At 44.4% G+C, this 118,513-nt stretch overlaps 2 protein-coding genes, 1 long non-coding RNA gene and 1 other non-coding gene across 11 annotated transcripts; all 4 read left to right on the top strand.

Moving 5' to 3' along the window:
• The first annotated feature begins 35,006 nt into the window (after positions 1 to 35,006).
• On the top strand, positions 35,007 to 56,280 carry TIAL1 (TIA1 cytotoxic granule associated RNA binding protein like 1). Of its 8 annotated transcripts, none has more exons than XM_060126127.1 (12): positions 35,007 to 35,091; positions 42,734 to 42,830; positions 48,645 to 48,743; positions 48,983 to 49,037; positions 49,195 to 49,282; positions 51,173 to 51,248; positions 53,178 to 53,286; positions 53,949 to 54,044; positions 54,151 to 54,235; positions 54,467 to 54,590; positions 54,927 to 55,066; positions 55,903 to 56,280. In XM_060126127.1, the coding sequence occupies exons 1-12, from the start codon at positions 35,060 to 35,062 to the stop codon at positions 56,027 to 56,029; spliced, it is 1,128 nt and encodes a 375-aa protein (XP_059982110.1). In that variant the 5' UTR covers positions 35,007 to 35,059; the 3' UTR covers positions 56,030 to 56,280. The 8 variants fall into 8 exon arrangements, with proteins under 8 accessions (XP_059982110.1, XP_059982109.1, XP_059982117.1 ...); XM_060126126.1 differs by having other exon boundaries at positions 48,594 to 48,743; XM_060126129.1 differs by lacking the exon at positions 35,007 to 35,091 and adding an exon at positions 37,195 to 37,253 and having other exon boundaries at positions 48,594 to 48,743.
• Positions 56,281 to 57,152: 872 nt separating this feature from the next.
• On the top strand, positions 57,153 to 77,462 carry LOC132507053 (uncharacterized). The gene is made up of 2 exons (XR_009536030.1): positions 57,153 to 58,658; positions 77,152 to 77,462. It is a non-coding gene; the product is annotated as an uncharacterized LOC132507053 (long non-coding RNA).
• On the top strand, positions 76,104 to 76,176 carry TRNAE-UUC (transfer RNA glutamic acid (anticodon UUC)). Its single transcript has one exon. It is a non-coding gene; the product is annotated as a tRNA-Glu (tRNA).
• Positions 77,463 to 81,819: 4,357 nt separating the features above from the next.
• On the top strand, positions 81,820 to 118,282 carry RGS10 (regulator of G protein signaling 10). Its single transcript, XM_060126192.1, has 5 exons — positions 81,820 to 81,918; positions 92,437 to 92,555; positions 93,947 to 94,033; positions 103,808 to 103,951; positions 117,932 to 118,282. The coding sequence occupies exons 1-5, from the start codon at positions 81,870 to 81,872 to the stop codon at positions 118,076 to 118,078; spliced, it is 546 nt and encodes a 181-aa protein (XP_059982175.1). The 5' UTR covers positions 81,820 to 81,869; the 3' UTR covers positions 118,079 to 118,282.
• Positions 118,283 to 118,513: the final 231 nt, after the last annotated feature.

Here is a 118,513-nt window from a genome sequence, read left to right as displayed (position 1 = left end):
CTTGCTTGATGGTCTGATTTGCTATGGATTGAGTTTCTTAAGGGCAGGAGCAGAATCTTGATCAACACTGAGTCCCCAGCCTATAGCAGAGTGCCTGGCAAATAACAGTTATAAAAACAGCAACAATTGTAATGGCGACCACTTATTAAGCATTTACTGCGTGCCAGGTACTGTGTTACGAGCTTTATGTGGATAATCTCATTTAATCTTTGTGATGGAGCCTGTGATCCCCTTTCAGGAATGAAGGACCTAGATGCTGCGAACACTGCAGGAAACCCAATCTCAGGTGTCCTTTGGGGATTGGCTCAGCTGAAGAAAACTGCCTTGCACATGGTCACACCTCCTTCTAGGGGCAGCCTGGATCCAGTGACTGATCAACAGAGGGGCATCACTGCCCTGTCCTTTGGGTTCAATTCGGGGTAGGGGCTAACGTGCTCTCCCAGCTCCAGAGCGCCCTCTGGGTTTGCCTGCTGCTTTCTTGGGACTGCATCCCAGCTCTGCTTCTCCCTCTGCCCAGGCCCGCTTCCTGCTCTCCCTCTTACCCCTGTTGCTCTTAAGAGAATCCCTTCATAAAATCCTGCTGGCTAACTTCTGTCTCACGATCTGCTTCCCGAGGAACCAAACCTGGAACAAACCTCTCAGCAGCCTCATGGGTAAGTGTTACTAAGATTCTCCCTTTACAGATGAAGCAATTAAGTTTTAGTAACTTGCTCAGTGTCACAAAGCTCATGGATTTAAGTTCAGGCAATTGATTCTAGAGCCTACGCTTTTAACCAGGCACTCAATAAATACAATAAGTGAATCAATGGCTTAGTTCCACTAGTCACCAAGGAAAAAAATTTTAAAGCTACTATTGAGAAACAAAGCTTTGTGCACATAATTTTCTCAATGCCGAGGAAACAAGGGCAGCAGCAGATGTCTGGGGACGATCACAGTCTGTCCTGTCAATGGTGTGGACGGGCCTGGCTGACTCATAACACAGGTCACAGAGAGCGGACTCAAGCCCAGCCATAAAGGAGAGTTCTAAATGAAAATGTCACCTGAAAGATCTCAGTGTCTGGATGATTTAATCCATTTCTAATGGAACATGTGAGCTGGCATAGAAGGACAGCCAGCTCTCCTCAATCTGTGCAAAATGCTGATCAGCCCAGGTTGTTTCTGTTTGCTTTGAGATGTGATCAGAGAACAACACATGCATCCAGGCCCACCTGGATGGAAGCTCTGGCCTCTTTTGAATGTCTTGATGGTCAAATTCATTGGGAGGGGCCACAGGCAGTAGAGCAGAGTAGATGCTCTCTCAGTAGAGCAGAGAGATGAATAGGAGATGTCTGGTCTGGTTATGCTGTGTAGACCTCAATGATAAGCTCTAGATATACACCCTGTGGAGGGGGAGGGGAAAATCAATATGGCTTAGCTCAGAGTTTCAGATTTCAGCACTAACTATGCATCTGTTTGTTATTAAAAGTTATAGTCTGCGCCTGCTCCAGCCCGGCCGCCCTGTGCTCTCTGACCTCCTGTGGCAGGTACACCCTGTTCCAGGCACATCCTGTTCCAGGCATCTGGGCCTTTAATCATAAACTACTCTGCTTTGCTATCTAACGGTCTATGTTCTTCCCTGAAAGGATGGCAGGAGCCGTGGAAATGGGGACGCTAGTGTTAAAAGCTAATTTTATTTTAAAGATTTTTTTTTGATGTGGACAATTTTTAAAGTCCTTATTGAATTTGTTACAATATTGCTTCTATTTTATGTTTTGGTTTTTTGGCCGCGAGGCAAGTGGGCTCTTAGCTCCCTGACCAGGGATCAAACCCACACCCGCTGCATTGGAAAGCCAAGTCTTAACCACTGGACCACCAGGGAAGTCCCAAAAGCTAAGTTTTTAAAAATATCAGGCACAGTGCTAAGCACACCAGGACCTGATCTTATTTATTTCACGCAGCAGTTCTAGGATGAATTAAGCCCATCGCACAGAGGAGGAAACGGGTTTAGAGATATTGAGTAACTTGCCCAAGTTCACATGGCTGATCAGCAGGTAGAATAAGGATCTGAAATTAAATCTGTCTGATTCCATGGCCTGTGCTTAATGACAAGGTTAAACACGCCTTTGCCTTTTGCTGCTTCTCCATCCTCAGTGAGTCCCAGCTGAACAGCTGTGCTAGGTTGGATAGCGTTCCCCCCAAATTCATATCTACCCAGAACCTCAGAATGTGACCTTACTTTGCAGATGTGTTCAAGTTAAGATGAGGTCATACTTGATTAGGGAGGACCCTAATCCGATGACAGGTGTCCTTATAAGAGGAGGAAAATGTGGCCACACACACAGACACACACACACACGCAGGGGAAACGCCGTGTGATGCAGAAATTGGAGTGATGCACCGACAAGCCAAGGATTGCCAGCAAACACCAGACGCTGGGAGAGGCAAGGAAGGATCCGCCCCAGAGACAATCAATTTCTGTTGTTTTAAGCTACCCAGTTTGTAATACTTCGTTAAGGCAGCCCTAGGAAACCAATACAGCAGCCATACTACCAGTCTTCATTGTCTAACCCAAACGTTGCTTCTGTAATCCATAATAAGAACCACCCTTTGGAGCATGATTGACAAATTGTTTCATTTGTCCCTCATCACACACAGCCATGCAGGGAGGTAGAATTTCTTGATTCCTCATCTCCCCACCAGGCAGGAATCAACCTGTAACCGAAAGTGGCGTCCGGCTGCTCACTACTCAAAAGCCAATAAAGAGGCCAGGTTGGTGGAAAGGAAAGTTTGCTGTGTTTTGCATGCCGGCAAGCAGGCGGGAGGGCGGATGCCTGTCCAAAGGCCGACTCCCCCCTCCCCCGACAATCAGTGGACAAGAGCGTCTATAGACGGAGGGAGGGGCTGAGGGGCTGCGAGCAGAAACAGCACAACCAGCTCTGACAGTCATCTTGAAATTTGGTCATCGGTGGTCTGACCAGCGTCATCTCGATTGTTTTAGGTACAGTTAATCTTCAGTTCCAGGGTCGGTTTGTTTCCATTTCTTTGAGGCCAATTCTCGGAATTGTGGCAGCTTATGCCGTGGCTACAGTCTGGTCACCATGTAGTTCGCTTCTTCTACCTGGTGAGGGTTTCAGTACCTGTAAGACAGCTCGCAGGATGTGGCTCAGAATGTTTTCTGTAGCCCTTAAGGAGGAACTAAAGGTCTTGACTATGTTTAATGACTAAACTATTATTATTTGGTCTCCTTTGACTGTTTTCCTCTGTTTCTGCATTTTTTCAGTTCTCTGATTAAACTTATTCTTTGGCTAAAGTTTTTCCGCAGACAAAAGGCAGGCGGAGGACATGGGGGGCAAGGACCATAGGGTCCTGCTCCGTTTCAATGCCCTTTTTTCTTTGATACTCTTCAATCTTCAGGAGGGACGGGTACAGAACAAGAGGGGAAGAAGGTTTTGGGTAGAGGGTTAGTGATCAACTTGGCAGAGGAGCTCGGGTTTAGTTCCATTTCTGTTTCAATTTTCCCCAACTGTTTGAGGGAATGGGGCAATGACTGTTCTTGGTTACTTCTTGCTGAAGTGGGGCATAGTCCTGCCTAATTTGGGGAATGGACAGAATTGGAAATAATCTCGAGCTCCATGCTTAGCATCCATATTTTGTATTATGAGAACATTACCTCTCTCCTTGATTCCTTTTCATAGTACCTGGACAAACACGTGAAAATCTGTAGACATTTTACAATGAAGATAATAATCAAGATGCATCTTTGTATTATTCTCTGAATGTATTTTTTCTTTCTTTCTTTTTTTTTTTTTTTTTTTGCGGTACGTGGGCCTCTCACTGTTGTGGCCTCTCCCGTTGCGGAGCACAGGCTCTGGATGCACAGGCTCAGCGGCCATGGCTCACGGGCCCAGCCGCTCCGCGGCATGTGGGATCTTCCCGGACCGGGGCACGAACCTGCGTCCCCTGCATCGGCAGGCGGACTCTCAACCACTGCGCCACCAGGGAAGCCCCTGAATGTATTTTTTCTTAATGGTTAAAGCAGATGTACAACGTATGTTTAATAGGCCATAAACAGGCTGTTTCGGTTTGCTTGAAGTTCAAGTTAAATCATGTAAAGCCAGAATGACTTCCCCGTACCTCAATATGTGAAAATTTCCTCCATCATATCCCCCGTTTAATTGTAACTCTTTCCATAGAAAGCACTGATATGCAATATATTTTTCCAGAGTGGCTCAGTTGCCTGCTCTGGATCCGTTCATGTCCCTCGGTGCTAGGCCTCTTTTTGTTTGTATATTTGCCTAGTTGTCCACGTTGAGAGAAAACTAATCAGATATCATGAACAGACTCAGAGGTATGTTAATCGGGAAATGCTTTATAGACCATACACTTTACCATTTATATCCAATTCTCACACAAACACTGTACATGTGCTTTAAGCAGTAAACTTAGAGCCAGCAGTGATACACATCATGAGTAGTTATACTCTGTGACAACCTCACTGGACAATTTTTTCCATCCTGAACATCAGGGTCAAAAGTATGGTTAGAAACAAAACAATAGTGTTCGGTCAGATTTTTTTTTAATTGCTTACCCAGTTCAACAGTATGATCTGAAAGTTATCAAATGTTTTCCATATAATTAAACATACCAAATAATCCTAATTGGTTTAGAAAAAAAAATTTTCTTAACAGAGAGAGAAAACCACATTTAGTCTTGTTCCAATTTACTGTTAATAACAAAATTCATTTACCTAATTAAATTCAGTCTAATCTTAATCCTGACAACATACAAAATTCTTTTCTCAAAGTTCCTTTTTCACAAACCTTTTATCACTTTTTGGATCCATACAAATTTGTCCTTTTTTACCCACCCAACCAACTGTAGGACAAAATTTTTATCATCATTTTTCCTCAACAAAAATATCTCCATTCTTCACCATGTTCTCCCTGTGTGCCTGTCTGTTTCTAAATTTCCCCTTTGTATAAGGATACATGGCTCATTGGATTAGGGGCCCACACTACTCCTGTATGACTTCATGTTAACTAATTACCTCTGCAATGACCCTATTACCAAATAAGGTCTCATTTTGAGATACTGAGGGTAAGGACTTCAACAAATGAATTTTGTGGGTCACATTTCAACCCGTAACAGTACTCAGAAAAATATAAATCTCCTTTCCTCTAATGTTCCCAAGCCTCCCAGGTCCCTGCTCCCAGGTGCCCGCAACCAGTAATCCCAGGTTACTGGGTATTCTGCCATACATCTCTCAGCATGTATGTGCATTCTTCCCACACACAAATATTAGCATATCATGTGCACTGGCATCCTCTTTACTCTTTTCACTTAATACCCTGTGAAATTTTCCATATCAGTCCACACAGACCTTCTTTATTCCCTTAAGTGGCTGTACAACAATCTATAATTTATTTAACTGGTCCTCTCTTAATAAACATTTAGATAGTTCCCAGGCTTCTGCTATTACAAACAATGCCACAATGTATATTCTCGGGCACACGTCATTTTGCATGAATGTACAAGTACATCTATTAATACCTGGAGGTGAAAGTGCTTGGTCATCGAATCAGGGCATTTAAAAAATTTGAGCTGTTTTACCAAATTGCTCTCCAAAGAGGTCAGAAAAGGTCAGCCTTGCACGAGCCGTGTTCACAGTGCCTGTTTCCCCATAATCTTACCAGACTGTGTACCTAACTTCCTGATCTTTGCCAATCTGATATATTCGCTTTGTATTTTTAATTTGCATTTCTATTATTATGAGCATAATTGAGCATCTTTTCATCTGTTTAAGAGACATTTGGTATTCCCTTTCTTTAAGCCTGTAGCTATCCTTTGTCCTTTTTTCTGCTGAAACTGAGGAGGAATGAAAAGGGTTTTTACAGAAGCAGAAAGATGGAATTTTAAAGGGGCGTCAGATAATTGTGGGGCACACGAAGATGAGGACTGGCCCTGAGGATGGCTGGAGGAACTACCACCTCTCCAGCTGTTTGAGATTTCTTCCTTCTCCAGCCTAAGCAAGGGGCTGCTCAGGAGCCAAGGGGAAGCCTGGAAACTAGATTCTGGGTTTAGAATTGCACATTTGAGCTTGGACTGGGAGTCATCTGAGAAAGCACTGGGCCCCTCCTTTGAGCCTGGTTTATCTCCAGGGGGCTGATCAAAGTTGGTGGGGGCCGGGAGGGGGCATAAAAGGTGGGAGCTTGTTGCTTGAATTTGGAACAGGTTTAGGAAAAGGTGAGGCTTGAAACAGGTACATAAATCCTAAAAAGACAGTCAGAGACCAGGTTAAGAAATTCCTCCCTAGGCCACAGCATGCTTTTGTGTTGTTCTTTCTTCACCGGCTAGGGCTGTGCTGAGTTCAAACTCAAACGAACAGCCAGTTCTGTCTCAATCTGTCATTATCTTGGAAGGTGTAACTGAGTATGTCTGAAGAGCTGTTTTCAGAACAGAGAAAGGATCCGGGTTATGCTTCTGGTTTCTCTGCAGCCGCGTGTTTTGCACTCTGGGGATTAAGCAGATGTTGGTCACGCATCCCCTATTGTTTCCAGAAGGTGCCTAGGGTTGCTTCCAGAGAGTCTATCAAGTCTTGCTGTTCTATTTTTCCATTCTTTGGGGATTTATGGAACACCTCCTGACAATAATCCCTGAGCTTGGCCCTGTGGGAAGATACAGACATGCGAGAGCTGACCTGTGGGGCTTCCCTGGTGGCGCAGTGGTTGAGAGTCCGCCTGCCGATGCAGGGGACACGGGTTCGTGCCCCGGTCTGGGAAGATCCCACATGCTGCGGAGCGGCTGGGCCCGTGAGCTGTGGCCGCTGAGCCTGCGCGTCCGGAACCTGTACTCCGCAACGGGAGAGGCCACAACAGTGGGAGGCCCGCGTACCGCAAAAAAAAAAAAAAAAACGAGCTGACCTGTGCCTTCCAAGATGGTAGACTCTAGTTAGGGAAATAAGGTTACTATGATGGTTAATAGTATGTGTCAACTTGGCTGGGCCATGGTGCCCAGATACTTGGTCAAACATTATTTTGGATGTTTATGTAAAGACGTATTTTGGATGAGATGAAGTTTTAAAAATAGTGGACTTTGAGTTAAGCAGATTGCCCTCCATAATGTGAGTGGACCTCATCTAATGCTTGAAGGCCTTAATCAGAACAAAAACTGATGTCCTCTGAGCAAAAGGGAGTTCTGCCAGCAGACTGCCTTTGGACTTGGACTAAAACTCTTTCCTGGGTGCCCAGCCTGCTGGCCTACCGTGAAGCTTGTGGACTTGCCCTTCCGCAATTGTGTGAATCAATTCCTTAAAATAAATATCTCTTTCTCTCTCCATCTCTCCTCTGCCTTGTGATAGATAGGTAGATAGACTCTGTTTTTCTCTTTCTCTGGAGAACCCTGACTAATACAACTACTAGTGAGCTGTGTGACCCTCAAGGCAGTATCTGACTTAGCACAAGCTGAGAGAGATGCTGAGGGGAGGGAGGAAGGTGGGCCTCAGCCGTCAGGGAGGCCTTGAGCAGGAACTGGAGAGGTGAGCAGGATTCTGAAGCAAGGACAAGTTTGAATATGTGGAAGAGGGAGGAAGGGCCTTCTGGGAGGTGAAAGAGGAAGAGGAAAGCTGGGCCTAAGCAGGGGAATGATCCTGGAGACACAGGTGCTCCTGGCTCCAGGTACCTTCCACACTGCAGTTGTCAGAGTTGCAACTGGACCTTGTTAGTAGAAGTATGTGTTTAATGTCTGACTCCCTCTTAGGCCATAACCTGGTGGTTTTTAAGCATACATATTCCCCATGCCTACCTAAATTGTTACCACAAGTTGGTGCTGAATAAATTTATTGATGGAGTGAATGTATTCACTTTGTCCTTGTATTGAATTATAATCTATGGAAGAATGAATTCCCAACCTTTTTCCAAAAGGGGTCAAGAAATTGGTGATGATGGTTAAGAGAATTACTTTTTCCCAATAGGGAAATAATTATATTACTTTCTTTTCACAAAACATACTCATAAACAATTCAGACAATGCAGAAAAATAGAAAATAGAACATCTGTAGTCCTGCTGCCCAGAGATGAGATGGAAATGAAATAACATTAATCATCGTTAACTGCCGAAATAATGCCATTTGCAGCAACATGGATGGACTTGGAGATTGTCATACTAGTGAAGTAAGTCAGACAGAGAAAGACAAATATCATATGCTATTGCTTATATGTAGAATATAAAAAATGGTACAAATGGACTTATTTACAAAAAAATAGAATCACAGATGCAGAAAACAAACTTATGGTTACCAGGGGCGAAGGGGGGGGAGAGATAAATTGGGAGATTGGGATTGACATATATACACTACTAGATATAAAATAAATAACTAATAAGGACCTACTTTATAGCACAGGGAACTCTACTCAATACTCTGTAATGGCCTATATGGGAAAAGAATCTAAAAAAGAGTGGATATATGTACATGTATAACTGATTCACTTTGCTGTACACCTGAAACTGACACAACACTGTAAATCAGCTATACACCAATAAATTTTTTTTTAAATCATGGTTAACTGTAGAATGTGATACGTTATTATTGCCACGTTGTCAGATCTCTCCTTGCTCTTGAACCAGGACCGACATATTTATTAAGCACCTACTGCTGTGTGTTAGGGACTGAAATACAAAGGTAAAGTAGAGAGACACAGGGTTCCCCTGCCTTCCGGGAGGGTTGAGCAGATTTGAGAGAGTCTCACAGAATCAAAGCTTTTCCCAACTTGGGTGTTTCTGTACCACCTCTTGGCCGCTGGACACATGGTCTTTAGTTGTTGCTGTGCTTGAAATACACATTTTCCTTTCCCTTTCCGAGGCTGTGGAGAACAAATCTCTCAGGGCATTTCTCTGGAGCCATTCCCATTTTATACAAAATAGGTTGTTAAATTTGAAGGGCCCTTTTCATTTTTTCTGTGGATCCCTCTGGCAACTCAGCCTCTTTAGTTTTATGATTTTGGGGGTTATTGTTTGTGTTTAAAGATCACATTCTTCACCCTGACAGGCCAAACTTGTTTAGTTTTTATCACTCTTCACTCACAAAAAGAAGCATTATTCTCAGTAAATAGAGAGGAATAATTAGCAGCATTTCCATTGTTTATGTTTGGAGTTTTTTAGTGTTATTTTTTAAGTACATAAATAATATACAAGATATACCATTGTTTGAAAATGTGTTTTAAATTTTAAACTCAAGTATAAATGAAGCATTTCATCCGATGTCTTAATCTGTTCTTTCTCTGCATTCTTTAGGTTGTTCTTACACAGTGGAGGCTAGATCTTAACCCACTTGTACCTGGGAAAAATCTGTTATGATTTTCCAAAATGTCTCTGTTTTCCAGATTAATTATATTCATTTTACCCACCCAGCTATCCTGTACTGTTGATCGGCCACAAGGTTCCAAGACCTACTTGGGAACTGGAGCAGGCAGTGTTTGCCTTCATGGCATCTACAACATGGTGAGGCAGCCTGCACCCTCTGGGACAGGCCTGGTAGCACCCTAGGAGTCCATACAGCATTCCTTGCCCACAGCGCTAGGCTGGTAAATGTGCATTTGAAAGTCGGGAAAAGCATATGCTAGTTATTAACAGCTCACTGTCCGTGCCAATAGCAGGCAGGTCCCAAAGACAAGGGAGGCCAAGCTGTGCTCACGCTGGACTCAGTTACCAACCTCATGTGGGAGAGGAGGCCAGCAGTTAGGTTTCTTTCTCTTTTTCTTTCTTGTTCGTGTAAAAAGCATAACTAGATTTTGTGATTAGAATTTAAAGATTCTTATTGTTTTCTCTGTAATTACACAAGCAATTTATATACACTCTGTAAAAGTTGGAAAATACAGAAGTCACAGAAGAAAATGAAAGTCTCACACATGGATGGGAACTTTTTTTTTCCTTAATATTTATTTATTTAGGCCGCACTGGGTCTTAGTTGCAGCACGCAGGATCTTCACCGCAGCGTGCGGGATCTAGTTCCCTGACCAGGTATGGAACCCGGGCCCCCTGCATTGGGAGCGCAGAGTCTTGCCCGCTGGACCACCAGGGAAGTCCCTGGATGGGAACTTTTAAGGAGACGGGATTAAGATTGAGATGGGGAAGAACGTGCTAACAGTTCGGAGTGAGCTCTTGGTCACTGGCAGTGTTAACAAGGAAGGGGACTGAATGACCAGCCTCTAAAGGGCCTTCCTGCTCTGATTCTGTGACAGGAAAACCTGTCCTCAGCCTGCTGGGTTTTAAACAGTGTGTCCCTTTTCCCCACCGCTGCCCCAGAGAGCAAAAGAAGGCAAAGTGAATCAAGGCTCTGCAGAGTGGCACTTGCAGAAGAGGGTTAGTTCCCTGGGAATGCCACATCTGTCCGTTCATTCATTCACAACTCTGTAAATATTTATTGAGTGGTTACTATGGACAGGGCACCACACCAAGCTCGGGGGATTTTCCGTGAACAGCACAAACTCTAGACCATGGGCACAAAAGTTGTACAGATAAGAATTTAGTCACAATTGTTAACACCAAGAAGGAACAGCCATCCTAGCCAGAAGGTTGGGAAGGCATCTTTGAGGAAGTCACACATCAACTGGCCCTTGTGGGATGAATAGGAGTTAGCTGGACAGAGGAGTCGTTCTGCAGTATGTGTGAAGGTCTGTGTTAACCAGCAAGGCCTCTCTAGGGTGTGGGATCTTATCCCAAGGACAATGGGCATCATTTGCAGAATTTTAAGCCGTGAGTGACACAATCAGATTTGTGTTTTTAGGAAATCGTTTAGCTGCCATGTGGAGAATGCCTCATAGGAAAGCAAGATTGGAGGTCAGGGGACTAAGTTAAGAGGCCAACATGAACATCTAAGTGAGAGATGGTATGGCTGGGACTAGAATGGGGATAATATTAATGAAGATTAGGTTTTATTGAATGTATAACTAAGTGCCAGGCACCTGCATGATTTCATTCAATCCTCACAAACACCTATGAAGTAGGTATCATTATTTTTGTTGTTTTATAGAGAATGTCGAGGCTCAGAGAGTTTAAGAAATTTGCTCAAGGGCTTCCCTGGTGGCGCAGTGGTTGAGAGTCCACCTGCCGATGCAGGGGACGCGGGTTCGTGCCCCGGTCCGGGAAGATCCCACATGCCGCGGAGCGGCTGGGCCCGTGAGCCATGGCCGCTGAGCCTGCGCGTCCGGAGCCTGTGCTCCGCAACGGGAGAGGCCACAAGAGTGAGAGGTCCACGTACCGCAAAAAAAAAAAAAAAAAAAAAAAGAAATTTGCTCAAGGTCACACAGTTGGTGAATGGAGAGTCAGGATTTAAACCTGGGCATTCTGGGTCCAAAGCCTGTAGGCTTAATGACCTATATGTACTAGAAAGAAATAGATAAGACTCAAAATATACTTAGGAGTAAGAAATAACAGAACTTGGTGATTGATTGGATGGTTTCTTCCATGAACCCAACCAGATGATTGGTGCCATTTATTATGATTGGGACAGCTAACTCAAAACAAAAAAAATTTATAGGTACAGCTTAATGGGAGAAAAGTTGCAGATCAATTAATTTATACTAGGGTAATAATGACAGCATATACTTATATGGAGCTATATGCCATATGCTCATAATCTTCCATGAGGATTAATTCATTCTGTTTGAATGTTTGTGTCTCCCCCCCAAAGATTCATATGTTGAAATCTTAACCCCCAAAGATGATGGTAGTAGTAGGTGGGGTCTTTGGGAGGTGCTTAAGTCATGAGGGTGGAGCCCTCCTGAATGGGATCATTGCCTTATGAAAGAGATTCCAGAGATATCCCTGACCATCTTCCACCACGTGAGGACAAAGTGAGAAGGCACCAGCTGTGAACAATGGAGAGGACTTCCCCCAGAACGGATCATACTGGCTCCTTCATGTTGGACTCCAGCCTCCAGAACTGTGAGAAATAAATTTCTGTTCATGTAAGCTACCGAGTCTGTTATTTTGTTAGAACAGCCCAAACAGACTAAGACCATTCTTATATCACAGATGAGAAACAGAGGTGCCGAGACCTCAAGTAACTTACCCAAGGTCACAGAGTAGAAAGTGTCAGAGCCAGGACATCAGCCCAGGCAGGCTGGCTGCAGAGGCAGGCTCTTAACCATGGGCCATGCGGCTTCCAGGAGCTTCTGCAGCATAATGGTTCCCCTACGCAGGACCAGGCTTCACCAAAGCAACCACAGAGTGAAAGCCCAGACGTAAAATTGGCCCATGGACATTTAAATAATAAAACCTGCGACTAGCATCTCTGGACTTTGCTCACTTACATAGGAATTGTGAGTCTGCTGTAAGCTGCTTATTGGTTGAACTGAACTGCTAAAAAGGGTTATTTTCCAAATATTATTTTCTGAATTGGTTGGGAGGTTTTTTGGTAGGAGGATGACAAGTTATTTGATGAGGAGTCCACAGGGAGACTTTTCGCAGACTTCTGACGACATCTTTTCATTCTGCAGATGTGGCCTTGGTGCTGAAAAACCTTTGCTCAATTTGGACGCCTGTGGAATTATATTTGGCTGCTATTAAAGGAAGCCAGCGGAGGGGCAGTCATTTGTTCCTCACAAGAACGGATGTCTCTGCGTAATGGAGACTACAGCTTTCCTCAAATCATACACAGCCCCCTGTGATCTAGAACCTGAAGGGGATGGATGCGCGTGTGTTTAAACAAGCCTTCGAAGGAAGCCTCAGCCCCGGGAGCCACCCACAGGAGTCCTCATTCCTGTTTCAGAACCTTCGAGAACTTCCCACCACTCTCGGGGAACAACCCAAACTCTTCACTAAGCCGCCAAACCCATCGCAGTGTCACCCCAGCCGACCTTGCCAGCTTTCCTCCCATCCACCCCACCTGCCAGTCCCACTACAGAGTCTCACCTCCCCACAAAATATCCTATATGGGTTCCTTCCTGACAGGAATGCCCTTCTCCCTTCTCTTCATCTGGATCCTACCCATCTCATCCTTCAAGACCCTGGCAGACGGGTCTTCTTAGAAAACTTTCCCCACCTGACCCAGGTACTACTAGTATACTTTATGATAAACAAATTATAATTATTTGGTTATGGGCGTCTTCCTCGTTAAACAGAGAGGCCAAGGATCAACTTATTTGTATTTGTTTTTCTTCTTTCTCCCCATCTGCGGCCCATCTGTCCAGCACAGTGCCTGGTGAGCAACAGCCACACTGGGCAGACGATGCTTCTTGAGCTCTGACCCCACCTCCCCCCAATCTCATCTTAGCAAGATTATCCTGATCACGGACTAAACTCTATGCTAAAGTGTCTATGTTTTGGACCATGTGAACCTTAACTCCCCTAAATGTCTGGGCTAGGAGTGGGTCCCCAGAAGCCAACTCAATGGCTGATATGTGACCTGCAATGACCTGGGAAAAAAAGATGAACTGAACCCTCAAGCTTTGCTTTTAGGAACGTGAAGTAAGAAACATAGAAATAACTGGCAGAAGACAGAGGTGTGACTGAGTCACATGAAGGGCAGAGAACAAGAGTGAAGACTTAAGGATGTCTGCTACCTAAGTGTCCAGAGCTGTCTTGGCTCCAGGATACCCTCTAGCTCTTGTCTCAGGGAGGCCTGGCTGTGGCCACCGTTCTTGATTTCTGAGTTCCAGTTTCCCTTCATGGTAGCCAGCCTCCAAGATGGCCCCATGACCATCCCTTCCTGGTACTTGCCTTTGTATAGTCCCCTCCCACATTGAATAAGGCTGACTCATGTGACCAATAGGATATTGAGAAAGAGAGGGTGTGTGACTTCCAAGATAGAACATAAAAGACATTGATGATTCTGCCTTAGTCTCTTGAATCACTCCCCCTGGGGGAAGCCAGTCACCATGTTGAGAAGACACTCAAGCAGCTTTGTGGAGAGGCCCTTATGGAGAGGAGCTGAGGCCTCCCACCAGCAACCAGCACCAACCTGTGAGTGAGTCACCTGGGAAGTGTATCCTCCTGCCCCAGTCAAGCCCTTGGCAGACATTTTGACTGCGTGAAACACTGAGCTGAAACCTCCAGCTAGGCTGCTCCCAAATTTCTGACCCACAGACACTGTGTGAGATGATAAGTGTTTGCTGTTGTTTTAAGCCACAGAACGTGGTAATATGTTATACAGTGATAGACGACTAATACAGCTTTTTGTTTCTTACAATAAAAATCCCTTGTAGGGACTTCCCTGGTGGTCCAGTGGTTAAGAATCTGAGTTCCAATGCAGGGAATGCAGGTTGGATCCCCGGTTGGGGAACTAAGATCCCACATGCCGTGGGGCAACTAAGCCCGTGTGCCATAACTAGAGAGCCCAAGTGCCGCAACTACTGAGGCCAAGTGTTCTGGAGCCCATGCGCCACAACTAGAGAGAAGCCCACGCACTGCAACAAAAGATCCCTTGCGTGCCGCAACTAAGACCCGACACAGCCAAAAAAATAAATAAAATTTAAAAATCTCTTGTATTGGCTTGTGTGTAAACACTCACTATTTACTCACTGCTACCTTGTGTGGTTGGTAGGTTCTCATCCACATTCTAGGGACATTTTATGCCCTAGGATTAGCATCTGCTCCACTGAAAGCCTAGAAGAGATATAATACATCTCTCTGTATTGTTTATACCAATGACATGTTACTTAGGTTTGGCGTGTTAGTTTTCAAAGAGCATTTTATATACCTCTCATCTGATCCTCTTAGCAATTGACATGGGTGTGTAATTCTATCGAATACATTTCAGATATAACTACCACTATAGATTAACTTTACATTGAAAACGTTTGCATTACTACATGGATAAGCACTTTTTGCAATTCTTTCACATACATTCAGGATCTACAGGTTTGTTAATTCAACAAATATTTACTGACTTCCTACTATGTGTAAGGAGTTAGAAAACATATAGAAAGGAATCAGAATTTAATCTTGCTTTCAGGCAATTTACAGTCTAGCAGGAGCATTAAAACATGTATATAAATAACTAAAATACCATGTAGAAACTTCTAAAGCCCTAACACCTGGAACTGGGCACTGGCCTTCTCCTGAGTGTTACACTAAAAGCTTTAAATGGATAATCTGCCCTACTTGGATGTGATATCTATGGGCGCTGGGGGTGGGGGTGGAACTTGTCCTTAACTCTAACACCCGTGACAGTATTTGGCACAGAGTAAATATTTCTTTAGTGAATGTCACTGAGTCCTCACAACCTTATGAAAAAGGCAGAGTAGCACAGTGGTTAGTGCGTAGGTTCTAGAATCAGTCTCCAGAATTTGGATCACTCCTACTTGCAGGGGAGTGATCTTGGAGAAGTTACTGACCCTCTCCACTACTCAGTTTCCCGACAGGAAGAGTGAGGATAATCATAGGTATCTGGTTATATTACCTAATCATATTATCTCACGGAGCTATCCTGAGGCTCACGTGAGACAATTCATGTAAAATACTTGGAACAGTGCCTGACACATGATAAGCTCTAAAATGTTAACTCCTGTTACTGTCACTGCCATGATCCCCATTTTACAGACAAAGAAATGGAGGCTTGGAGATGTTTAGTAAGCAGGGTTACATGTTTTTAACTGTATCACTCTAATAATTCCATAAAAGGTGGTAAAGGAAGGTAGTCTGAGATTAGTGTCAGAACATTTTCTTGTAAAGATAAAGGAGAGTGAGTTCACATCTCAAGACGATGATCAGATCAGCAGCGCACCTCTTCTGGAAACACCTGTTCTAAACCAAGGTCAACTGGATTCTGGCCAGAAGTTACTTTTACTACTTCCCCTCTCAGATGGTTGGTTATTTCTGGCAGAGAAGCCCCCCTGGGGGTCCCGTGGCTGGAGAAGCCATTTTTGCACGACTCACCAGGCAGTTCATAGCACAGCTTAGAAACACCAAAGGAGAGCAGGATTACTAATCACGCTGTCTGCTGATGTAAACTCTATTTGGATACAGCAACATTTCAAAATAACCTCAAATACAATTACCACCCTGAGGAGAGGGACTGGTTGAACGACTAGAGAAATATCATTCAGATGGTTCATTAGCTAATTACAGCGCTCCACAAACTGTGTATGCAAGGCAGGGGCTCTGGGGCTGGGTCACAGGGCTGAGCCCAGGGGCCAGAGGTAGGCTCAGCGCTCTCTTCTGGTGCCAGCACCAGGAGGCGGCGTTCCTGATTGACAAAGAGGGACTCTTCCCTCCTTGCTGTCTCCCTAGCACTGGTGGGAAGGTGGTAGGGGAGGCCCAGAGATACTTCCACGCCAGGCCATGGGGCTTCAAAAGGTCTATTCCTCTCCATGGCTGCTCCCTGCACTCGTAACCCAAGACAGACCCTCACAGAGCTTGGACGGGGCAAGCAGGTGGCGGGTCACTCATTTAGTTAATGAATCTGTTGTCTCTGCTGTCTTGAGCTCTGCGTGGAAGAGTCCTGGGGAGAAAAGGGCACCTGCTGCCCTACCACCTGGGGAGCACCTGCCAATCTTTCAGTCAGATCAACTTGAATTCTCACTACACAGCACAGGGGTGGCCACACAGAAGCAGGGCCAGTTGCGTTCCTACCATAGATGGGGGATGAAAAAATTGTTTAAAGTTGTGAAAAGTGTTTGCAAAGCATGTAGGACACCTACTGCTTCGGACAGGCCACTCTTTGAACCTTGATTTCCCTGGCTGTAATGGAGTTAGTATTAGCATCTACCTCCAAGAGTTATTGGATCAAATGATGTAAGGGATGTAGAGTTTTTCCCGCATGATGCTTGGCAAGAAGCCAAGGCTCAGTCAATTCTTCTTGTTGTCATTTGATCACATGCGCCCTCTTACTTACATAAGGAGAGCAGATTCAGACCTCTGCTCTTTCCCCTAGGCGCACTCCTCCTTCAGCATTCAGACTCTCTTGACGTTTGGCCAGCCTTGTGATGGTGCTAAAGACTGATTACTCACAACTCTTTTTCTGAATTTTTAAAATCAATGTCAGTAACACACTATCTCCTGAACAGCAAAGGTCCCCCAGCAGTCCCAGGTTAGAATTGGCAGGACCCCACTGCCACCCCCTGCCAGCTTTGTTTTGAAAAAAACATTCCTTAAGAGGAATATAATTGAGCCTAACTGGCTATACTATTCTATTTTTCTATTTTCCTCCAAAGTGAAGGCCAGACATTTCTGGGGCCAAAGACAGGGTTAACATTTCTCAGCCTAGTAAACGCACCCATTTGGATTCGGCACAGGGACATTAGCACTCCAACCGTTTCCGGTAATCAGCTTGAACGCTCCAGGCCACAGGCTTGGAAATTGAATTCTAGAAGTGATTTTTCCATCGTGGAAGTTGTTTTAATTGCGGCTTCTGCAGAGGAACCTCAGATAAGCCGCAAACTTACAAGCCCTGCACTTAGGTAACGTTTCCACACAATGGGAACCTGTGGCAGCACAACGAAGAGGCCACCTGGAGGCTCAGAACACAACTGCTGGACAGAGCCAACTACCTGCTCTGAGTGCCCGCGCGTGCCAGACATCAGGTGAGACCCTGAGGAACCGCAGGGGACCTGAACCTGGGCTCCATCCTTAAATACATGCAGTCCAAAGAGGAAGGTGTGTTTCACTGTAGGAGGCTGGCATGGCGGTAAACCCTGGTGCTGTGAAAGCATTAGCTCAGCTTGGGGGTTGAGGGTATGACATCCGAGCTGAATCTCCAAGATTAAGTAACAGTCAGCCACGCGAAGAGAGGGCATTTCAGGCAGAGGGAAGAGCAAGCCAGGACCCAGAGGTATGAAACGTGGTGTGTGAGCGTGGCTGTGTGTGTGTGTGTATGCACACACGTGTGTGTGCCTGTGCCTCCAGGCAGCCCTGTGTTCAAGTGGGATTGCTGGGAGACTAGCTTTGCCCATCACCATCATTTTTAGCCTCAGAAAATCCTTCAGGAACTGCCCCGGTATCTTATCTCCAAGACACCAGATTTCTAGAGCATGAGATTCAGAGCACGATGAACCCTCCCAAGTTCTGCAGAGGCCAAGCAGTTGCATTTCCAAGCTGGATCTCTAGAGTGCAATGGGGCCTGAGTAATTAAAATTAAGGTCCATGGGTGGCAGAGTGGCCAGTCCATGGAGGCTGAGGCACCAGAGCCCAGGTGAAAATTCCAGGACACAACAATCAGTCCAGGAAGATCTCGGCTGTAGACCACAGGAACAAGATTCAGGGCAGTTTCAGAGGTCATTAGGCAGGTGGCCATAGGGCAATCTGGTAGCAGATGGCCACTTTGCTCAATGTTCCTCCAACGAAGAAGACTTGAGAGCAGACAGAGGCTGGCTCAAGAGGCAGGAGCCTTGCACTTGTTCACTTTTTGTATCCTACACAATTTGGGTGAAGGATGCTTAGTAAGGGGGGGCTGAACCCATGAAATTTGTGACACCTGTCCACCATCAGGTCACCCACGGGAAGCCCACAATGGAAGTTCGCAGGGAATCAGACAGACCTGAGTTCAAGTCCAAATCTTGCAGTTTGCTGTGGGCCTTAAATTATTGAGTTGCACAAAGTGCCAGATTCCTTGCTGTTAAAATGGGGATAAGGAGGCTCATGGGTAATTGTGGGTGTCAAACGAATTGTTAATGTAAGGCCTGGCATCACGATGAGTGTTGAATGGTAATGGGTTTTATCCAGGTACCACTGGATAAAAGGTTGCAGTCAGTGGGTAATCTTAAATTATGTAGGCTACTGGGGGACAGTGCTACCCTTCAGTTTTTTTTTTTTTAAAGTATTTTATTTATTTATTTATTGGCTGCATTGGGTCTTCATTGCTGTGCGCGGGCTTTCTCTAGTTACGGAGAGCGGGGGCTACTCTTTGTTGTGCTGCACGCGGGCTTCTCATTGCAGTGGCTTTCCTTGTTTCAGAGAATGGGCTCTAGGCACGCAGGCTTCAGTAGTTGTGGCTCACGGGCTCTGGAGCACAGGATCAGTAGTTGTGGCGCACGGGCTTAGTTGTTCCGCAGCACGTGGGATCTTCCCGGACCAGGGCTCGAACCCGTGTCCCCTGCATTGGCAGGCGGATTCTTAACCACTGCATCACCAGGGAAGCCCCTACTCTTCAGTTCTGAGGCCTCCTTAATGTCGCCCTAGTGGCAGTGGGGTCAGCTCGTCCATAATCACACGCTTAGGAAACCAGAGTCGGGGGCTCCTGAAGTGCCTCACACCGGCCTCTCTTCCTTCCTGTTTCCACTGAGCTCTGCTATGACCCCAGGGGCTCCCGATCACCTTCTCCATGCAAGGCTGCCAGAGGAAAGTGCATTCAGCGAGAAGTGATGCAACCTGGATTTTCATTCACTGTCATAATAGAACCTGTTGGGACTGAACATTTCTACTGTCCCTCTCAGTTTCAAAATCCAAGAGGGAAAGATTTTATGAGAGAAGTAATGTAGATTCAAAGTTAAAAAAGAAAAAAGTCTAGGACGCTGAAACTGAGTTACATTACTTCTCCTGGCCTCAGTTTCCTAATCTGTAATTGAGGGATAATAGTAATATCTTCCTCTTAGGATTATTGTGGAGATTAAATGAAGGCATTGAAAAATGCTTGGTGCAACGCCTGGCGGAGAGCAAGCACCTCACATATGTTAATGATAGTCATCATAGCCATTGTACTTCCAGAGATGATGTAGGGTCTCTTTCCAGAAATACTCCATGCTTACAACAAAATTTATCTACATACACATGCTCACAGAGAGATGTTATACTTAACCCTCTGCAACTTGCTGTTTTCACTTAACAATAGTTTGGGCATGTTTCCATATTAATGCATATTGATTTCCCACATTCTTTTTAAATAACTGGGCAGTATTTCATTGAATAGGTACCATAATTTATATGACGAAAGGAGAGCACTTAAAATACATAATTACAAACTTGTCCAGAGGTTCTATATTTGAACATACATGCAAACAACCACTGGAATAATTCAAACATCCTTTACAACATTTACAAATCTTATAGACTTGACCGGCCCTGTGTACCAACAGTGGTGCAGAGAGACAAATTGGAACCTCAGATCAAGAGCACTGTGGACCGGACTGGATGTGCCTAATGGGGCCTGTTAAAAACAGTGTAAGTTACTACACTTATTCCAGATTAATCTGGAACAGAATCAACATCAAAGGAAGCGTAATAGTTGTTTGTTCAAGCTTTTAACTATAATGTCAAAGGACCAGTGGTTTTACTGTTATTTTTCCATTTGGCTTCCTGGCACCTGGAATTCAATCAGTGCCCCGCTGTTCAGAGGTATTTTGAATTGTGCCAAGTCTTAATTGAAGTGGAAGTGCCTGAAAGCAGAGTTAATACTGTGAGCAATGGGGAGGTGAATTTATGGAGGTAAACAGTTGCTAGCTCTGCATTTCAACTCTTTTTGGCTCCTGGGGTCCATTTGAATTCTGATAGACTGGATGCTCAGGAGCTGGACTGCGCCAGAGCTGCAGCTCTGGTGATTCTGCTGAGCTTTGGCTTCCCTTGGAATGTAAGAAAAGAGTTCTGCTACAGAGTCCAGAACCCAGGGCAGACCTCACCTGGCACATGAAGCCTACTGAACGCACCAGGCACTGTGCTGGGAGCTAGAGATGCAATGGACAACAGAATGAGAGAGGGTCCCTGTACTGTAGGGTTCTAGCTGGGGAGACAGACGTAAACAAGCAAGGAAACAAAATGGATAGAGCTTAGGGTTAGCACCCAGAAGGAAATAAAGTGATGAAATAGAGAGTAACTGGGAGAGTCCACTTTCCATAGGATGTTAGGGAGGGGACATGTGAACTGAGACTTGATAGATGAGAAGGGCCTGGCTCCGGGGAGAACTGAGAGAGACCATTCTAGGCAAAAGGATGAACAGGGGCCAAGGTCCTGGGGGTGGGGAAGGGCTCGGTATGTTTGGTGAACTGAGAAAGCCCAGGTGGCTGGACCATAGTGACAAAGAGGAGAAGAAACTCTGCCAATGGGGCCTAGATCTTGCAGGGTCGTATAAACCATAGCAAGGAGCTTGGATTTTATTCTCAGTGCCATGGGAAGCCATAGAAGATGTTAAGCAAAACAGTGATGTAGTCTGATTCCTACTTTTTCACAAAGACCACGTGACTGCTATGTGGAGAATTCATTGAAGGGAAGGAACGCCATGGAGAAGGTGGTGCCCATATTCCAGGCAAGAGTGGTGGAGACAGTTGTTACAGCAGCAGATGCACAGCTAAGTTATAAATTCCTCCAACAGGTCAGAACCCCTGCAGGCTCCAGGATACAAAGATCCTCCAGGGTTTCCAATCAACCCACTCATCAGTCCTCTGCTGAGCACTTGCCTGGCACAGACACAGATGTCTGGTGCAATAGGGGTTATAGGAAATGCTAAGACAGACACCTGTCTCATGGGTACACCAAACATCCCCACCTGACGAATTGAATCATAAGATGCCAGGCCTCAGGCACTGGTGACCGTGGGCACAAAAGTCAGGGGCAGCAGGGATGATTTCATTAGCTGCACAGACATCTGCCTTTGCGACCCTTGGCAAAACTGTGAACTCTATAAAGTCTCTGCCGCCTTTATTTCCCCAGCCAGGAATACAGATCCACCTCATCTCCCACACTGACCCTCTACTCAGACCCCACCTGCCAGCTTTCGTGGCCCCAACACGCATTTGCTTTTTATTTTTTTATTTTTAAAATTGTTTTGGCTGTGCCACGTGGCATGGGAGATCCTAGCTCCCTGACCAGGGATCGAACCCGCACCCCCTGCATTGGAAGCGCGGAGCTGTAACCACTGGACTGCCAGGGAAGTCCCCCATCTACTTTTTAAAGCGGTGCTGTAACCCAGGTGGATTTTTCATTTTTGGTCTGGGTGGGAGAGAGATTTAAGGTCTGGCTCCACCTGGGGACTTCTGCCAGAACCCCTCTGCTGCAGGTGAGCAGAAAGGCCACATTACAGGCTTGGGACTAAACTAGTGCTGAGTAAGTTCAGAGAAGGCAAACCTCAGGACAAGACATCCGGCGGGGGGCGGGGCGCAGCTGAGCTTTGACAGCTTTTAGAAGCTGGATTCCAGGATGCCTGGCAGGGAGCCCTTCTACTGTTAAATGAGGCGTAACTTTTCCTCTGGTTGCTTTTACAATCGTCTCTTTGTCTTCGGTGTTCAGCAACTGCACTATATTGTGTTGGGTGTGGATTTCTTTTTTTTTTTTTTTTACCATACCTGATATATACTGTAATTCTTATTGCTATGAACTGAAATGTCCCCACCCTCCCTCCCCTACAAAGTACATGTGTTGAAGTCCTAAGCCCCAGTACTTAGAATGTGACTGTGTTTGGAGATAGGGTCTTTAAAGAATTAAGCTAAATGAGGTCATTAGGGCCCTGAGCACATAGGCCCTGATGTCCTTATGAGAGAGGAGATTAGGATGTAGATATACACAGAGGAAAGACCACGTGAAAACACAGGGAGAAGAGAGCCACCTGCAAACCACAGAGAGAGGTTCAGGAGAAACCAATCTGCCAATACCTTGATCTCAGACTTCTAGCCTCCAGAATTGGGAGAAGAAAATTTTCTGTTGTTTAAGCCACCCAGTTTGTGGTACTTTGTTAGGGCAGCTCTAGGTGCCAAGAGACTTCTCACTTCAAATAATAGAAGCCAGCAAAGAGTAGACAATACCTTCAGAACACTGGGAGAAAATAAACTAAAGAATGAAGGTGAAATAAGAGAATAAGCTTTTTGATTACTTTATGGCTCTTAACTGGGAACAAAAGGATATAACTTCAAATCAAATACTGGGAGAGCACGAGGGTTGGTGAAAAAGAGTTTACTAGAAAACTTTGGAAGCACTGTAGTACTAATTGTTTCAGGGAAGAATCATCAATAAGTGCTAAAACCACTGCTGAAAAAATGTTGGGGAAAAGGATATTTACATCAACTCGAATGATTACTTCACAGATTACTTATTAATTACAAACAGTAATTTCCTTTCCAAAGGAAAAATCTGGTGGACATCTTCACCAGTTATCTTCTTCGCATCTTCTTTAACATGATCAGTAATGGGACAAATCAACACCATGTAGCTTCTAATGGGATGTATTGAGGACACAGCGTCACCTATAAGGTGTTCCTACCAAAAATATTTAGCCTGAATATAATTATGAGAAAACAATGAGACAAATCCAAATCGAGAGCCTGAACCTTTAAAAAGTGTCAATGTAATTAAAGAAGAAATACAACTGTGATAAATTAGTATTTGAAAGAAGAAGGGAATGGAAAAAGATTCAGCCTAGTTTAAGTTAACCCTTAACTTAAAGGAGTAGAGATTAGATGAGAGGAGGGGGAGCATATAGATAGAAACCTGGGGGTGGGTTATGTACTAATTCTTAGGTTGGGTGGTGGGTTCCTAAGAATTCACTTTATTATCCTTGACACTGTCATATGTTATATATATTCTTTAGTATGTGTTACATATTACATCATGTTTTAAAATGGCATTTAGCTAGGGGAAGTCCGGAATGCCCAAATGTTACCTTTGGCCTATCAGCTCTAGCTAGATCTAGTTCCAAAACAGGAGGGAATGGCAGGCAACTGGGAGGCCAAGGGGTCATTGATTGTTTGCTCTAAACCCCAATGCAGGGAGAGGAGGTAAGCTGGGCTGGACCGGTATTCCCTCTCTTGCCCGGGTTGGTTGGGCTGTGAGGCCTGCTTACAGGTTCTGAGGTCTAGTACTTCCTACCCCAGAACTCAGACTTGAGTCTCAGATTTTGCCACCGTGATGAGGAAAAGTTGGCTTCACACAAACCCTTCATCATCAGGGAGAAATGTAGCCAGAGGGCAAGAGCCAAGGAGCCAAGTGCAGAGCTGGTGCAGGTCGGGAAAAGAAGCGGGGAGCGATCAGAGGCAGTTTGGTCACATGTTTTTGGGGAGGGAGCAGGCCTGCCCTTTCCTACTCCTGCTATCATTTTACCGGAAGAGACTGAGGAAAGAGCCACACTGTACCCGAGGTCCCTTTAACTCAGTAAATCTGTCCACTGGCAAGTGTGGCCCATATTGAGTTCCAGAGAAACTCCTCTTGACCTCAGGGTGGAATCAGGCGTAGGCCGGGCGGAGGAGAGGAAGGGACCCTGGATTCCTTCTCCTGGAGGACAATCCACTCAAAACAAGTGGCTCTAGTTTAATATTTTAAAATTTAAATTGACACAGTTCTTGAGGCTTAATAAATGTTACATTGCTTCCTTTCCCTTCTCCTCAAGGAGCCCACAGTTTCCTCTGCCCAAACCTTTGATGGTGAGAGGTATGTTACCCTTACTCCCCATTGGGCCAGCCAGTGGCTGGCTGGGTCCTTGGGGACAGAGCTCCCTCTGCTGGCTCACAAGCTGGAGACTTCTAGATGTTGAACAAAACCCTTCTTATGTGACATCAACTTCAAATAATTGTCATCATAACAATCTATAACAATTTGCTTACTATCTAGTACAATTATCTATTGCTATAGATTAATAATGTTACTATGAAGTATAGCAAGGGCTCTGGAGTCAGCCTGGGACCCTTATTAGCAGTGACCTTTGGCATATTTCTTAATTTCTGAGCCTCAGTTTTCTCACCTGTACAATGGGTATAATAATACTGTATCAGTCAGCAAAAGAAATTACACTAGTTGATTTAACAGAGAGAACATGGGGAAGTTGTTAAACATGTGTTGGAAGACTGAAAAAACAAAACAGGTATTTTGAAGCTACAGATAATAACCACAAGAAGCAGCTACCATTCCTTTGGTGGAGAGAAGAGGTTGGGGTTATTAGAATTGCTTCAGCCATCTATTGCTGCTCAACAAATTACCCCAAAGCTTAGAGGCTTCACATTGTCTGGGCTGGCCTGACAGTTCTTCTGCAGGTCTCACCTGGGGTCATTCATGCTGCAGTCTTCTGCTGGAAAGTAGGTTGGGACATCCTGGTGGTTGGCCTCTCTCTCTGTCTCTGTCTTTCATCCTCAAGGAAACTAAACGGGGCTCCCTCATGTGATGGTGGCAGTAACAGTCCAAGAAAGTGAGTCCCAAAGCGTAAGTTCTGATCCAGGCTCTGCTTTGTGTTAGCTGATATCCCACTGGCCACAGCAGATCACCTGGCCTAGCCCAAGTTACGTTGGCGGGGACTCCACGAGGGCATTGACTTCAAGAGGCGTCATCCATCAAGGGTCATTGGTGTAACAGTTGATCACAAGAACCTACAGGTTTAGAGGAGGGGGCTCCAGCTACTGCTGCTGCCTCAGGACCTTGGAGGAGGGGTCTCACGGAGCTGGGGCACAGACTGCTGAAAAGTGGGCGCCACCCAGCAATGCCGGGAATGTGGAAAGAAGTTGGAAATTGGAACCATCTGCTGTTCCTGGCAAGCAAATAAGAAGGAACAAGTCCCTTCTGCCTTCCAAACTCCCCCTAGTGGCCCTTTTTTGGCCAGTTGACAAAGGAGAAATGTACCTTGCAGACTCGCAGCCCTGGCATGAATCACAGAGCACAGGGTAGACGGGTGAGAGCTGAAACGAAATCTCCCTTGCCTTGCAGGCGTGGTGAAGACTGGTATTGTTTGCACAGCCCAGATGAAATGTTCAATAACTATTTTTACGTTATTAACTCTTTTTTCATCTTTCTTAAGCACAATTGCACTGAACTCTCACTATACTAGGTACCATGCAATGAGAGAAAATTGGCAGATAACTGAGGCTTTATTCTATCCCAGTATCTTCTTACTGCTCTCTGGCCCTCATCCATAAAGGCAGTGACATTTATCATCTCAGGGGGGAGTGTGTCAGGGCTAGGCCTGTCACAAGTTCACAGAGCTTCTGAGTGGATTTTTCAAACATTTAACCAAGACAATGGTCTTGAAAGCTATACTTTTCAATTGCAAGAGCTAGGCTTATTGAGAGAGAAAAGGTTTCCTGAGGTTTCAGAGACCAAGAGCCTGGAGGGTTCAAAATACAGAGCTCATACCAAAAGCACAGAGAGGAAAGGAAGCCCTGAGGTCCCTGGAACAGTTTTTTGTTGTTTTTCCTGCCCTAAAGGAGATGATAGTGACAAACCAGCAGGAGAGAAAGAATCAGAGGGGCTTAGCTTACGTTGGGCCTGCAGGAGGGGCCCTATACTCTGGCCTCTCCAGGAGTTAGAAGGGTATACACAAATTGCTGTGGGAGTGCCAAAAAAGGAAAGATTTACATATTCTGTCTCAAAAAGCTGGGAACAGCCTCATCTCTGCAGGACACAGACAACACAATCAAACTGGGAAACTGAAAGGAAATGAATCAGGGATCTATTTTCAAAAGTGTGGGCAGGGTTTAGTAACAGCAACAAGGGGGAGTTGGTACAGTACCCTGGTACTAATAATAGCTGGGAGCTATCAACTACCACTTTAGGCTTGACAGAGCAAGAAGGACCAGTTACTAGAACCTGGTGAGCTGTATGTTGAGAGCCGATGGCCGAAGCGGGGGTGTGTCACAGCCAGCCCATTGTAGCGTAGCCACCCAGTGGGCAGGAAGTTGAGGGAATAAATACTGTCTTCTCTTTCCTCCTACGTGCTAATATGAGGGTTGCCAGATTACATGGGAAATACCTGTGCTAAAGTATTGTTGTTTAACTGAAATTCAAATTTAACTGAGTGTCCTCTATTTTATCTGGCAAGCCTAGCCAGTACTCTCCATTGGCTGAATGCAGGCAGAAGCCAGAGCCCAGGACAAGCTACTGATGCAGCCATAAGAGTCCCTTTGGGTTTTATTTGTAGGCAATAGGGATAATGGTAAATTTTCAGGAAAAGGTAATTATTATTACTAAATAATACTTTAATATTCATAGCAACACTACTCATGATAGCATAAAGTGCACATTAATGAAAGAATGAATACACTGCAATGGTCACACAATGGAATGTAACACAGAAGAGAAAATAAACTAAAGCCACATGCAACAACATGGATTTTTTGTTTTTAACAGTCTCAGTTTACTGGTGTTTGGGTTTTTTTATATAAATTTCTTAAATAACACTATTTCAATAAAAAAATATATAATTTATGTAGGGTACATATCTCAATTAAATTACATTTAATTTAATTTATCTCAATTAAATATCTCAATTAAATTTAATTTATGTAGGGTACATATCTCAATTAAATTTAATGTACATGACATATTTTTTAAAATATTTTTATTAACTGCCTTGTGTGTTTTTTTGTTTGTTTGTTTGTTTGGCTACACTGCATGCAGGATCTTAGTTCCCCGACCAAGGATTGAACCTCTGCCCGCCTGCAGTGGAAGCACAGAATCTTAACCTGTGGATTGCCAGGGAAGTCCCGACATTATTATTATTATTTTTTTTTGCCGTACACAGGCCTCTCACTGTTGTGGCCTCTCCCGTTGCGGAGCACAGGCTCCGGACGCGCAGGCTCAGCGGCCATGGCTCACGGGCCCAGCCGCTCCGCGGCACGTGGGATCTTCCCGGACCGGGGCACGAACCCGTGTCCCCTGCATCGGCAGTTGGACTCCCAACCACTGCGCCAGCAGGGAAGCCTGAGGTCTGTGATTTTTTGAAATTGTTTCCAAATGACTTTACATGCAGTAGAGGATGAGATTGCTACGGGCTAGGTTTTCAGTGTGTCTGCGTTCCTCATTTGTCTGATTTCAAATTTAGATCAGCCTTTCACTATATATGCTTTAGTTGCTTGATTTTACCAAAAGTAGGGCCTTTCATCATCTACAGGGCACTCTCAGGTCTGAAGCTTAGTATTGGGAAGGGGAGGGTTAGTTTTTCCACTGGTGCAACCATATTGATGCTTTCTTTTCTTTTTAGATTAATTCTAATTTTTGTCAGATCTATATACATCGTTTAAAGGATCAGAATCTCTAAGGCTTGTTAGGAAAACCAGAAGTTCTATCCTGGAAACTCTCTCATTTCCTATTCCCAGAATCATCCATTTTCAACTCAACTGCATTTTTAGTATTTACGTGCCTATCTTTCAATAGCTTGACTATATTGCCATTTCCCGGTTCCTCAATTTTAGGTATTATCTGTTGACTTGCCCCTATAAAAGATATGAATTTATCTCTCTTTCACCCCTCATCTACCATACAAATACATATTTTCTGTCCTCTCATCCTCCAATATGTACCATAATTTTGGTTAAATCAATATTCAGTGTCTTTATTATCATGACCATGTAAATGCTATGTACAGCTGAGCCAAATAATACAATGTAATTATCAATACTTCTCCTTTCCTATATAATTTTCTTTTTAAGGAGTTGGTAAATGTCTTATTTCCTGTTCACTCGGTTTTCCATGTACTTATTAACTTATCCTCCAATTTTCCCCCAGTTGTTTGGTCTCCTTTCAATGAGATCAAGCAAATTAGGTATTCATTACATTTCATCTTCTTGAAGAAATCTCTCTCAGAGTCTTTTTAAAAGATTGTGGTAAAATATACATAACAAAACTTACCATCTTAACCGTTTTTAAGTGTACTGTTCAGTGGCATTAAGTGCATTCATATTGTGCGACCATCAGCACCATCTATCACCAGAGCTTTTTCATCATCCCAAACGGAAACTAGCTCCCCATCCCTCCCTCCCGCAGCCCCCAGCTGCCACCCTTCTACTTCCTTTCTCTCTGAATTTGACTATGCTAGGTACCTCATATAAGTGGAACCATACAATATTTGTCCTTTGGGACTGGCTTATTCCACTTAGCAGAATGTCTTCAAGGTTCATCCATGTTGTAGCATGTGTTGGAATTTCCTTCCTCTTTAAAGCTGAATAATATTCCATTGCGTGTATATACCACATTTTGTTTATCCATCCATCAATGGACACTTGGGTTGCCTCCACCTTTTGCTATTGTGAACAATGCTGCTATCCACATGGGTGTACTGTTTCTCTTTGAGATCCTGCTTTCAACTCCTTATGGTATACATTCAAAAGTGGAATCGCTGGAGCATATGCTATTTCTCTTTTTAATTTTGAGGAACTGCCATACTGTTTTCCACAGTGGCTGCACCATTTTACATTCCCATCGACAGTGCTCAAGGGTTCCAATTTCTCCACATCCTCACCAACAGTTGTTATGTTTTGTTTTTGTTTTTTGGCGTTTTCGATAGTAGCCATCCTAATGGGTTTTGGGTAGTAGCCTTTCCTTTTGATTGTTCCTTATCAATTTTTAAGGTATAGTTCCTCTTCCTTCCTCTTCCTCTGATTTCTCCTTATGTGTTAGTGTCCTCTCATATTCTCAGCCCTCCTACCTTCCATACCCTCCCCAGGTGACACTTTCTCTCACCTAAGACTTCAGTTATACCTACAGATTAATTACTCCCGTAGCCAGTCTTGGTCCCTACATGAGCTCTAGACCACCATATCCATTTGAACGTTGGGCAGCTTTAAGAACACGCGCAATCAGCAAGTGCAAAACCAAACTAACTTTCCCTAAAACCTGTTCTTCTTTCTGTATTTCCTGACTCAGCGAGGCAAGGAGCATAGTTAGTGGACAGCCTCCAGGGCTTGCCCAGGTTAGAAGACAGCAACTTTATATCCACTGTAGCATTCACGTAGAGACCATGCTCTCTCCCAAGGCTGCTTTCAGCCAGTGACTGAGACAGCGGGGGTACAGGAGATGGGCCATTTCTGTCTGACATGGGTCTCCTCTAAGAGGCAAACTTTTCTCTGAGGGTCCCCAATGGCCTAGCCAAGCCTTTCTTACAGCTGCAACAAGTTGAAGGCAATTCCTAGGCAATCCTCCTTCCTCCCTTCTCTTTTTATAAGTGTTCAACCTGTATGGTGGGACTCTTGCCTATTCCCATTCTCTCATCCTTCACAAGAGTTTCCCCTCAATGCATCTCTTGCACATCTAATTCCATCTTGTTACCTTCTTAGAGGACCCAAATTACACGATGACATAAAGAGCATGTCAGATCCACTGGGAAAGGTCGTGTGGAGCTGTTCAATGAATGGAATTTTAAAATAATGATTATCCACATGGAAAAATATGAAATTGGATCCCTACCCTACATTTGTATAAAATTTAACTCCAGGTAGATTAATGACTTAAATTTCAAATACTAAGTTTAAAAACTTTTAGTAGACTCTATGGATGAGTATCTTTCAGAGTCTATAATTTAGACCTCGAGGTAGGGAAATATTTCTTAAACAAGACACACACACACACACACACACACACACACACACACACACACACACACACACACACACACACACACACACACACACACACACACACACACACACACACACACACACACACCCCAAATAAATTTGACCACTTTAAAATTAAGCACCTTTGGGAATTCCCTGATGGTCTGGTGGTTAGGACTCTGCACTTTCACTGCCAAGGGCGCGGGTTCTCCCCTGGTCCGGGAACTAAGATCCTGCAAGCCACACGGTGCGGCCAAATAATTAATTAATTAATTAAGCACTTTTGTTCATTAAAGACATTTAAAGAGAGCGAGAGGTTGTAAACTGGGAGAAGATATCTGCAATATACATAACTGCGAAAGGATTAGCATCACGAATTCCTTAAGGGACTTCCCTGGTGGCGCAGTGGTTAAGAATCCGCCTGCCAATGCAGGGGACACGGGTTCGAGCCCTGGTCCGGGAAGATCCCACATGCCGCGGAGCAACTAAGCCCATGCACTACAACTACTGGGCCTGCGCTCTAGAACCCACGAGCCACAACTACTGAGCCCACGTGCCGCAACTACTGAAGCCTGCGTGCCACAACTACTGAAGCCCACACGCCTAGAGCCTGTGCTCCACAACAAGAGAAGCCACCGCAGTGAGAAGCCCGTGCACTGCAACGAAGAGTAGCCCCCACTCACCGCAACCAGAGAAAGCCCGCGTGCAGCAACGATGACCCAACACAGCCAATAAATAAATAAATTGATTTTTAAAAAAAGAATTCCTTAAAATCAATGAAAAAAAGCACATTTAACCCAATAGAAAAATAGGCAAAATATATCAATAGGCATTTTTCAGAAGAGGAAACACATATGGCTATTAAATATGAAGAGACACTCGATCTTATTGATTAGGTAAATGCAAATTAAGACCACACTGAGCTACCACTTCGACAGGTAAAAATGTAAAAAGTCTGACAAACACAAGTGTTGAAGAGGTTGTGGATCCACTCATTAGCCCTCCTACATAATGCTAATGGGAGTACAAATCCATGTATCCACTTTGGAAAAAATGTTTGACATTTTTGACATTATCTTCTAAAATTGAATACTCACATACCCCGTGACTCAACAATTTTACTTTTAGGTATAGACTCGAATAAACAAAAGAAAGCTCTTGTACATCTATAACAGGGGAGTACAAGAATAGTCATAGTAGCACTGCTCACAACAGTAAAAACCTGGAAGCAACCCAGATGTCCATTAACGAGAAATCAGACAAAATGTGCCACATTCACACACTGGAATATCATACAATAGTGAAAATAAATGAACTAAATACATAAAATATGGCTGACTCTTCCCATGTTACAGTGGGTGAAAAAAGTCCAAAAGGATACAAAGGCATTGTTTTTTTCCCATTGTAATGGACTTTATTTTTAGAGCAGTTTTTAAGTTTACAGAAAAATTGTGAAGAAAGTGCAAAGTTCCAATACATCCTCTCTCTACCAGCATATAGTTTCCCCTATTATTACTATGTTGCATTTATGGGTACGTTTGTTGCAAACGATGGACCAATGTTGACAGATTATTATTAACCGAAGTCCATACTTTGTGCTGTACGTTCTATGGGATCCATCATTACAGTACCACACAGAATAGTTTCACCACTAAAAATGCCCTGTGCTCCACCTATCATCCCCATCTCCCGCAACCATTCATCTTTTTACCATCTCCATATTTTTTGCCTTTCCCAGCACATCACACAGTTGGAATCATACAGTATGTAGACTTTTCTGACTGGCTTTTCCTCCATGTCTTTCTGTGGCTTGATAGCTCATTTCTTTCTGTCACCGAATAAGACTCCATTGTCTGGATGTACTATAGTTGTCCCATTCACTTATTGAAAGACATCTTGGTTGCTTCCAAGTTTTGACAATTACAAATAAACCTGCTGCAAACATTTACGTGCAGGTTTTTGTGCGGACATAAGGTTTCAACTCATTGAGATACCTAGGAGCTATGTTTAGCTTTGTAAGAAATTGCCAAAATGTCTTCCAAAGTGGTTGTGTCACTTTGCACACCCACCAGCATTGAATGAGAGTACCTGTTGCTTTACATCCTCACCAGCATTTGGTGGTGTCAGTGTTTGGCATTCTAGCCATTCTAATAGGCATATTCTTTTTTATAACATCTTTAAAAACAATTCAAGAATACATGTGTATACACACACACTTTTTGGAAATATATATATGTATATATATATAAAATAAAATTTTGTAAAAAGGAAAACAAGAAATGGTAAATTCAGGATTCAGGACGATGGTTAACCCAGGTGAGGGGAGGCAGGAGGATGGGTTAGTGTGTGTGTGAGGCAAACCGAAGAGTTAGATGCAAATTGATGCCCTAATAACTTTTTTTTAGGGTGGAGGGCTCAGTTATTATTACATTTTTAAAAGTAGGCTGAATAATGACCCACCACCGATGTCTATGTCCTAATTCTCAGACCCAGTGAATTTACTATGTTATGGTAAAAGGGATTTTGCTAATGTGTTTAAGGGTCTTAAAGTGGGGAGATTATCCTGGCCCTATGAAATCACAATGGGTCCTTGTAAGTCAAAGAGGGAGGAAGGATGATCAGTCAGAAACAGAGGTAAGGAGAGAGGCAGTCAGAGGTCAGAGGAAAGAGGACGCTATGCTGCTGTTTTTGAAGATAAAGGGTCCAAAAGCAAAGGAATGCAGACAGATTCTAAAAGCTGGAAAAGGCAAGAAAACCATTCTCCCCTAGACTTCAGAAGAAACCAGCCTGGCCAACACCTTGGTTTTAGTCCAGTGAAACTGATTTCGGACTTCTGACCTCCAGAACACTAAGATAATGCATTCCTGTTGTTTTAAGCCACTAAGTTTGTTACAGCAACAATAGGAAATTAATACAGTGGGCCAGGCATGGATCAATGATGAATTGGATTATGATAAATACAGTTCTATACCCAGGTCCGGTTAAAAAAATAAAACCCTTGAATAGCTCCTCATTGACTGGAAGATAAAGCTCAAACTCCTCAGCCTGGTATCAATCCTTAACAACACGGTTCTATAAAGCCCCTGCTCGCTTTCTCTAACTTAGCTCTCAATATCCCTACTCCATGTCTTCCCCCACACCTCCCTCCCCCAAACCCATACATTTTAGCCATGGGTCCTGGCCTCTGTGCCCTTTTGCTGTTCCTATTGATTCATGGGGCTCAACTCTCTCCTCACGGTCTCTATGAAGCCTCCCAGAGCGAAATCCCCCCTCCTCCTCATATTGACTTTACAACGCTTTTCTTGCACGGTTCACTCCCCTTACAGGATTAGGATTCACTGGTAGTGTTTGTAAAACCAACTCTCAAGGCACTGTTTAACTGGGACCCTCAAGCTCCGGCAACAGGCTGAAAAATCTTTCTTCACCATTACCCTTCACTAGGCTACAAGAGCAGGTACGAACTCAATCACGTTCTCCTAAAGATGCTTAGAGAGGGAGGTGGGGTGGGGATGGAAGCATACCGTGAACTGCTGCGGGCGACAAAGCAAATTCTAGTGTTACGTAGCCAGTTTGAACATGGTTTCCCACACGTTCGAACAAGACTTCGTTCCCCGTCCATATGATGGATGTCTGTAAACATAACCTTAAGTCTGTGCACATCTCTGCCCAAAGACTTCCTCTCTAAGAACTAAATAAGGGGGTAGGAGGGCATTATCACCCCCTGTACACTGACTCGAAGAGTCATTTGAATTGAGGGCTGTCCTTCTTACGTCCTTATCCTATGAGTTAACGGATGGGGAACTTTGAAACTTGTAAAGCAATCTACAAGCCGCCTACCCAGGCTAGAATACCTATTTGCGGGAAAACGCGCCCACAGGACGCTGCCGGCCGTAGGGAAAGCGGGAAGAGCCCCGGCGAGCGCAGCCTGCAGCTCAGCGAGGGCCTGAGATCCACCCCAGGCCCTCCGCCCTTCGCGCGGGGCGGCGGTTGATGACCGTGGGCCGGCCGTTTTGATGAATACAGGAGGGCCGCAAGGGCCTGAGGGCTCAGACACCACGCGGAGCCAAAGCACTGCCTCAGCCGCAGTTGAAGAAACCGCTCTCGGGCTGGACGGAGGCGGAGCAGCAGCTCGGGCTGAGCCAACAGAAGAGCCTTAAAATGCCTGGAGCAGCCCTAGGACAGCCCCAGCGCGAGGCACTCTGGGAGTCGTAGTCTACCTCCCGGACAGCAGTCTTTCTCGCTTCGTTTCCCCGCCTTTTAACGTCGCTTTTATTCTTCCCCTCCCCTCCCAGCACGCCGGCTTCCGGGTCGCCACACGTTTCACGTACGACTACACTCCCCAGAATTCTCTTCTTCGCGTCCCAGCGCGCCGCGGGCGCCGGCCGCCTTCTTTGGACTGCAGTTCCCAGAAGCCCTCTGGAGAAGTGCTTCCCTCTCTCATTTCCAGGACCACAATTCCCAGAGACTTCAGCTTCCTGGCGGTTCTCTTTTTACTCTATCTCTTCTTGAGCTGGCCGGGCTTCGCCGACCAGCCGGCGCACAGCCACGACGTGATCCGTCGTGACCCGGCACAGGGTTTCCTCAGCGGCCTGTTTTCCTCCTCACTCAGTTGTCCCTTTTGCAGGCTGTCGCGGCTGGCCTGAGCGGTGACCTGGCGGGCCGCGCCTGCGCTGTGCCCCGTTTCCTGCCTGGCTGGTGGCGGCGGCCATTTTGTTCATCCTCCTCCTCCTCCTGCTCCTCCTGGTTGGAGCGCAGTGTCCGGAGCGGGCTGGGGGGAGAGAGCCCGAGAGCGGGGTTCGGTGCGTTTTCCTCTGTCCCCAGCCGGTGCCCGTAGCCCCCCTCCCCTTCCTCCCCACCCCCTCCCCTCCCCGGCCCTGCCCTCCCCCTTGTCCCGGGATCGCTCCGTCGCACCCACCATGATGGAAGACGACGGGCAGCCCCGGACTCTGTGAGTACCCGAGACGAGGGGTGCCAGGCGCCGAGAGGCCCGGGCACCGCGGGACGCTGTGGGAGGGAGCAGGAGAGCGGGGCCGAAGGCGGGACTCTTGGCGGCTCCCTGGCCGCGGTGGCGCGGACGCGAAGTGCATTCCTCATCTGTCCCTTTTTCCTTAGAAAGGAAGCTCTCCCTTCCCCCAAACACAGTCACTTCCTGGGGTCCGGGGCTTATTTCGACCTTTTCCTCTCGCGCCCTTCTTTGCAACCTCCTCCTGAGCCGGGTTTCTGCACGCCAGAGCCTGTCAGGCCTGGGAGAGCTCCTGCTACTCCTCTGCTCCGGGGGCCCTGGGCCGGGCCGGGAGCTGCCGGTCCCCCACGGGGGCTGGGCCTGGTGGGGGTGGGACTGGGGGTGGGACCGCAGCCACATCCCCTGCGGGCCGCGAGGAATTAGCACTCACGCCCTCCAAGTCCCCAGTCGCTCCCTGCTCTTATCCCAAGTTGAGCTCTCCGAGGAAGACGGACATTCTAACACCACTCAAGCCCCTACTGTCTTTCTGCCCCACGTGCCCCCGCCCACGCTGTCAGAAACACTTTGCCTAGCGCCCGCTACTTTTAAAGTGCAAAAGGGATCCCTCTTGCCGCCGGAGCATCTTTCCCTTCTTGGATGAAGAAGTTTACTTTGAGCGCTACCTGCGCTAAACTGACAACCAGTTGTTACAGTGGTGTTACCCTCTCCTAATCTGTGGATCGAGACCTTCAGCGTTGGATAAAATGATGTTTTTATCAGCTATTCGATGTGTCTTTTGAGCGCTTTTTTTTCTATCTTGCTGTTGCTCTTTACTCTGAAGCCCAGTGTAATGAATGAATTTCGTCTTTGAATCGCTTATTCGAGTTTCCTTTCCTTCCTAATGAAGAGTGATGACTCAGCATTTGCATTCCTTTCCAAATAGTGTGGCAGTCCTTTCTTTTTTCCTGCATTTTTTAAAGTGTAATTTCTAATTAAATGTTTAAGTTGGGCACCTTGGGTCTTCCTAGCCTCTCGAAGCTCAGCACACCTGCCTCGAGTGCAAGGAGTCAGTCAGGTCGCTGCTTTGTTTTCTCTTGCCTCTGCCTGGTATTGATACGATCATAGTTCACTTGGCTCTGCTATCTGATGGGGAAATTACTTTTTGGGGAACAGATGAAGGTGAATGGGTACTTAGGCAGTTAGACTAGTTTCTCATCTCTAGTCCTACCAAAGAAAGTTTGCTCCGTAAAGAAGGTAGATGTCTATGTTCAACATTAATACAAGTTTGTTTTTTTGGCTGGGGGGGGGGGCTTACACTTTTTTATTCCTACTTCTCTAATGTCTCACTAAAGTATCTGCTATCCCTTTTGAGAATTTGAGGTCAACTTAAGTACATCAAATGCTTGAATGGGAAGTCTGCTTAGTAGAAAGTTTTGTATCAATATTTATGTTTTGTGTTGTCTTCCATTTCTGCTCTCTTTTCCCAGAAAAGAGAGGATTGGGACAAACTTGAAAGTTGTCCTCTAACATCTGTTGAAGCCAAGACTTGGTATTTAGTTAGCAATGTGTTCTTTGATGGAAGCATCTGGGAAAGCTGGATTTAGGCCTAGCAAGCATGTATTTAACAACGATAAAAGTTACATAGTATTTAAAAATCTGAAATGTCATCGCATCATAATAGTTACTGAATAATTGGTAAATCCTCAAGGCATATTTCTCATTAACTGTATCTATCTGTTCCTTATGAAGAATTCCTGTTTTGTCATGCTAAACAAAATGCTATTGCAGTACCTTTAATTCATACAAGCACTTTGCGTCTGCCTTTTCATCTCCATCAGATCTTAGACCGTAGACTAATAAGCTAACTTCTTTGTCACTTATTTCCTACCTCTACCTTCTCCAGTCTCCTGTTCTTTCTCAGAAACACAATTAAGTTGTCTATGTTTACAGTTATCTAAAAATGTGACATGTATACATATAAGTAAAGAAACATCTTGAGCTTCGTTGTACCTGTATGTCAGTATATGTTTACTATTCTGTCTTCCTTTTTCCTTCTCCCACTCTTCTCCATGGGAAGGATTTTTTTTTTTTTTTTTTTAGACAAGGACTGCTACATCTTCCTAGGTCTTAACCCTGCAGCACTTAGTTCACTGCCTGGAACATAAGAGGTACTCAAATATTTTACAATGATTATACTTCCTTTCATTAAATTAATATTAAGTCCGTTTTTAAAAAAGTCCTGATTGATTTAAAATTATATAAGCAGACATGATGGTCATATGTGGTGTGGTCTGTTGATTTTTATATTTTTTGAAATTTGAAATGTAAAATTTTGAGATAAAAGCAAATGTTTCACATTTGGATTTTTGTCAGATTTTAATAAAAATGCATATTTTTTAAAGTGTTCATTTTACATATTTCTCAAAGGGTTCTTTTAGATACAGGTAACATGATAAAAACTTTGAAGGTGACTTTAGAGGTTGATACCTAGTAGGGTTTTTTGTTTATTTATGGAGATCCTTCTTTTATTTTACATCGTGATCTTTGGATTAGGCTTTCAAGTGGCTGGTATGTTTTAAAAGAATGTACTCTTAACAAAGCTTATCTTAAACTGTTTCCTTAATATGCCTGTGTGTTACTAGTGAGGTTTTTTTCCTGCAGACACACACAAGCTAAGACATATGGTTCTATCATCAGAAAACAATATGGTGTTTATAGCCTAGGTAGGTCTTTAAATATTCATTACCTACAGTATTACTAATTTATTTGATGGTATTTAAAGTGATATAGAATTGCTTTGATGTTGAGCCTAAAATTTGTCATATAGTTTCTTTGAAGGTCTGTTTTCTGATGTTCTTTGCTCCCATTTAACATTTTTTGTATTGGGGGGTAAATGTATTGGGTATCTTGGGATCTAAAAAAACAAATGAGATCATGCTGTATAACACTGGTGTTGGAAGTGAACTGCCTGACACCTACCTTGTGGGACCCACATTTCAGATTTGTGTTGTGTGTAGCTTTGAGTACAGTGATTTGATCCATGGTATATCTGAATCTGTTATACAACATTAAATTGTAATGGTGTTCTATTGTAGTTTTATTTTCTTCATCTACTCGATGCACCAAAATGAGTAGGAATTGTGGATCTGGAATTATACCATGTTAATGCAATGCCATCTTTAAGGCCGTTTTTTCCCCCGATAGAGACTCAGTCAAAAGGAGGAAATAAGCCATTCATTTAGAGTATAATCTGAACATCTAAGGGCAATAGCAGTAAATACTGTTAAATCCCATTATAAAATTGATTAGCTGTACCATACATTTGGCTATATTGTGGCTGTAATTAAACCTCTCATACAATTTAATCATATTTTCTGTTTCTTTAAAATGTATGTGTATGTGTGTTGATATTCCTTATATAGTTGGTCAGTTCACTTGTACCTCCTGCACCTTTCCTCCACCCTGCCTCCTTCCTAAAATGAAATATCGACAAATTGATCAGCACATTAGAGGCCCATTGAAGGATATTGTTGCAAAATCTCCTCTTATATAGGAATTTTCAAGAACAAAAGTAAAAATATTACTTAGCCATAGTGTCTTGTGTAAAAGTGCTGGTAATTTCAGCCTTCGTAGGGCTAATCTTCTCAGAGTGAGAGCACATTCAGTATTGAAAAGTGTGATTAGTCTTCTGAAAGGCATGATGTTCTTAACTTAAAATTCTGCCTGGTTGTACATAGGAAGTAGTTTGGCAATGTGAACTTTTGCCTGCTGTGAAACTGCCAAGTTCTAGTCTCAAATTTGATTTTAACCCTGACTTTAGGGATAAAGACATAATTTTCCATTTTTAATGCATTAGTTCCTACAGTTCCTGTTCTTAGAAGACAAAATAGACCTAAGGTTTGCTTTTTTTTCCCCCCTTGAGTTAAAAATCGTTTTGGAATTTCCTAAGTGTTTACTCTTTGGATTGATCTCACTACAATAATTTGAGCCATTTGTCTTTTTCTGTTATTTTGTATGTGTTCTTCAAGTAGAAATTTTATATTTAAACCCTTGGAACTTTAGAATATGTTGACGATTTTATAACCAAAGCAGAAAGAAAGTGAAGTGTAGATGATTTAGAAAGAAAAAGTAAATATTTCTATGTGCTACCAAGAGATGATGTTTTTACCAGGTCAAGAGTTGAATATTTTTGTTAGTATTTATTTTGGGACAGATAATTTTATGATAACGTAAAGGTACTTAAGCTGTATAGTATTTTAAAAGCTGTAAAATGTTTCTGTATTAAGTGTTATGATGGATGAAGGCAAATGTAGGTGAATGAATTACAGAACTCTGAGTAAAGGAAAAGGCAGTCTCAGGTTTCTGTATAATTTAGGTGAAATTATATGGCAAATTATCTCCTTTTTATCCTGGCAAATTAAGATGTTCTACATGTTGTTATGGAAGGCCATTTTTATTTTTATTTTATTATTTATTTATTTTGCGGTACGCGGGCCTCTCCCTGTTGTGGCCTCTCCTGTTGCAGAGCACAGGCTCCGGATGCGCAGGCTCAGCGGCCATGGATCACGGGCCCAGCCGCTCTGCGGCATGTGGGATCATCCCGGACCGGGGCACGAACCCGCGTCCCCTGCATCGGCAGGCGGACTCTCAACCACTGCGCCACCAGGGAAGGCCCTGGAAGGCCATTGTTATATTAGTTTTTGGAGTTTGCTACTTTACCAACTGAACTTTTAGTGGAGATATTTGAAAAGTAGGAAACCTTAAAACTAAACTTTTTCTCTAAGTATTTCATGACATTCTAAACTTGCGTTAACCTTTTGCTCTTTGTTATCAGTGCTTGAAATATAAATTAATATATCTAAATGTGCCTCTAGAAATTCTTCAGAATCTGTAGTTGATTAGAAATTGGTTGACTTGGAATAAAAATCCTGTGAAACAGTAACAGCTTTGTGACTGTTAGGTATGTAAGGTAGTTAATGCCCGTGCAGTTTTTTCCTGGAAAAATCATTAAACAGTCATACAGATTAAAATTATTTAAATCATTTACCGTTTGTTACATTCAAGTGATAATTTTAACTTTGTTGCTAGTTAGCTTTGATATGTGAAAATCAGTTTTATCCACTCCTATTCTCTTAGAAATGAGCTAACTATTAGCATTTTAGGTTAGTTGAGTGTTAACACTTCAGAGACCAAGGTCACTGTTCATTTTCTTTACAGATAGGTCTACTTTGTACAAAAAGAAATTCCATGGATACAGGTTCACAAACCCCTATGAGTTAAAAAAAAAAAATAGGCAATTGTCTGGCTAGCTCAGAAGCCTATAACCTTTCACTACTGCTGGGAAAAGTATGTCACTGCACAGCCTACTGATGGGTCTGCTCTACTTTAAATATAACAAAAAGGTGGCATAGTGGACCTAAACCAGTTTGTCACTGGTTTAGTCTTCCATTTAAGTAACATTGGACTTGTGTTTCATTTTTAGAGCGTGTTAAAGTTATTGGCACCCATTGCAGTGAAATTCTTAGGTGAAAAGAAAATTGCTATTCATTCTTAATCAAATTTTTTTTTCTTTTTAACACTTAACCTTACCTTTCTTAGTCTTATTTTTCCCTTTCAGAGTATCCTGTCTTAAACTATGGCAACTGTAGATACAAGGCTTATATTGGTCTCAGTACATTGTTTCCAGATGTTAGGTATTATAGTTAGGAAAATAAAACTTATGTCCTTTTACTTTCCAGAAGAAAATATGTTAAATTTTATAAATGTTGTTGGTTTATGAGGATCATAACTGATGTGAGTTTTAGGAACTATATGCTGAGTGCGAGAAAGACTTAAAGTTTATTAAGCTAAATTAAGATAGATCCATGGTAAAGAAGGTGTGGTACATATATATAATGGAATATTAGCCATAAAAAGAAATGAAATTGGGTCATTTGTAGAGATGTGGATGGACCTAGAGTCTGTCATACAGAGTGAAGAAAGTCAGAAAGAGAAAAAAATACTGTATATTAACACATATATGTGGAATCTAGAAAAGCGGTACAGATGAAGCTATTTGCAGGGCAGGAATAGAAAGGTAGACATAGAGAACGGTTGTTTGGACAGGGTGGGGGGGGAGCGGAGGGTGGGATGAATTGGGAGATTCGGTTTGACATAAATACACTACCGTGTGTAAAATGGATAGCTAGTGGGAACCTGCTATATAGCACAGGGAGCTCAGCTCCGAGCTCTGTGAAGACCTAGATGGGTGGGATGGGGGAGAGGGAGGGGATATATGTATACATAGAGCTGATTCACTTCACTGTCCAGCAGAAACTAACACATTTTAAAGCAATTATACTCCAATAAAAAAGAAAAGAAAGAGAAAAAAGATCCATGATACAAGATGGTCATCTCTGGGTGGTGGTGTTCTTTTCTTTTAAACTTATGTGTATTTTAAGTTTCTTATACAAAATACATTCAATTTGTAATTTTTAAAAAAATCTTTAGATATGTTATAGTCAAAAGTATACCTGGGGGCTTCCCTGGTGGCGCAGTGGTTGAGAGTCCTCCTGCTGATGCAGGGGACACGGGTTCGTGCCCCGGTCTGGGGGGATCCCGCATGCCGCGGAGCGGCTGGGCCCGTGAGCCATGGCCACTGAGCCTGCGCGTCTGGAGCCTGTGCTCCGCAACGGGAGACACCACAACAGTGAGAGGCCCATGTACCTCAGAGGAGAAAAGTATACCTGGATTTGTCTTAAATTTTCTCTGAATTTCTAGAGAAATCTTCATATTTGCTTTGTTATCTACATTAAGATGTATTTTGTTGATTCTGATGCATTTTTGAGTGTGAATTTTATTTTACCCTGCTCTCCTAAAACAAAACTATGAAGACCTACCATCGATAACAATCTTATTAGCAAAGTAGAAAGAACAAAATCCTTCAATCTTTGTGTTTTGCTATAACTTTAATTCTCTTCTTTGTTCATGTAATTGCTTTGGTTGGGGGTCTAAGGTAAACTCACCTTGTGTCTGATATCCTTCTATGATCAGGTGTTTTAATGAATCAGTATTTGTGGTATTATGTGTGTGTGTGTTATACATTATTTTGAATTGTGTTTCATATCTAAAAATTATAGTTATCTTGAGACTGATTTAAATTTTTATTCTAACAAATAAGATGAGAAAATGATATATAGGTACAGAATAATATGCTTTGGGTGGGAAGCAAGGTCATATTGTTTTGGTTTTTCTTTTTTTTTTGGCCATACACGGGCCTCTCCCGCTGTGGAGCACAGGCTCCGGACGCACAGGCTCAGCGGCCATGGCTCATGGGCCCAGCCGCTCCGCGGCATGTGGGATCTTCCCGGACCGGGGCATGAACCCGTGTCCCCTGCATCAGCAGGCGGACTCTCAACCACCGCGCCATCAGGGAAGCCCCTGATTTGTTTTTAATAGAGTCTTTTGAAGTGATATTTTAGTGACCTAAGAATAATTATTGCTTTCCTAAATGAGAGTTAATCTTACACTCAAAGGATCAGGCTTAATTGGAAAAATTTTACTGAAGACAGAGGAAGTTAAAATGAAATAAAAGATGATGAGTAGATGATAATGCTTTAGAGCTAGAGCTGAAGGGAAATAGCTGATTTTTTTCTTTCTTTCTGTACAGATACGTAGGTAACCTCTCCAGAGATGTGACAGAAGTTCTTATTCTTCAGTTATTCAGTCAGATTGGACCCTGTAAAAGCTGTAAAATGATAACAGAGGTAAGATCTTCCCAGTTCCCTGTGCTGACAATTAGCATAATGTTTAACATTTTGAGATACATGAGTTGATTAGTATCATTTTAAGTTTCAAGTTACTAGATGGATAGATTCATGTTGTGTTGACTTATTTGATTTGACTGACAAACTAGGTTTAGAATGGAGTTTATCTGAGAGGACAGAGTTTCTGTGCTGTTATTTTCAAAGGGTCCTTCATGATGTAGTTATGTTCAAGTGATTCTGCTTATGTAAAGTTGTTAGAGCTTATCTCAGAATGTTGAAAAACTAGGTTATATTTCCAATAAGAATGTTATATTTCATATATTTCCAATAAGAATTGGTGTGTGTAGAAGAACATTAGGTTATTATGAGCATAGTGCCACACAAGCATCTTCAGCAATTTTAGTAAATGCTGACTGAACAACTTTATGTAGATAGGAATTTAAATTGTTAGGATAATTTGTTTTCCTTTTTTTCAAAAAAATCTTACTTTTTATACTTTCCTGGTTAAGACTCTGGAGCAGTGCCCAATGACTCGGTTTTCAGTTTATTAACACTTTGCTTTTTCAACTATTTAGTATGTACCAGATACCATGGTAAGTGCTAGGGATACAGTGGTGAATAAAACGGTTCCTAGCGCGATAGAATTTTCCAGTCTATGAGGGAGACAGAGGAAATAATAGGCATTAATGATATAGGATAATAAATAGTGTGGAAGTTGATAGTTTCAAGTGCTATAGGAGCTTGTAGGTCCGTACAATCTTCAGTCAGGGGAGGATTCAGTGTCTAGGCTGAAACCGAAAAGGATAGTAATGGAAACTGGCTAGACAGGAATTTGAGAAAGAAGGGAATCCAGGTAGAAGAATGTTGATCAAGCCTGGTAGACAGAGAGCGGGAGTGCTTGTGAGATAGAAGGAAAGATAGAAACCATAATGTGGTTGGAGTTTCGAAAGGGATTAGTCTTAGGAGATGCCAGGAGATGAGGCAGGAGTGTTCAGCAGGGGCCAGAGCTGTGCTAAGGAGTTTGTGTTATATTCTGAGACGGAGGGGAACTATTAGAAATATGTAAAGCAAAGTGGCCTTTTGATCTTCATTCTTAACTAATAAGGATAATTATCACTCTTTTCTGGTATATTATCTCTTCTTTCCTTCCTGTCTTTGATGATTTATTCATTCTTTCTTTAATTAATCAAAAATTTACTTTGTACTAGGCACTGTTCAAAGCATTGGGGATATAATGCAGAGCTAGACCAGTGAGGTTCACAAGAGTTTACATGTTAGTGGGAGTATTGTAAATAATAAGTAAACAAGATAATTCTGGATAGGAGTAAGAGCTTTTAAGAGAATATAACAGTTCTGTGATGGTGATTGCAATGTTGGTGCTGTATAGGCTAGGTGGTGAGGGATGACGTCTTGCTGCAATTGGCATCTGTATTGTGAAAGTAATAATGTAGGTTCTTAAGGAGATGGGAACTGAAGTTGCATAATTGAATGTTGAGGCTTTTTGGTTATGATCTGTGATCTAGAAATCTGTAATCAGTGGGCAGTTGACTCAACCAAATTCTAAAAGATCAAATGAGTCTTTTTTAGACTATGGATGTTTGGTATGGGACCAACATGATAATGACTACTATCAGAAATCACCTCTTTGAGCTGAGATAGGAATAACAAGATGGTGCCATCTACATTAAGAGCTGGAGGCAGAGGGAACAGCCCATACAAAGGCCTTGTGTTGGTAATGAGCTTGGTGCATTTGTGGAACCAAAGACCAGGGTGGCTGGAACCTGGTGAATGGTGGGAAATGAGTGTAATAGAGTAGGCAGGCAGGGTTTGGAATCACATAGGGCAGTATGAGCCATGACACAGTGTTTGGATTTTACTCTGCAGTGGGGATTTTAAGTAGGGCGATGAAGTATTCTTTTTTATTAATTTATTTGTTTGTTTGTTTTTGGCTGCATTGGGTCTTCATTGCTGCATGCAGGCTTTCTCTAGTTGCGGCGAGTGGGGGCTACTCTTCTTCGCGGTGTGTGGGCTTCTCATTGCGGTGGCTTCTCTTGTTTCGGGGCACGGGCTCTAGGCGCGCGGGCTCTGGAGCGCAGGATCAGTAGTTGTAGCGCACGGACTTAGTTGCTGTGCGGCATGTGGAGTCTTCCTGGAGCAGGGCTCGAACCCATGTCCCTTGCATTGGCAGGCGGGTTCTTAACCACTTCGCCACCAGGGAAGTCCTCCTGATGAAGTATTCTTATTTGCTATTTTTTTTTTTGGCAGTACGTGGGCCTCTCACTGTTGTGGCCTCTCCCGTTGTGGAGCGCAGGCTCAGCGGCCATGGCTTACGGGCCCAGCCGCTCCGCGGCATGTGGGATCCTCCCGGACCAGGGCACCAACCCATGTCCCCTGCATCGGCAGGCGGACTCTCAACCACTGCGCCACCAGGGGAGCCCCTTATTTGCATTTTTAATGTTACTTTATTTGGAAAATGATTTTTTTTTTTTTTTTTGGTGGTACGCGGGCCTCTCACTGCTGTGGCCTCTCCCATTGCGGAGCACGGGCTCCAGACGCACAGGCTCAGCGGCCATGGCTCACGGGCCCATCTGCTCCGTGGCATGTGGGATTTTCCCGGACCGGGGCACGAACCCACGTCCCCTGCATTGGCAGGCGGACTCTCAATCACTGTGTCACCAGGGAAGCCCGGAAAATGATTATTATATGGAGAATGGATTGTAGGGGGCAAGAGTGGAAGGAGAGGGAAACCAGCTGTGTTTATTTCACTAGCCTAGGTAGGAGATGATGTTCTTTAGAGTCATAGCCATAGAAATAGAGGTAGATAAGTTTGGGATACATTTTGGAGGTAGAATCAGTAGGACTGGATTGGCCGTGGGACATAAAGGAAGACATCAAGAAAGACCCCTTAGATTCTTGTTTGTAGCTGTGTGTATGTTAATGCTATTTGCTAAAATGGGCATGGCATGACTGAGGGAGACACAGGATTGATTGGGGGTGGGGAGTGGTGGGAATCGAGCTCTGTTTTGGCAATGTTAATTTTAAGATGTGCATTAGACATATAAATGGACGTCATATGTAGGCAGTTGGATAAACTGTTTTGGAACTCTAGAGAAACCAGTGTTGATGATACTAGCTTGCAGTGATAATTTGAAGCCATGGGACTGGATAAGATCTAGCTCCTAGATCTAGAGAGAACGCTGAGAGAGAAGAGAGTAGAGGGGGCCTAGGTTCGAGCCCTGGAGCATCTCAACACTTAAGTGACATTTATAGTTTGAGTTAAGGAGGAAGAAATACTTTCTGAAAGATCCTCCAGTGAAGAAACAGGAAAACCAAGAGAGTATGGTGGAATCTACAGGAGAATATTTAGAAGAGGAGGAGAGTTGTCAACAGTTTTGAATTCTGCTTGAAAGTCAAGGTGAGGACAGAAAAGGGATCACAGAGATGGCAGGGAGGTCATTGGTGAGCTCAACATGAAGTTTCCTTTCCATGGTTGGGTTGGAAACTGACTGGAGTGGGTTTAGGAAAGAATGAAATGTGAGAAAGTGAGAGTCGCTAGAAAATTTTTGAGAAACATTTGATACATGTATTTTTTAAAACCTGTGTGCACAGTCAGCCATATGAAGGGGTAGAGGAGTTTCAAGTGAACTTTCATAATTTATCTGTATTCTACAACTCCTATATTTGAACTTGTAAATAGTTGTAAAATTTCATATTTCTTTGTCTTGACATTTATGTCATCCAACAAAAATTGGTGACAACACCGTGGTAAGGACACAGTTGATTTCAGAGTGTCACTTGGTGGTGGTGTAAATGGGAAACTTTCAAAGGGCATGAACTCATGAACTCTAGTACAGACTATTCGTTTCCTTTCATAAATTTCATTTTAGGGTATGAGAAATCCCTTTCCTCCCCTTAGTTTTACGATGTTTTACTTTAGATACTGTTTATCGTAGATTCTAGCTTTCCCTGTATACTATAATAAATGTATATTATCAATTCTAAGGCAAATGTTAAAAAATTTTAAAATCTCTGACAGTGACAAAAAATGGTGTCTTAAATGAGATGAAATGCAGTGTGATGTGAATATATGTGTGTGTGTGTGTGTGTGTGTGTGTGTGTACATGTATGTACATACATTGAATGGGATCTGGCCTACTACTAGTTAGATAAATTTGAAGTCAGTATGCACGAGTAGACTAGTTTACTAAAGCCCGTTGTTATCATAGTTCTACCATTGGACTCCTGTATGTTTTGCTATGGTTAACAGTGTTTTCCTTAGAGACCATCAGGGCAGAAGAGGTAGGAGTACAAGGAAAAGTTGACTAGCACAGTGTTAGCTTCATATTTACCTTTAAACCTTTTCTTCAGTGAGTGTTACTGGTAAACGTTAACTCTTCTACAAAAGGAATGTTTGGAGTCTTTTCCCTATTTCCTTTCTCTGCCTCCTGAGAACAGCATTCACGTGGCTACAACAATAGGATTTTTGTATGAGAGCCCGTAGTAGTTTTCTTGTCAGTATTAATGATTACGCTTTTTTCCCCCTCAAGGAAATGCCTTCTGGTTGCTTCACCACTATTGTTTTAGACGTCTTATTTTGGATTTTTCTGCTAAAACTTCCCTGGAATGAAAAACAGTGGTTGTTGAAAAGAGCTTTATTTTATCTGGTATTTTTAATCCCTTGTAAGTGCAACTGGAATTCCACATTTTAAACATTATTTTTAGATATTTTACATTGAATAGTGATATTTTTAACCTTACGTAAAAAATATATTTGTACAACTGTATAGCTGTTCAATATAGGTTGCAGTCTTATAAAATTCATTTCCATTTTGGTTCATAGGTGTTACAGTTGTTATATCTTAGGTACTTTCTCATCTTATATTGGTGTTTTATATTATTGGTGTCATATTAGGTACTCACTTTTTTTTAAAATTTTTATTGGAGTATTGTTGATTTACAATGTTGTGTTAGTTTCAGGTGTACAGGAAGGTGAATCAGTTATACATATACTTATATCCACTCTTTAGGTATTCACTCTCTTATATTGGTGTTTTGTGATATAAAATTTTAGCTTTGTTGTGGAATATTTTATTCAGACACATTTTCAGAAAATCTTTTCTTAATCACTAGTATATTTTTCTGGTCTTTGGAAGACCAAATTCAAAGTGTATAGAATCTCCAGAGCTTCAGAAGATTTTGAAAGGTAGGGATTTCATTTCAACAGCTGGTTATAAATCTGAAATTTTTCTTTTTTCATTCTTATTCCTTCCTTGTACAGAAAAGAAATACATAATCTCGTCTTATTATATGTATCAATAGTACTAATCCTAGTTTCGATCAGGAGTAAAGTTTGTAAAGTTGGTTCATTTCTGTATTTTTTTTATAGTCATGGGATACAGTTTATGAAGGATTATGATGCATAAATAGAATTCATCCCTTTGAAAATAATGTTGGGAGAGAAGAGCAGTGGTAAGGAGTGGTCCTTATCTCTCAAATCTGAACTTGAGGTTTTGTTTGGTCTAATATAAACTTCTGTTTTATATTTAACATACTTCACCAGAACTCTGTACTTTGATTTAATGCTGGTAGTCATGATTCTGTACTGCTTTGTAGTTCTGTTTGAGTACAACAGTATTCTGAGGTGCAAAGTCAGGTATAGGTGTAAATCTTATTTTTAAAGTGTTAGGCTTTCATAAGCTTATGCAATCTCACCTCGTACATGCCTAGCTATCAGTAATGTTTTTTCCTGGATTTTCTTCTCAGCAACCCGATAGCAGAAGGGTCAACTCTTCTGTTGGATTTTCTGTTTTGCAGCATACAAGCAATGACCCATATTGCTTTGTGGAATTTTATGAACACAGAGATGCAGCTGCTGCATTAGCTGCTATGAATGGGAGAAAAATTTTGGGAAAGGTAAGATAATAAATGATGGCATCTTATGAGTATATATATTTGCATGTCAAATTAGTTTGTATTCTTTCTTAGCAAGTTTTTAACAAATATTCAGCTCTGCCAAGTGATGGTTTTGCTTTATTCAGCCTAGTGCTTTTACCAAAATAATCCTGCTTGATAAAATGATTTAATAAGTGGTAAGTGTTGTGATTCATAATGACATGCCTAATAATTTTATTAAATATAATCTTTATTTTTAGGAGGTCAAAGTAAACTGGGCAACAACACCAAGTAGCCAGAAAAAAGATACTTCCAGTAAGTACTCCTGCTGCATTTTACTGTGGAAGAGTTCTGAAATTATCCTTGGCAGCATTACCAGCTCAAATAGGTTTTTTTCTTCCTTTAGTGTTGCCTAAAAAAGGTTTAGTACCTGACTTCTTAAGTATTTGATTACCAAATGCTTTGATTTCAGATCATTTCCACGTGTTTGTTGGGGATTTGAGTCCAGAAATTACAACAGAAGATATCAAATCAGCATTTGCCCCCTTTGGTAAAATATCGTAAGTATCATAATCAATACTATATTCAGTAGTGATAGGCAAAATTGTACATGATTAACTTGTATCAGAATTAAGATTTTCTTTCCCTAGTTAGTGTGATTTTTGTTTGTTTTGTTTTTTTGATTAGTAGATGTTGTTGAAAATGTTAATGTCATTTCAGTGTTTTGGGGTCTTGTTTTCATCTAATCCTGTGTATAACATGTTAAAAATTAAGTGATTCTGTTTGTTATCTTTAAAGCAGATGTTTGGGTGGTAAAACTTATTATAAAGTCCAGCTTTTTGTCAAGTGTTTTCAAACTTTGGTGGTTAAAGATATGGGTTAACCAAAAATAAATGATTCATACTGTGTATTAAACTTTTATAGGAGGAATTTATAAATGGGGAAAGTAGGTAAATCCTTGGATATATTGTGAAATTGGAAATGTACATGTTTAATTATAATGATAAATGTGTTTTGATATTTTAGCTGAAAAGTAGCATTATTATAGTAGTAAAATGTTTCAATGTCTGAGCCATAAATGTGGGATTAATTAGTAGATATTTTTGTTAGTGGTATTTGATTCTGCTAGGGTAGGGCCCAATTGTGGTTTGATTTTCTTTTTTTTTTAAACAAAGTTGGTGCTCAGATTTTGCTGTATGTTACTTGATCAAATATATTGGAAAATTTAAAGTGTTAAAAGTTCTATAAAATGTTTATCACAATTTATCTATCTGCTTAAAATCACTTTATTTTATGTATTTATTTCCTATAGATTGAAGTTAAACGTTTTAGTACTACTTTACAAAAATACGTTTCACCTAAGAACAACAGTATTTCTCTCTGCAATTTGTTGTTCTATAGATTTAATTTATTTGATAGATTTAATTCTTAATTTTCTATTTTGATATTTACTTTGCTTTTTAATCTAGATGTGGTAAGTAGTACTGTTTTAAAAATCAGTATAAAAAATAATACAGGTTGCTGTTTTTCAATCTATATTTATACCTGAGACCTGCAGTTTTTCTAAAGTCCAAGTCACAATTAAAAGTAATAGCATTCTGGTTATTTTGCAGAATTGCTCATAAGAATGGACAGGATCTTGAAGGCTAACTGCAAGGAACTGTGCACACTGGAACTCAGTTGTAGATTTTTTTCTCATTTCTATTTATTCTTATTATACATTATTTATATATACATATTTTAGTATTTACATTTTAACATTCTATATTCAGTGGAGTTCTATATTTCCAATCATTTTAACTTACTCACTAAAATTTCTGTGTAAATTTGTTGTTTTCGTACTGGTGTGCTTAGCATTGTTGTTAGTTTTTTATTCTCCTTTCTTAAATTTCTGAAAATGTCAATTTTTCAAAATTTACAGCTGCCCAAACTCCAAAATGATGGTAGAGAATTGACCAAGAAAAATAAAGAAATCTGTTAACAGGCCATGTATGCCTTTTTAATTCCTATTTTTTCCTCTTTTTCAATTTTTTAATATTTCATATATTTTGTATCACTAGGCAGAAGACATTTAACTATTTAGAGATTGCATGGTAAAGTAGTTAGCATTGTTACAGTAATTTATAGAACCAGTAAACCTTAGAGGACACTAGCAAATAGAATATTAGAAAAGGAAACTATTGTTCCTATTAATCTTCAAATTTGAGCATTTAGTTTAGAAAGCACAGGCTGTTTGATTAGGTTGCATGTTTATTACATGTTTTTGTCCTACTGCTTTTTTCTAACAGGTAAAGAAGCGTTAGGGAGAGTTCAGGAATGGCTGTAGTTAATTAGGGCTAACTGGAATTTTATTTAAAAAAATGCTCACAATACAGTGTGTGTGGTTCCTTTTAGTTTTTATTTTGAGGATGACTTTTACTTCCCTCATTTAGCTGTGCTTCTTTTCACAGGGATGCCCGAGTAGTTAAAGACATGGCAACTGGAAAATCCAAAGGCTATGGCTTTGTATCTTTTTATAATAAACTGGTATGTTCTTTCAACTCAATTTGAATTTAATGCAAAATTTAGTTATTAATGAATATTTTTGGATGTTGACTACAAACAACTATTGTGTAATTTTGTTTTAATAATAAGGTGTAGTTCATTATTTTTTTTTCATAAGCTTGGAAATAACTGGGAAAAATAGGCTGATTATAATGAAGTATGTTGAAGCTTGCATTTGTGACTTGGTAAGGGTAAGATGTGTTAGAAGTAAAACTCACAACTAGGACAAATGAGCTAATCTCAGAATTTGAAGGGAAGTTACATTATATTTGCCTTGGGACTTCCCTGGTGGCACAGTGGTTAAGACTCTGCATTCCCAACACAGGGGGCTTGGGTTCAATCCCTGGTCAGGGAACTAGATTCCATATGCATGCTGCAACTCAGGATTCGCATGCCGCAACTAAGGAGCTCACCTGCCGCAACTAAGACCCGGCATAACCAAATAAATAATAAAATAAATAAATGTTTTTAAAAATTATATTTGTCTTAACCATGAAAATCTCAATTTTAACTTTCTTAAAATGCTTTTATTTATGTATGTATGTATGTATGGCTGCATCGGGTCTTAGTTGCGGCGTGCAGGATCTTTTGTTGCAGCATGCAGGCTTCTCTAGTTGTGGCCTGTGGGCTTCTCTAGTTGTGGCGCATGGGCTTCTCTCCAGTTGTAGTGCACCACGTGGGCTCTGTACCTGGGGCACGCGGGCTCTCTAGTTGTGGTGCGTGGGCTTAGTTGCCCCGCAGCATGTGGGATCTTAGTTCCCCGACCAGGGATTGAACCCACATCCCCTGCGTTGGAAGGCGGATTCTTAACCACTGGACCACCAGGGAAGTCCCTTAACTTTTTAATTATTATCCATATTTTTGTAGCTGGGACGTTAATGACTACAGCAAATTATGTAAATGAAATTTTAAGCAATTCGTCTTGATTTTTGCATGTATTTAAGAACGAGGTACCAAATATCTAAGCATTTGCATTAACTGTAACATCAGATAATAAAATGGGCTTTGGTATTAATGTTTTGGAACAGTTTCAACAACTTAAATTATTTACATTTTATTGAAGCAGTAAGATAAAGGGCAGGAGTTGTATCCTTTTTTTGCTTAGATTCATTGCAAATTCACATTACTTCCTAAATTCATTTTTTGGGAATTCCCTGGCAGTCCAGTGGTTACAACTCCTCACTTCCACTGTAGGGGGCATGAGTTCCATACCTTACTCAGTTTATTGTAGAACTCAATTTTACAGCATTCTAAATCATAATGCAGAAGTCTTCCGTCTTAAGTTTTAAATCTTGTGTCATAGTCCATTGTTATTAGAATGTAGATTGCGGGGGTTAGGTGGTATTTAGACCATAGTATCAAAGAGTTTTTAGATACTTCAGTAAAAGTCATATTACAAATCAACCATAAAATTAAGATATTTGAAAACAATTTTGTCCTTTTTTTTGGTGATCAGTGGGATTGTAATTTTCTCCTTTTATGTTTGAATTATAATTTCCCTTGATGATTAAATGCTATCCTGGGTTTTTTTTTGTAAAATACTTTAATTTATTTATTTGGCTGCACTGGGTCTTAGTTGCTGCACGCGGGATCTTCGATCTTTGTTGCAGCATGCAGGATCTTTAGTTGTAGCGTGCGAACTCTTCGTTGCGGCATGTGGGATCTAGTTCCCTGACCCGAGATTGAACCTGGGCCCCCTGCATTGGGAGCGTGGAGTTTTAGGTACTGGACCACCAGGGAAGTCCCTATCCTGGTATTTTAAAATCTATAAATAAATATTGCTTTAATGAGTCACTTACTGATAAGATTTATTGGATCCAGAAGTGCCAATGTTTTATTTCATCTTAATGAGTCTTATGAACCACTCTTTTCTGTGTTTGTAATTGCTGTTTTTTTTCTTTTTCTCCGTAGGATGCAGAAAATGCAATTGTGCATATGGGAGGTCAGTGGTTGGGTGGTCGTCAAATCAGAACCAATTGGGCCACACGTAAACCACCTGCACCTAAAAGTACACAAGAAAGTAAGATATGTCTCCTTTATATGTTTTTATGGATACTTCACAAAATCATGTATTAGTTTAGTCTTAATTTCTTAACATTGAAATTTTATTAGCATTTCAAGACTCATTTTATCTTCAGTATAATTGTGGGAAAATAACTGGGCTTTGATGCAAGTATATTTGGAGCTGTGAACCAGGTGATTTTATAGGTCAGATCATAGTGTCAAGGAGAAAAAATTCTATTTCTCCCCACAATGAGGCATACCTTAATAGTATATGGTAATCAGTTTTATAATGCTGTATAACCATCAACTTTTTTTTTTTTTTTGGCTGCGTTGGGTCTTCGTTGCTGCGCGCGGGCTTTCTCTAGTCGTGGCGAGTGGGGGCTACTCTTCATTGTGGTGCGCGGGCTTCTCACTGCGGTGGCTTCTCTTGTTGCAGAGCACGGGCTCTAGGCGTGTGGGCTTCAGTAGTTGTGGCACGCGGGCTCAGTAGTTGTGGCTCCTGGGCTCTATAGATCGCAGGCTCAGTAGTTGTGGCTCATGGGCTTAGTTGCTCCGCGGCATGTGGGATCTTCCCAGACCAGGGCTCGAACCCGTGTCCCCTGCATTGGCAGGCAGATTCTTAACCACTGCGTCACCAGGGAAGCCCCATCAACATTTTTGTTTTCTTTCTGCATATAGATAACACTAAGCAGTTGAGATTTGAAGATGTAGTAAACCAGTCAAGCCCAAAAAATTGTACTGTGTACTGTGGAGGAATTGCTTCTGGGTTAACAGGTACAGTGTCTGGTTTTTCTAATCCCCTTCTCTGGAGCTTCATCATTATTAGCAATTTCATGATAACATGAACCTTAAATATTCTATTTGTATGTTTGTTTTTCAGATCAGCTTATGAGACAGACATTCTCACCATTTGGGCAAATTATGGAAATCAGAGTTTTTCCAGAGAAGGGCTATTCATTTGTCAGGTAAAATCCTACCTTACGTTTGATCCATTCCTTTCAGTTATATTATTTGATCCCCTCAGGTATCAGAGTTTGTTATTTTAGTACTTCTTTGCAATGTAGAACTTTAAACTCCTACATGATGTACTTTAGGAAAATACCAAGTTGATACTTATAAATTAAGGAGTTTCTGTATTACTTACTAAGTACTTAAAAAAATAAAAAACAAAAAACTTCATTCTCATCTTCTCTTAGATTTTCTACCCATGAAAGTGCGGCCCATGCCATTGTTTCGGTGAATGGTACTACAATTGAAGGACATGTTGTTAAATGCTATTGGGGTAAAGAATCTCCTGATATGACTAAAAACTTCCAACAGGTAATCCAATTTTTCATAGCACTTTTTAAGGTTCCTTCTTACATATCTACATAAAAGCTTTAGAAATTGTAAAAGAAAGCAAACAAAAAAGTAAAGCATATAGCTGCTTTCAGTTGATTTTATTAATGCTATTTCAAAAGTGATTATTTTGTGGTATTAACTGAATCTTAATACTTTCTTTTCACAGGTGTCACCACCCCAATAAACTTAGACAATGATAAATAACAGAGTCCTATTCACATAAGGGTGCTTAGTTTTTCTCTTCCTTGTCTCCCACTTTCTTCAAATACTGTGTTTCTTACTTGTTCCCTAAAACAGTAATTTGCTTTTTCCTAGGTTGACTATAGTCAGTGGGGCCAGTGGAGCCAAGTTTATGGAAACCCACAACAGTATGGACAGTATATGGCAAATGGGTGGCAAGTACCACCTTATGGAGTATATGGGCAACCATGGAATCAACAAGGATTTGGAGTAGAGTAAGTTGTTTTGAGTTTTTCCAGTATAGAAACACATAGTTCTGACAAAAGGAATTAAAAAGTGTGTTTTCCTAGGGAGAATCTATTTAAGCTAAATACATTGAACTATGTGGCATTAACTATGTGGCATTTATAAGCATTGTAGAAACCTTACGAAAAATGAATTGTAATGCTAAAAATTTGCTTTTTATTATCTAGGTGGAAAGGGAGTTTGGGGTAACATGTGATGTGTCCTCCTATCTCTATTAGCAGTTGGTAGAATTTGATTTACATTTCTAATACACTGTTTTATCTACTTGTTTATTTTTTCATGGAAAAGATCTTTGTCTGGATATGTTCAGCAATTTAATGATTTATGCCTGTTGGCTTGTGTGAGAAGTCTCTGAAATTTATCTAATATAAAGTAGCTCGCTTTTTTTCCTTTATTGATAGATTGCATTGGTCCCTTGTGCTTTTTCTAGCCAGCCCAAACCTTTGTTTTCACCAGTTCTTCCTCCTGTTTACAAAGTAAACTTGTGGTTTTAAAATTGTTTATAAATTGATATACCATGTGTGCAAATATATGGTGGGTAGATGATGAGTTTAATCATTTGTCATTTTTAAAAAATCAGTTTTGAGATACTTTTCAGAGAAGTCATATGTTATCTTAGCAAAAATTTAAGACTAATATTGGAATATATATTTTGCATATATGGATATATATGATTTATTTCTTTGCTCTCTGTTTTAAGTATGTTGATTTCTTGTTTATGATTAGACTCTGCTTGACTTTTGTATAACTGTATAGATAATTTTTTCTTTGCATTTGCTGAAGATTTTTTTTTTTTTCTTCCAAGTCAATCACCTTCAGCTGCTTGGATGGGTGGATTTGGTGCTCAGCCTCCCCAAGGACAAGCCCCTCCCCCTGTAATACCTCCTCCCAACCAGGCTGGATATGGCATGGCCAGTTACCAAACACAGTGAGCTGGGACTCTAAACAAAATGTAATTCATGATAGCTTCAATTTCCTTGTGACACTCTGAAGACATGAAAGTAGACATCGGAAAATGAAAATATTTATTTTAAAAATTGAAATGTTTGGAACCTTTAGCACAGCTTTGCTTTGGTGAAGGACACATGTCTTCTAGTTCTGCCTTTTTAAGTTTTTGTTCATGATGGATATGAACATGATTTTTCTTTGTGTACAAAAACTACAATAAAGTCAATTAAGACAATTCTGACTACAAATTTTGATATAATAGGAGAAATGGGTAATACATTTTGATTCTTAGATACTCCATTTTTATCTTGCTGTTCAGTATTTTAACTCACTGTGTTTTTAAAAGAGCAAAAAAGGGAGGATCATGGAAAACTGGGAATCACAAATAAGTTCATCTTGAACCTTGATACTCCCCTCCCCTCCCCCAAGGTGGACCACATTTGAAGTCAGCAGAAAAAAAGTGTGATATTGAGAAGAAATGCATGATTTTGGAGTCGCTTTGGAGGAAATACTTTCTCTGTGCCTAAAGAAACTGAAGCCAGACTGATAAAAGAAATTTTGCAACCTAAATAAGGAACAGCATTGTCTGACTTACTTGAGCAAATATTGGTGGTCCAGATTAAGACATATTTTTAAAACTTTAAAAAGTGTTGATTATTAAAACTGTAGTAAATTACATTTCATTTTGGGGGGAAAATTCCAAGTATGGTGTTTGTATTAAAGTCAGACAGTCATTCTTATGCTTTTACATGAAGTTTAAATGATATACATTGTAAATATTGAATACAGTGTTTAAAAAGCATGCTTCAACATAGGAGTAGCAGCAATGTAATTATTTGAAGTAACACTTAACACACTCCACTTCATTGAATGCAGTGGATGAATAAGAATGTTTAAGACTGACATTTCCAAGGTTGGCTACTATGTAAAATTAAAATTATACAAATTACTATACAGAAAAAGCCTTAATTTTAATTTCATACAAATCTTTGATGCATTAGTACATTTTAAAATGTCATTGGAAATTAGATTTCTTTTTTTTTTTTCCTTTTTTTGCTTTACATCATTTGGTATGTAAATACCTTGATTAAAACCTTGTAAACCTATTTCAAGGTTCCTATAAGTTGTATAGTACAGTGTTTTTAAAAAATCTTGGGGTGTTTTTTAAAATTAGATATATTTTGCCCGGGAATTTTTTTAACAAGATTGCTAAAACATCTTATTTAGACAGTTTGATGTACCAATTTATAATTGGATATTCAACTTAAATAGTATACAGAGTTGTGACTTTTATTTTAATTAATTTTTTCCTTGTGGGTAGTGTGCATGGGATGACAAACCTGAACAGAGGCTGTGAGTTGTATGAGTGCAGAGTTTGTAAATGAATTGATTGGGTAAGATTGACATTTGCTTCTGAGGTATTTTTCAGGCCATGTGCATAAAATCTGCCTCAAATTTCTATCATAGCAGGAATGTAAAAGAGATAAAAATCCTTTGTTTTTGAGTTCTGACAGCTAGGGGGTGCAAATGTTTAGGCAGCGTATTTGAAATGTTCTGAGGTCTGGGCACCAAAATGAGAAAACTCTTTACAGTTAAGTAATAAGATTCAGCTAGCACCCACAGATTACTGTTTTTTAAACTTTTGACGTCTTACAGTTAGCTTTAAAATAATGATGGTTTTATAAATTGATCTCCACAATAATTTTGGTATTTTCCTTCTTCCCCCATTTAGAAATGTGTTGAACATGAAAATTTACAGGGTCTGAAGTTGTTCATCTTCGGGCCAAATTTTTTATGGCACTTTAGTTTTAACCACAGTACTCATCTATTACACTCTTCTCTTATAAAATTTACCCTTACTTCTTTTGTTCATGGTTAGTGTCTTTGGGGGATGTTATGGAAAAGTTACTTTATATTTTATAAGGAGAACGCTCAAATTAATTATACCTCCTAGTTAAAATTTCTTAAATATATATGAAACTTGAACTAAAGATTTTTTTTATATATATATTGAGAAAAGCCTATTAAAGTCTCAATTTACCTTTTTTGGTCTGCCAGTAAATTAAATAGCTAAATACAGTACCAGCTAAATATAGCTGCTTGTATATTCTATGATTTAATAAAATGATGCAGACTAGTTATATTCATAGTAAACATATGATTGAAGTGTCCTTCATCTTATCTGAAAGAACAAGATTACATGCTCAGTTCAATTAATGGAAATTATTTCATTTTAAATGGTTTTTAAAAAATAAAGCTACTTACCCAGATGAAATGCACCGTTTTAAAATACGACTGTCAAGCTATTCAAGACTATTTTATAACACAAAGTGAAGTCAGTGCTATCTTGATCCAATTTAAGCCTAAGAATCGTTGCATTTTCCATGTTCATTAAAAACAGCAGCAGAGATTCTTCGGCAGGCAAGAAAATGTTTATTTCATAATCACTCTGAGATTTATTTTGGTGATGTGTTTCTGACTGCCATCTTCTTTGCTCTCATCTCTCTACTAGTATTTCCCCCCGTGCCATTACCACTTGATTTTTATGTCTGCTGGCAGTGAGAGGCTAAAATGACTGGCCAACGTAAGCCAAAGCTGTAAACAACAGTTGAAGTAAGTCTTTCAATAAAGACTAGACTATATGATAAGTGGCTTTTTCTTATTGTCGTTCATTACATAATTATTCCTTGCAGCCTGCCGTGAAATAAGTAATTCCATTTTCTTTTAAGTTCTTAGTATATGGAGTATACATATATTCAGGACCTATTTCTGTGTTCTCTATAAGTGATAAAAGTCTATTTGCTTTTGTTGGATTAAAATTTAATTTCTGGGCTTCCCTGGTGGCGCAGTGGTTGAGAGTCCGCCTGCCGATGCAGGGGACACGGGTTCGTGCCCCGGTCTGGGAAGATCCCACATGCTGTGGAGTGGCTGGGCCCGTGAGCCATGGCCCCTGAGCCTGCGCGTCTGGAGCCTGTGCTCCGCAACGGGAGAGGCCACAGCAGTGAGAGGCCTGTGTACTGCAAAAAAACCCATAAATAAATAAAATAAAATAAAATAAAATTTAATTTCTGGGTATGGAGGAGTAGAAATTTGCATCCTTAAAAATGTATGCTCTTGAATATTAATATTGTAAAATCTCATTAGAGACCACAAATAATGGGAACCATAATTTTACCGTTTCTAGATTGATCTTTGGTAGTACCTATGAGTAAAGATTGCAGTCGACAAACAGAAAAAGTAGAAAAAGAATTTAATAAATTATCTAGACACCTTTCTAGCAGGTGTACCCAAATTATCTCTTACCTATTCATTGAAAATCAGCATTTGGGCTTCCACTTAATATGTTATAAACATTGAATTTGCATTTTTAGTAGGCATTGGAAAGATGCAAAAATGTTTTAGGCTTTTATTATTATATAAGCCTTCTTAAGAGGTCCAAATGAGTGGGTTTAAGTGCAGATAAACTAGAAACTAATTCACAACATACTTTGTATAAGTATCTCTTTTAGGGGCGAGAATAACGATTTTAGAATTGCCCAAATGTGAATAGAGGAGGGGGAATTATATGTAGTCGTTTATCTTAGACAAAAAAGTGGGGCGGGGGGTGCTAATACTCATGGACCCTTTTGTTGAATTAGGGTTTTGTTCAAGGGAAGAGAAGATTAATTCATATGACGTTCATAGTTCGGCTTTTGAACAGTGTCAGTTAGAGTAACAGTTGACAAAAGGTATGTATCCAGTAAACGATTTCCTTAGCGTTCCAACCTAGTTCTAACACATAATGCTGAATTTTCACTTTTCCAGATTGTTGCATTTTTCAAAATTCAATAACCATTGTTGCTCTGAGATATTCCTCTGGCAAAGTGATCCACATCTAATATATTGAAGTCAGCTTGGAAAGTTTGCCAAACATGACAAAAACCGAAGTGCTGTTGGATAGCTGTCAGAGGAAAGCCAGGATAATTTTACGTTGAAAAGTAATCTCTTGGGGTGGAGCTGTCCACTTGTCGATCTTGCAGCTGGGTTTAGCTTGCCTGTGGACCTCCTGTTTTGACTGTGTGTGTCGTTCTCGTGAACTGACAAGAGTTTGCAAACAGTGTGGTTATCAGGTGGTGCAGCAGAATTGTATTTTTGAGGTAAGCCAGGTTTTGCTATATATATATATCTGGTGGATATCATAACTTGTCCACCCGCAAGTTTTTTTTTTCTCCTGTTCCTGTATCCTTCTTCCTTGGGTTTTGGTATACCAATGAAGAGAGGTCCAACACCATCTGGACAAAATGGGCGTGAAATATGTAGCCATATGCAACTGTGCCTGTTATGAAAATTGATACTAATATTGCATAAATTTCAGATTTTCACAGTTCATTTTACTGGTTAAAAGTTGTGAGTTGAGGGCTTCCTTGGTGGTGCAGTGGTTGAGAGTCCGCCTGCCGATGCAGGGGATGCGGGTTCGTGCCCCAGTCCGGGAAGATCCCACATGCCGCGGAGCGGCTGGGACCGTGAGCCATGGCCGCTGAGCCTGTGCGTCTGGAGCCTGTGCTCCGCAACGGGAAAGGCCACAACAGTGAGAGGCCCGCGTACCGCAAAAAAAAAAAAAAAAAAAAGGTTGTGAGTTGAATTGTTCCATATGTGGTTTATATGATTGCTTTTGCTCACAAAAATAAAGCCAATTCTTAAATCTTAACATAGCTAAACAAAATAGGTACAATAATTTTAGTTAGCTGCTTTTTTTTGAAAAGGACTAAACTTGGAAGAACATTTTTAACTTCCTTTGGCTAGGTTATATTTTAGCATATTGACCAGCTCATCCTTGGTTATCTGTTTAATGAGATTGGGAAAGGAGTGGTGACTAGGGTAATGAAGAGGGGAGAAGTCCTTGATTCTGAAGAGCATTGACATGGGAATAGACAGTCTTGGGCAAGTGTAGTAAACCATGCGTGATAATCAGAATTTGGGTGCAGATATTTAATGTGTTGGCTCAAACTGCACATTTTGTCAAGAAGACTAGGAGACTTTACCAGGTTATTGAAAAAGTATTACCAACATCTTTGTGTCATTTACTGGCCCTGATCATTTCTTTTCAGTTTCCTTTAATGTGTGTTTTATTTTTGTATCTGTGTGTGTATTAGAATGTTGGGCACATGCTGCTATTTTTAAAATACTGCCTTTGAGCATTTTCAGTAAAATGATGGGATTACAATATCCTTCAAAAGCCACATTTAGTTTATTATAACCAGGAATCTTTTATTTTTAAAAATGGATAACTTCATTCCCAGGTTGCTTCACTATTTTTCTGTCTTTGGTTATGTCAGTTTTCCTCCATTAGAATGTAAGCTCCATGGGGGCAGGACCTTCTAGTAACTACACAAACCCTAGGACTTACATAAGAATACTTGGCACATGGTAAATACTCAGTAAATGTTTAATGCATGAACATGATTGAGGAAGTAAAAGTAAATGAATATTTTAGTCTCCCTCTTAAAACCAGAATACCACTTGGTGTTCTACTTGACTAGAACTTGATCAGAATGAACTGAGTGCTTGTTAAAATGCAGATTCTGAGGCTCCACAGTTGTGGGTGAATGTAATCTGAAATAAAACTCATTGGCATGGTTTCCTTCCTTTTCTAGCCGTTGTCAGGGGAAGAAAATCCCATGGGTAGTGGTCACACATTTCCCAGAAAAACTAGTTTTTTAGAGTGCATGATCACTATGATTGCTACCCAGTATAGTTTGTTAAGCATCTTTCAGAGGTGATTAGAATGTACACCTGATGGTAATGTACCTGGATGTACCAGGTAGGAACCATAGCTACTCCTGTGTAGCACTCTTCAAGGACATGAGTGATACTGGGCCATGGTGTCAGATAGTTTGGGGAGCATTATTTTCTCAGAAGAGGGGCTACCAGCAAGGCAGAATTGGGTTCCTGGCCACGCAGCATCTGAGTATAATAGACTACTTGGAAATAACCATAGGAAGTGACACAGTTGAGATTCTTCAAGTAGCGATTATGTATATAATTGCTATATATATATATATATATCACATAGACATCTAAAGTTTGTGTGTGCTTCAGCAATACTGATAAACTGGTTAGGATATAAGGAAATTTCTTAATTACGTGAGAATAAGACAGTTTATAAAAGACTTGTAGGAAAACAGTAGGTAATAATTTTAATAGTATTGATCTCTTGTGGTATGGTATCACCTGCAAGTGCACGTTTAAAATAGTGTATTTAAAATTCAGTCTCCCCTTCTATCACGAAGGGTAAATGTTTATTGAATGCCCTATATTCTGTATTTCTAGTTTGATTGGGTCTTAAATGTGTCCTGAAACTAGTGCTGTCAAACGCAAAGGTTTTAAATTCTAATATATCTGGAAATTACTTGTGTTTACTCCCAGGACTTTACAACCTTACTCAAATTTGTTAACCTCATTCAAGCAAATGGCTTTGTCTTGACTTTCAATTTGCTGATGCTTTTATTAGACCTACTAGACTGGTGAAAAAATGAAAAAGCAGGGGAAAAAAAAGTAGATCTCACTTTATAAATCTCGTCTTTACTTGCTCTCTATTTTTTTTTTTTTTTTTTGCAGTACGCGGGCTTCTCACTGTTGTGGCCTCTCCCGTTGTGGAGCAAAGGCTCTGGACGCGTAGGCTCTAGACGCGCAGGCTCAGGGGCCATGGCTCACGGGCCTAGCCGCTCCGCGGCATGTGGGATCTTCCCGGACCGGGGCACGAACCCATGTCCCCTGCATCGGCAGGCGGACTCTCAACCACTGCGCCACCAGGGAAGCCCTGTTCTCTATTCTTATGCTAGTTTAACCTACCATCTTCGATTTCGACTACTACAGTAGCTTCCTACCTGGTATTTATACTTTAAGAAGTTAGGACATGACACACAGAAGTACACACACGTGTACAGCTCTGAACTTTTACAAAGCGAACACGTTCATGTAGTGCCACCAAGATTGGGAAATAGGACATTGACAGCAGTTCAGAAGCCTTCATGCTTTTTTCTAGTCTCTGACCTCCACTCTTCCCCTAAGATAACCACTAGCCTGATTTCTATGATCTTAAATCAGTTTGCTTGTTTTTGAACTATGTAACTGGAATTAAGCAGTGTATATTCTTTTGTTTCTGATTTACTGTTAATGGGTTTCTTGTTGCATATAGCTGTTTTTCAGTGTGCTAGTAGTGTGTGAATGTGCTACAGTTTATCCATTCTACTCTCCTTTAAACACTTGGTTTTCCATTTGGGAGTTATGTATAGTGCTGTAATGAATTTTTATAAATCTTAGGGAACATAGTACACATTTCTGTTGAGTATACCTAGGGATGGAAGTCTGGGTTATAGGATATGTGTCTGATCAGTTTTAGCAGATGCTCCCCAATAATTTCCAAAAATGGTTGCATCAGTTTGCACTTGCATGCAGCATGTGAAAATTCCAGTTACTCCCCGCATTTCCTCAACACTAGATATTATCAATCTTTTTCATTTTTAACTGTTCCGATAACTTACCTATGTCTTAACCTAAGCTTTTAACCCTTTTAGTCTTTTCTACACAACAGCCAGAGTGACTTTTTAATTTTTAACTTACTGTTATATAGGTAACTCTTAAGTGTGATACATAATTCAAAAGATTAAAAAAAGGTATACAGGGGGCTTCCCTGGTGGCGCAGTGGTTGAGAGTCTGCCTGCCAATGCAGGGGACACAGGTTCGTGCCCCAGTCCGGGAAGATCCCACATGCCGTGGAGCGGCTAGGCCCGTGAGCCATGGCTGCTGAGCCTGCGCGTCCGGAGCCTGTGCTTCGCAACGGGAGAGGCCACAAGAGTGAGAGGCCCGTGTACCACCAAAAAAAAAAAAAAAAAAGGTATATAGTAGAAAATTGTTCCTCCCACTGTCTCCTAGCCATCTAGTTCCCATCTCAGGAGACACTAGTGTTATCAGTGTCTTGTATTTTTTTCAGAGATACCTATATATGAACATTTATTCTCCCTCCCTTTTCCACATGATAGTGTATTGTATACACTTTTTAAAAATTAATTTATTTTTGGCTGCATTGGGTCTTCGTTGCTGTGCGTGGACTTTCTCTAGTTGTGGCGAGCAGGGGCTACTCTTCATTGAAGTGCATGGGCTTTTTCATTGCAGTAGCTTCTCTTGTTGAGGAGCACGGGCTCTAGGTGTGCAGGCTTCAGTAGTTGTGGAACGTGGGCTCTAGAGAGCAGGCTCAGTAGTTGTGGCACATGGACTTAGTTGCACCGCGGCATGTGGGGTCTTCCCGGACCAGGGCTCGAACCCGTGTTCCCTGCATTGGCAGGCGGATTCTTACCCACTGCGCCACCAGGGAAGCCCTGTATATATGCTTCTGCACCTTTCTTTATTCACTTAATAAATCTTAGTATACAGTTGCATTAATTTTTAATAAACACTTACTAACATGTAGCCTGAAAATGCCTCAATAACTTCCCACTGGACTTAGCATAAAATCTCAAGTCCTTGACATGCTTTAGAGCCCTGGGTGCTTTCCTACCCATCTAGCCCTTCTCCCCCTCCCCCCTGTTAACAAGCTCCAGTCACCCTGGCTGAGCTTTCCCACCTCAGGGCCTTTGCATATGCCTTCTTAGTCTAGAAAGCTCCTACCACTCTCTACTTGGCTATTTGTATCAACTTGTCATTTTTTTCAGATAAGTCTTCCCTGACTGCCTCATTCCCACATCTAATTTAAGGATTGCCCAGTTATACTTGCATTATCCCTTATTTTTTTCTTTATGGTCCTTGAAACGATAGACATAGATAGTTATGTGATTATTTGATTAATGGCATTCTACCAGATTATAAATTCCACGAGGGTAGTGATTTTGTCTCGTTTGCGACTCTCACAGTACCTATGTATCAGATGCTTAATGAATAGTTGTTGAGTGAATGAGTAAGTTTTTATGAGGTAAATTTGCAAACTTTACAAAGGACCTAATGGCAAATAATGATGATAAAGTAGGAACAGAAGGGAAAGAGATGCATTGTGTACAAAATTGGAGCTTGGGTCTGGTTAGATCTGTTAGAATGAGGGAAATGCACTGCTACAGGAAGCAGTGTGGGTCATTTATTATTATTATTCAAGGCACAGTTGCTGTGCCTTCCACCTTGTCACTCCCAAAGTCAAGTGGGCCGTTGAGAGCTTCCTCTGGCAGTCTAGGTGGCTACTGCTGGTGATGGGAGCCTCTCAGTTCTCAGCTGTTTTGGGGAAAAGGCAAGTCAGCTTGCTTTCAGGAGCTGCTGTTGATGTTCCTGAACGTGCTTGTGGCAGTGATTGGAAAGGAAATCTTCAAGAGGGAAGCCGGTCTAGGTGCCAGATCTGCCCTTCTGCCCTTCTGTCATGCATGCCCGCCTCATCCCCTTCTCTACCACTGGCAGCTGTTCCCATGTTTACAGTTGAATGCACCCTTACTTATCTTCTGCTCCTGGATGGGCTAGAATAAGGACAGGGTGTTCAAAAGAAAGAATAAGAATAAGATCTAAGTAAAAATAACTTGGAGTTTAAAACGTTTTAAGTTCTGGGAACAATGATCTAGTTGGCTATATACATTTTAAAATTTTGAAAATTTTTAGACAGTTATTTCCATTTTTCTAACTTACCTTAAACTGAATCCTGTGGATGTAAAAAGTATATAGCTTTTTTTTTTTTTTTACTCCATAAAAAAGAAAAACAAAATAAATGTCGATGAGGATGTGGGGAAATTAAAACACTTGTGCACTGTTGGTAGGATTGTAAAATGGTGCAACCGCTATGAAAAACAATCTGGAGAGTCCTCAAAAAATTAAAAAGAGAATTCCCACATGGCCCAGCAATCCCACTTTCAGGTATATATCCAAAAGAGTTGAAAGCAGATTCTCAAAGAGATATTTGTACACCCATGTTTATAGCAGTGTTGTTCACAATAGCCAAGAGATAGAAGCAACTCAGATGTCCATCGATGGATGAATGGATTATACAAAACGTATATATATATATAATGGAATTTTTTCAGCCTTTTACAAGGAAGGAAATTCTGATGCACGCTGTAACCTGGATGAAGCTTGAAGAAGTTGTGCTAAGTGAAATAAGCCTGTCACAAAAAGAAAATCACCGTGTAATTCCACTTATATGAGGTATCTAAAGTAGTCAAATTCATAGAGAAAGAAGGTAAAAGAGAGGTTACCAGGAGCTGAAGGGAAGAGAGAAAGGGGGATTGTTTTATGGGTATAGTTTGAGATTTGCAGGATGAAAACGTTCTGGAGATCTATTTCACAACAATGTGACCGTACTGAACTGTACACTTAAAAATGGCTAAGATGGAAATTTTTATGTTGTGTATTTTCGACACAATAAAGTATATGTTTTGAATTTTATAACTCACATTAAAAAATAATAAACAACAACAAAAAATAATAATAAACAGAGGGCTTCCCTGGTGGCGCAGTGGTTGAAAGTCTGCTTGCCGATGCAGGGGATGCGCGGGTTCGTGCCCCGGTCCGGGAAGATCCCACATGCCGCAGAGCGGCTAGGCCTGTGAGCCATGGCCGCTGAGCCTGCGCGTCCGGAGCCTGTGCTCCACAACGGGAGAGACCACAACAGTGAGGGGCCCGCAACCCCAAAAAATAAAAATAAAAATAAATAATATAATAATAATAAACAGAGTCGTTACTGCTTGGGCCTAGGCACTATTTTCCTTTCAGATTTGTAACTGCTCTCAGAATCCTTCTCATTTTCTCTCTGACAGAATTAGAGTGTGTAAATTTAGTCAGCTTTCTTCTTGTTAGATGACTGTTCTTAGATACTTTTCCTTTTGAGAAACAGTACTCTTCCACATCTTTGCTTTGTCAAGTTTTCATTTTATGTGACAGAACTTAGTTATTTAAGACATTAGGTGAGTTAAGATCTCAGCTAGTCATCAGCTTATTAGTGAGTTTCCTCTTACATTGCCTTAAGGTGATTTTAATCTACTGTCATTTTTTTAACCTAATGACATAAAAATATTAGACATGAAGAAATAAGGTAGGCCATCAACCTCAGCAACACTAGGAGAACAATGCCTGCAAAATGTAGCAGTAGCAGATAACAGTCTTCCTTAACCGCCGCGTATCCATTTATCCTATAAAGTCAGGAATATGGTATGTTCGCCCTTGGAGAATTTACTGCTGTTTATGCTGAGGGTGAAAAAACTTTCTGGTGACCCTGACTGAAAAAGGTTGAGGGTAGTAGTGGCTGAGAACAGACGTGGCCTCATCTGGAAAGATTGTTCAAGGTTGTAAATAGTGCCTGGCTACAAATTTTACCTGTATCTGTAAATCCCTTCAAAATATGGACTGGATCAAAAATGGCACTTTATAGCCTATGATGTAAATGTGTGGGATTAGCAGTTATTAAAGAAGGTATTTTGGTATTTATGACTGGAAGCATGTAAAACTAGGTACTGTTAGTGGATTCTCCTGTCTTTATCAACAGAGATCATCTAACAATCCTGATAAACAGAAATCTGTGGTATTTGCCTCCCTATAAAGGTAACTCCTTTTTATGGGCTGAAAACTTTGGATCTGATGATTGCCAGATCTCTGTGTGGAACTAATGCCTACTCTGGAGAGGTGTAGCTGTGCAGACTATTTCTAAAGTGCATTTATCCAGTTGCTGGGCCAACAAAACGCACTGCTTTTCAGCTTGCTTAAAAACTCATTTAAATATGTATATATGCATACATGTGCATGCATATAGGTGAATATGTACATACATGTTCATTTGTGTATACACACATGTATTTTTCCACCCCAAGTATCTTCAAGATCTGACTTATGGTTTTGTATATTATTTCAGCTTTTTTTTTCTTTTTGGTTTAAGGTGCAAAAACTCACATGTAATATTCCTTTAAAATCTGATAAAAATATCAAACTTGTGAGCCAAAGTACATTTCCTGAGAATTTGGTCAGTGAACGTCTAAGAAGTAGTGATTCACAGAAGTTTCTATCTGGCTAAAATGTAGGCAAGAACGACATGATCTGCAGTCCCTGTATTTTGTCAGATGATTTTCTTACATGTTTACCACCATTTTTAACATTTTCTTCAACTACATGTGAAACAGCTATAAAATAGCTTTTAGGTGAAATTTGATGGCTGATTAAATGGTACTTGGAAATGGTAAATGGGAACATCATGATAAATGATCTGTCTTTTGAAGATTGCTTTCTACCTTGGTTAAGTTTTATGATTTTTAAAAGCATTTAAAAGAGTTCTGGAGATTAGTTTATAAGTGTAGATGAATAACCAGATACTTTTAATTAAAATCGTTAAAACTTTTGTATTTTTCAATATCAATTAGGCTTGGGTTAAAAAATAATTTTTAAATTGTTCTTCATTGAATTCTGTCTTATGGAACTGACTAGTTCAAAAAATGTCCATTGTTTTTTACTAAGTACTAAGGAACATTTGTGGGTGTGTTATATGATGGCCGTAAACTTTAGTATTGTAACATTTTGCTTTTATAAAATGAATTTCTTTTAATCATGCCAGATTTTATATGTCCAAAATGTGAAGTATATATTTGTCTTAAAAAGTAGTCACCTGGGCTTCCCTGGTGGCGCACTGGTTGAGAGTCTGCCTGCCGATGCAGTGGACGCGGGTTCGTGCCCCGGTCTGGGAAGATCCCACATGCCGTGGAGTGGCTAGGCCCGTGAGCCATGGCCGCTGAGCCTGCGCCTCTGGAGCCTGTGCTCCGCAACGGGAGAGGCCACAGCAGTGAGAGGCCCGCGTAGCGCAAAAAAAAAACAAGTCACCTGTAATCCTCTTGGCAAATGCTGATTCTTTTGAAGTCGTTTTTGAGATTGGTTTATAAGCCACACCCGAAAATTGGCCCAGCTATTTTACAGCTGTGTATCGCAGTCCCCCACCAGCATTTCACCACTGTATCACCCATGTCATTCTGCTGATTTCCATCAAATGGCTTTTAGCAGTTTCCCAAAACTGGTGACGGCTGCAAGATATTGCTCACCATTAGACGTACCCAGGGAGAAGTTTTTTTGTAAGGTCTGAGCAGTCGCAGCACCCCGTTGTCTCAGGAGTGCTGAGGAGTGTCTGCATGATCACACAGAATGGACCACATTTAGTGCGAGATGTGTGTTGCAATATGATTGTTCAAAAAAAAAATAATTATGTCATGGTCATTCCTTATTTGTGCATGAGTTTGTGTGCAAAAATGCACTTCTTTCTCCCTTTTTTTTTTTTTTTTGGCTTTTCAGAAAGCAGTTTTCATCTGGATTTTAAGGAAGGTCTGGTTAAGATACTTGAAAATGCCAAACCCTTTTCTCCTTTAACATTTAAAAATAAGATGAGGAACATGGACAGAACACTCTATGACTTAACTCACAGGAAGATCCTTTTAGACCCACCTCCTAGAGAAATGGAAATAAAAACAAAAATAAACAATTGGGACCTAATGAAACTTCAAAGCTTTTGCACAGCAAAGGAAACCATAAACAAGAATAAAAGACAACCCTCAGAATGGGAGAAAATATTTGCAAACGAAGCAACTGACAAAGGATTAATCTCCAAAATATACAAGCAGCACATGCAGCTCAATATCAAAAAAGCAAACAACCCAATCCAAAAATGGGCAGAAGACCTAAATAGACATTTCTCCAAAGGAGATATACAGATTGCCAATAAACACATGAAAGGATGCTCAACATCACTAATCATTAGAGAAATGCAAATGGAAACTACAATGAGGTATCATCACACCAGTCAGAATGGCCATCATCAAAAAGTCTACAATAAATGCTGGAGAGGGTGTGGAGAAAAGGGAACCGTCTTGCACTGTTGGTGGGAATGTAAATTGATACAGCCACTATGGAGAACAGTATGGAGGTTCCTTAAAAAACTACAAATAGAACCACCATATGACCCAGCAGTCCCACTACTGGGCATATACCCTGAGAAAACCATAATTCAAAAAGAGTCATGTACCACAATGTTCATTGCAGCTCTATTTACAATAGCCAGGACATGGAAGCAACCTAAGTGTCCATCAACAGGTGAATGGATAAAGAAGATGTGGTACATTAATACAGTGAAATATTACTCAGCCATAAAAAGAAACGAAATTGAGTTATTTGTAGTGAGGTGGATGGACCTAGAGTCTGTCATACAGAGTGAAGTAAGTCAGAAGGAAAAAACAAATACCATATGCTAACACATATATGGAATCTAAAAAACAAAAAGGTTCTGAAGAACCTAGGGGAAGGACAGGAGTAAAGACGCAGACATAGAGATGGACTTGAGGACACGGGGAGAGGGAAGGGTAAGCTGGGACGAAGTGACATAAATACACTACCAAATGTAAAATAGCTAGTGGGAAGCAGCTGCATAGCACAGGGAGATCAGCTTGGTGCTTTGAGACCACCTGGGGGGGTGGGATAGGGAGGGTGGGAGGGAGTCGCAAGAGGAAGGGGATATGGGGATATATGTATTCGTATAGCTAATTCACTTTGTTATACAGCAGAAATTAACAATGTAAAGCAATTATACTCCAATAAAGATGTTTAAAAAATAAAAATGGTCTACATCAAAAAATAAAAATATGATGAGGGAACAGTGTTACAAAGTAGACACCAGGAACAGCGATTTTTAAAAATCATTTTTTCGTGGATGTGAGGCATGTGTATAAAGAGTACCAGGAGCCCAAAGACCTGAATTCCAGTCCTGTTTTTTCAGTTGTACCTGTGACATTGAACCGTTCTCCAGGCCTCTCTGAGACTCAGTTTTCTACATCTATATTCCCGTATCATGAGGTTTAGGGAAGATCAAATGAAAATGTGTGTGAATGTGCTTGTTTAATCCATGGAGACTCACAATTTTACTTGCAGCTGGATTAAGACCCCCTCAAGGGGTTGTTAAATGAGAACAGTATTTAAAACCGTACTTAGAACCGTGCCACACACATACAAACTGCTCAGTGAAATCTAGCTGTTACTGGTGATATCACCAAGTCTTCTTACCTCTTTTGTTATGTACTAGACACATGATGATTATTAGAATTTTTTTTTTTTTTTGCAGAACGCGGGCCTCTCACTGTTGTGGCCTCTCCCGTTGCGGAGCACAAGCTCTGGACGCACAGGCTCAGCGGCCATGGCTCACGGGCCCAGCCGCTCTGCAGCATGTGGGATCCTCCCGGACCGGGGCACGAACCCATGTCCCCTGCATCGGCAGGCGGACTCTCAACCACTGCGCCACCAGGGAAGCCCTACTAGAAGTTTTTTAATTAATTTTTATTTTAAAATGATATATAATAGCTTAAAAAGTCAAACAGTACAAAAAGTCAAGTAAAAGCACACTCCTCTTCACCATCCTCTCCCAGGCTTACTCCTCAGAGGCCATCGTTTAAAAATTTTAACTGTTTCTTCTGATATTTACCTCCACATAACAGGAACAATATACAATACTGCTGCTGCTGACTTCCCATTATGGTAGATGAGTATTTCGCTGTCTTACTTTTCGTTCTCCTCAATCCCCCTCCCCCAAATGTATCCGTTTTCAGTTAAAAGAATTTATGACTCTCTCATTACTAATTACAAGTCGTATATTTTGGTTGTTTTCTTTCTTGTACTCTTTGGGGTTTTTCCTGGAGTTAATAATTGACTGATTTTTCTTTGCTTAGTTTTCTATAAACTTGTCACTAATTTTAACCAAATAGAGCCACAGATGTATCAAATGCTTTTCAATACAATGTCAAAACATTCAGACTCATCAGATGAGGCTCCTGGAGGCTTCACTGTCATGCTTCCCTCTGGACTGGCTGTCCTGACTTTACCACATGCCCACCGGCATCCCAACAGGGACTTTGCCTCTCTTTGATGTTGGGTTCCCTGTTCCTAGGAGCCTGAGTTTTACCCTCTTTTTGCCTTTTCTTATATTGCACCATATCCTCCAGTAGTTTTCCAAGAAGTCCAGTGACAATTTGACTTCTGAACCTTTGTATGTGAGCTGGTTTTGATCTTTGCAATTAAAAAATTTTTTAACAGTTTTGTTGAGATGTAATTTATATACCATAGAGCAAGGGTCCCCAAGCCCGGGCCGTGGACCGCTACTGGTCCGCAGCCTGTTAGGAACCGAACCGTACAGCAGGAGGTGAGTGGGGGGCGAGCGAGTGAAGCTTCATCTGCCGCTCCCCGTCACTCGCATTACTGCCTGAACCACATCCCCCCCTTCCCCGCGGAGGAAAAATTGTCTTTCACGAAATCGGCCCCTGGTGCCAAAAATGTTGGGGACCGCTGACATAGTGTTCACCTATTTAAAGCATACAATTACATGATTTTAAGTATATTTACAGAACTGTGCAACTGTCACCATAACCTAATTTTAGGACTTTTTCATCATCCCCAAAAGAAAGCTTGTACCTATTAACAGTCACCCCCCATTCCTTCTTTGCCTCCAGGCTTAGGTAACCACTAACCTACTTTCTGTCTCTACAGATTTATTTCGAACTTTATCTAAACTGGATCATACAGCATGTGGTATTCTGTGATGGTTCTTTCACCTAGTGAAATATTTTTCAGGTTCATGCATGTAGCATACATCAGGGTTCATTCCTTTGTATGGATACACCACATCTGTTTATCCCTTCATCAGTTGATGGACATTTGGGTTTCCACTTTTTGGCTGTTATCAATAATGCTGCTTTGAACATTCATACACACAAGTTTTAGTGCAGACATTTGTTTTCATTTCTCTTGGGTAGATACACAAAAGTGGAACTTCAGAGTTATACGGTAATTTCATGTTTAACTTTTTGAGGAACTGCCCAACTATTTCCAAAGGGGCTACACCACTTTACATTCTCAACTCATAGGTGATTTTACAAACAGCTTTATTGACGTATACTTGATATACGATGAAATGCACATACATAAAGTATGCGATTTAAGTTCTGACAAACGTATACACCTGTGAAGCCATCACCACAATCAAGATAATGGACATATCCATCACCTCTAAACTTTCCTTGTGCCCCTTTGAAATCCATCCTTCCCACCTGACCCCCCCAACCCCATTCCACTCGATATTATCCCCGAGCAACCACTGATCTACTTCCTGTCACTATAGTCTAGTTTGCGTTTTCTAGAATTTTACATAAATGGAATCATACAGTATGTACCCCTTTTGGCTTTTTTACTGAGCATAATAGTTTTGAGATTCATCCATGCTGTTGAATGTATCAATAATTCATTATTTTTTAATATTGATTCTGTTGTATGTATATACCACAGAATGTCCATCTCTTCAGCTGTTGATGGACATTTGGATTGTTTCCGGTTTGAGGATATTACAAATAAAGCTGCTGTGAACATTCATGTACAATCTTTGGATAGACATATGCTTTTATTTTTCTTGGGTAAATACATAGAAGTGGAATGTCTGAATTATACACTCGGTATATGTTTGACTTTTAAAGAAACTTCCAAACTGCTTTCTGAAGTGGTTATACCATTTTATATTCCCACCAGCAGTATGCTTTTTTGTAAGTTTTTTGGAAATTGTCTGTTTTTAAATTTCATGCTGGTGTACTTTGTTGTAGGTATGTCATCGTGCCCACTTTGTGGGCTCTTTCAGTTTGGAGATGAGTTTTCTCTAGTCTGGACAATCTTCTTGAATTGTATCTTTAATTTCCTCTCCACTATTTTCCTTGTAATGTGTTTCTAGAACTCCTATTACTTGGACTGATTCTCTACTAGTTTTCTTTCTCTCCTATTATACATTTTTCTTCATTTGTTCTACTTTTTAGGAGATTTCCTTGACTTTTTCTTCCAACCCCCTTTAAAAAATATTTTGTTTTTATATTTATATTCCAAGCTCTGTTTCTTGTTTTATGGATGCAATAACTTCACTCTGTCTTGGGTAAATACAGTTTTTAAAAAAGGTTTATTCTACTCTCTCTCTTGTCTTTCCCCTGAGTTCTTATCTTGTTTGTTCTGGTCTCTCATGTCAGAGGCATTAAACGTCTGTGATCCTCGCATACCCCTCATATTTGAGAGGGAGGCATCAAAAGCTCTCAGAAGCTGTATGTGTGTGAAAGAGGCTTGCGGACGGTGTATTTCTTTATGATTAGTTAGATGTGATAACTTTGGGGAATCCCTAAACATTCATATCTATTATGATTTGTTTTACTTATCAGCAACTTGCTGCTGGCTTTCTGGATGCAGGGAGGGGAAGGGGCCTCCCAGTTCAGGATGCAGACCTTCACTTAACTCTCATACAGCCCAGAGTCTCATTTGCACCTCAACCTGGCCAGTGGTCCCTAAGTCCACAGCCTCTGTGCCTCCACATTTCCCACAACAATTTCTGGTTTCCCGGGCTAGGGTGGGAGGGAGGCTGAGTGAGGCCTCCTTATACAGAGATTGATCCAAAACCCATTTTCAGCCCTTGCCTGCCCTGTGGTCCGGAACTCATGTGCGTCTCTGCAGTGTACACTGGCCCTCACCAGTGCCCAGCTGCCCGCCTCTGGTGGTGGCTCCTTTATCGTGTTAAAGCAGTTTCTGCTGCTCCATCTGCTTTCAGATTGGTTGACATTTTATAATATTGTAAATCAACTATACTTCAATTTAAAAAAGAAGAAATATCTCTCCCATTATTGCCTCCTTGCCAGTACCCTCGTCCAGGCAGGTTTGTACCTTATTATAAAAATATACTGTATTGGGCTTCCCTGGTGGCGCAGTGGTTGAGAGTCCGCCTGCCGATGCAGGGGACACAGGTTCGTGCCCCGGTCTGGGCAGATCACACATGCCGCGGAGCGGCTGGGCCTGTGAGCCATGGCTGCTGAGCCTGTGCGTCCGGAGCCTGTGCTCCGCAACGGGAGAGGCCACAACAGTGAAAGGCCTGTGTACCGAAAAAAAAAATTTTATATATATATATATATATATATATTACTGTATTTGTAAGGTCTTTTCTGTCATCTTAGTGGAGTTTTGGGAGACAGGGGATAAGTATTTCTCGTCCTGATTCATCAGCACATTTTTGTTGAGTGCTCACTATGTGACAAATGCGACAAGCACTCTTCTAGGTGCTGGGACAGCAGGGCTTACATTCTAGGGAGAGTGGAGAGTAGAGCGAGTCTAGGTACTGTACAGAGAAACAGACAATACAGATACATAGGAAGTAAGTTCCAGCACGTTAGAAGGTGGTGTGCGCTATAGAGAAACATGGCAGGAGTGGAGGAAAACGGGGCGTGGAAATACAGACGTGGGATTGCCATTTTAAACACTGATGGGGTGACATTTGGTTAAATACCTGAAGAAACTGAGAGCGCGCACCATGCATACCCTAGACAGAGGGAAGAGCCAATGCAAAGGTCATGAGGTGGGATTGTTGGGGGGGTGGGATTGAGGGATGGGGGAGGTTTCGCTGGAACAGATGAGTGAGGCAGGAGAACGGGAAAGGAGGTCAGAGGGGAATAGAGGTCCCAGTCATGTGGGGTCTTGTCAGTCTTTATAAGGTCTTGGGCTTTCTCTTGGGGCCACATGGGGAGCCACTGCAGCTTTGAACAGAGGGTTGACATGGTGAGACTTCCTTTGTTTCTAAAGGCTCACTCTGGTTGGTTCGTTTAGAATAGACTATGGCAATTGGAAGCAGAGTGACCTGTTAGGAGGATGCTGTAGTAAACCAGGGCACTGGATGGTGACTTGGACGGGGCTGATGTGGAGATGGAGATGGTGCAAGCATGGGCTTCTGGATTTATTTTGAAGGTGGAACCTGCAGAGTTACTTGATGGACTAGATGTGAGGTGTGAGAAGAAGGATGATCAGAAGGGACTCTGAGATAATTGCTCTGAGCAACTGCAAGGGTGGAGCTGTCTTCAGGGGAGAGGAGAAGGCTGCGGGTAGTGTGGGTGTGGGCAGGAAGAGGGGGATCCATTTTGGACACACTCAGTTTGAGATGTCTTAGTCAGCATCCAAGAGGAGATGTCAAACAGGCAAGTCCAGGCTGGAGATGGAAAGGTGGGAGTTGTGTGGTCTGAAAATGGTATTCCAGGGAATTCCCTGGTGGTCCAGTGGTTAGGACTCAGCACTTTCACTGCTGAGGACCCGGGTTCGATCCCTGGTCGGGGAACTTAGATCCCACAAGACAAGTGGTGCGGCCAAAAAAAAAAGTTAAAAATGGTATTTCACACGTACTTGGGTGAAAATGATGTGTCGATACAGATTCACCGCTTGTTGCAAATGTACCACCCTGGTGGGGTAGGCTGTACTGGGGGCGGGGAGTGAGGGGTGCATGGGAACTCTGTGTACTTTCTGTTTAATTCTGCTGTGGAACCAGAATTGTTCTAAAAAACAAAGTCTATTTTTATTTTTTATATTTTTAGCAGCGTTGCGCGACTTGAGGGATCTTAGTTCCTCGATCACGGATCGAACCTGAGTCCCCTGCAGTGGAAGCGCAGAGTCTTAACCACTGGACAGCCAGGGAAGTCCCCAAAGTCTATTTTTTTTTAATGGTATTAGAAGCCATGAGACTTGATGAGATGGTCAAGGGAGTAAGTGTGCAAGACGAGAGATCCTAAAATTAAGCATGCAGTGTTCACCTTTAAGTGGAAGGAGAGGTGGCAGTGGGGACAGCAAACGTGGTGGAAAGAACACCAGGAGAGAGTGGTGTCTTGGAAGTCAAAGGAAGAAAGTGGTTCAAGGGAGGAAGGCATCAACAGGGTCCGACGCTGACTGACAGTGGCTCAAGTAAGACGGAGATGGAACTGACTTAAATTTCCCAAGGGGGATGCCACTGTGATTTTGCAAGAGCAGTTGAGTGGGGTGGTGGAGAAGCAAGCAGACCGAGAGGGCTTAGGAGAGTGGAGGAGAGGGATGGGAGACGATGAGTACAGACAACTCATTTGAGGCACTTTGCTGAGAAGTGCTGCAGTGAAATAGAGCAATAGAGAACTGCTTTGTTTTGTTTTTGGGTTTTTTTTTTGTTTTTTTGCTTTGAGATTGGAGAAATACAAGTATGATTGCATACTGAAATAATTAACCTGCCTTTGTTTAGCAGGAATCCCGACTTGAATCCTAAACGTACATAAAGGTCTTCCTTTTTCAGGTGTATCTTCATGGATGCAGCATGGTACAAGATAGAGTGTGCTGTGCCAGGAAGACTACTTTCCTATGACTCAGGAAACCTAGCATCACTCCTAGCCAAAGCCATCTGGGCCTCAGTTTCCTGATCTGCAGCGGAATATGCCGATCTCCAAGGATCCATCCAGCTGTGATATGCCATGAATATGTGACTTGAAAAGCAAGGGAGATCAAAGATGGGAAAGGCAGTCAATGTCTGCTTGCTTCTTCCACGGGAAATTAAAGAAAGCACAACTAACGTTGTAAAGATGTGGGCTTAAATATTTGTAGATTAAACCTAGTAGAGATTTTGATGTTTCCAACTACTGATCCCCTCCCCCCCACCCCACTGAAAAGCATATTCACTGCAGAAATTTTGTAAAACACGAAAATACAATAATGGAAATTAAAATCACCCATTATCCCATCATCTAGAGATAAATGCTAGTAACATTTGGGAATCGTTTCCATAAAGCTTTCTATCCATAAATATACTATATTTCCTCTCCTCTCCTACTGAAAACTCTCTATATTTGTATCCTGCTTTTTTTCAATGACAGCTTCACAAGCACATTCCCTACATCAGCAGTCCCCAACCCTTTTGGCACAAGGGACCGGTTTTGTGGAAGACAGTTTTTCCATGGATGGGGGAGGGAGGGCGGGGGCAGGAGGGTTTGGTTCAGGCGGTAATGCTAGCGATGGGGAGCAGCAGATGAAGCTTCACTTGCTCACCCGCCACTCACCTCCTGCTGTGTGGCCTGGCTCCTAACAGGCCTCGGACTGGTACCCATCCACCGCCCGGGGGTTGGGGACCCCTGCCCTACATCACCAAATACTCTTCATTCAGTTTTTACAACCGTTCAATATTCCATCATAGGAATATACTGTAACTTAGTCATTCTATTAATGGACACTTATAGCTACCATAAATAGCACTGATAAAAGAAGTGTTATGATGTTCAACTTTGCACACAAATCTTTGTATTTCTTTTCTTTCTTTGGCATAAATTACCAGTTGTAGAATTATTCACTGGTCCAACGGGTATAAACATTTTGAAGGCTCTTAATGCATGTTGCCAAACATCATCTTAACACATCTGCCTCTCTTGCCTTCCAGAGAGGTTGTTAACAATTTGCTTTCCCGCCTTCACTGTGCGTGTCAATTGCATCATGCTGTTACTAACCCTGCCAACTTCCTATAATTCCTTTCTAAAATGCCACTTTTCACCACATGTAAGCTAAAGTTTATTATTTATTAAAACAGCATTGTAGGGGGAGTGAGTAAGTCAGATTCCAGTACATTTTTGTGTGCCTACATGTGCTGGGCACTATACCAGGTGTTTTCTTGTTTATTGCTAGTGAACACCACACCCTTAGAATGTGGGTGGCATCCTTTCCTTGTCCAATCCTAGGAGGCTGTGTTTAAAGACACACAGCTGGGGAATCCCTGGGAGTCCAGTGGTTAGGACTCTGCGCTTTCACTGCTGAGGGCGCAGGTTCGATCCCTGGTCAGGGAACTAAGACCCCACAAGCTGCGGGGTGGGGGTGGGGTGGGGGGATGGGGTGTGGGAAGACACACAGCTGGTCTGCTATATGGCCAGGATTGGTAACCAGGTCTCTTGGCTTCAAGCTGCGCACTTATGTATTTACTTAGTTTACTATATCTCATCCGCTTCAAATGGCTGAGCATATTCTTTATAAGAGACTAAAATATATTTTATTGTAAAAGACTATAATGTATTCACAGCTTACCAGTTTTTTTTTAAGTTTTTGAGAATTAAAAATGTCAAACTCGGGCTTCCCTGATGGCGCAGTGGTTGAGAGTCCGTCTGCCGATGCAAGGGACACGGGTTCGTGCCCCGGTCCGGGAGGATCCCACATGCCGCGGAGCGGCTGGGCCCGTGAGCCATGGCCGCTGAGCCTGCGCGTCCGGAGCCTGTGCTCCACAACGGGAGAGGCCGCAACAGTGAGAGGCCCGCATACCGCAAAAAAAAAAAAAAAAAAAAAAAAAAAAGTCAAACTCTAGAGTCAATGATCACTCTGAAATTCTGCTTTACCAGAAGACATGTGAAAGTTATTCAACCAAAGGTGAGACCAGCAGGGGTAGGAAGGGGCCAAACCACTTGTCCTCTTCTTACTCAGACTGGCTACCAGTGTTTGTAAAGGCTTGAGATGAGCTACAGAAAGTGAGCAATGCTATTTTTTCTTTTTATATTCATTTATTTGGCTGCGCCGGGTCTTAGCTGTGGCACGCGGGATCCTCGTTTCGGCATGCGGGATCTAGTTCCCTGACCAGGGATCAAACCGGGGACCCCTGCATTGGGAGCAAGGAGTCTTAACCACTGGACCACAAGGGAAGGGGAAGCCCCTGAGCAATGCGGTTTGGATGGAGAGTACCTTCAGCCATTGCAAACCACAGGCAGAACTTGAATCACGTGGGAGGGGTGTGTGTGTGTGTTTTCTTTTGGCAAGCCTTAGGAACTGTGAGGCTCTATACTCCTATACATGGTCTTCTGCACAGCACATGTTGAAAACTGGCTTTTGGATCTTCAGACACTTGAAACAGGTATTTATAGCAATTTCATAAAGACAGTCTTTTCATGCCCCGAAACAGATTTTAAACTGTGAACATTAAATCATGGGTCTTTATTTTTGTACTCACTATCTGATGTGCTAACAGGACAGTAAAAGTAGTTTGAAGCTGTTCTATTTTCCTTTCGTTTCAGAAAGCTGATCCAGCTAAGTCTGGCCGCAGTCTTAGCTCAGGACAGATGCATAAGGACGTCCTAGGCCACAGCAGGTGTCTTTCCGGACACAGCAGGGGTGGACCTGGAAAGTGGCCTAACATTTAGCTGTGCCTAACTTTCACCCATTGTGCCAGTCTCCCTACTTCCTGCGTTAAAATTACTTGTAATTTGGTCTCTGGAGACGCTTTCTGGGGAGGTGCTGCACAAATTCCCTGGTTATTGTTACCTCATTTGTACGCAGGACTCTGTAGAGTTTGAAAGTCCTACTCTTAAAATGGCTGAACATGCTGCCTGGAGTTTAAGCATCACGGTTCAATCCCGTTATAACGGAGAGGAAGCTGGCAGGAGGCCGGCGACAGGAGACGCTTTAAAAACCGAGCTTTTCAGCTCGATTCTAACTCTGCTCCTGGTCACAATAGCCTGCCTCCTCGAGTTGCAGCTGAAAACCCGCAGCAGAGGGGCAGGGTGCTTAGAAACACTCTGAGTAAAATACTTTGAGAGGGGAAGGAAAGGTAGGGAGAGAAATGAGAAACAACCACAGAAGGCCAGAGATGGGGGTGGGATTGGGGCTGAAGGGGTGGGTAGAGGGAGGGAGGAAAAATGAGCGGAATGGGAAGCTCAGAATAGAAGACACAAAAGAAAATGCCAACTAGTGAAAATACTGAGAAAGGATGGGTGGAGGGGGGACCGACGACTGGGGAACAGTTTAGAAAAATAGCAATTAGTACAGCTAAAAATAAAGACTAATTTAGAGACAAAGCCAGATACATAGGAGAAAAGTAGGACTCGCCAGAAAGACAATTACTCGTAAACCAAATCCTCAAGAAAATGGGGCTAACGATACCCCCTCTTGGGCTGTTTTGCAGAAGAAATGAGATAATAGATTCGAGTGGAGCTGGCGGCCCTAAGCAGGTGACTGGCGGCGGGAGAGGAGAAATCAGAAGTAGAGCGCAGTGCGGCCCGAGTGATTCCGAGCGTTGAGCGCAAAGGCCCCGCCGAAAGGTGTGCCACGTGTCCCGAAAGTTAGTGTCTCCGGCCAGCCGGTGTGCGGGGCAGAGGCACAGCTCCGCGCTGGAACCTGAGGGGTTCCTACGGAATTCCCCCGAGGTCCGCCCTTGGAGCCTCAAGACCGAGGGCAGAAGGCGCCCAAATTTCGGCGCCCGCGCAGCGCGGCCCGGGAGAGGGCGCCCACCTGCTCCGGCTCGGCTCGCTCAGCCCGCGGACACCGCGGCCCGGGTCCTGGCGATGCCCCGCTGGCTTTCGCGGCCGTGGGAAGGCCCAGCGCCCACGGAGTCGCGGGACGGGCAAGCCCGGGCGCGCAGGGATCCAGGAACCCGAGGGCAAGGAGGTGAAGGCCGTGGGCCGCACCTGGGTTTTTCAGAACCACGAGGCCTCAGCTTTCCGGTCTCTGAACCAGGAGGTGACCCTCGCCGGCCGCCCGGTAAAAGCGCGCTGAGCCACGAAGCGCAGTGCGCTGAAGGCGCCGCGTCAGTTTCCCAGGGCTGCAGGGAGAGGGCGGGAGGCAGGGATGGACGCTGGAGCTGGGGGCAGGGTAGGGCGGGGCTCGGGCGGCTTCTCTGGAGAACCCCGCCGGGCGGCGAAGGGTCCCCGGGACCCGCGAACCACCTGGGCAGGGTTCCTAAGTCCCTGGCGGCGCGGACTACTTCCGAGAGAGTGCGCTCCGTCCTGGGATCTGGGCCGGGTCCCGGCGTTTGGGTGTCACCCGGGTGCGCCCTGCCCGCCCAGGCACCCCGGGACGGGACCGCAGGGCCCCCTCCTGGGCGGGCCGGCAGGGCGCACGGAGCGCGCCACGCGGCGTCTGGCCGGGAGGAGGGCGGCAGGGTGGGGGCCGCACGCTCCGGGGCGGTGCTGAGCGGGCTCCTCCTCCTCGCCTTCCTCCGGCTCAGCCGCCGCGCTGCCCAGCGGATCCTCCTTCCTCCCTGGGTTGCCCGCGGCTATGTTTAACCGCGCCGTGAGTCGGCTGAGCAGGAAGCGGCCGCCGTCAGGTAAGCTCCCCGGACCCCGCGTGCTGGGGATTGGGGCGCCCGCAGGGGCTGCGATGAACCGCCCGGGCAGGCGCTGCCCTCCCAGGGCATCCTTACTAGGCTCGGGCGCGGCTCTGCGATGCCGCACGGAGGGGAACCCCGGCCGAACGCGCCACTTCTCCCTGCTCCGTCCAGCGCCCCTGCGGTCCCAGCCGCGGCGGGAGCGCAGAGCCCCGAGAGGCGCGCTGGGGAGGAAGTTTGTCTGAAAGGAGGAACAACAGCAGTTTTCTTTTTAGTGATGGTCTGGGAGAAAAAGGAGATCCAAAACACCTCCAAACTTTGGAGGTAGTATGGGCTCTAGATTCCGAAAGCAGAACGTCGCGCGAGTTCCCTCCCTTCGGGAGTCCTCTGCCTCCGCTGCGGGCGTTGGTGCGAATGATGCCCACGCGGCGCCAGGAAAGGCACGCCTGGACCCCAGGCATCCGACAGGGCTGTCAAGGCCTGTTCTGCGCCAAGGAGCCGAACTATGGGGCAGAGAAGGAGGGTGAATAAATACCAGGTGAAGGGCGCATCTGCAGTTAGCGCCAGGGAAGAGCCGACAAAGGATACAGTTTGGCTGTCACCCTGGACCAGCCACAATTTGGAACGATTTGATAGGACAAAGAACCCGTGGTGAAGATGAAACCATGCCCTTGATTCCAACCATCTTACCCTTTTTGCTCCTAATAGCTAAGCCCCTTTTGAGCGCTAATTGTGGGCCCGGGTCTGTGTTCACTCTGTTTTGTGAATTCTCTTTTCACCTTTAGGGCAACCCATTGAGATAGGCATTGTTCTCCCCACTTTACGGAGAAGGGAACTGAAGCCAGGAGCTATTAGGTAACGTGCTCCAAGTCACACTTAGGTGATGGAGAATCTTTCAAACCCAGCTCGGCCTGACTCTGGAGTTCAGAGGCTTTTCTGCCGCCTCCCACCCCGAGACGCTTCTGCTAGTACCAAGAGAGGCTGTACGTGTTGGCCCGTATCTTTTTTTCACCTAATGTCTTTTATGAGGGACACTGTGGTGAAGAGGATGGACTGAAAGTAGGTTGGCTGGGTCCAAATCCCACCTCCACCACTACTAGCTGTAGAGCCTCTCTGTGTAGATAAGGATCCACAAAATGAGAATAAAATACCCTTCTTTAAACGCTAAATCGAAGCTGGTTTCTCATCCATCAAATTTTGCAAATTATTGCATTTACCATTTAGGACAACTCTAATAAAGTAGGACTTCATAGAGTTATAAATTGCTTATATCAGAGTTAGTGTTAGTGGTCATGTAAACCTTTCTGTGTTACCTGTGGGTCAAAGGATTCCCCTATGGGCGTTCATTTTAGCCATTCCTTATTGTTAGATATTCACAGGCCTACGGAGTGGTGGTCAGAGCCTGGACTCTGAAGTTAAACTCCTGGTTCCCACCGTGACTCTATCATTCAGCTACCTTGGGCAAGTTACTTTACCTCCGAGCCAATTGCTAAATTATGGGGAAATTTGGAAGCTGGTTGCTAAACCGTAGGTAGCTTGAAATTGGCTACCGGTGGCCATTTACACCTTGGAAATCAGCAGATGCTAAACATCAAGCTTTTTTGTTTTTGTTTTTCCCTGGGAGAGCTGGTTTACCAGCACACGTCTGCGTCCGTTTTCCCATCTGTAAAGTGGGTTCAATAGAGCTGTGGAATCAAATACATGAAAGCATGTATATGAAGTCCCTAGTACAGTGCATGGCATTACTGAGTAATAATGGTTAGCTCTTATCTTTTCCGCCTTTTCCTATTATAAATAGAGCTGCTTTGAACATCCCTGCACAGTTCGCTTTTGGGTTGAAGTCTTCCAAATAGAACACATGAATTTTGGGACATACATGGTTTTGGGGTGCTGTTGCACGTGGGCAGGTTGTACCCCAGAAAGACTGGTGGCAGTTTTAGGGACACCAGTGTAGTGTACCTCTTTCAGGGTAACACATTTTAAGTCTGATGAAATGTGGTTAGGTCACTGATAGAAAGATCAGTAGCTAAAAATCATGGATTGGTATTAAATGCCAGACTTCCAAGAGCCCGATTTCTTTATGACTTTTAGGTTTAATGTCTACCCCCTGATGGGAAAGGACAAATGAGCCCCTGCCAGTTTGGTCATCACCACCCAGCAGTGAGAAAGGGGGAATGTGGGCCCCGAGGCAAAGGCACTGGGAAGCCAGCCAAGTGATCCATGGGACCGTGGACTGATTTTTGTGTGTGTTTTTTTGGTGATTTTGAATTATTTTCCTTAAAGTGGCTCTCCAGATTGTGTAAGTTTCTGGCCCCACAAAAACCGGATCCATCCCTGCTGGACCCTGATTTGAGCCTGGCTGCAGTCCTGCCTCCCAGCTCCTTTTACTCCAAACCTTTCTTGCTTTTCTGCAAAATCTTATTGGAGACAATGTCTTTAAACTGAAGTTTGGTGCTCCCAACGCTTAATTCCAGGTTTCAAAGTGCGATTCAAAGGGCAAATATTCTCCTTCCTGAGCTTTCTCAAAGTGTGTTCACGAACCACAAGGGGGTGGGAGTGGAGGTGGGCTCGACAAAATGCAGCTTTCCAGGCCCCCCCAGACCCCGCCCCGTCCCGGATTCAGTCCTGCGGACCCGAGGTGGGAGGGAGAGTTGGCTGCATTTTTGACAGTCGATTCTTACGCCACTTAAGTGTGAGGACCCCGCCAAGGATTCTGTGCACCCACCCTGCCCCCCACAGCGACTTGCACTGTTGATGGTACATGGGATGCTCTTCGCTTGAAAAGCAAAGCCAGAGCCACGGCCTTCCACCGCCCCCTGCGAGCAGAACACTGGCTGAACCGCCAGGGGAATTCCCCGCTCCCCCGCCCAGAGCCTGTTATACATTATCCCATTAAACCTCTGGGACCAGTTTCAGATTTATGGCAGGGCTTAAGTTTTTATTTAAAGATGACAGTTGACATACAATTTAATGGCCGGCTTGGCTGCTGGGGGAAATTTTCCCTGCCGAACATCACTGAGCCGGGCCTTCAGATTCAGGGAGAACGAAGCGGGCACAGAGAGGCGGGGCTGAGCGAGGGGCGTGGTTTATACACGTGTGGCGACCTGAACACCACCGCGGGCAGCTCGCGGACTGGTGGGTGCCGGGCGCTCGGGGTGCTTTACTTGCCTTCACAGACTGTATGATGTATGAACTGATGTCTCCTTTACTCACTGTTAGAAACTGTGGAAACCAGGCAGGTGCCTGGCTGGGCCATTTCCTAGGGCTTTCTGGGTGAACTGAGTCATTTCCCTCCCTGGGGTTGAGTAATCCCCTCGGCCCCCTGCCGCTGGGCTCTGGGAACTTGCTGTTTAAATTGTACTAAATTTACGCTCACCAGTTTCTTCTGCTTCCGCCAGATAGCTCTCTACGGCAGCAGCCCCGGGGGTGGCAGCGGGGGCCCAGGCAGGCGACAGAAGCAGCTCCTCGATAAGAGCTGTCCGGAGGCGCACACTGGAGCCAAACAGTCCCTTGCAGACTTCCGGGGACCAATTTCCCTTCCCAGTAGGTTCCCATCTCTCGAGGGCCCCGCCGAGTGCCTGTGGGTCGGCTCTGCTGTCCCCGCTCTGTGGTGGGCTCAGGGACCCCTCATCTGGCTTGCCTTCTCGCCCAGTCCCCCCACTGCCCGCCCCGCCCTTGGGTGGCTGGACATTCCCACCTCTGTCCTGTGTCCTCTCCCAAAGCTCCAGGAGGCCCGCTCTTCCAGGCCTCCTGCCTCCCTCTCTGCACCTGAAATGCAGCCTGCCCATCTTGTCTCTCCCCGGACAGCTGCAGAGGCCGCCCATTTCAGAAGGGACAGACCAGGGGACTCAGATCTCTGACCGAGCCCAGAGCTGCCTGCGTGACCTCACACAGTATCCAGTGTGTCATCTTGCTCGTGTGTATTTAGAGAGTGAGTGTGGAGCGGTGGGCTTTTCTCTTTCCTTCCTCGCCTCCCTGCTTCTCTGCTCCACTTCCTTCCTTCTTTCTTTTCTTTCTTTCTTTCTCCAGTTAGGACATTAAAAACCAACAATACCATCATCAACTGTCTTTATCATCCCACAAATGAAGGATGTTTCAACACCCCAAATAGTAGGAGAGATATAATCTCACGTAAAGAACTTGTCCTGATACACAAGAATCTTCCAGAGGCTGTTGCTTCTAGGGGAGAGGCTCTGGGTCGCTGAAGGACAGGGGCGATAGGAAGACCTGTCCCACTGTGCTCCCTTGTGTAGCTCTTGTCTTTTGTACCCTGTAAATAAATGTAATTACTTACTTAAAAAAGACAACCCAACACTGTCCCACTCGATCAGCACAGCTCACTTGGTAAATATTTCCTTCTGCTTATTCTCATTCTTTCATGGACCAGTGAAGAAAACTTCATGGCAGTGTGTGGCATTGCAGCCAGATGCCATCTGGGAATGCCTGGCTTCATCTTCTCAATTATTTTTAATTTCCCTGAGAAAATGGACCTGCCTTTTATTTCTTGCGTCTTTCCCTGCCCTTCCCTTAACAGCCTCTGCAGCCAGACAGCCTAGGGTTGAGTCCCAGCTCATCGACTTCCTGGCTTTCCCCTTTGGAGCAAACGATTTAACCTTGTTGTGCCTCAGTTTCCTCATCTGTAAAATGGGCCACCGATGGACCCAACCTCCAAGGGCTGTGAGGTTGAGATGGGATGTGGTCAGTGTTCAGTAAATGCCATCTCTTTTTACAACCGTCATCCTCCTCTCTGTTTTGTCCCCCGCTCAACCTGACATTCTATCAGAAAACAGCTATCACTATAAATCTATACAAGAGTGCCCGGCACTGCAGACCCTGAGGAAGACACAGCTCTTACTCTCAAGAAATACACAGTCTACCCTACTGACACCGGAGGGAATAAGTTACTTATTTTCCCTGAGGTGGGGGCCAGGGGAGAGCAAGGGCACATTTCCGCATAAGTCAGGTCCCAGAGGAAGCATGGGGGCTTCTGGAAAGTGAGAAGAAATATGGACAGGGTCTTCACTTTCACCTCCAGAATTGGGATCCTGGGTAGTTTTTATTTTTTCTGGGCCTTTGCCTAGAAAGTGAGGATTCTAGGGAAGCTACAGATGACAGTCTGGCGTCCTTATTTCCTTCCCTCTGGTAGAAAGTGGAAACTGGGGCCATCTGTTGTTTAGTCCACTCAGAAGAGGATGTTGAGGTTTGCTTTTCCTCTGGATCCAAAAGGGTGCTCTGGAGCCCCACAGCCCCCGTCTGTCTCGCACAAAGCGTCTCTGAGAAGGCAGCGGAGTTTTGGGCTGCGGGGACCTCCCCAGGCAGACCCCAGAGCATGGCACGTAAGGAAGGCTCCCCACCCCTTTGGCTATCAGATATGCCCTCAGCTCACCCATCGCTGGGTGCTGGCGGGCAGGGTAGAGGTAGGGGTGTGTGTGGTGCAGATGCAGGTGCACAGGGGGCCTCTGGAGGGCTCGGCTGAGCAACTTGACTTTTTCTGAGGCCTCAGACCTTGTGGGAAAACTGCCATGAGGCCGTTTCCGAGCCCAGCTGACCTCTCCAGCCTGTTGGCCTGCTCTGGTCTTTGATGCTTGCTATCAGTATGATTATTTCAAAATGATTTTATTTTTATTTTCTGCTAATGGCAGTTCATGCAAACCTCCCTACCAAGGGAATTGCATGCCTGAACACTCATTATTCTCAGAAGCTAGATACTGGAGCTGATAAACACTTAAGTAATATTTAGATAGAGGGTTTCCATGACCCAGTTTCTCTGGAGCCTTACATGGATCACCAGTTGTGAAAACGGATTCTCTGCTTCTAAGTGGGATGACTTTTTAAAAAAATGTGATGTTTGATGTGATAATAGGTGATATGAGGTTTTAAATCAGTTTTGTGGGGTGTGTACTTTCCCTGATTATTTTAAAGGAGTATGGTGTGTGTGTGTGTGGTACCAAACCACATTAGAATTTAGGGTTAACATTTCTGCCTTTTCCTGGGCTTGAATGTTTAGTTTGTTTTCTTTAACGTGCCGTGCGTTTGGGGGGTGCCTTTGACAAACCCTCTGAGGATGTAAGTTGACTCTACTGTTGAGGAAGCTGGATATTGAAAGCTTACTAAAATCTTTGACTTGGGGAGATTGTCTATGCAGGACCATTAGCCAGACCTTCCTGAAGACTAATAGCAGGAATTTGTTCTGATGAGTGTTAGAGATGCCTTCTGAGTATGGATTTCCAAGGAATTACTGTCTGGAGAAGGTCTCTGTTAGATATGACATCATGGCATCTATAAATAATGCATCACACAATGTGCTGCAAGCAGTCAGCCTCAGCCCTCTGTACCTGGATGCCGTGCCGGCTTTGAAATAACAGCTTTTACCACACAGAACAGCGTAAACGTACATGGAAAGCGTCTGCCCGTTGTGTTTATGTGCTGGATGATTCTGGCCCAGTCGTAGGTGGGTTTTTGTCTGCAAGGAATTGGACTCTTCGTTTTTGCAGTCTTCTCACACATAAGTGTTATCATTCTTGTCAAGGCCATCATGTTCTGGCTTCTGTGAATGTGAAGATCAGCAGATATCAAAACTAACAATGGCAGCCCATTGACCTGGGCTCTGGAGGCAGGACTACCTGGGCTTGGACCGTGACTCCCCGTTTCTAGCTGGGTGCCCCTTGCGAGTTACTGTGCCTCCGTTTCCTCATCTGTGAAGTGAGGATACTACTAAGCACATCTGAGGGTCGTTGTGAGAACAGAATGATTTAACCCATGGAAAAAGCTTGGAATAGTACCCAGCACATTGTGAATGATTTGTAAGTGTTAATGGTTATTATTAGCCAATGACAGATTCATCTGAAGATGAGTATATTGAAACGTAAGTATCGTGCCTGCAAAAATCTGAAGCTCTAAAATGCTTTGAAGGGCCCAGGAGGTAAAAAAAAATTATTTTTTTCATTGCAGAAATGTTTTACAGATGATCTAAATGACAACAACAAATGAGCAGGGCTGGACAAAATGGGAACAAACAAATGTCATCACCACCTGCTCCTTACTAGCTTGAGTGATCTTAAAGCTGCTAGAAAGATAGGTTTAACTCTTTTTCCAGCTGTGCATTCCCAACCTACCTTCTTGTGTAATCCATCTAAAATGGAAACTTTTATCAATGAAAAAGGAAAGAAGAGTGTTGGACCTTTGTGTTTCCAAGTGCCAGGAACTGGGAAGGAGTTGGGAAGCTGGGAACTCTTGTTTTTGCTTTATTCTTAAGCTCAGAAGTAAACTTGCTTGCTGTGAAGAAAGGTTATTTCTTTCTCCTATACATCATTGGACTGATTGTAACATTTAAAGTGAACCAAGTTGTCTTAGGAAGCCCTTACTTACATGCATCGGAAAATAGGGGAAGTCTACTTGTACCGACGAGGATCCTGAGAAATGGAAATGCCTCAGGTTAGGGGGCAGTCTCTTAGGGCATTGCCAAATGGAGTGGACCTCTGCCAGTCTCATTGGAGGTTGGGGATAATGACTTGGAAAAGAGAGACATCATTAAGTGAATGGAGTTTGCAAATGTTGCTCTAACTAGAGATACCTATCTATATTGATACCAATCAAGAAGGATTAAAAAAAAAAGGCGTAGCCAAAGGCCTTAATCAAAATGAAAAGATGATCAGGAAGTCTTGGCAAAATTCAAGTCAGTATTTCTGGAAAAGTGAAAACACATGGCAGTAGAGTTTGAGTAGAAGATTCCTATAGTAAAAGGAATGCTAGGGCAGAAGGTGAGCAGAAGGGCAAGAAGAAATTTCTCTTTATCCATGGCACCAAAGCCGAAACTAATAACCATGGCTATGGCGATACTTTCTGTGTCTTGGTATATGCTTTCTGGGCCAGCTCTGAAAACTCTGTGCCTCTGTAACAGTGTCAGCCATAGACGTATTTCATGATATCGATGGAAGGGAAATGGTAGCCTAGGAGGGAACTGAAAGGAAGGGCCACCCATCTGCAAACTCCTGTGTTCCGAGGCACCCTGGGGTTCCATAGAGGTGGTCCTGGTGGGGACAATTGCCCGCATATTTAAGTCCCAGTACTGGTTCCATCCAGCAGTTCCTTAGCTGGGTCACCTTACCCTCTGGACCTTTATTTCTCAGTCTGTTAAATAAGGAGACTAGATCAGATGAGTGGGTTTTGAGTTGTAAAACTTTTTGTTCACACGAAAGCCAGCACAGAAACCTAATATGCAAAATGACTAGAGTATGAAATAAAAGAGGGGAGTGAGGAGGGAGCAATTGTCTCACCGTGGGGATGGCTATCTTATCTCTCAGTTAACCAGAAGACCTAGTTAACCAGAGCACTCTATTGGCTAAATGGGAATCCACCAAGTGTATTTATTTGCAAGACAGTGAGGCTGTGAAAACCCAAATGTGGTTTGGTTTATTATTGAAAAGAACGTCAAGAGTTTTGGAATCACTACAGGCCAAGGTTGAAAAGTTATAGCCAAAGCAGTTGTTCTGCAATGACGAGAGAAATTTCTGGCTACCTACGATTTTTCCGGAACAGCGAACTTGTGTCTCTAATTTATTTACTTAAGAGAAGATCTGCTAGGGGAGTGGAGTAAACTGTCAAACTGTATTCTCTGGGTAGAGAACAGGGAGTAAATCTGTGAAATGCTTGGCAGAATGAACCCTGTTGCAGAAATTTCTTACGATAATGATCTTTTAATTTGATTTATACTTCATTGGGAAGAAATGCAGTGTTCAGAAGCTTGCCGTTTTAACATTTGCAAAGAGAGCAGAGAACTAATTTAATCTCCACGAACTGAAGATTCACTTTAGAGAAGTGTCAGGTCCATTTGTGGTGTTTGAGTGAGTTTGCCTCTCAAGTAAAGGAATGGATTTGTCCCAAACAACTCTCTTATGTGCTCCATCACCAATGCATATTGCTTCTGCTTTATTTAGCCTAAATCAGCCAATCAATGTATAGAACCCAGGTAGTTTTCCCAGATGCTAGGAGACCGAGTCTCAGCTGCTTGAGAAATTAATATGTTTGTTGACCTCCAATAGAATACAGTAGATCACAGAAGCTGCATTACTTCCATGTTCAACATATTCTGATACAACTTTCCTCCAAAAACATTTGAAACCATATGACCACCTAGCTACTTGCAGCAATTAATATTCATAAGACTTTTAAAATTTATCCTTTTAAAATGATTGTTTTGCTGATTTCTTAATTTAAAGTTTATTTTCTCCCAGATTCAAACTTTTCTTTAGAGAGACATGTCTCTACTTTGAAAAAAAAGAAAGCAGTGGAGAAAAGAAGTATTAGCTATAAAAATAGTTCACTTGATAAATCATTATTTTAAGGAAGCAGAGAGAAGAACTAATATTTTTTGAGGGTACACTGTGAGCATCTAGGTGCCTGATGTGTTTCCTCCTTTAATCCTTCTGATAACCCCAAGAGATAGGGGGATTATCTTCATCTTACACAGAGTTTTGCCCATGTTCACATAGTTCGAATTGACAAAACTGGCTTTGGAACCTGGGCCCATCCGAAGTGACATTCCATGGATTTTCCCTTGACTCCAGGAAGGGGCCAAATTCTGTAGATGAGGTGTGTTTGTGTTGTTACTTCCTCCTTCAGGCAAGTAGCCAGAGTGTGTTAGTTGGAGGTCCCCGTCCCCTTTCCTTTAGTCAAGAGGCTCTTTTTAGAGGTAAGAGTAAGAGAGTGCAGCAGATGTGCAGGTGCAAAGTCACTGATTCATTTAGCCTATGCCCTTCGTAACAGCGTCCCGCCGAGACATATTGGAGCCTGAGAGGCACAAGGAAAAATCAGTTATAATGATCCTGTCTTTATTTAAATTTTTGGTATTTTGCTCATTTTGGAATTTTTTGCATTAATTTTGATTTTTCAGAATATTGCATGAAAACCTCATTTACCTGATGCCTGAGTTTTTTGAGCACCCCCTTAAATTTTGCACCTCTGGCCAGTGCCTCCCTTTCCCCACCCTAGTCCCGGCCCTGGTACACACTTTAATCTATGTGCCAGGCAATGAGCTACCTGCTGGAGATACAAGATCAAGATGCAGAGGAGCTTTCAGACTGGTGAGCGCCAGTCGTGCAGTCACAACACAGCAGGATAATTATAAGACTGTGCACAGAATGTAATGGGGGAAGAGTTGCTGTTGAGTCAAGGTCCCTGGGAGGAGGGCTTGAGGGAGACTTGAAGGCTGCCTGTGGGTCAGCCAGTGGACACGTGGGTGGGGGAAGGATATATGGGGAGTGTTGGGAAATGACAAGTCCCTTCTCAACTCGGAGCCACAGTTTCCCGCATCTGTGAAATGGAGGGAATAGCAGCATGCCCTTCATAAGGTTGTTGTCGGGACTAGAATGAATTCACGGTGTCAAGCACGGAGAGCAGCTTCTGGCATATAACTTACTATTACATCTTAGCCATAATGGCGATGGTGATGATCATAATGCCCGTTATAAGATGACAGTATCTTTGGGCCACATACACAGTCTAAACTTCGCTTTGCAGACATCCACGACAGTGATGGGAGTTCCAGCAGCAGCCACCAGAACCCCAAGAGCGCAGACAAATGGGCGGCTTCTCTGGAGAATCTGCTTGAAGACCCGGAAGGCGTGAAAAGATTCAGGGTTTGACTTTTTTCGTTGTTCACTGGGCTCGACGCACATACAAAGAAGTTTAGAAGCCTGTGGGTGGAGCACAGGCCAGGTTTTAACACTGTCTGGCCCAACTTGAGAAGCAGAACTTCTCACCTGTCATGACCAAGATGGAAATGCTTTCCTGGGCAGTCGTGGACCAGCACGGAGGGGCGTGCACAGACTGTTTCTGTTTTTTTTTTTTTTAATTTATTTGGTTGCACCGGGTCTTAGTTGCAGCAGGCGGGCTCCTTAGTTTTGACACATAGGCTCCCTAGTTGTGACATGCGAACTCTTAGTTGTGGCATACATGTGGGATCTATTTCCCTGACCAGGGATTGAACCTGAGCCCCCTGCATTGGGAGCGCAGAGTCCTATCCGCTGCGCCAGCAGGGAAGTCCCTCTTTCTGGTTTTTACATAGCTAGATGGGAGCTGGGTGGGGTGATGAGGAAGAGGTACTGTGCTCACTGGCAGAATCTACAAAGAATTTCCAGCTCTGTGACACCTGGGAGGGGGTGGTCTGGGCCTCTCTGGTGTGAAGGTTTGTTCACTTGTATGTTGGGGATTCTCAGGATACATATTAACAGAGTGAAAGAGGCTGGACCTCAGCTGACAAAGTGAAGATGAACTCAGAGAGGAGAGCAGGTGGATGGGGAAGTGTCAGGGCTGCCTAGAAATGGCCTGCAGAAACCCCAAGTGTCAAAAGAAGCACAGGTGAATTTCAAGAATGCCTTGTATCTGCCTGAGTCCCACTGACTTTCGTCTTTTAAGTCCTGGGTCAGGCCAGGATAAGCCCTGATGCCGTTGGTCTCTGTAGCAGACTCCAAGGAGCGGGTAGCAGGCATTTCTGGACACAGGACCACCATCTAGAGCACCGTCTAGATCTCGGGGAGAAAACTTTTCCGTGCACAGCAGGATAGCTGGCTGTGCCACTAAGCCCCCAACACCTGCCAAAAGAAAGCACACCTCCAGCTTGAAATGGTTTTCATTGTGGCATTTTTAGACATGCTTAGTATGTTTTCTTTTCTTTTGTTTAAAAAATGAGCCTGATTTTGAAGGAATGTACTTTGTTTAAACACTGTCTGGAAGGAACTAATATATCTTCCACTTTAATTTACTTTTTGGTAACTTATTGTCAATTGAGAATGGTGAGTAGATTCCTACTTCATGTTTACTCTTTTTCAGAGTGTCAAACCCATTAAGTTCAAATGCATATGAAATTCCAGCTTTAACATTAAACATACACTTTGTTTTCAGGGTAGAGCTTTTACAGGGTGAATGAACACCCTCGTTTGTTGAATTTTGACTTAGTTCTTGAAGGGAAATGATTATTTGTTTTTTAAGTAGAATACTGTTTGATATTTTTTCTTCTTTTCATCCACAGGAATTTTTAAAAAAGGAATTCAGTGAAGAAAATGTTTTATTTTGGCTAGCATGTGAAGATTTTAAGAAAACACAAGATAAAAAGCAGGTACTTCTACTCTATAATCACATTCTTGGTAATTTTCTTCTTTCCTTATAAAGTTACATTTGCCTTTCCAATAAATTTTGAAATTGCCTAGGGAAATCTGATCTATATTGGATTTGGGGGAAGATTTAAACTTCAGAATAACCTATGTGGTATTGATCAAATATTAACAATTTTTTTAAAAAGTGTGTTAATCTATTTTTTAAAATTAATTAATTTTTGGCTGTGTTGGGTCTTCGTTGCTGCACGCGGGCTTTCTCTAGTTGCGGCGAGCGGGGGCCACTCTTCGTTGCGGTGCGCTGGCTTCTCATTGTGGTGGCTTCTCTTGTTGAGGAGCACAGGCTCTAGGAGCGCGGGCTTCAGTAGTTGTGGCACTTGGGCTCAGTAGTTGTAGCTTGCGTCCTCTAGAGTTCAGGCTCAGTAGTTGTGGCGCACGGGCTTAGTTGCTCCGTGGCATGTGGGATCTTCCCGGGCCAGGGCTCAAACCCGTGTCCCGTAACCACTGCGCCACCAGGGAAGCCTTGTTAATCTATTTTTAAATGGAGCTGTTCAAATGTTTAAAGTAAAAATAATGATTTAAGTCATTGAGAGTTTCTCATCGAGTATGATTGCTTTTTCATGAATAAGTTGTGTGAATGCTTCCCCCAGAGTTTGACGTGTCTGTGTTTTTTACGGACACCGTAAAGCAGGTGTGTGGTGATAAAAGCACAACGCACGTCAGATGGATTGTCAATTATTCAGTATATCTTTACGAAACACCTTGTAGTTGGCAGGCATCCACATAGAAAGTTTCTCACTGTTCTCCTGGGTGGAGGTGGATGTGTGCTCTTTGCAGGAGGTAGCCTTTAGCTCCAATGCCAACCAGATTTTCTGCCACTGGAGGTTGGGTGTTGGGGTGGTGGAGGAGATTATGGGGAAGGAGGCTTGTGGATTGGGTGTGTTTACGACGCTTATGCCTGTGTATTTCTAAGAGGCTAGTGGCTAGATGCCTACAGGAGCCGGTAATAATGTGCACGAGTGAGGTTTGTTGTATGAGGCTGCAGGGAGTGGTGGGGACTGGGGCCATTAGGGGGTGGCCTGCCCTGCCTCCAGAGGCTGTAGCTGGTTGTTTAGCTGACTTCGGCAGTGAACGCTTTGGGGTCTATGGCCGTCGGAGCTTTCCCAGCTTTGGGTTCTACCCACCTAGGTCTTCGCTTGCCCACCCTTGCCCCAGAACCCTGAGGGACCTTGCTTCCTAAGGCATCTTCTCCCATCTTTAGTCTGACGCTGCCTGTTTTTGCAGAGAAGCTGGACATTTGGATTCTTATGTGAAACCATCCAGTTTTATAAACGATGGAACTAATTTTTTAAAAATGTAAAACCTTGTCTGCCAAAAAAAACATATCCATGGGCAGATGTGGCTTGTGGGCTGCCAGTTTTTAAGCCTCTGGTTCCAAAAGCTGGAATCCATGAGGCCAAAAGCCATTATGCGTTTGCAGAAAATGTCTCTCGTTGGTTTATTCAAAGGCTTTTCCACCTCAGACACCCTTTCCCCAAGATGGAGCAGTGTGACCTTCGCTCTGTCACCTTCCCCTCTGTCCGGGCAAGGATGGATTCCAAGATCCCTTGAGCTGAACTTCCTAGGTCAGCCCAGAAAGCCATCCCGGCCATGATGCTGGGCATTTGCTTCCTTCCTGCTTCTTGACCCTGGATGACTTTATCTGAGCCCTTTGGGCTGGTGAATGGTCTCAGGTGTTGGCTGTGCCCCTTCAGGCAGGCATGCCCATCGCAATCCTTTGCCCCCAGCACCCAGCACAGGGCCCAGGGACAACTGTCAATAAATGCTGGCCTGGGCGATGGGTTCATCCGGCCTCACCCTAAAACCCTAGCTCAGAGTCAAGCAGGCAGACAGATGTCCATTTCTCTGCCTTCATTTGCGTGTTGGAGCTTAGAGGGGCTGACAGGTCAGCCAGCCACCCCTGCAGTGTACAAACCAGGCAGTTGAGGTACCCGCGCGGCTGAGCTGGGACTTGAACCTGCCCCATGAGCTGCCCAGTCGTTTTCACTGCACGTGAGGCTGACGTGCCCTTCAATTCAGTTGAGTTTTGCCAGATCTTTGCAGCGCGCCTGCTCGGGGCCAGGCCTTGTGAAAAGCATGGGTGACACACAGGGACAAGACAGCTGAGACTCCTTAGGGAACAGGCCTCTAGAGGGGAAGCTGCTTGTTAAACAAGCCTTTGCAAGTGTGACGAGAACAGAAATGGGAAGTGCAGGATCCGTGGGAGCACAGGCAGTGGGTGTCAGGAAGGTCCCTGGGGAAGTGACTCTCAAGCTGACATCTAAGTGGAGTTTGGAGATGGGGGGAGTGTTCCTGTAAGAGGGGACAGCCTGTGGGGAGGAAGGCCTGGAGAGAAGAGCTGAAGGAAGACCAGAGGGCGGGAGGCTTGTGCTTGAGGGGTAGGCTGGGTCTGCTGTGTCTGAGACTGGGGCCACAGCTGGAGAACCGGGGTGTCAAGGTGAACACTGAAAAGCCACGGGGTTGGATTGCACCGTCCCGTCCACATCCTACAGCTAGAGCTTCCAGAATCTGGCAGCCCTCTCTGCTCCCCTAGCCCTGACACCTAGCATACGACTCCTTGAAGGTTTGTGTCCTGAGGCCTGGATGTTGCTTCTGGACAATGAATGCTGCCTCGCCGTCAGCTGCTCAAGGATGCAGACAGAGCTGGGAAAGAGAGGAGCATGTGTGAGGCCTGCGGGGTCCACACCTTGGTCTGGGTCATCACACTCAGCATCGTGACAGTTCCCACCCTTCCAGATGCTGGTCTGTGGTCTGGGAGGTTAAGCTGTGGCCCGCCTACAGCCGTCCAGCTCGGTGCAGACAGAGGCAGGATGCAGCCCGGATCTCCGCTCCAGACCATGTAATGGGTCTGGCTGCAGGGGAAGTAGAACCAGAAGTAAGTTCTGTTTCACTGATTTTAAGAAGCAGAGAGGGCATAGCACAGGGAGAAGTCAGCCCAACTGCATTTCGCAATCAGACTTATTACATCTGATCCAGCATGAAGTTTGTGGACCATTTACCTCTACAGTGAACTAAGGCAGTTGTGGGATTGATGCAAATCTCACTTTTGCATCTATTTAAATAAGACCTGTGCTGGTTGGTTTTTTTTTTTCATTTTTTACTATCATTATCCAGCCAGATCTCTGGTACCTTGTATAATTTATTTATCTTCTGTACAGTTTGGTTTTCCCTCTATCATGCAGGCTCTATAAGGTTTGTGATCTTTGTCTGTCTTCTCCCCCACTGGGACTGTGTGCCTAGGACAGTGCCGGGCTCGCTGTTTCCTTCCCAATTTCCACTTAGGTCAGCTGACACCTGAGGATCTGCCGTGGGTAGGGTCCCGCCCTCTCGCTCACCTTGAGCTGCAGTTGCAGCCTTAGGGGAGGACTTGAGGGAGGAGCGTGCCATCCTTTCTGTTGGGGCTTTAAATTCTTAGAAGCTCCAAACAGTGGACTGGTGCTGTGTCTTTGCTGCCTTCCTTGGTCTCTGCTTCGCCCCCTGGCAGACAGGAAAGCAGCCCTTCAGTTTGGGAGGGTCTCAATGCTCTGTGTTTATGGTGGGGATGCTGGGGCTATAGGATGTTGGGAGGGTGATGCCTCCCACCCTCCCTCCCTGGGGTTGTAATTGCCAGGTGTTCATATTCAACAATCAGCTTTCAAAGCAGTTCTCTCCCTTTGCTATTTCTTCGTGGTTTAACATTTTTCTATGAAGAGCCTCTTCCCCATGAATTAGCATGTGAGATCCATCTATCTTTTAACATAAAGCAAACTTTATGTCTTATAAAACCTCAGAAAAAGCTCCAAGAAGGTGTTCATTCTTTGGCTATCCCTGAATTCATTCATTCACTCATTCATTCATTCATCTGCACATGCATATTGGGCCTGTTTACTGTGTAACAAGGATTAAGATGGATACAGCGGCTCGTACAGATTTGTAAAAACCAAACCGAGTGGGGGTGGGGAAATGGTGGGGTGGTACAAGATGTCTAATAATCATAACTCTGAGAGCAACTTGCACTGATATTTAAATATAATAGTACCATGCATTTTTATAGTGTTTTAGAGTTAACAGTTATGGGGGGAGGGGTCTATGGTATTTATTAATTTTATTGTGTTTATTTAACACTAAAACTTGATCCAGGGTTTTAGAGTGTTTGATGTTCTTATTTAAAGTAATAGTAAAGGTTTTCCTGAAAGGCTAAAACGCCATCTTCTTTATTTAAAAAAAAAAAAAAAGAAACTACTTAAAAATCCAAAAGTGATGAGTGTTCCTTATATGAAGGTCATTCAGTTCACAAGCAGATGCAGTAAGAAGGGTTCATTCCCTCAGCACCCTCCAGGTTTCACTCTGTCTCTGGTTTGGGCTGTGTCTTTCTGACCTTTGACGTGGACTTGGCCAGGTCCAGGCGGGACCGGATAGGAGCTCAGCTGCTCACGGTGTGGGCTGGGGTCTGGCATGGGCCTGCCCGGCATCTCCACTCCTTCCTGCCTCACTGTGTAACTTTCCGACGTCCTCTACTGTCTTCTTACTGTAACCAACCAAGGTTTCACTTACTTTACATCCCTGTCTACTGCATTTTCCTTATTAAAACTTTATTGTTTACTGTTTGCTGCTGAGCCAAAGAGGATGCTACGATTACATTTTTTTCTTCTTGGACCATTTTTTGCTCTTCTTATTTTTATACTCTCAGCTAGCCCTTTAAAATGCTTCTCGATACGGTGTTACACAGGTCTCTCAGATCATCTCTGCAGTCCGAGTTCCCCTGGGGACTCCTCCCGGGGCCCCCTGACTACCCCACCCACTGGGGCGGCCCCCTGTCTTCCTTTGCCACCAGTGGCCGTTCCGTCTGTCCCTCCCCTGCCTCCTGGACCCAGATCCTCATCTGTTTGGAGTCGCTCCCTCATTTTGGTGGAGCATGACCAGCAATAGCTTCTTGAGAAAGGGTACATGGCAGGTAGACCTTTAAAGAATCGTATTGAGTGAAAATGCTATTTTTTTCCTCTTCTCCTGCATCATGGATAATCTGATGGAGCATAGAATTGAATTCTAGGTTAAAACTCACTCAGAATTTTGAAGACATTGTCCCATGATCTTCCATTTTTGTTAAGAACCAGTGTGTTACATGTAAGCTGTTTTGTTTTCTTTGCTTGTTCACCACCAGTATTCTAAGACTGTACAGTCAGAGGCTTAGAGCGGGATGAGGTTCGTTCATCGTGTGGGGCATTTGGTGGAGCCTTTTAATCTGGAAATTTGTAGTTCTGGGAGATGTTCTTATATTGTTATTTTTATTATCATCATTATTTTTTTTTTGCGGTACGCGGGCCTCTCACTGTTGTGGCCTCTCCCGTTGCGCAGCACAGGCTCCGGACGCTCAGGCTCAGTGGCCATGGCTCACAGGCCCAGCCGCTCCGCGGCATGTGGGATCTTCCCGGACCGGGGCACGAACCCACGTCCCCTGCATTGGCAGGTGGATTCTTAACCAGTGCGCCACCAGGCAAGTCCCCCGATGTGTTTATAAACTAAACATACCTCCAATCAGCTGGGTTGGGAGAAATTTGCTGGACGTCTGTGTGCGGAATTTCACTTAACCCTTGTGTTCGGTTTGGCATCTCTTCCTTCCCCTCCTTCGTGTCTCTGTCTGCAGCTTCCCTGAGTCAATTTCTTTAGAGAAGAAAACTCCAGGCTCTCGGGGGTGGGGCGTGGATAACTGCTCAGAGCTGGGGGTCGGGACCTGGGGGTCTAACGGCTTCTTTCTGCTGCCTTCTTCATCCCTCCTGCCTAGGTTCCCAGATGCCCCTGAGTTCCTGCCATTTTGGGACATTTCTTTGCATCCCCAGCCCTGCCACCTCCCCTCACCAACCTTGCAGGCGCCTAGGTTTCTCCTTGCTGCTCTCTGCAGAGTCATTCGCTGTCCCTCCATCTGCTTTCCATTTCCTGAGTCTGTTCTCAGAAATATTCTCAAATCATTTACTTGACATTTTCTTTGCCTCATTCTCTTTCTGAAGTTGATATTAATGAAGGTAGTGGCTTGATCCTTTAATTTCCTTATGTGTCCTGTCCCGTTGTCCATCTCTGGCAGAGTGATGGGGACAGAGGGGAATGGGCTGACAAGATAAGCAAGACTCAGTGACAGGCAGGGTGCGGGGTGAGAGAGGCATTGGGGGATCACTGGTCCCAGCTTCCTGGAGTAGAGACGGCAGGACCCCCCTGCCAGGAGGGGCCCACTTCTTTCCTTGGCGTTAGGTGTGGGGTGTCTGTGGGACATCCAAGCCCACATTACTGGAAATCAGTTGGCTACATGGTCAGTAGCTTCGGGGAGAGGGATGGGCTGAGATCTTGGGAGAGCATGTGGCTAGGAAAGCGTTCGGCCTAGGGCAGAACTTGGGAACCCCCAGAATTTATGGGGGTGGGGGGGAACAGAGGGACAGGAGTTGGCGAAGGAGACAGAAGCAGGGAGGTGTTGGGGGATCCTGAGAGGGCAGCGGCACTGAGCAGGGCCAGGGGCCAGAGAGCAGTCCAGGAGAAGGACGGCAGTGGGCTGGCAGGGTGGGCAGAAGCCAGGGGCTGGGGAGCAGGTGGGAGGGAGAAAGTGGAGACACAAATACACATTTTTTTCTTTTGAGATGTTTCAGTAAGAAGTCATTAACTATAGGGGGATGTGGGTAAAAGGTTTTGTTTTATTTTCCCAATGGAAAAATGTAAAGCACGCTTATTGGATGAGGGAGAGGAGGCAGAACGTGGAGAGGAGCGCTCGTCGGAGCATGGGCTGCCGATGCCTTTGCCTTTGTTCTGGGTCGATTTTTGTTTCTGGGACTGATACTAAAGGGAATTTGCTTCTCCTAAGCGTGCACTTCCTGGGAGCAGCGTCGGAGTGCTGACTTCTGCTGAGCACCGCTGTGGCTGACGCACTGCCAGGCGGGGAGGACGGTCCCGGGCTGGTGGGGTGTCTGGGAAGCAGACCTGGGTGCACACGCTCCCAGGGGCATTCCTCAGGTTGATGCCGGGAGTCACCACACAGACCCGGGGGGGATCCTTTTCCGGCACCGTCTGGGGCAGGGTTGGGCGCTGGGCACGGCTGCTGTCCACAGCGGGGCAGCTGCTCTGGTACAGTCTGTAGAGTCTGGTAGGAGAGCGGCTGACCATCTTTCCAGGTCACACCGAGGGTCCCAGACCCAGGCGGCCTCACCAGTGGGGGATGTTCTCACCCTGTCCCGACAGGAGCTGCAATAGGGTTAACCAAGCTCTGGAAAATATACCAAAATAACTCAAGAGACCTGGTTCTTCTTTTTTGCTAAGTGTTCTTGGCGTGGACACCAGGCCTTCCCATGACTGGCCTGCAGTTGGCAGTCTCAGGGTTTCCCTTCTCAGTCACGCTTCCTAGCCCAGCCAGATAAGCTCTGCCCACGAAGCCGTCACTCTGAGTGATCAGTCAGAAATGAGGGTGGCCCTGGCCTGGGCGCCTCGGGGGCCCTACACTCTTCCCAGAGACTCGGGGTGTTGGGGACATTCGGGGGGTGCTGAGAGGCCCGAGGCTGATATACCTACAGGCCCCGCCTCCCCGGAACCTGCTTCCTGTCTTCCCTTCCGCCCCATGTCTAAGCCTCAAGCTACTCGTTATACTTCTTCTTTTCAGAACCGCCCAAGACAGCCTGCATCCATCTGGAAAACTCTGTGTGTGTGTGTGTGTGTGTGTGTGTGTGTGTGTGTGTGTGTGTGTTCAGGGGGGAGGGAAGAAGGAGGGGAGGCCTAAAGTGATTTCTGCTTCCAGGGCCTCACATGGAGTTTGCTAATCTGACTGGCTGAAAGTCTACTTTCATGAAGTATTGTTAAAACAGGAAGTGGTTTTCCAAAAACATTCCTTCCTGACAGATGGGGGTGGTGGGAGGGAAGCTCATGGCTTCCTGGAGGGAGCGGGTCTTCAAGAGGCGGGTGGCCTCAAAGTACTGCCCCATCCGGTCTCCACAGCTGTCTCCAGGCCTGTCCCCTGGAGTAGCCATGTTAAGGCCCCGACCTGGACGGTCTTCCTGCACGTCTTGCCAAGGCTTTCTTTCTGGGGGGATGGCAGGTGGTCAGGCCTCCATCTCGTGGGGTCGTTTGTCAACTAGTCCCGGTACCTAAAGAAGTTAAAGGACTGCTTTTTGCCTTCTTTCAAGCACCTGCTATTGAAGCCTTCTGGTGGTTTCCACGAGGCCAAAGGGTTCCTAAGCCAAGTTCTGCAGCATGTGGGAGGCCCCAGGTGGGCTCTCTGGAGGGAATGGCAGTCTCTAGGCAGACCCCGAAAAGCCTCCTTGCATCCCCCCGCAAATCATAGCTCCGTGGCTCCATGACAGAGGCATATGTTGTCTGGCTTCCTCTGTAGGGTGAGCTAATACTGAGGCTCTAATGTTTGGAGAAAAGCCCCATATTTGCCACCTGTGAGGTGCGAGCACAGGAAGTCAGAGAACATAGAATCCTCAGGGGACGCCCTGCAGGACCCCAGCACGGATGCCTGCTGTGTTTAAGAGCACCCGCCGTGAGAGCATTCCTGTACCAGCCACTGCTGGGTTTTGGTGCAACCTAAGTGCAGATGCGCACACCTTTTCGAACTCCACTGACAAGCCCTCCCAGGGCAGAGCTTCCGTAGGGTTGATGCCTTCCGGCCCGACGGCCCTTGGGCAGGCAGCAAGTGTTCTCTCTCTTGCTAATTCTCATACCTCCTTCCCTGGAAACAACCCCCAGCCCTGGAAGGCTGACAGTGCATCGCCTGCTGGGAGGATAATGTATTGCGCAGGCGTGGACCTGAGCAGAAATGCCAGGCTTTGGAGTCAGATGGTCCTCTGTCTCCCTGTGGGCTCCCTGGATAAGCCACGTCACTTCTCCTGGCCTCTGTGTCCTCGTCAGGGATGGGGCACTTCATGGGCGCCCGAGGGGTTAAGGAAATGGGACCATAGTTGTAAAACACCTAACGTGTCTGGCACATAGTAGGGGCTTGATCGCTGGTTGGGATATGTGTTCATGGTTTAGCTTGATTTTTTTGTATTGTGGTAAGATAGACACGACACACACCTTACCACACTGACCATTTTTTAGGGCTCTCATGTTTACCATTTTAACCATTTTAAAGTGTACAGTTCAGTGGCATTAAATACATTCACAGTGTTATACATCTATCACCACTATCCAGTTCCAGAACTTTTTCATCACCCCAAACAGAGACCCCTTACCCATTAAGCAGCCACTCCCGTTTCCCCCTCCCCCAGCCGACCACTCATGTCTCTGTCTCTGTGGAGTTGCCTCTTCTGAATATTTCACAGAAATAGAATCATGTCACGTGTGGCCTTCCGTGTCTGGCTTCCTTCACTGAGCGTCATGCTTTCGGGGTTCATCCGTGTTGTAGAATATGTTGGTGCTTTATTCCTTTTTATTGCTGAGTAATGTTCCCATGAGGCCTTGATTTGGGGCAGTCACAGGATGGCTGTGGATGCTACCGAATGTCCCTCACTCCGGGCTGGGATTCTTTCCGACATCATTTCGGAATGGATAGTGGTTTTGAGACAGGAGGTGTGGCCTACAGATGCATGGAAGAGGAGGGGAAGGGGCCAGGCCGACCGTGAGCCCCCCCGCCCCCCGCCCTCCCATCCAGCTCAGCTCCGGAGCCACAGCCAGATCCCCCAGGGCTCTCACAGCAGCGCTCCTTCTGGGCTCAGGCCGGGAAGGGCTGTGCTCGCCGATAACAGACAGGCTCTCCGTGTCTCCCCCAGATGCAGGAAAAGGCGAAGGAGATCTACATGACCTTTCTGTCCAGCAAGGCCTCTTCACAAGTCAACGTCGAGGGCCAGTCCCGGCTCAATGAGACGATACTGGAGGAACCGCACCCACTGATGTTCCAGAAGCTCCAGGACCAGGTAACCTGACTTCCCTACATGCACCTTGATTGGAAAACTGGCATTTTTTTCCCAGCCGGGAAGAATTCAGTTAAAACCAAATGTTCGACACCCTAGAAGCCGTCCCACCTGACCGGGCAGGCTGCGGCACGTGAAGGGGCCGTGGTTGGTGAAAGAGCAGGCTGGCCTGCCAGGCCCAGGATTTGACCCATTGGAGCCGCCCTCAGGCCTCGTTCCTCTTGGTCTACACGTTTGACCGAGCAGGGTTATCTGTCTTCTCAACCAGATGAGAAGGGAGGCTGGAGCTATTTGAGGAACCCACACTGAGGAAGCAACGAGTGGTAACCGCTGAAGGTAGGAGCAGCCAGAAAAATCTAGAAAAGCAAAAGCACGTGGACTCGGAGTGGCGGGGAACCTGGGGCTTTTGTGCAAACATCGCCTCCTACTTCAGTTGGCCCCATAGTCCACTTTGCCAATGTAGTCCACTTAAAGCAGGAAAAGTTAGGTTTAAAAAATGGACCTAGGGCTTCCCTGGTGGCGCAGTGGTTGAGGGTCCGCCTGCCGATGCAGGGGACGCGGGTTCGTGCCCCGGTCCGGGAAGATCCCACATGCCGCGGAGCGGCTGGACCCGTGTGCCATGGCTGCTGAGCCTGTGCGTCCGGAGCCTGTGCTCCGCAACGGGAGAGGCCACAACAGTGAGAGGCCCGCGTACCGCAAAAAAAAAAAAAAAAATGGACCTAGAAGGGGTAAACTTTAGTGTTCTGGCAAATTTTCGTATGAGGAATGCCAGCAGTAAAATAGGCGAGAGGGGTGAAGCTGCATCACAGAGATTTTTTTAGGCATGAATTTGCAGATGTGACTATTCATAGCATGCTCTGTTCTTATGAAACGTTGTATGCACACATGTGGACCATGGAACACTGACAGATTTCAAACTTCTGCTGGCCCTGTTCTTATTGGGGAAGCAAAGGCCTTACTTGGCACACAAGTGGAGACCAGCTCTTAGCTTGATTCAGCATTCCTCCAACAGGAGCAAGCCTAGAGCCACCTGTTGTTAAAATAGAAGCTGGGCCCCACCCCCAGAGTTAACCAGTGGACTTGATGGTTCCCAAGTGGGCTGAGACTTTGCCGTCCTAACAAGTCCCCAGGTGGTGCTCATGCTGCAGGTCCTGGGACTACACTTTGAAAACCACTGGCCCACGGCATCAGTTGGCATTTTTTTGATCACCTGGAGTATGCACAGAGCCCAGAGCCATGTCCCGGCATGCAGAAGGCCTCATTTGCTCAGCATCAGATAGAAAACAAATAGGTAGAAAATACAAATATTAGCTTGAGAAGGTTTTCCAGTTGGTACAGTGGCAAGTGCAAATTCTACATGAATTCTAAGTCAAATTTGAGTGTTGAAGGGACTCCAGTTAGCATGGGAGACTTGCTGAGGGCTTCCTGGAGGTAGTGATGTTGAGCCAATGGGAGGGATGCCATGGACATAGATTTGTGGCGGGAAAGGGATGCATGGTTAAAGGCAGTTCTTGTGTCTGTAGCCACACGGGGTGTCTGCCCCACCCGGACCTCAGAATCTTTTACAAACTTCCTAGGGTACTCTGAAATGCAGCCAGGACTGAGAACCTGCACTGAAGCCCCTGTGTTCTCGGTATTCTCAATAAGAACAATATCTACCCTTCAGGGGTGCCCTTCTGTGCCCCCTTGGCATATATTATCTCATTTAATCTCCAGTGAGTAGTAGTATTCCCATTTTGATGATGAGAAAAGCAAGGTTCCAGGAGACTAAGTGGTTTGTTAGCACAAAGTCCCATAGGTACAGGGCGTGCTGGAGGCCGATGCACCTGCCTTCAGAGACTGTACACCGCACACACTCACAGCCTGTGCAGCTGTCCCGCCCTCGTGGGCAGCCCCTCATGGCTCCTCAAAGCCGCATGAGACCGGTTGGAGCAGAGGGATTGCCACGCGAATACAATCCTTTTCTGGGATCGCCGAAGGCAAGGTAGCCGCAAGGAATGAGGTGGGCTGCTGTCTCTCCACGCGGTGGGACAGCTCTCCTGTCCCACCAGCTCTCCTTGTGTTAGGCCTGCAACACATCTCAAAATGGAGCTAGGCCTCTGTGACCAGGGCACCCCCGTTGGATTCAGACTGTGGGAGGTTTAGCTGGTGCAGAAAGGAGGAAATACAAGGGACCAAGGACAATTTTTTTAAGTGACAAAATATTTTTAAAATAACTTTTATTAAGAAAAACTTTTATTAACCTAACTAGAAAAATCATACATGCTCAACAAAAGAAACTTGGGAAACCAAAATATAAAGATAAAAACAATTCATAATTTTATGCCTGGAGATAGCATTTAATGTCTAGACTTTCCATCATTTTTTTTCTATAAATATGCATGTGCACGCACATCTAACAAATGTGGCACAATGCAGTTCAACCTACTTACTGTAAATAAAATACTTTTATACCCTGTTGTTAAAAGTCATTTATTTGAGGGGAAGACAGAGGTACTAACTATCTTCCTCGGGCATAATTGGGTGGAGAGAAGGTAGTTGGAATCTGAGCTGAGACCACAGTGAGTCCCTGCAAAGGCCTCTGGGTTCTGTTTCACTTCAGAAACCTCTGCCTCTTGGGGCCCTTGCTGGCAACTGTCAAAATGTATGCTCAGCAGAGTCTATGGGTCTCTGCTCCCCAAAGGCCCTCACAAGAGCCCTGCTTTCCTAAGTGAAGGAGAGTGAAGCTGAGGGGAGCATGTTTGGAACCACAAGATTTCACGTAACTTAAAAGCCTCCTCAGCGGCTTTGGCTTCGTTGAGCACCTCCTGGCTTTATCGCCGAGCTGTCTGAGCTGGCTGCTTTCAGCACCGGCTCACCAGGAAAACTCCAGAGGCCTCAGCCCCTTCCCACGGCAGGCAGTGCCCCGAGCCCTGGAGGCTGCTGAGAGGGCAGCGTGGACTTTGGGGCACAGCTGGAGCCTAGAAGGATGGGAAGATCTTCCCTGAGCATCAGATGAGATGACTTGACATCCACGAATCTCATTTAAAGGAGAGCTTCTCGGGTCTTCATTCAGATCCTGTTGATTCTTGGTTTACACACAGTTCTAACAGGTTCTGGTTTTTCAGTTCACAGCGCATTTGAAGTGCTGGTAGAGGCTGTGGAGTGAGGGGCAGCAAGAAGTAATGGCTGACAACCAGGGAGGAAGCAGAAAAATGATACTAAACACAAAACCACAGCACAGTGATTGGGAACCACTGAGCGTGGGGAATCTCACAGCCCCACACACCGCACTGGGGGCATCCCTGTGCTACAGGATGGTGATGCAGTTAGTGATCCTAATGACCCCAGATTATAAAGCAAAACTTAAATTGTGGTCAGCGTGTTCACTGAAGAATGTGTTAGGCGTTTTAATAAGAATTTCATCATAGGGCTTCCCTGATGGCGTAGTGGTTGAGAGTCCGCCTGCCGATGCAGGGGACACGGGTTCGTGCCCCGGTCCGGGAAGATCCCACATGCCGTGGAGCGGCTGGGCCCGTGAGCCATGGCTGCTGAGCCTACGCGTCCGGAGCCTGTACTCCACAACGGGAGAGGCCACAACAGTGAGAGGCCCGCGTACCGCAAAAAAAAAAAAAAAAAAGAATTTCATCATAAATGATATCTTTTTAAAAAAATTATTCGTTTGTTTGTTTGTTTATTTATTTATTTGGCTGCACCGGGTCTTAGTTGAAGCACGTGGCATCTGCATTGCAGCATGCGGGATCTTTAATTGCGGCCTGAGGGATCTAATTCCCTGACCAGGGATTGAACCCGGGCCCCCTGCATTGGGAGCGTGGAGTCTTAAAGCTGGACCACCAGGGAAGTCCCCATAAATTATATCTTAAGAGAAGTTGGGGGGCTTAAAACTTTGTTACCTGGAAAATTCATAATTAGAGAGACTGTTCTCTGATTTAATCCTGCGCTGCCAACGTGGCCCACGTGTGCCCGGCACGTGCCTGTAAAGCCAGGAGAGGTGAGGGTAGCACTGGGGGCATCTCCCTGGAACTTTAGCCTACAGTCAGAGGCTGCTGTTGGACAATTTTAAGTTGTGGGAAGCAGGAAGGAGGAGGTGATCTTACGAAGAGCTGTTTTCTTCAATGGATTGCACTTCACTGCAGTGGCTTTTTAATCTTAAAAACTCCCCTGGGAGGTCTAGTTCAGTTCTGGTTGGTTTGCTGGTGTGTGAACTTGTTTTTTCTTTCATTCCTTTATGCTATAAATATTGATGCAGGGCCTCCTATGTACCGGGGACTGTGCTAGGAACTGTGTGTACAGTGAGGAAATCAGCACCTGTCCACCCAAGAGGACAGACAGAGATAAATGCTAAGAAGGAGGTAAAACAGATGACGGGTTAAGAGTGACTGAGAGGGGCCTATTTTGGGTCTAGTGGTCAGGGAGGACTCCTTGAAGAGATGCCTGAGATCTGAGTGGCAAGGGGGAGCTGCGTGAGAAGACTTGGGGGCAGGACCTTCCAGGGAGAGCCAATGGCAGTTGCAAAGGCCCTGGGGCAGGAATCCACTGGGTCTGTGCGTGCAGTGGAGTGAGCGAGGGAGATGAAGAAGCTAAGCTGGAAGGGACTGGCCGGGGTTAGGCCCTGAGGCCATGGCAACCAGTTTAATTTCAACAGTGACTGTAGAATGTGCCGGCTGGGCTCATAAGGTTTGGTTCTCTTGAAAGCCGGGCACCTTGGCTCTGATCCCCAGCTCCGGCTGTGCCCGTCCCTCCTCAGCCAGTCAGGAGAATGCAGATGACTCGGTGCAGATCCATCTCTGTTCTAGAAACTCAGCTGCGAACCCGCAGTCTCCTGACCATGGCTCATTGTTTGTACCCTGATGACCTAACCCCCTCCCCCCTCCCTTACTCCTCCCTGCCCATCACTTCCTGGACGCTGAGCTCAGATTTACTGTCCTTGTCACTGCATGTTAAGTAAGGCTGGAGGGGGAAGTGGGAGCTCATGTTCCAAGACTGCCTCCATCTGACCCCACGTGGGTCCTGTTTCCTGGTGTGGCTTCTGTGGCCTCATCGGTAACGTGGGACTTTCGGCAAACACGGCTACCTCTCCAAGCAGCAAAGCAGTCCACAAGCCTTCAACGCCCCATTTAATTAATTAATTAATTAATTAATTAATTAATTAATTTTTGGCTGCGTTGGGTCTTCATTGCTGTGCACAGGCTTTCTCTAGTTGTGGTGAGCGGGGGCTACTCTTCGTTGTGGTACGTGGGCTTCTCATTGCGGTGGCTTCTCTTGTTGGGGAGCATGGGCTTTGGTAGTTGTGGCTCGCAGGCTGTAGAGCGCAGGCTCAGTAGTTGTGGCGCACGGGCTTAGTTGCTTCGCGGCATGTTGGATCTTCCTGGACCAGGGCTCGAACCCATGTCCCCTGCACTGGCAGGCGGATTCTTAACCACTGCACCACCAGGGAAGTCCCAATGCCCCATTTTAAAAAATTGCTCCCTGATGGCCACAACCTTGTTTCCGTAGAGCCGACTTTTCTTTGACTTTAGAATTTAGCAGCTTTGAAACTTTGGCTAAGATGCCATCCCTCCCTGAGCCTCAGTTTCCTCATTTGTGAAATGCAGGTTATGATAAGGCAGTTGTGAGGATGAAATGCACTCATGTCTGTGAAACACTGACTTGGTGCAGCACCTGGCGTGCAGCCAGCCCTCCACAGGTGTTAACTGTGCATGTCCTTTAAATTGTCTTAATGCAGTAGTTCTTAACTGTCGTGGGACATGGGGCAATGTCTGCAGACATTCTCGGTTGTCATGATCGGAGTGGGGGGGGTGCTTCTGGCACCTAATGGGCAGAGGCCAGGTTGCTGTCAAAACACTCCGCAATGCACAGGACAGCCCTGAGCCCCCCCACCGCCCCACGACCCCCTACACACACACATATCTGGTCCAAAATGTCAGTGGTGCCCAGGTGGAGAAACCCTGGCTTAACGTAACTTTCAGAAATGTAGCAGAATCCACGTGCCTTACCCTCGCTAGGTTCCCACCTTTCAAAAAAGCACCAGATAATGTCTGTCAGTTTTCTACACTTCAGTGAAATCTGGGGAAACATTAAGGCGGAACCTCTTCACAGTTTACACTGCTTTTGTGTGTGCATCTTATCTGACTATCAAGTAGGCTCGGGGAAGGTGGAACCTGGCACCTCACTTTACGAGAGAAAGTTCCCTTGAGGGGAAGGTGACCTGACTGGCCTGAGGTCCCAGAGCTGGAAGAGGGGAAACGGGGCATGAACCCGGCGCTTCTGGTTCAGCCGGACTCCTCCTGCCACACTGAGGCCCATGGTCCACGGGAAGCAGTGGTGTTTGTTCTTACTGTTCTCCCTCTGGTCTGTGCCGCCTTCTTCCTTTCCTGGGCGCTGGTACAGCGGCATGGTCTTTGGCGATTAAAGACCAGCCAACACTCTTACCTTCTTCTCCTTTCCCACCTTCGCCTCCCTTGCTCAGTAGTGCTCTCCTGTACCTCCAGCCCTGGCTGATTCTAGAATATTCCCATCAGTCACTAAGGCACTGAGAGTCACCCACGACATGAAGGGATCAAGTTAGTCACAGCAGCCTAACATGTACAAGAAATGACAGTGCCGGTCTGTTCTGGCCCTGTCAGCTTGGTGGCCTGGACACATGTGTCCTGCTCAGCTACGTGGCTAGAACTCCAGGGAGGAAGGCCAACACAGCCAGCACTAGCCACGAGCACATCCTGTTACTGCCTTGCCCAGGATTCTGGACAAGTTAATTTTAAAAATTATTTTTAGGGCTTCCCTGGTGGCGCAGTGGTTGAGAGTCTGCCTGCTGATGCAGGGGACGCGGGTTCGTGCCCCGGTCCGGGAAGATCCCACATGCGGCGGAGCGGCTGGGCCCGTGAGCCATGGCCGCCGAGCCTGCGCATCTGGAGCCTGTGCTCCGCAACGGGAGAGGCCACGGCAGTGAGAGGCCCGCGTACCACAAAAAAAAAAAAAAAAAAAAAATTATTTTTAATTGTTAAATTACTATATGCATTGTTAAGATGAAGAGAAGAAAATTCACATAATCCAAGAGGAGATGAAAAGCTCAAATCCCCCAGTTCCTGCCTCTTCCCTCTCACTTTCCGCCTTATGTTGTGTATCCTTCCAGACCCTCCCCCGAATGTTTGAAAACGGAACACTTTGAAATCTGCTCAGTGACTTGAGCTTGTGCCATATGAAAGATTTAAAACAGAATTCTGCTCCTGCAAGTTTCTGGGCACCAATTTACACAACTTTCTTGATCTGAAGCCTCTGGTTTGAATTCCACAGCGTAGAATGATGGGTTCCCTGGAATAGCAAGGAGATTGGAGAAGAGGGAAGGGTCAAGGTCATTGCTCTCTCGGACCATGAAAGAGAAGCCTGCAGGTTTGAGGGGGGCAGGGGGGCTCATTCTTCTTCCATAAATCTTAGGGACCCCAGTGCCTACACTTACTGCAGATTTTGCGTGTTGCCAGGATGCCCTCACCCAGGCTTCGGGGTTGGTGCTAAGTCTGGTCTGGGGAGGGCAGAGTGGAGGTGGTTTTCTCCACTGAAAAGGAAGTCCTCAACCTCTGATGTTTAAAAAAATATCAAAAGACTTCAGTGAGATGTCAGCACTCCCAGCCACATCCTTGACAGCGAAAGGAACCATGCACCAGGCCCCTTTTTAGCAGTGTCGTTTCTTTGAATTTCCCCAGAACCCAAGAAATGAGAAGTGCTTCCTTTGTAGACCTCAGTAAGAAGGGTTGGGCCAGCTGGTGAGGACCCAGGGGCGGGGGGAGGGGCTGCCACGCCTACCGGGGTCGTCTAGGAGTCCACTCCCTCTCCTAGCCCCTCGCTTCTCCAAGTCTGCCTGTGCTGGGAACTGGAGCTGGACTTACTGGGCACCTCGGTCTTGGTGCCAGCTGCCTTTTGCTCTCAGCGGTCAAGCCCAGTCCGGAGAATGACACGTTCCAACGGGCAAAGCCAGAAAGAGCGGTTCATGGGTTTTCATTCAAGTGGACGGAGCATTGGATCCTGGCGTTTGCCATGGCCCTATGGCTTCTGAGGGTGGGGAGGCAAGGACAGCATTTGAAATACTTTGAGTTTTGGGTTTTTTTTTACAACTTTAAAATGGTGTTTAGGGGAAGAAGAGGGGGTAGGGGACGGGTGCCAGAGAGCATTGAACTTTCTCCCTGACGGCCAAAGGCGAAAATAAAACGCCTTCACCCCACGTCGAAAGCATGTCATTTCAGCTTTGGATTTGAGTATTAAGGACTCCAGGATCAAGTGGACAAATCACCCCCCTCCACCCCTGGCAGTGAGACAGCACCAAACCCATGGGTGTGCGAGCGGATTGCTCGCCGGGCAGGGGTCTCTGTCTCTGTCCGTGTTCGGCCTCTTTCTGGATTTCTGCTCTCACCTTGGCACGGCGTCCACCTCAGTGGGGGGCCTGTCCAGGAAGCAGCACTGTCCAGGCGACAGAACCTTCTGTGTGGCCTTCCCTGGTGCTTTGGGACAAGGGCTGGCCTGAGCTTTATCTTCTTACTTGCTCTCTGCCAGCTGCCCTCAGGCCTTCTCCCCCATCCCCCCATCCCCAGAGTGGGAGGTGATCTTCCATCAGGGGTGGGGACGTCCCCATCTGTGCCTGGCCCCAGCAGCCTCTGCGGCGCCCCGCTGATCCTTGCCTGAGGGCTGGAGGTGGAGGCTGGTTTTCTTCACACTTTGTGTCTGTCCGTGTGGTGTGAAAGCATGTCTGAGGTCTAGGTGTGCAGTTGCATTCTAGAACTGCAATTCATGGACAGTTATGTGTTCTTTCAGTCCTTTTCATGTAAAAACTAAACCAGGTTCTTGAAGCAAATATGAAATCCCATTAATAAAATTTTCTGTTGCAGTAAAGGATTCGTGTTTTTTCCTCCTGGTATCCAGTTGAAATAACATGGTGGAGGGCTTTGAAGAGGAGGTAGGATGTGTGTTTAGTTTAGGTCTTTAATGGCCTTGTCCCCTAAGACGGGTTAAAAGATTTATTAGGCTTGAAATGCACTTGAGACAGGGATGAAACCTTCACGGAGGGGCCCTCAAGGCTGGTTAAGCTTCTCATTGTCCATATGGCTGAATATGCGTCTGTGAGGGAGTCCTTTTCGGGAGCAGCAGACCCGGAAGAGTCTCAAATTGAAGCACCACGTGGATATTTTCCTTTGCAGAAAGGGGAATGCTAACCGGTCGCGCGGTCTGGGATCTGGGGAGGGCGGGGCGTCTTGTATAACAACTTTGAGTGGGGAGACCTCCTGGCAGGAAGACCCCCTTCTCTGTTTTCACTTCGAGTCCCACCGCCAGCAGCCTGAGGGTTGGCTCCCAAGGTCACGACATTAAGCAATTTACAGTCCTGGCGTCCAGCCCCCAGATGTGGGGCTGCCGAAACCTGAAACCTGCTGGGCCACAGCTGTGATGGCCAAAAAAAAAAAAAAAAAAAAGGTAGGGAATGCAACTTAGCTGCCAACTTGAGTTTTCTGCTCCGCAGGCTGCCTGTCTCCCCGAAGGGGTGTTGGTCAAGGGGTGTTGGTCGGCAGCCTGCAGGCCCAGCCCCTGCCCACCTGGGTCTCCACCTTCTTCTTTCGCTTCCCTGCAGACAACTAGAGGCTCATGGTCAGGGGATGATCACAGCCCAGCCCCAGTGAGGCCAGTCCTCCCTATCAGAGAGTCCTGGTTTTGTGGAACCTTCTGGAACCCCTAGAGCCATCTCATTTTCTGTGCACAAGCAGGAGTGAGGTGAAATCAATAATTTGACTGTGTTCATTTCCAAGGGCTGTCGTAATAGATTATTGTAAACTGAGTGGCTTAAAACCGCAGACATTTTTTTCTCTCACAGCTCAGGAGGCCAGAAGCCTGAAACTGAGGTGTCGGCAGGGCTGTGCTCCTTCTAAAGGCTGGAGGGAAGACTCTTTCCTGGCCTCTTCCAGCTGCTGGTGGCCGCTGGCAGCCCTTGGTGTCCCTTGGCTTGTGGCTGCATCCCTCCAACTCCAATCTCTGCCTCTGCCTTCGCATGGCCTTCCTCTCTCTGTGTGTGTCTCTCTGTGTGTTCTCTCCTTTTCTTATGACAACACTCCTTGGATTTAGGCCCACCCTAAGTCCAGGATGATGTCATCTTGAGATCCTCAACTACCCCTATTCCCAAATAAAGTCACATTCTGCAGTTCCAGGTGGACCTCAACTTGGGGGGGCACACCATTCAACCTACTATACTGACCTTTGGGGATGTTTATTTCCCACTTATACACACAAGCACTCGTTAAAGAACGTATTTAGGATCATTGTTTTTAGTTTACGTGCATTTTAAAAATTCTGTGTTCAGTCACTTAACACTCACGTACATTTTTCCATGTTAAACTCCTATGCAGTCTTCATTTTTAATGACTGCCTCTTGCTCTGCCACATGAGTGGCAGGATAGCCTGGAGGTTAGGAGTGTGGGCTCGAGAGCCGGACGGCCAGAGTTTGCATCCTGCATCCTTTTTGCACCCTCTTTTACTCACTGTTATGGGCTGAATTGTGTCTCCCTCAAATTCATATGTCAGACTCCTAAGCCCCAGTGCCTCAGAATGTGACTGTGTTGGGAGATGGGGGTCTTTAAAGAGGTGACTAACGTTAAATGAGGTCCTTGGGGTGGGCCCTACTCCAGCCTGACCAGTGTCTTTATAAGGAGTGGAGATTAGGACATAGACACACACACAGCAGAGACCAGATGACCCTGGGGAAGATGGCCACCTACAAGCCAGGAGAAACCAACGCTGCCATCACCTTGATCTTGGACTTCCAGCCTCCAGGACTCTGAGGAAAGAAATTTTTGATTTTCAAGCCACCCAGTCCTTAGTACTTGTCATGGCACCTGAGCTGACAACATACCAGCCACTGGGGCAAAACACCAAATCTCCAAGTCCTCCGTCCTTCCCCTGTGTGATTGGGGTCCTCGGGTTCGGTGAGGATTAGAGAGGATGCTCCATGCATTGCCTGGCGTGTGGTTTGAAGGTGCTCTTAGTGGGGCTGGTACCACCCTGAATTGTTTTGCCAACCCTCTGTCATTGCTCGGTGGGTAGAGTCTATTCATTCACTGGGTGAATGTTTGTTCGGCCTCCGTCATGGCCATTTGCCCCATGATAAAGAAGGCTGTGGTCAGCAGCTGGGTACCTGGTGTTTGGCCACTTTCTTTCTTTTCTTTTCTTAAATTTATCAATCACTTTGGTTTTTAAACTTTTATTTATTTTAATTTTATTTTTGGCTGCGTTGGGTCTTCTTTGAAGCGTGGGCTTTCTCTAGTTGTGGCGATCAGGGGCTACTCTTTGTTGCAGTGCATGGGCTTCTCATTGCGGTGGTTTCTCTTGTTGCGGAGCACGGGCTCTAGGCGCGCAGGCTTCAGTCATTGTGGCACGCGGTCTCAGTAGTTGTGGCTCGCAGGCTCAGTAGTTGTGGCGCACGGGCTTAGTTGCTCTGCGGCATGTGGGATCTTCCCAGACCAGGGCTCGAACCCGTGTCCCTTGCATTGGCAGGCGGATTCTTAACCACTGCGCCACCAGGGAAGTCCTGGCCACTTTCTTGAAAGAGATTTTTAGGACATTCTCTATCCTCTAAGCCATCTTCACTGAGCACCAACCACGAGGAGCCCTGGGATGGGAGCTGCCTATTGCCATGAGCTCCTAGGCCAGTGCCCAGGAGACCCTTTGCCGGTGGCAGTGAAGACCCCGTGCAGAGATACCAGGCAGCTCACAGCCCCAGAAAATGAGACTCTTGGAATCAGCATCCCTTTTCTTCTTCAAATCTGTCCCAGTCTGATGGCTGCACCTGCCACCCCCTGACCCGGCGGCACCAGGAGCTGCACCTGGAAGCAGGTGAGGGCTCGTGGAGAGGGCAGCCCCAGCCTGAAGGCCTTCACGGGCATCTCACACCCGCCCACGGCAGGGAGCAGCCCGTCTGCTCTTGTTAAATAGCTCGCAGCCCCCTCCCCTCACGCTTGCTGACGCCAGGAGTGCCAAAGGGGCAGCCAAGCCTGTGGTGTCCTGGCATCTCCTGGAGGCCGAGTGAGTCCTGCCAGGTACTCGGCTGAAGCCACCTCCCCTCCTCCCTCCCCCACTGCCTCCGGCCTGGCCCAGGTGCCTCCAGCCCCAGCCTTTTTGCTTCTCTTCTTTGAAGAGCCACAGCAAGCAAACAGGATGTTCCACTCCCACACGTGGAGACTCAGACGAGACACTTGGGTCGAACCGCATCCTGCTGGCAGAGCTGGGTCCCATCCGCTGCGGACCTGGTCGGGATGGGGTGCGGGGCTGGGGGCCGGGAGGGGCACTCGCGAAGCTGGCTTCATTAGTCACTTTTCGAGCATCGTTCCAAACTGTGAACTTGGTGGGCATCTCAGAGTTCCCTTTGGGGGCTCTTGTGCCAGGAAGGGCCGAATAATGCAGGTGGTGAGGGATGGCAACACCTGCACGAAATGATAATGGCATTCCTCATCCCCCGTCTCACCCCTGGCTATGATTCTAGTATTTTCTGGGAGGTGTTTTTTTTTTAATGAATAATTTCTCCAAACCGTAGCAAATCAGTCTAGGATTACAAGATGGCTACAAAATAGATGGCTGCCATGGAGAGGCACAAGGTGGGAGCTTACAGAGGCATGGTCTTTCTGAGCAGTGAGATAAGACTGGAAGGACACCCAGGGAAGGGCAGGCAGTAGCTGAAGAGTTTAAAGAAAACCCAAACTCTGCTGAAAGCAAAATGATTTAAGTGGTTCTCCCATGGTTGAAGCCGTCTTAGGAAAATGAAGGTGTCAAGGCTGAGGTCCAGTTCTCCCAGCCCCCAGGTAGATGTTCTGAGTCCCTGGACACCATCAGACATTTCATTTACAAAGTAGTTTGTGTGCCTGTTGAGAGAGGACAGATTGAAAAGACGTTTTACCACCCACTTGATAACCCTGCCTGGCAGTGAGCAGCATTCTAGACACCCCTGGAACTTTCCACTCGTTGAGCCCATTGGTGGTGCAATAAGTGAAGACACCAGGGTACGCAGGGCGGATTTTCGGTCTGCAGAATGCCCTGAAAGCTCGGTTGAAAGGTCTGAGAGAGATGGAGAGAGATTTCTCAAAAGAGACTGTATCCCTCGACCACCAGAAAGCGCTTCCCTTTTGCTTCTCCTCTTCCCACCCCTTTGCAGGGCAAGGGAGGAGGGTGGTGGCAAAGGATGGGGTGGGAGGAGAGGGGATGCTGGGAAGAGAGGGGGCAGCTCTCTGAGGACTTGGGGTGAGGCAGGCGGCAGCCCTCTAATCTGTCAGGGTTTCTCCCTTTGCACCTGATGAGCTTGTACCTTGGAATGATTTCTCTCCCAGAGATGCACTCCTGGAACTGTGTGAGCAAGCAGGTGTTTGCGTTCCGCAGCTGACCGCTATTTTCTTTAATTAAGGCCTGTTCCCGAAGCCTCTGCTCGCCAGGACTACCGTTTCACTTCCCTGACCTGCACTGAATAAGCCCCATTTTGTTTCTGGGCATAATGATAGGTTTGTTTGAGATCTGGGATGCCAGACTTCCGGGGGTCTTAACAATATTGACATCGTCTGATATGACAGTGACAGTGGCCTAGTACACTGTCGTCTCTACAGAAATGGTTTCTCTTCTGCTATCTCAAGTTCCTGGAGCAATACATCCCTGTATTATCTACCCAAATAAAGTGGAAATTCTTAAAGGACCTCTTGATACAAAGGTATAAATCAGTGCTGTGCGAACCTATACTTCCGTGGAAGATATAGATAGGTTTGTTTCGTGTGACTCTCTAAGCTCTTATATTACATTGAGATAATTTCATAATGACCCAAAACACCCAGGACACCCAGCTTGTCTAGCACACGACGTACTTAACTTTCTTTGTGTGTTTGGCATGTGTTTTCCTCAGCACACGATCGGTATTTAATAAATATTTGATGGGATGATTAGCCTGACCCTTCAGATTTTTTTTCCTTTTCCCCTTAGATCTTCAACCTTATGAAGTACGACAGCTACAGCCGCTTCTTAAAGTCTGACTTGTTCTTAAAACACAAGCGAACGGAGGAAGAGGACGAAGGTCCACCCGATGCCCAGACTGCAGCTAAAAGAGCTTCGAGAATTTATAATACATGAGCCCTCAAGACACTGGCAGGACTGGCAGCTTTCAGAGGCGAAGGAACTCACTCTCAGGACCGTGCAGGGTTTATAACCTCTTTGTTTTCTGCAAGGACTGAAATGTGCAAAACGCTTCCATGGAATATGTGTATTTTATTACCTGCTTGACCAGTAAGTTTTGCATGATGGCTAATCTTACATAAAAAGACAAATAGCTTTGAAGTTTTAGTTCTCACACACACCCAAAGGGGGGACAGTCCTTAAAACACTGGACAGTTTGAGTATTTCACAGCTTGATTAAGCGTCATGTGAGGCCACCAGGTGAACGTACAGCCACCTCTGACCTCTAAAGTCTTTGTCCTGCCTCTGTGTGTGGGTCACATGTGTCCACAGATTCACTTGGTGAACCAGCTCAAGAATGAATTGATCTGACAAGCTCAGGTCACTGGGGTT

The sequence above is a fragment of the Lagenorhynchus albirostris genome, chromosome 16 (assembly GCF_949774975.1).
Source record: "Lagenorhynchus albirostris chromosome 16, mLagAlb1.1, whole genome shotgun sequence".
NCBI lineage: Eukaryota > Metazoa > Chordata > Mammalia > Artiodactyla > Delphinidae > Lagenorhynchus > Lagenorhynchus albirostris.
Note: the sequence above shows the minus strand (reverse complement) of the source record. Positions and strands in the feature narration are given on the sequence as shown.

Bases quoted from the DNA above. Each gene is read 5' to 3' on its own strand.
- RGS10 (XM_060126192.1), top strand. From the start codon at position 81,870: ATGTTTAACCGCGCCGTGAGTCGGCTGAGCAGGAAGCGGCCGCCGTCA. The intron at 81,919-92,436 runs GTAAGCTCCCCG...TTCGCTTTGCAG, and splicing joins CAGGAAGCGGCCGCCGTCAG to ACATCCACGACAGTGATGGG. The intron at 92,556-93,946 runs GTTTGACTTTTT...TTTCATCCACAG, and splicing joins AAGGCGTGAAAAGATTCAGG to GAATTTTTAAAAAAGGAATT.
- TIAL1 (XM_060126126.1), top strand. From the start codon at position 35,060: ATGATGGAAGACGACGGGCAGCCCCGGACTCT. The intron at 35,092-42,733 runs GTGAGTACCCGA...CTTTCTGTACAG, and splicing joins GACGGGCAGCCCCGGACTCT to ATACGTAGGTAACCTCTCCA. The intron at 55,067-55,902 runs GTAAGTTGTTTT...TTTTCTTCCAAG, and splicing joins CAACAAGGATTTGGAGTAGA to TCAATCACCTTCAGCTGCTT.